This window comes from Vigna unguiculata, chromosome 9 (genome assembly GCF_037176805.1).
Source record: "Vigna unguiculata cultivar grain cowpea cultivar isolate G323 ecotype 2 chromosome 9, ASM3717680v1, whole genome shotgun sequence".
Lineage (NCBI taxonomy): Eukaryota > Viridiplantae > Streptophyta > Magnoliopsida > Fabales > Fabaceae > Vigna > Vigna unguiculata.
The window spans coordinates 28,049,462-28,193,640 of NC_140800.1; the positions used below are offsets into that span (position 1 = coordinate 28,049,462).

The following is a 144,179-nucleotide window of genomic DNA, read 5'->3' on the forward strand; positions in this document are numbered from 1 at the left end:
CTTAAAATTTTTCTTTGACATTGTATCTCATATCACTATTGTGAGTGAATAAGAGAAATACGTAATAACGTCCAATTTGAATAACACAACTACCATGAAGAGGGCAATCTGCAAATGTCATCATTGTAGTTAGTTTAAGTAAGTTCATCTATGTTTATACAAATGAATAAAAAGTTAGTATATTTTACTAATTCTTAGTTACATAAAACTATGTATTAAGATGTATTAATATTTTGATTTTATTGTATTGAAGTATTATGCATGTGATTAGGGATGGCAACGGAGCGGGACGAGGACGAGTTTTGCTATCCCATACCCATCCCTGTAGAAAAAATCTATCCCCATCCCCATCCTTAAACCCAACGGGTATCAAACTTTTGTTCCATCCTCATCCCCACCGGGTAACGGGTATAATCTCGTACTCATACCCGTACCCGTTTTCTTACTATTCTAATATTAATTTTAATTAATTTTTATAAAATAATAAAAAATAACGGTAAAGGAAACATAATATTATCAAATATTCAATATTAGAGGATGATTGTTTCTTAGATATCAAATACTTTAAAATAAATTATAATTATTTTACATTTTATATTGGAATACCAGATAAAATTTCATGAGAACCAAAACATTTATTAAATTTGCAAACTGCAAACATTAATGAAACCTATTTGATAAAATTTAAAAATATAAAAGAAAAAAAATATTCAAATTAAAATATATTTTAAATGTTTGTTTACTTCAATTTTTAAATTCTAATGAATCTCTTTTTATACACTAATAAAAGTTATAATACATCACTTGATCAAAATGATGCAAAGAACAAATAGTAAACATAGTAATAAAATATTGACATAGATCTTGTATCTTTTGAACTTCAATGTATGTTGGATGGTGATAAAAAAATATTCATGGCAATTACATTAAATTTTTATATTATAGTAAATAATTTTTTTTATACAATTATAGTGAAAAATTACAGTATGATTGATAATGAGTTAGAAAATAAAAAATAATTAGATAAAATATATCGAAATAATATTGTACATAATGAAAATAAACAACAACAAAAATATTAAAAAATTAACAAATGTGTGTCTTGGAAATAATTTGAGAGACTATTGAAAGAAATCGTACAAAGGAAAACAAATGTATTATTAAAGGTATAATAAGATGAAAAATACTTAAGAGATTTAAGAAAATTTTTCAAATATCAACATACATACTCAATGATTGAGAAATAACGAAAATTATTTTAGGCGAAACAAAAGTTCTTCAAATGAAACAAAAATTAATAATAATAAGTAAAAAAAAAATTATATTACCTTGTAAATGAAAGGTTTATGCTATTAAACACTTAAATTGAGCGTATTATACATTTTCATGTGAAAGGAAAATATACAATAAATAAAAATATTAAAAACTAATAAAAATATTCAAATGTGAGACATAATTTTTTTTAATTCACATACATCATTTTATCATAATTACATAAAAGTTATGATAAGATGAAAAATATATTGCAGATGCAAATGAGTTTCATGACAAACCAAATAATTAGAAAAAATAAAAAGATATATATATATATATATATATATATATATATATATATATATATGGTTACTTAACTAATTATGAATATTTTAATAATAAAAACAAAGATGGAGATATGGCGGGGACGGGTATTATGGCGGAGATATGTGCATTCCCATACCCAGTGGCAGACCGAGGAAGGGACAGGGGGGAGCCGTGGCCCCCCCAACGTTTTTGATTTTTTTTATTTATATTATATGAATTTTTTTTTGTTTTTAATTTTTTAAATTATGTATAAAAAATTTAATGTTTTGGAATTTTTTAAATAATAAAAATATATATTAGGAATTGATAAATATTAAAATAGGTATCTTTTTATTTATTTTATAAAATATAACATTTAATGTTAATAAATAATAAAACATAAAATTAAATTTAATAAAAAATAAATAAATTTATTAAGATATTTTTTATTTTGTCTCTCACTGTTTTTTGAGTTTCTCACATATTGTATCCACTTTAAACTTTTACTTGTTTTGTTTTCTTTTGTTTATGAAGAAAAAAAGAAAGTTGAACACAAATTCATTATTTTGTGCTCTCATTTTTGTATGCTTTCTTCTATTATTGAAGAGAAAAGTAATTCTTTTTTTCTCAATTGATAGTGAAATATTAATTTAATAATTAATATTATTTTTTATCTCACGAACATTTGGTATATTCATTTTTATAAATATCAAGAAAAAGCAATGCACTAAGTGTTTTTTAATAACTAGTTTTTAATTGTGACTTGATTATCATATATTTTTCTTTTATTAATTACATATCATAATTTTTATTTAGATTATGATAAATTATCTTTTAGTATTTTTTTTTAAAACATAAGTATATTGATGAAGAAATAAAAGAATAAATTAATTATTTAAAAGTGATAAAATGGAAGCTACTGTGAGGAAGAAAATAGAAAAAATCAATCTTTGACAAAAATAGGAAGTCAATTACATCTATTTCATTGATTTTTTAATCTGTCTCGTCTTATTTTAACTCTTCTTATTTCTACAACTATATCAAAAAGATAATTTTTTACAATGAAAATTATCAAAATAAGACTGCAAAATAATACGGAAGATGAATTTTTTTTGCTGACGATATGATTATTTACATTAAAAACAAAATATAACTAAAAATTTTAGTATTGATTTAATTATTATTAAGTTAAATAATCTTACGGATCCATAATTAAATATATAAATTAAATATATAAATTTTAAGTATATTTTGGCACCCCCATAAATATCGAGCAAGTTCCGCCACTGCCCATACCCAATTGAAAAAGTCGGGGATCCCCCATACCCATACTCATACCCAGTCAATGCTGGGATTCCTCGTCAAAACGGGAACGGGTTCGGACAATACCCATGGGGACAAGTTTATTTGTCATCTCTACATGTGATATTGGTTTTGTTGAGAAATGCATGGCCTTGCTTGTCTTCAGTAGGATTCCTGAAATACAAAGTTTGCTCATGTTGTGTAAGATCTTGTAGTTTCCTAAGTACTTTCAAGTATTATTTCCTAAAATTTGTAAATTATAAAATTTAGATTATTATTGCATAGTTCAACCATATGCAATAAAATTAGTGCGGTTTGATTCAAACCTAATATAGTTCAGTTCAAAATTAGTACAGTTCGGTTCAAAAGTAATATAGTTCGATTCAAAATAGTTTAGAAAATAGTTCAATTTATAGTAGTTCTGCTCATATTACAGTGTAGTTTAGTTCATTGCATTTCAGTTTACTTCAGTTTGTTAGAACAAAAAACATTTTAGTTTGTCTAATTATTTTTTAGTTAAATTCAATTCAGGTGAACTATTTTATAGTTTAGTGTAGTGTTTAACAATGTAGTTAATTTTTTTTTCCAACCATACATACATATATATATATATATATATATATATATATATATATATATATATATATATATATATATATATATATATATATATATATATATATATATATAAGGTTTTTGTTTGTTTTATGTAACTCACCCACTTGTTTGTGGTTGTGGTTTCCACCTTGATGATCGTATTTTATACAAGAGCAAATGGTCATACAAGTTTAAAGAATATGCATGACATTAGGAAAAGTGGTTAATATCATGATACTTTAGGGATAGTCTTTTAGTCTTAGGTGTTTCTTTTCCAATAAGGTCAGATTGTAATTGAGCATTCCAATAAAACAGGAATAATTTTTTTAATTAATATTGATTATAATGTTTAGGAAGCGAAAATTGGGGTGTTACATATTATGGTTTCTAGGAGTAGAAGTTCCTTATATACAAAGTGAAATTATAAATTTGAAAGTCCTGAAAACGACTAAAATCAAAATTACTAGAAATTTTGGAGCCACCCACTCATGCTGAAAATAAAATTAAGAGATTTACACAATTATGGAAGATGTGGAACTTTGAAGTGAAAGTGCAACCTACAAAATATTAATAGAATGACCACTTTGTTGAAAGAAAATTGCATCTATCCAGACCTACATGCAGAAAGAACCTACTAAACTAGATAATTTGCTTGAAAACAAAATGGTTCCTTAAAACACACCTTGAAAAAGCACATTATCGCCACCACAAGACCGACTGTCATCAAACAATTGACAAGAGAAATTCCTAAGAAGAAGACCTTGATTTGTGATGGATTAACTTTTTTTTCAATCCACTAAGCCCAAGTTGTTAACGATTTATGTCTTTGAACAACCTATTATCCACCTCAACATAATCCCACTTGTCATCAATTTTTACAAATCAGTGTCACTGATCAACCATGGAAATTGGATAACTGCAATGAGAGAATGATCTTATGTGTGTGCGTCCACAAATGCCACGTGTTTAAGATCAGCCTATCCATCCCTATCCATGAGTAGGGATGTCAAAAAAATTCGTACCCGCGAGTATCTGCGGATAAAACCCGCAATGAGTAGAAAACGGATATTAAAAATGGATACCCGCTACCGTAGGTACGAGTATTTTTTATACCCCCATGTTAATGGGGCAGGTACGGGTATCATAGTATCCGTACCCGTGGATACCCATACCCGCGAAACTTTAATTCACAAAAATACTCTTATATATATATATATATATATATATATATATATTAGTAAAACATTCTGACCTAATTTTTCTAAGTTGCACATCTTGTCTTCATTCTTCTAACTTCAAGTATTGGTATGTTGTCTTCTTACAGGTACACCCCACATTCTTCTCTTTCCTTTTTTTGAAATTGGGCATATACAGCAAACCCTATATAGACAATTACGTTTATGGTATGCTTGTTGTCAAATGATGGAATCAAAATAAGAATACTTGGCACGTGGCAATTGAGGTTTATTATTTGTTTATTTTGTTTATTTTACAGGAATCAATCGGAGAAAGTGAGCTTGTTGATCAAAGCACTAATTAAATGATTTTCATTATGTTGAACGTCATTTTATATTTACTTTTATAATTATTTAGACTTGTATGAACTTGAGTTTATTTGAACTTTATTTAAAATTTATGTGAGTGATGTATTTTATTTTATTTTATTTGAATTTATGATTAAATATTTATTTTTTAAATAATTTCGTAAATACCCATGGGTACCCGTGGATACCTGTAGATATAAAAAAATAGGCGGGTACCCGCATAACGGATATTCGACAGATATGGGTACGGATACGGGGTGGATATTAATCCAATAGGTAGGGTACGAGGGAGCTACTACCCGTATCCTACCCGCTCTATTGACATCCCTATCCATGAGTCACCGTTTTTGATAAAATCAAGCTTAAAATAATTTTAAACATTTAAATTCAAAATTATTTTATTTTTTTTATTTAGTATAATTTTAATTGAGAACTATATTCATCAATTCAGCAAGTGGCTTTTACTGCATGCACTATATAAATTGGGCACTATAGCCAGCCACTAACATTAATTGATTGGAATGAAATTGAAGATTTTGGGTGTGTTTGATTTCTCGTTTTAATTTTTTTTTAGTTTTTAAAAGGCTTGTATGAGATTGTTGAGACAACTGGTAGATGATGGTAGAAGACATAGAGAGCAAGAGAAGTTGAACATGATGGGAACAAAAGAGGAGGAGGAAACAACTTCTAGCATTTTTTTGTTTCTTTAGGTTTTAAATCACTTGTTTTGGAAATAATTTTCAAAATGTAAGTGAGAAGAGAATCAAAGATACCCTAATCGCTTATAGTTTAACCCATGTTATCTCTTACAATTTGCCACACGAGCCTTGTGCAAGATTATATGTAAAAATAGTTTAGTTTCCATTAGCAATGTGTTGGTCTCTTGCCAAACATACCAAAAGCAAAAGTCAGTTGTAGTATAATGATTTTGAAGTAAGTGTGTTGATCCCACGAGGAACTGATTCAATTAAAATAAATAATTGTCTCAATCGACATATATAGAAAGATATTCATTTGATTCATCATCGATTGTAATACTAAATTTGCATAAAAGGAATATAGTAAAAGTAGAAAGTTTAGAAAAAGTTCAATAAGAGAAACCGGGATTTAATTTCATTTATCTTACTTGTTTGTTATCTGGATGAATATAAATATATAGCATATGAAAATACCAATATTGATGCAACATCCAAAAATCATTTATACTAATTCCTCACGTATAAAATTCATAAGATTAGTCTCCTGAATATTGATTCCTCACATATTCGACAAACTATCCAACATTATGTTCAAGTGTTATATGAAATTGATATATTGAAATCTATTTCTACCATTGCAATACATCAAGTATCATTGTTCTGATTAGATTTTTAAAATACTTTCTAGTTACATAAAAAATCACAATCAAGAATCTATTGATCAAATAGAATCAAGCATTAAGAATTGAACAATAATACCAATATTGAGTAAAAAAAATGTTATATATAAATATCATCATATTACATCCAAGTTTGAATCGATTACATTCAATCCCAAGAGAAAAAGTTAGCCACTCATGGTAGCCATTGAAGTCCTAAGAGTTAAAGAAGAAAATCTAGAAAAGATGCTTCCTCTGCCTTTTCCGTGGTTCTCCAACGTCTGATGCAAAAATTCAAGCTCCTTTCAGTTTTTGACTCATGAAATATTTATACTAGACGAGTTTTTGCCTAAGCCAACTGATTCTCACTTGGGCGAGAAAGTACTTCATGCTGAAGAAAGGTTCTCCTGCTTGAGCTAAAATATTCTCATTTGGGCGAGAATGATTCCAACCTTGATTGTCTTCTTCACGAATACTCGCGTAGGCAAGGTCATTCTCGCTTGGGCGAGAATGGCGACAAGAGATGATTTTCCTCTGAGAAGCTCTCGCTCAGATGAGGTCATTGTCGCTTGAGCGAGTTGTGGCCTAATTTCTTCCTTTCTTCTCTTTTTCTTGATTTCTTCTTACTCTTTTAAGTTCTTTCCTTAATTTACCTGAAAAATGCACAAAATGGGGATCAACTGATTTCCTTTAAGTAGAAACTTGGAAACATATAATTGAAGTTCATTTTTCTTAAATTAGGGGGAATCAATATCAAATGTACACAATTTAAGAATAGAAGTGCCAAAATTATGTATGAAATGTTAATGGTTTTTGGCACTTATCATAGTGGTTGTGCTAGTTTAGTTGACAAGTTAGTCAGTCAATAGGAAAAAGTTAGAGATAAGTGAATAATTAGTTTAATTGATATTGTTATATTTGTTCGTTTTAATTCATCAGGAATGGGATCGAGAATTGCAATTTTCCATGGTTGAGGGAGACTTTAAGAATTTTAATGGCAAATGGTCCGTAAAATCTGGAACAAGGTATATGTAATCTGTAAGAGTCGAGGAATTTAAATAATTAAATAAATAATAATTTAATAAATGTGGGTAGTGGGAACCTTTATGTCATTTAATGCTGAGGTTTATGGATGTGGAATAGTGTTAGCTTAAGTGGTTGAGAATTCTTGCTATGTTGAGAGGACATGGGTTCAAGTCCTATGTATGCCAATTGTTTGTTAATTTAATTATTTTATTGTTTTGCATGTATGCTTGTGACTAGAGCAGTATGATAAAATCATAGATAGGTTGCGTGTTCAAACCTCGGTTAGGGTAAAATCATAATATCTTATTTTTTTGGCCTTGGGGACGAATTCGAATTAGATGAAAAGCTGGAGTTAGGAGAGTGTTAGATGTCTGGGAGAAGGTCTCAAGGTTAGAGGTGCAAACGAAGGACGATTTGGATCAAGGAGAAAGTAGAAGCATTTTGAAACGAGGAATCCAGGTTAGGGAGTTCCACTATGTTATTTAAATTTTAATTATATGATTGCGTGTTATTCTTGATGATTCGGGTGTATTTTACTGTCATTTTGTTTTGAGTTTCTTCGCGTTTCTAGAAACTCCAGAAACTGCCTGACGATGTGGATGACCCGTTAGGCGACTTATGCCTCAAGAACCCAATTTCTAGGTTTTTCTCTATGAACCACCTGGCGGTTGTGTACTGTCTGCCAAGTGATGAGAACTGGTTTTCCCAGTTTACTGTTTTATTGAGTATTTTGTGATGTTGATGTTGTCTAGATGAAGGCCTGATGTATGCTCGAGTGAATTTTTATGTGACTGGATATCTGCGAGTAAATTTCTTTATGATGATAGGATGAATCATTGCATAATTGGGGGTTAGGGTTCCTGTTGGGTTTGGGGATAACGAAATATGATTATGTCTATGATTAATGTTCTATTGCATGAAAAGGATCCTAATTTTAATAAATATGAACTATATAAGTTGATTTCACACTAAGGGAGTACCAAAATGCGTGCCAGAATAAAGAATTGGGATTTTAGGGTTCGTACAGGTGCGAGAAAATCTAAGATTGTTCCCAGAATTGTATGCACCGCCTAGCAGTACATGAACAACCGCCAGGCTACACATCAGTGTAGAGGGACACTGATTCTATTATGTAATGGCCATTCTTGGGTATTATCTACAAATTTGGTGCACAAAAATGGTTAATTGGACTCAAGGGGGGTTGGAAAGAAACACCTGCAAGAATATAACTAAAATTATGTATGATTATGTGATGGTTGAGTTTAAATGCGCATAAAAAGAAAGGTTTGCCTTGATTTTGATGTTGTACAATGCCTGATTAGAGATTGTAATTACGTGCAAATTGTGATCTTGGTTTAAGTTAAGTGTGGTATGTTTTATTTGGTAAAAGAATGAGTGTATAGTGGATTGCATCATAATTAAAGAAAAGGGCATGACCTCTATAGTGAAACCATGAATGTGTGAATTATGATTCAGTCATATGATTATGACTGGATAAATACATTTATTATGATGAACTGTGTGTTAGGTGCTTGAGGTTCATTAGAACCTACCTAATAGGTCAAAAACTAGTAGCACTGGTGCTACTGGTATGGCGCCTGACGACGTGGGGCAAGTTGTCAGGCGATAGGGACCCAAAACAGTGACAATGATCAGTAGAAAGGTGTGGCGCCTAGCGGAAGGGATGGTCCCGCCAGGCGGAAATGTTCTGACAACGATACTGAAAGGCGCTTGGCACTTGGCGGCGTGTGGGTTTCGCTAGGCGATCTGGAACCAGTTTTTGCCCAGCGACGTATGTGAAATGCTAGGCGGTTTCAAGTGTAGAGTTGGATTTCGTTGAGGATTCTACTCAGCTTTGGATGGAGGTCTTGAGGCAATGATTTGATGAGGGCCCAATTACAAGTGGAGCTTGTATTGGGGTAACACGTGACCACTCAAGGTTGTAGCATGATAGTGTTGGAAGTCCAGTGGAGTGTGTAAGATCGTGGCTCGTATGGATGGGTTCCGAAAGATTTTCCTCCTTGGTATTAGTCGGCGAGTTTGGTAGTTTGGTAGTCCATAACAAGATTATTACCACGTGTGGACTAGAGGTGGTGGCCTATAGTCGGAGGGGCAAGTTGACACTCATGACAGCAAGTATCAACCAAAGGAACCATCAAAGGGTGTAAAATCAAGAGGCGTCCAGAGGAAAATGTTGATGTTTGGGTTTGAGGTTTGGGATGTATAAGAAGTGTTAGGGGTTTAAATTGTTATTGTAATGTACCTTGTAATGTACTTTTATTTTGAGCTCACCCTATCTATGTGTGTTTGGCGATGATCATGTAACTCATTACATGGGAGCATATGTTGATGCATGTGAGCACGAGGATACTTAGAGCCAGAGAGGGGCCAACGTGGGGAAATTTATATGGACTTATTTTATGGATTTTTTATTATTGTGTAATCAATTACTAGTAATCGTGTTGCTATTTGTAAGCGTTGAACACATTATGTTTTTGGTTATATTTTGGCGCTTATAAAATGAAATTAAAAATTTTCCTGTGTTGATGAGTTCATTTGATGTTTAATTTTGGGTATTGAATTGGATTTATGTGCTTAAAGAGTGATTTAATTAACAGTTATGATTATTAGGCTATTTGAGCTTGTGTGATAAAAATGTTTTAAAAAGTGATTTTTAGTTGCATAAATTATTTCTTGGATATTTTGACGTTTGTTGATGCAGCTGAAGTTAAGAATAAGTGCTCATTTAAGGTGGAAAAATAAATTGATTGAAGTTACAAAACATCTTTAAATAAGGATAAATCAACAAGTTCTGGAAAAATCACTTTTGCACCCCATACAGTACTTATACACTCTCCTCTTTCCAAATGAGTCTCACAAAACCTACTTCTACATCCTTGCCTTTGTCTATTTTCACCCCTCTTTCCACTCATAAACTAGATGCACTCAGATGTTGCCACGTGGTAGTCTTTCAATGGACACTCAAATGGTCAAAGTTGGTCAAATCTGGTCAAATAGTCAACTTTGGGCAAATTCTGGTAAAAGTTGGTCAAATAGTCAAACAAGAGGGGTAGAATTTGAAATTGGACAAAAATTAAGTTACTAAATAATTAATTAAAGATTTTAATTAATTATCTTTGATATATTTCAAATTATCAAGAGAGAAAATCTTCCAAATATTTTAGAAACTAATAAGATCTGTTAATTATTTGAGAAATATTATATAAAAAGATAAAAGATTTCATCAACAGAAAAGATAAAGTCAAAGTCCGATCAAGGCCTATAAAAAGAAACGAAGGGAAAGTAGAAAGGAAAAGCTCGGGACTTCGGAGTTTAGAAACCGTTAGGGGGGCTAATTTCGTTTCCTTTCTCTCTCTATTCTTGTTCTATTTTTATTTTACTTTTGCATTTTATGGATTGCTAAACTTCTTGGGTTGATTCCATTGTAATTTCATTATGGATTCTAAGGTTAAAATGAAATAATTTCTTTGTTCTTTTTATTATTGTTAGCTTTTAATTCATCTATGTCTTTTATCTTTGAATCACGTAAAAAGTAATGATTTTAAATCTATATGCATGTTGATCATATGAGTCCAAGGGGTTTTAAATTTAATTGAGACTTTACTTTGATTTTATTTAGAAACTTTCATGTGATTAAATGAGTTTTTACCAATAATTGAGACTTTACTTTGATTAAAAGTATTTACTCTAACTAAAATTAATCGAGACTTTACTTTAATTAATTAAGCTTTTTATTTGGTGAGGAGAAAAAAAGAATAGACATGATTAGGCATAATAAAATTTGATTGAGATTGTACTTTCGTTGAATTTACTATGGATAATCTAAAAGTCCTCACTTTTAATTCAGACTGTACATTGGTTAAAAGTGAGAACACCAACAAATCAATTGAGACTTTACATTGATTAATTTGCAAATCTACAACAATAATAAATTGAGCAATGATCTTTAGATAATCCATGATGGATCTATTTTGAAAAAACAATGGAATAAATCTATTTTCTTTACTATTGTTTTTATCTCTTTTTATCTTTTCTATTTCTTTCTTATTTATCTTAATCCTCCTATATTTTTATTATTTTATTTGACTAACTCTTTTGTATAAATTTTATAAGAACTAATTTGTTAAAAAGCAATTCCGTGTTCGTTGGGAGACGACTTAGGGTTAACTTTACCCTTTCTATTTCCCTAACTACTATCTTAGCAATACTAAAGTTGCTATAGTTTATTAGTATTAATTTGATCACGCCAATGACAACGTTATCGAATTTGGCGTCGTTGCTAGAGAACACGGTAAGAATTTTTATCATTTTAGTTCTTATTGTTTTTCTTTTGTTTTTGTTTTATTTTTGTTTATCACTAACATCTTCTTTTTCTTTATTGTTTTAAAATTTATTTAATTTTATTTGCTATTTGTAAGTGTTGAGTGCATTTATGTTTTTGGTTATATTTTGGCGCCTATAAAATAAAATTAAAAATTTTCCCATGTTTTTGGGAAAATTATTTTAGTAAAGGTGGTTCTTATTTATTTTTATCTTATTTTATGTTAAATAAGTAATATCTGGCTAAGATGTTACATAATCTATTTCATGAAGCCATTTTTTCAAAGCAACTTTACATTAATAAGAAAACATACCAATATGCATATATTTAGGATGATATTGTTAGATTATGATCGAAACAAACCAATCATAGCAAGCATCAAATTCTCATACAATAAATTATCCCCAAAATATTAAGAACAATTCCCAATATCCAAAATAGCAGAATGTGGAAGCGTACCAGCTTAGTAGTTAGGAATAATGTAGATGGAAGAGTGATACCTGATATTCCAAGGTTCATCTCTTTCATTCTAGAACTGCATGTGAGAGACGATACTGCTCACTTTTTGGTAGGTTATATTCTAAAACGTATCTCAAAAAATTGAATTATTTTTATGTCGTCTATTAAAATTGATTATTAAGTATCAATTTTATATCCTTACCAACTGAGACCAAAGACCTCTCAAGAAGTTACTGATCACAAACCATTCACTAAACAATGCAATCCATCATGAATCCTTCATTAGAAACCTAAAATTATTTATTATCCATAAAATTAATAACTATGTAATATAATTGATACTAACAAATAATATAATTTATTGATTAATGTTAATCCACAATAATAATAAAATAGAGAATAATAATTTTATATAATAAAATTATGTAAAATACAACAATCTCCCATTTGGATAACATTAATAAATTAATTAATTATATCAATTACAACATAAGCACAAATACTAATTAAGAAATATAAACCTGAATCATAAAGATACCATACATTTAGATTTCATAAATAATGGATAATTAATAAAATAAAAACAAATATAAAAAATATGTGATCGCAAAATGGTTCATACATTTTTATATGCTAAAAGAGATGAAAACCATAATAATATAAAGATAAAATCTCAGACTCATACTAAACCAGTACATAAAAGACTTTACCACACCCATATGAGTTATATGATTTTGAAAAACTCCAATAGCTAAGTCTTTAGTTAGTGGATCTGGTAACATATTTTTTGTAGCAGTATGTTCAATCCAAGTTTGATAATCCAAAACTTTCTCTCTGACAAACAAAATTTTTACATCAAAATGCTTTTAACGACTAGAACTTTTGTTGTTTTGAGAGGAATGCATAACAACAATATTGTCACAATATTCACAAGTGGCCTAGAAATACTTTCAACAATTTGAAAGTCAGAAATCAAATTTTTTTAAGCCACACAACTTGACAAGTGCTTCAAAACAAGGGCAACATACTACCTTCACGATAGAAATAGCTGTAAGAGTTTGTTTAACCCTCTTCCTAGAAATAGTTTCTCCTGCCATCGTAAAACCAAAGTCGAAAGTATATTTTTGATCGTCAAGGCAACCAATAAAATCAAAATAAGAATAACCAATGACCTAGACTTCTTATAGGTCAACACATGATCATTGGTTCCCTACAAATATCTAGAGACCTTTTTAATGACTTTCCAATGACCCAAACCTATGCCACTCAAGTATTTCCCTAAATCATTAATAGCAAAAGCAATAGTGGGACGAGTACAAACTTGAGCATACATTAAACTACCAATAGCGAAAGCATATGGAACTTTTTCCATTTTAAATCTATCATTATCTATCATTTTGAGGACATTGAGATTTAGAGAGTTTGTCACATCAGGTGTAACACATGAAAAGCAAGAATGCATGTTAAACTGTTTGAGGACTTTATCAATATCTCCTCTATGAGATGATCCAAGAATGACATTGACATATCACGAAAAACTAAATGCCTAGAACAACATTGGCATCATTAAGGTCCATCATATCAAAGTGGCTATTTAACATAAATTTTGTCTCAGTCAAAAGTTTAACATTGCTACTATTAAGAAGAATACCAGGTCAAATTTTAAATACCATTGTCCAGAGGCTTCTCTCAACTCATAAATAGACTTCCTCAACCAGCAAATCAAATATTCTTTGTCTCTTCTCGTAGATCCATCAGGTTGAACCATAATATTTTCCTCATGGTGTATTTCAACCCCCATCCGACACAATTTGTTTAAGTGTTTCCATTTTCTTTCCTGTCCTAAAAAATTTATCTCATAAAAAGTTTTGACCAAAGTCAATTACATAGGCAAATAAGTCAATATCAAAATGATAAAGAAACATCTAATATTCATAATTATTGTGCAATAAAAACTTAATCTTTCTGAATACACAATACAACATTCATGCTTGTAATACTATATTTCTCATCCACTATGATCCCGCCTAAGAGTCCCGAATCATAACAAATAAGAAATATAATTAAGAAATAAAAGACAATTCATAACTATTTCATAAACAAATCTAATACCGACAAGGTACAAGATAAATAATTGACCTAACATAAAATTCAAAGTACATTGTATCAAGAAATAAAATAAAATACATTAATAACAACATACTGATAGGGAATGATTAACATTAAGGTAGCATACAATTAATTAATGAGATATCACACAAAATTTGATACACCTGTCCTCACAATGAGTTCATAATCATATAAAATTATATCACCTATGCTTCACAAAATATAATAAAATTATAATATGCATGAACAACCCTTTAAATAACCACATAAACATTAAAAAAAAGGGTAAAAAATGTAATGGTTCAGACCCAAATGCAAAGAATACAACATATAAAATTACATTATTTCATTCACATAGAATTTCATATAACTATACCCACGATAAGTGAGATCATAATCATATGAAATTATATTACTCATGCTTAACAAAAATATAATAAAATTATATTATGCATGAACAATCAAATTATATTTCTCATGATCCATCTACTCAAAAGATGTTACTTTGACGACTTCTTGATTCAATTTATTCATAAAAAAAATAAATTACCAAAATTTTGATATTATTTATTCCAAAACCAAATCCAAACCAAATCTAAAATCAAAATTATACATATATACCAAATTAAAAATATATATATATATATATATATATAATAAAATAAATTGCTTATGCAAATCACATTCACCGAAAAGAGCAGGTTTTGATTACTCGATTTCAAATTCATGAATTCACTTATTATATTAATATATGATAAAATAAATAAAATAATAAAATAAACTGTAATACCCATAAGATAGGCTAGTAGTGGAACCAAGGGCCAACTGGTAGTCCATGATGAAGAGGGATAGGTAGCACCAAAGTTTGTTAAGCACGGTAAGAGATTCGTGAAGATACTTACACGATTGAAGGAGTGAAGGGGTATTCATATGGGAATGAGGAATTGTATCAGGGTGGTTATTTTTTTCTTCTCTAGGATTGTGGACCTTTACCTTTGTTTGTCCTTTCCTTCTCTTTTTCTTCTCTAATGTTATTTCTTTTTCCGTTTTGGGAAATAATACAAGGAGGAGGTTCTTACAACAAATTATACTTTTCTTGTGGAATTGTTTGTCTGTGTTGATACAGTTGGAGGCAGTCATAACAATTAGTGCTTTCATTGAGCTCCAATGGCGGAGAACACTTGTCTCAAGGACTTGCAAGTAGAGATGTGGAAGGCCTTCAATGCTATTGAAGCGCATAACCAGAGCAATGTTGCCATGGGCTCTCGCTTGACCAAGGTTGAATTCCACTTATTTACCTTGCAACTTTCCTTAGATTCCATGGCTCATTCATTAGAGAAATTAATGTCTAGGCCACCAGTTAGAGCATTGGACTCCATGCTTTCAACATCTACTGTAAGACCCGTGAAATTTAATTAATTAAATAAATAAATAATTAATAAATGTGGTTAGTGGAAGCCTTTATGGTATTTAATGTTAAGGTTTATGATGTGGAAAAGTATTAGCTCAAATGATTGAGAGTACTTAGTGTGTTGAGAGGTTTAATAATATGCTTGATTATAATGAGTGATAATTTAATCCTATATTTATAAGAATTATCATGAAATATGAATTGGTTGAGTGGTTGTGCATTGATGTGACATTGGTATGGTTATGGGTTTGAATCTTGGTAAATCCACATTAAACTTTCTTTTTGCCAAAATTTCTTTTGGATGAACGTGAAAGGGCAAGGAAATCCTAGAAGTCAAGAGGGGCTGGAAAACTCATGAAGTAATGGCTTTTGAAAGGCAATTACACCTCTTAATGATGGAAATTCGTTTTCCAGCATTAACCACCATATGCCATGTTTAAAGAGACCATTAAGGGAAAGTGAGAGAGTTTTCTTGACTAGTTTTTGTGAGGGCTGTGAGGGGTGGATTAATAGAGCATAAATTGTGCTAATTGAGAGAAAGGGAAGGCTGCTACGTGTGGTTGAGTGGAGGCAAGGGAGAAAATCATTGTGGAACCAAGGCAAAACGCGAGTAATCAATTTCAAAGTGAGGAATTCAGGTTAGGGGAGTTGAACTCCGTTATTTTTATTCATTTCGTTAATTGCTTGCGATGTACGATGAATTGGATGCATGTATTCTGCCTATTTCAAGTGATTCTCGAGTTTCTGGAATTTTTCCAGAAACCGCTTGGCGGGTGATGAATCACCGCCAGGCGACACTTCATTTTTGTACTGGTTTTTGGGTTCCTGAAGAGGAACCGCCTGGCGGCACATCCCTGGCCGCCAGGCGACACATGGTTGCAACACAGATTCTGTGTTTTTGGTTGAACTGCCTGGCGATGATGAACACCCGCCAGGCGACGCAAGTCAAATTGATTCAATTTTGATGTGTTTCGTGTTCTGTGATGATTATGAGTGGGGGAAACTAAAGTTCTAATCGTTTGAGAGTGATTAGGCTTCATACCTCGTTGGACTATATGTAATTAGAGGCTAAATTGGATGAGAATTTGTATGAACATCTCTTAGGGTTGAGATCTTTAGAGTTGAAGGTTACGTGATTAATTGGTGTTGAATTGCTTGGGAAAAATTGATAATGGATGCACTGGAGATAAGAATCATTATACTTAGAAGCTGGATTGTGTGAGAATTGATCGAAATCTGCATGCCAGTGGAAACTGGGAAAAAACTGAGGTTCGCAGGCGCAATGGAAGAGCTGCTGGATTCCTAAAACTGTAGGAACCGCCTGGTGGCACCCAGTTGGCCGCCAGGCGCCATACCAATGATGTGTGGTACTCTGATTCACGAAAAATGCTATTTTTCGTATTTTTCGCGGAACAGGAACCGCCCGGCGGTAGTATAGTCCCGCCAGGCACCACCTTCCTGACTTTGGGTGCTAGGCGCCACCATTTTTTTGGTTCGCACAGTTTTCGTAAAACTTCATTTGCCGGTTCGTTAACCGTCTGATTTAGGTGAAATTTTGACAGGTGGTCCATAACATGTTGTTCTTCCCTTTGAACGGTGGAGATTGGATTTGGAGGTCACTAGCTAGAGATATATGTTACTCAATATTGCTAATTTTGGAGTCGTTAAAATTCATGAATAACCTCTTGATAATTCCTTGTAACTTCTAATGAAGCATGATTGGGTTATGTGGTAAGTCTCTATCAATTTGAATGTCCCTTTGGGTTAGTCACATGTGGAGAATTGGTTATTGATGAAGGCAGGTGTGTCAATATTAATTGCATTGGTGCATAGGATCATGTGCTTAAATCGTTAGAGTGATGTTGCTTATACTTGTTTGAGCATGCGTTATTCATAAGTTAGAATTGAATGCTAGCATGGGTTTAAAGGTGGAGAATATATATGAAATGTGAATGGATTGATTTTACTTTGTTTTGGGTGCTTAAAAACTAGTATTACGCAAGTACTGGTATAGCGCTTGGCGGTGGTATTTGACTGCCAAGTGATGGCTACAAAACCAGTAAAGAATTGAAGCGTGTTGCGCCTGGCGATAAGGGTTGTCCCGCCAGGCGATGCTTGTGGAAATAGTAGCATCAGAGGCACTTGGCGCCTGACAGCACGTGTCCCCCGCCAGGCGGTCTGGAAGCCTTTTGCGTCTGGCAACTCGTGTGGAGAGCCAGACGATTTTTGATGAAGCAAACATCGTGTTTTGCTTGCTTTGGATGTGCGTGGTCTACTAGGCTTTGGATGATATCTCAAGGGTCAAATGCTAGAGTATTCTTGGAGTTGTGGCTTAGGATGGAGGGTAATACGAGCATTCTTTGAGTTATGGCTCGGAATAGCGAGTGTTCCCGCATGTGTTCTATGAGTGGTGGCTTGTAGGTTGGCAGCAACGATATCTTGAGACTATCACTCAAAGATGTAAAACATGGATTACATGTTGGCGTCCATGTGAGATGAGACCAAAGGATGGAGTTCCTTGGATTGTGTGTGTTTTGTTATATAAATTGATGCATATGTTTTATTCTGTTAGCTCACCCTATTTGCTTGTGTTTGGCGATGATCGTGTACACGGTACACGGGAGCAGTCGATGTTGCAGGTGAATCTGGTGAGGCATAGAGCCGGAGCGGGGCTAGTTGGGAGAGGACTTTCTCAGAGTTTTATATTTTATGAGTTTTTAAAGAATTTGTAATATTTCATATTACTACCCATAAACATTATAATTGAGTTTTAAATTTTATGAATTTGAGTTAACTTCGAATGTAATAAAAGATTTATATTTTCCATGTTTTGGAAAATGGAGCTTAATAAATGAGCATTTAATATTATTATCTTATTTTATTAAGTAAATTCGTAATATCCGGACGGGATGTTACATCTACAATGTGCTAATTAACGTTATTCCATGCTTTCAACATCTACAACGCGCTATTCAACTTCCTTCTTGGTTTGCTTTAGTCACTGCGATTGAATTACAATTTGGACCATCACCTTTTGATAGCCCTCGTGCACGACTATTTAAGTTGTCATAGACATCTTCTATTGTGGAATATTACAATGAGTTCCTGCTCTTAGCTAATCGTAGTCAGGGTTTAACGGAGCCTGCATTGTTAGATTGTTTTATTAGTGGGCTCTAGGATCCTATTTGCCGAGATGTTCTGGCCCAATCTCCATGTACTATGTTGAAGGCAGTATCATTGGCACAATTATTTGATGAAAAGGTGACTTTGGGCCCCTTGGTTCCACACAATCGGCCCAATTCTTATTCCACTTTCAAGGCAAACCCTACTTCTGGCACCACTACTTCTCAAAAAAGCAATTCTTTCATGTCCAATGCTTTACCACCACTTCTTCCCATGCCGTTGACTAAAGCATTGCCCCCCGTTCGTCACATTTCTCTCGTTGAGCAACAATTGCGGCATGAGAAGGGTCTTTGCATTACATATGATGCAAAATATACTTGGAATCATAAATGCCCAAACAAACAGTTGATGGTATTTGAATTGGAAGAAGATCCATCTCTACCGCCCTTAGTAGAATCACCCCTTGCGGAGGTTCCCGTTCAGGATGACCCCTCTCAATTGGAACTCCCTCATCTATCCTTCCATGCTTTTCGTGGGTCCTCCAATTGTGCTACTATCTATTTTCATGGGTTTATTGAAGGAAAACCGGTTCGCGTTCTCTTGGATGGGGGAAGTTCAAACAACTTCATCCAACCTCGGCTCGCTCACTTTCTTCATCTTCCCGTTCAACTTTCCGCTCGTCTCAGGGTAATGCTAGGAGATGGGTACTATCTACAAACCGAAGGCTACATCCCTCGTCTCTCTGTTTCTATTAATGGTAATGTTATTACGTTTCCGGCTTATGTTTTAGAGGTGAGTGGCTTTGAGGTCGTGTTGGGTGCATCGTGGTTGGCGACGTTGTGTCTGCATATTGTCAATTATAACGTGACACAAATTGAATTTACCATGGGTTCTGATTTTGTTACCTTACAAGGGGAAAATTCATATGTCCCTAAAGTCGCTCAATACAATCACATCTGGTGGCTTTGCTCAATTGATCAGATATTTGAAGCCTACATGCTCTCATGTTCTTCCCTTGAGCTGGAAAATAATATAATGCCCTATTTTCCTTCTAACATTCGCTCGGATCTGGTAGAAGTCTTTTATCAGTACATCTTAGTATTTCAGGTTGGCATAGGTCTTTCGTCATCTCGACGCCACGATCATGCTATTCCGCTACGCGAGGGTGTTTCAACAGTTTCAGTTAAACCCTATCGCTATTCGTTTGTTCAGAAATATGAAATTGAACGTATGGTTGTCGAAATGTTACAACAGGGCCTTATTCAGCCCAACAACTCTCGTTTCTCGGCTCTAGTCCTATTGGTCAAAAAGCATGATGGATCTTAGCGGTTCTGTACTAATTATCGTGCCTTGTGTAAGACCCAGGAAAATTAATTAATTAAATAATTAATTAATTAATAAATGCGGGTAGAAGACGCCTTTATGGCATTAATTGTTGTTTAATGTGACGTGGAAAAGTACTAGCTCAAATGGTTGAGAGTACTTGGTTTGTGTGAGAGAACTTGGGTTTGAGTCCTATGTATGTCAATTATGTGTTGTTGTTTTATGATTTATTTTTAATAATATGTAGGAGTATGGAATTTGTAATGTAAACTTATGTTGATTTGTGTATATCACCAAATGTGAGTTGGCATAGTGGTTGTGTTGGACATTATGAGTGGAGGGTCACGAGTTCAAACCTTGGTAAAGGTAGACAGACCTTAACCTTTATTCTTACTAAATTTGGTTTGGAGTGAATGTGGAAAGGTAGAGAACCTAGCAGAATGGGGCAACCAAGAGGGTTGGAAAACTACCAAATAATTAACATTGAAGAGGAATTAAAACACACAAAGTCCAAATTCGTTTTATTTTTAAAAACCATCTTAAAGGCACCTATAAAAGCCAAAATTTAGGTAAAGGGAAGGGTTTTGGCATTGTGGTGAATTGCTATAGAGAGAAGCACGAATTTGAGAGTGTGAGTGCAATTTTGAGTGTGCAAGGGCTGAAGCAAGAGGGAGATTCAGGTTAGTATGGTCATGTGGAACTGTTATCCTCAATTGAGTCTGTATGCTTTTGGAAATTCATGATAAGCCTGATGTGAGTGGGAATTTGGGGTAAATTGATGTAGCTGTAGAGTCTTGCATGTTTCGGGTGTCAAATATGAGGGTTTTGGGTAATGTAAGTATGAATTGTGCTTTAAACTAGGATTATTGGGATTATTTCGGGTCTATATTATGTGTACATATTTGGTGTATGATTCTCCATTGTTTGGCATGAGTTGGAATGTGGTTTGGGTATAGTTTCAGATGGTTTGTGTGCGTAAACAGAGGGAAACTCTACAAGTCTCGCCCAAGCGAAGTTATCTCGTCTAAGCGAGAGTTGCAGAACCTCGTTTTTGGCTCTGTATTGCGCTTCTCGCCTAGGTGAATGGTTCCTGGTTTGAGCGATGGATACTTTCGCTTAGGCGAGAGTGGCTCGCCTAAGCGAGGTCGCAAGGAAGTGTGCGCGTGTTGAGCGCGACTTCTCGTTCAGGCGAGGAGTTTAGCGTGTTGAGCGAGCCTGGTCTCGCTCAGGCGAGACAACTTCGCCTAAGCGAGATATCATGGTCATGTGTGATGTTTTTGCGTGATTTGTAGCTTAGGCGAGATTGATTTGAGTGTTTGGGCGAGAGATGGTCTCGCCTAAGCGAGATAACATACTGTGGTCACTATTTTAAGCTCGTTCATGCGAGGTGAGCTAGCCTAAGCGAGGCTGATGGCTTAGCTTGGGCGAATGTCCCTGGCTTAAGCGAGTTTATGCGAGTTACTATGTTTTTATGTGCTTGTGAGTGTGTTTTGGCTGTGTTAACCTAAGGATAGGATGTATATGCAAGTGGTGTGGTGTTTGGGCTTGAAGGACTAAGTCCAATAGGGGTCTGGGATGTGCTCGGTGGTTGGACACATGATGGGCATGGAACCGGTTGAGTTCCCGTCGGCTACTAATGGGCGAGGAGTCCTTAGTATGGTGATTGCATGTGTCGGGCGCACGATGGGCAAGGAACTGTGATGTTCCCGTCGGCTACTATTGGGCGAGGAGTCCATAGTATGGTGATTGCGTGCGTGCCAAGGTCCAAGTTATGAGGCTTGGATGTTTTTACCATAGGCGAGGAGTCTGTAGGGCAGGACTATAAGCGAGATAGGCTCATGGGGTTGGACCACAAATGAGTTAGTTTCGTGGGAGCACAAGGAAGTCCCAAGACCTAGTTCATGCATATGACTCATGAAGGACTACGAGGTCATGGTTGGGTGATTTGGAAAGTATGAGAATTTTAATTATGTTATTTTGGGTTGGGGAACATATTTATTTCATATATCTGTTTATATTTTTATTGTGCATAGCTCACCCTATCTGTGTGTGTATGGTAATGATCAGATAATTTGTTATCCGGGAGCAGATGATGTGACAGGTGAGCCAGGAGATGCATAGAGACGGAGAGCATGGGCTACTTGGGTTTTTGAAGCATTTTTATTTTTGGTTTTTGATGTAACTTTAATATTGCTGGACTATATTAATTTTTGTACAGAACGATAGTGAACTTGTGAATTATGTTACAGTTACTATCTTTGTTTTAAATTTCCCGCGCTTTTGGGAAATAATTTATATTCAATGCGGTATTTATTTTAATTGGAATTTTATTTATTAAATATTAGTAATATTCCTTAGGGATGTTAAACTTTGAATGTCGTTAATATCAAAGATTCATTCTTGATACCCACTGTGGATGAGCTATTAGATGAGTTGCGAGGTTCTCTTTACTTCTCCAAATTTGATCTTCGAGCGGGCTATCATCAGATCCTTGTTTGTCTAAAAGATCGCATTAAAACTGCCTTTCGTACTCATAATGGCCATTATGAGTAGGTCGTTATGCCATTTGGTCTCTCGAATGCTCCAGCTACTTTCCAAGCAGTCATGAATGATATATTTCGGCCTTTTCTTCGCAAGTTTGTCTTGGTATTTTTTGACGATATTCTGGTGTATAGCCCAGATTGGATCCGACACTTGGAGCATTTATCCTTGGTCCGTCAGGTCTTACACAATGATAAGTTTTATGTGAATTTATCAAAATGCTCTTTTGCTCAATTGCAAGTGGATTATTTAGGACATGTTCTTTTTGGGCGAGGAGTAGAAATGGAACCCACAAAGCTTCAAGCGGTGTGTGACTGGCCCATTCCCTCTTCAGTTACGCAACTACGTGCTTTCCTGAAACTCATTGGATACTACCGTCTTTTTATTAGACACTATGCTGCGATTGTTGGGCCGTTGGTTGATCTTCTTCAGAAGAATGGGTTCCAATTGTCCCCCACCGCACAAGCTGCTTTTGAGCATCTAAAAACAGTCTTAGTGCTAGTGCCGATGTTAGCTTTGCCATATTTTTCTACACCTTTTATTCTGGAAACAGATGCCTCTACCAGTGGGATTGGTGTTGTTTTAGCTCAAGATGGTCATCCCATTGCATATTTCTCCAAGAAATTATCAAGTCGTCTCCAACAACAATCTACTTATGTTCAAGAGCTTTATGACATCACTAAGGCGGTGGCAAAATTCCGCCATTATTTAATTGGCCACCACTTTGTGATTCATATAGATCAATGTAGCTTGAAGCATTTACAAGATCAAACTATTCAAACTCCAGAACAAGAAGCTTGGCTTCCAAAACTCTTAGTTTTTCTTATGCCATTGAGTACAAACCAAGCCCAACAAATGCAGTAGCTGACGCCTTATCTCGTTCTTTTCACATGGTTATCTCTACTGCCTAGTCTCTTTAATGGATGATATTTGTGCGGCTTTATTGACCTCCCCGACATTCCAACAACGAGTCGCTATGTTCAAGGCAGATCCACAAGATTAGCCTCATCATTCTTTTCGTGATGGCTTATTATTTATACATCATAGGGTGTGGATACCCAATGATACCCCCATGTTATTTCATTGATCCTCCAAGAGTTTCACTCCTCTAGAATTGGGGGTCGTGCGGGGTTTCTGTGGACATATACTCGCATTGCATCTTCTTTTGCTTGGCAAGGAATGCACTATGATGTTCGAGCATGGGTTCATGCTTGTCAGGTGTGTCAACATGCCAAACATGTCCAAACTTCGCCAGCTAGGTTGTTAAGTCCTTTGCCAGTTCCAAACAAGGTGTGGGAAGACATTGCTATGGATTTTATAACTGGTTACCCATCTCACGGATATTCTATGATCTTTGTGGTTGTTGACTATATGTCTAAGTATGCTCATTTTGCTCCTTTGCAAGCTTATTTTACTGTTATAAAAGTTGTTGAAGTATTTGTAGCTAATGTGGTTAAGTTGCATGAATTTCCTTGTTCCATCGTTTCTGATCGGGACAAGGTTTTCATTAGTTCCTTTTGGCAGCATCTCTTTAAGCTTCATGGAACTTCATTGAAAATGAGTTTGGCATACCATCTTCAAACGGATGGCCAATCGAAGGCAGTTAACAAATGCGTTGAGATGTATCTGCGTTGTTTCAGCTCTGATCAACCTCATTAATGGGTTCAATTTTTGCCTTGGGCAAAATTTTGGTATAATTCTTCTTTTCACACTTCCATGGGCATGACCCCTTTTAAGGTGTTGTATGGTAGGGATCCTCCTTCCATTATCCCAACATTTATCAATGACGACACATCTTGGGACCTTCAACAACAATTGCAACAACGTGATCAACTTCTCACCACTCTCAAAGCAAACCTCCACAAGGCACAAACTCGCATGAAACTATATGCCGATAAACATCGTACTGATTTACAATTTTCCGTGGGTGATTATGCCTTTGTGAAACTTCAACCTTATTGCAAACATTCAATTCGTTTACAGCGCAATCATAAGTTGGGCATGCGTTATTTTAGGACTTTCAAGGTTCTATCCAAGATCGGTTATGTGGCTTATATGTTAGAACTACCACCCGAGGCCAAAATTCATCTGGTCTTTCATGTTTCAGTTCTAAAACCATGTCATGGTGACCCGTCAGATCCAATCATTCCTTTATCCTTGTAGCACTTTGATGACCTTGCGGACAAGGTCTCTCTTGATGGGGAAGGTAATGTAATACCTATAAGAGAGGCTAGTAGTGGAACCAAGGGACAACTGGCAGTCCATGATGAAGAGGGACAGGTGGCATCAAAGTTTGTTAGGCGCAGTAAGTGATTCGTGAAGATACCTACACGATTGAGGAAGTGAAGGGGTATTTATGTGGGAATGAGGAATTGTATCAGGGTGGTTATTTTTTCTTCTCTGGGGTCGTGAACCTTTACCTCTCCTTTACCTATGTTTGTCTTTTCATTCTCGTTTTTTTTGTATAATTACTAGTATAGTACCCAGTTTGGGACTAGTGTGTCAAATAGGTACCCGATTTTAAAAAAATGTCAATTGCATCCCAATTTTTGAAAAAGTGCTTTAATTAGGTCCCTTTCAAACGGAGTTGACTAACGTTGTTAGTCAACATGCCACGTGTCAGTCTGTGGTTGTTTTTTGTTTTTTTTTAATTTTTAATTTTTTTTAATTTTTTTAATTTTTTTAATTTTTTTTTAATTTTTTGAAAAAAAAAATTCCACGTGTCAAGTCCCTGTGTGTGACACGTGGCATTGTTAGTGCTACGTGGCATTGCAATGCCACATGTCAGTCTCACTATCAGATGTCATTGTGTTAATTTCGATTTAATCCTTGTATATGTCTTTTTGTTTCAATTTAGTACCTAAGTATGTCTATCTAATTCAATTTTGTCCCAATTTTTTTAATAATTAAAATCTTTTTGTAATCTATTTTTTATAAGATTAAAAATAATTAAGTATAAATATTATTACAAAATTAAGTACTAATATTTGTACTATCACCAGTGCAGAAAGGGCTTTCTGCCCCGGTTATTTTCGACATTTTGCCTCGGGTCTGGAACCGAGGCATATTGGGGCAAGGCCAAAAGGTATATCTTTTGGCCTCGGTTATCACCCGAGGCCATAGACCCAGTTTTTTGCCTCGGTCTTGATAAGAACCGAGGCATATTCCTTTACTCGTCAGTTCCACAAGCTGGTCCATAATCAAATCTGATTCTCTGCAAATTGGAAGTTCTGAAGGAGTTCGTTCTGAAGGAGTTCGTCTCCCATCTCGTTATTCAAAAAAATGCAGATGAACCTGTCCAAACAATACCAACAGTACCTATCAGAAGCTAGGGTTCAGGAGGAGGTTCACCAAAAATGGCAGAGGCGGGATGTCCAACGCTCACGCTGCCGAACCAGTTCGGTGAGGAGTGGTGGTGGATGCCAGAGGCTGTGAATGGCAACGAGCGCAGCTTGCCGGTGATAGAAAAGTGCGGCGGCTCAGGGGCAAATCAAAACCCCTATTCGACGAGGTTTGGCGCGGACGCTGGAGCGCATAGTGGTGGCCGCGGCGGTGGGAGGTAACCTAGACTAACGAGGGTTTGGCGCGGACGCTGTGGGTTGCGCAAGGCACCAGGTGGAGGAGCTGTGTCGTCGTCGACCCCGTGTCCGCAACATCGCTCGCGCAAGGCACCAGGTGGAGGAGCTCCTCGGTGGCGCCTGACTTGCTGAGGAGGACGAAGGGGCGGAATTTCGAACAGAGGCGCTGCTGGCGCGGGGACTTGAACAGAGGCTGTGACGCGGGGAGGAAGAAGGGTTCGCGAATTTTGAACCCTAAATAAACCCTATGGCTTCGGTTGTTAGAGGAACCGAAGCCATTGACCCCCTTTTGGCATCGGGTCTTCTTGGACCGAGGCCTATACCCTGACTTCCAGCCACTTTTTGGCTTCGGGTCCTACTGGACCGAGGCCTATACCCCTCTTTGGCACCGGTTTTGAGCGAACCGGGGCCTATACCCTCTTTGGCTTCGGGTATTTGGAGAACCGAGGCCTAAAACTTGACTCTAATTGCAAAAATGCCACCGCGCCATTATATGCTTCGGTTCCTGGCCAACCGAAGCATATAAGGCGAGGTAAAATGGACATTTTGCACTAGTGTATTCCTCTCAATTTCAAACCAAATTTATTATTTGTATAAATGTTATTCTAATATTTTTTTATTAAAAACGACTTTTTAACATATTACTTTATTAATTACTTTTTTATTAAGTACTCATGTTTTGTTAATTTTTATTTTTTTTCCAAAATAGAACAATATTGTCTCTTATTAATTTTAAACCAAAATTTCTATTGGTATGAATGTTATACTAATTTTTTTTTATTAAAAATGACTTAATAAAATGACTTTTACCATTAAATTTTAATATAAATATCAAATACTTAATTTTTGTAAAACTTTTATACTTAATTACTTTTAATTTTATAAAAAATAGATTTTAATTATTAAAAAATATTAGGTCAAAATTGAATCAAATACACGTAAGTAGGTATTAAATTGAAACAAAAAATATATATATGGGAACTAAATCGAAATCAACACAATGACATCTGATAGTGAGATTGACACGTGGCATTGCAATGTCTCGTGGCACTGACAATGTCATGTGTCACACACAGGGACTTGACACGTGGCATTTTTATTTTATTTTCAAAAAATTAAAAAAAATAAAAAAAATTTTAACAAAAAAATTAAAAAAAAAAATAAAAAAAACCACACTGACACGTGACACGTTGACTAGTCAATTCTGGAAGGGACCTAATTGAAGTATTTTTTTAAAAATTAGGATATAATTGACATTTTTTTAAAATCGGGTACCTATTTGATAAACTAGCTTTAAACTGGGTACTATACGAATAATTATATATTTTTTTTCTCTACTATTATTTCCTTTTACCTATTTGATACACTAGCTCTAAACTGGGTACTATATGAGTAATTATATTTTTTTTTCTCTACTATTATTTCCTTTTACGTTTTGGGGAAGAATATAAGGAGAGATTCTTACATCAGATTCTAGTTCTAGTTTCTTTATGGAATTGTTTGTCTGTGTTGATACAGATGGAGGCAGTCGGAACATAAACATGATTCATCACACTAATTTACTGTAATACTGTTACACGCATAATATCAAATCATGAAAAAAAATGGAATTGTTTTTCCAATGGCATTTAATCCAAATGGCTTGTATTTTCAGCATTTATACACGTAAAATGAAAATTTCAATTAAATTTGAGTGACACGTCATTCAAGATACACTAGGAAATAAAATCCAGAATCCAATTCAATTAATACAAAACTAGGGCATCAAGTTTTCTCAAACTGAAATAGTATCATTCTTACTTTTCAGGATGACATCCTGAAAGAACCCATAGGAAACAAAAATCAACATCCAGAGATTTCTAAAAGAAGAAACGTTGTTGCTTACAAACAAACAACCCCCAACAATCCCTTTCCTCTCTCACAAACAACTCTATACGCGACTAGACAGATATCGCTCATCGCAGCTACGACCCACCGTGGCGGCCCCTGTCCAAACTTGCGAAGTGCCACCATTGGCGGCAACAACCATCGCCAACCACCGCCACGAACCAGTTAATATTAACGTTAACTATTGGATATTATCCCGTTTTTTAAAATTAGGTGTACATTATAGTTGAATCAATCACTAGTGCAGAATTGGATTTTTACCTCGCCTTATAGGCCTCGGTTGGCCAGGAACCGAAGCCTATAATGACGCGGTGGCAATTTTGCAATTATTGGCAACTTTTATGCCTCGGTTCCCCAACAACCCGAAGCCAAAACCAGTGATAGGCCTCGGTTGTAAAAAACCCGAAGCCAAAAGCCCTGTTAGGCCTCGGTTAAGAAGGCCCGAAGCCAAAAAGGATGCCCAAAATTTCAAAAATGTCATTCTCATTTTGACTTATAGGCCTCGGTTGTAAAAAACCCGAAGCCAAAAGCCCTATTAGGCCTCGGGTGGTGGGGACCCGAGGCAAAAGGGGGTATATGCCTCGGTTCTAAATTGAACCGAGGCCATAGTGTTTAATTAGGACTCAAAACTGCAGCCCCTTTCTTTCTCGCGCGCGCAGCTCCTCCATTTCTCTCCTCCATTTCTCTCTGCAGGAGCAAAACCAGCGGCACCAACAACCAGTAGGGGTCACGGCTCTGGTCCCAGTCGAGTTGGATTCCGTTCTTGAGGAACTGTTGGAGGAAGCCGAGGATGTCGGTGAGGCAGGGGGAGTCTGAGTACTGAGGGGAGTGGTGGGTGGATCTGCAGTCAGGGAGAAGGTGGGAGGGAGATTTGATGAGGTGGCACTGGGAGGGGCAGTGGGAGCAGTTGGGGAGGGAAGGCGGCGAGCAGGGGCGGAGGACGGAGAGGCGGGAGCACGTGGCGGCTGAGACACGAAAGGGGGTGGTGGAGAGGTTGATGGGGCGGGTAGGAATGAAGGAGAAGGAGGGACAGTTGGGGTGGGGCGTTGGGTTAGGGCGAGGGGAGAGGGTTATGGAGGAGGTGTTGGAGTTGTAGGAGAGTATGGAGAAGGAGAGGTTGTTGATGGAGATGAAAGAATGGGGGCTGGAACAGTGTTGCAGGGTCTGAAGAGGGAGAGGAAGAGGAAAATGATGACGATGGAGGAAGACATGGACGAGAGAGAGGGTTTTGAATTTAAAAAAAAAATAAAAAGCAGCTCATATGGCCTCGGGTGGCATAGAAAACCGAGGCCAAAAGGTGGGCTCTATGGCCTCGGGTTCGTCTGAACCGAGGCAGAAGGGCACTCTATGGCTTCGGGCCTTAACCGAGGCCAAAAGCTGTGCTCTTTTGGCCTCGCCCCAATATGCTTCGGTTCGCGAACCGGTGCAAAATATGATAAACAACCGCTGCCAAAGGCCCTTCCTGCACTGGTGAATATTAGCTTAATTTCTTATTTGTATAAACTTTATCATCTAATTATGCTTTTATATATGAAATATTTTATTAACTATTTTTTAATCTGATTTAAGTCAAAACATTGTTTAATTGTTTATATAATTGATGTATTTATATTGATTTTTTTAAAGTTAGATTTAAGTTAATTAAAGTTATAATCACGTTAAAAAAATTGTATGAATATAGGTGTCATGAATCATACAGGACAATAACGATAAAAGCACTTAAATTTAAGCAAATTGGAGACTGTTATCACAAATGATAAAAATGTTAGAAGATATTTATATATATATATATATATATATATATATATATATATATATATATATATATATATATAATACAGTATACAATTTTACATTAAAATGGAATTAGTTATTATTATAGTTTATTGTTTAAATGAATTAAAATTATATATTTTTTGACATTGTTACTATTTATTGGGTTTTAATTATATTTTTAATTGATTTATTATAAGAATTACAATTTGAGAGTAATTTTTTTCTTTCAAAAATAAATCAATATGTATTTATTTTAAATAAAAATTATTTACTATTTTTTATTGATGAGTGCACGATTAAGGACAAAGCATTATAAATAATTTCAAGATTCATGGGAAAATTAAAGAAATCCTCCATCAAAAGCTAACAATCTTATTTGAAAAGAAATGCTTATGACTTGAAGGTCTTCGAATAAACATTAAGAAATTGTCTCCAAACAGGAGAAACATCAACACTAAATTGAGAAAGAAATCACTACAAGAAAATGCTTCATTAGTATCCAATTTTATTGACAAAAAATTGTTAGTTACTATAATGACTAATTAGATACAAGTTTACAAAGTAAAAAAAATTATTGGTTACTAAAATAGTTACTATTATGAATAAAAAATTATAATTTGTCACTAAATTGGTTTCTAAAATTAGCTACCATAGTTTTGGTTACCAAAGGAAACTAGTCATTAAAAATTAGCTACCTAAGTTTTGACTACCAAAATAACTTAGTTACTAAATTGGTCTCTAATTAATTAGTGACAAATTTAGTGACCAATTATAATTTTTTATTTATATTAGTGACTATTCTAATAACCAATAAATTTTAATTTTGTAAATTGGTATCTAAATTGGTCACTATAGTGACTAATAACTTTTAGTCACTAAAATTTGTTACTAATGAGAAATTTTCTTGTAGTGAATCTCTAGTAAGTTTATACTTTATTTTAATTTAAAAATTTATGATAAGTCACAAAGTTGTCATTTTTTCCTTGGGACTTCTTGAGCTTTTTTTTTTAAAGAAAAGTGAATTGCATATGATGTATAAGTTGTTAACAATTTTTTTTATACCACTATTATTTCTTATTTGATATTAGTTAGAATTTTATTGATTAATGTTGAGGAGACTATCTCTTTTGAGATGTGAATTATTATTTTTTAATAAACATCTATGATGCACTGATACTTCAATTTGGGTCACGTATCCGTGTCCGACACATATCGTGTCCGATACTTTAAGATACTTTAACAATACTTATCAATGAAGTATCTACTTTATAAAATCGTACTACATTACAATAAAATCTTTGAATAGTGAACAATTTTAGTGACAAAAAATAATTAGTCACTATATATTAACCAAATTGATAACTAAAATAGTTCCAAAAAATTATAATTAGTTTCTAAATTGATAATTAAAATAATTTCAATTATGAATTGGTTTTTAAATTGGTCAGTAACAATGACTACCAGGTTTTGGCTACCAAAATAATTGGTCTCTAATTAGGAATTTTGGACTCACACATGAACAATCATATATTTATTATATTTTTAAGAATTGTTATACATTTTTCAATATTCCTATATCTCGTATCTATCACGTATCGTATCCTATTATTTTGAAAATAAACATATCGACGTATCAGATACATATCGTATCCGATACACGTATCGTACATGTGCATCATATCGTGATTATTTATTTGTCGATATGTAAAGTGATTTCATTATCAATAGAGATATTATATTTTGTCAATGGTTTGTTAGGATTTATTTTCTAATATTAATTAAAAAAAATTCAACCAATATTAATTAATACTTTTTTACCAATATTATTAATTGGGAGAACTTGTTAGTTGATTTTGATAAAACAAAGTTGGTGAAAAACAAACTTGTTAGTCGAACTAAAAACCACTTCAATTTACATAATTTGAAAGCTTTTTGAAAATATCATATGAAAAAATTTAGACGAACTAAATCACGATCAACTACAACAAATTATTAATATTGACACTTTTAATTTTTTAATAACTACTTATTATTTTAATAACCTTTTAAATTTGATGGTAATTAAAATACTTTACCGTTAAATCCATTAAATTCAATTATTTTATCCAAATAAACGTTTAAAAATAAAACAGTTTAAAGTAACATCAGATGAATTAGATACATTTGCATGAGTAAGAAATTGTGAAAATGTTCATGCCCTCTAAAATGGAAATTTAAGGAAATGAGTGATGGAATTTAAAACTCTTTAGGGTTTAGGAGGCTTTTAGTGGAATTATGAAGCCTTTTAACCAAGGAAAATGAAACATGCCCTATGTTATTTTGCACTTTTAGAAATAAGAAAGAAGGAAGATGGCATATGTTGACATTTTTGTATTTTGTGAAAATTATTTTCCACCTTAACCTACTGAAGATTTATTAAGAAAAATAGCCACTCTTATATCATTCTAGTTTTTATCTTCCACTATTGAAGTGGCATTTATCGTACACTATTACTTCCTTTAATCTATTTATTTTTCTAAAAATTCAATTTTGAAAAGATGAACCAACACTACCATCAAAATCCTAAACAAAAACCAAACTCATATTTATCTTAATTTTAAGTATTTTATAGAAAATAAACCTTCTTTAATTCCTAAATTTTCTGCAATATTGAAAAAATTACCTTATTAGGATCCTAATTTCCAACCATTTGAAGTAAGAAAAAAAAATCTTACAAGATGCACATTATTTACTGCCCAAGTTAAAATAAAGATATATAATAAGTACGAAGATTCATAATTAACTCTTTAAATCATTTTGAATTTAAGTGTCTGCAATTAAGACTAAAAGACACGACACACTGGAGAAAGAAATTTTCACAAAATCCGCTAAAATTGAATATTGTTGTAATGAAAATGATTAAAAGGAAAGTTCAAAAATTGAAATCATTACATCAACTACTAGAAAATAATTACAAATAAATTAACTTATTTATATTACAGTTTAAATGAGTTCAACTATTTAATTCCATCACAACTTTCTTTGTCTCACTTGTCGAATGGCGATTTTAATTTTATTTTTTATTTTTTAAAATGGCGATTTTTACTACGAGCCACCCCTGCATGGTGCTGTGGCCGCTAAGAACGCTGCCCCGGTAACCAAAACACAACAGAAAGAGAAAGAGAAAGAGAGAGAGAGATAGAGAAACTCTTCGTTCACATCACAACTCTTCGTTTATGCATTCATTCGCATCATCATCTTCATATTCAATTTCATCATCTTCATCCCAACCCTATCCAATTCAATTCTCCAATGAATTCCTTCCGCGGATCACAAAACCGAAACAAACACGCACCAATCCCGCGTCAACCCGGATCCACCACCGATGACAAACCCATGGATCCGCCGGCAGGGCCGCCCGCATTGCGCTTCCGCTCCCTCTCAAACTGCGGCCACAGCCGCCCCTCCGCCTCCCGCGTAGTGCAGCGCTCCGCCTCCGCGCGCATGACCCGCCAGCACACCACCACACGCGGCGAGGTAATGCTCAGCGACGTCGTCGGGAACGGCATCTCCGGCATCCTTCACAAGTGGGTGAACTACGGGCGCGGGTGGCGCCCCCGCTGGTTCGTCCTCCACGACGGCGTGCTCTCCTACTACAAGATCCACGGCCCCGACAAGCTAGTCCTCAACCACGACGTCGAGGACGGCTCCATGGTCATCGGCGAGGAATCCCTCCGCCGCATCAACAGCCACCGTCACTGCCCCTCCCGCCACCGCAAACCCGTCAGCGAAATCCATCTCATGGTTAGTTCTCTCTCTCACTCTCTCTCTCTCTAAAATCAAAGCTATCGGAATTTTAACCCTAATTATCAAGTTACGTTTTGATTAGGTATAAGATCACTCGTAAACGTTCGTTCATTCATGTTACGTTATTTTAACACAAACAGCATAATAATCAAGTTTAATAATCTGAAACACGTGATCAACAGTTTAAAAAGTAAGTTATTATAAAATATGCATAGACGGTTTAGACACATTAATTTCTCATTAATGAAATATTAATTTGATATATAACAGTATTCATTAAATTGAAAAACTTAAAGACCTATTTTATCAATTGATTAATGTCTCTATATTTTGTTTTTTGGTTGAGGTTTATGTTGATTTTTAATATAAATAAATCTCTATTACTCAGTTTGGATTAACAAAATTATATAATAAGAACCTGCCTAGTTATTCTCAGTAAATTTGAGTTTAGGGATGATAATAGGTTAATCAATGGATAGTAACTTTCAGCTCCATTAAAGAAAATCGTCTTGTTATGCGAGTAATTTTATACTCACATAGATGGATGACGTGAATATTTTTTTATTCTTTTTTTAAGTTTTAAATAAAACTATTTTAAAACGTATTCTTTAAAATGCAAACTTAAATTAAAAATGTATTTTAAAAATATAATCTAAATAAAATAATATATAAAATATTCGTATCAATTAAATTATTGTTTTCAAAAAGACAAATTAAGTAATTGCTCAACAAAATATGTTTAATATCATTATATACATTTAAAAAACCTTAATTTATAAGTTTAAATAAACATATAAATTTGTAAAATTCAATTCTTTAATTATTAATAGTTTTGTCATCATTAACCTTATTTTAATCACTTAATTCTAGAAAATTATTCGTATACAAAAATATTAACGAATAAGAAATATTTATATTTACATACTCGTATAATTAATAAACATATAATTAAAATACTTATTATTATTTTCATACATATATCTATTAAAAATACATATCTGTGTCCATTGTCAATTTTTATCCGCTAAATCCCCTTCAAGGATATTTTGCTATCCTTAGTCCCAATCAAATAATTGATTTTATATATTAATTTCTTCAATAATTATGGACGAAATTATTTAACATTATTTTTACTCGCAACAAAGTAAGAGAAACTAAAAAATATTTAAGATATCTATAGGTTGTGTTGAAGCAGATATAAATAAGAGAATAACAATAGATTGATGATATAATGTAATAAAAAAAAGAGAGAGAAAAAAGAAACAATGAGTTAATTGTGTTTGAATTAATAGTCAATTGAACTAACCACAAATAGTTTTGGGGAAAAGACTTTTTTGATACTATTAGTTTACCATGATCTTTATGGGGATAAAATAGTTAATTATAGTTTTGTGGTTAACTCACCCATAACCTATCTATTAGTTTCTTCCAAACCAAAATCATGGTGAGTTTAGCTTGCTACATCACATACTTTGAATGGATTTGTTTAAATACTTAAGCTTTCGAGACCGTGTGTTGTCAGTGTTCTTCTAACAGAAGTGAATTAATTGTTCAGTGGTTCAATAGTGTTGTCCATTTATTTTTCATGTTCATTGTATACATTTGTAGGTGTGTTCGGTGCAAGAGAACAGTTCAGATAAGAGGAGGTTTTCTGTGTGTACGGGGACGAAGAAGAGACTGCATTTGAGGGCGGAGAGTAAGGAAGATAGAACAATGTGGGTGGAGGCAATGATGGCAGTGAAGGACATGTATCCTCGGTTGCCCAATGCAGAGGTTTTGTCTCCCGTGGCATCAGTGGCTATTTCCACTGAAAAATTGAGAGAGAGGCTTTTAGAAGAGGGTTTGAGTGATGCTACAATCGGGGAATGTGAGGAAATCATGAAATTCGAGTTCTCTCAGTTGAAGAAGCAAATGGTGGCTCTCAAGCACAAGCATTTGCTACTAGTGGACACGTTACGCCAGTTAGAGGTACTCGCTTCATTGTGTTTGTGTGAATTAACCAAACCGTATTGTAATATGATATTCATTCCTTCATACATATAGTCAGAGAAAGTTGATTTGGAGAACACACTTATCGAAGACCAAAGGCAATCAAAGGATGGAGCAGATACTCATCCATTAATGCTAGAAAAATATAGCGGTACGTGCATTGAAATTAATGCACTCAGTTTATGTCATAGAGCACTTGTTCATTGAAGTAATACGGAAATATAAGGCTAGTGAATGTTGAACTTCATCCTTATTCATATAATCTTTTCTTTCTCTTGCTTTCTCTTCGTCTTTAATCGAACATATAATCAAAATTATTAGAATGAATCTGAATGTAGCTAGCTTTTCAGTAAGCACACCTTTTGCCATCTTCAACTCATTAATTAGCACACTGGTTCCTCCTTTCTTTTCAATTTATAATGCACATTTTTCTGCAGTAGTATATCTCATGTTATGCTTTGACTTCTCTTCGTTATATAGTTTTGCATTGGTAAACCAAATTATTCAGAAACTTCATGTTTTACGTATTTTGTTTTCTCCTCAGCGACTTACTTTTACTTCTTTTGCAAAGCAAATTTTAGCAATGATATTTTTATACCACTACTTGTATATGTCTCTTCGACCTCATTTCTCTAATTTCTTCTGATTACTTTTGTAACATTAGGTGTACCATTTTTTTTTCTTCTCTTGGTATCTCTTAGGTGTATGCAGTTACTGATAGTCATCAATTTTAAACATGAACTATTATGATTGTGACAGAGGGAAGTGGGGAAGATTCTTCTGATGAGCACGATAGGATGGATCCTTCAGACGATGACGACGATGCATTCTTTGATACATGTGAAATTCTATCAACAGGCTCTGATCACCTGAGATCGTGCCATGATTCTGAGCAGGATGAGACTGGTCCAAATGAGATATGTGATGAAAAGTCACCCATTGGATCTGTTGGATTTAACTATCCTCATATCAAGCGACGAAAGAAGTTGCCCGATCCTGTTGAGAAAGAAAGTAGCGTCAGTCTATGGTCAATCATAAAAGATAATATCGGGAAGGATCTTACAAAAGTTTGTCTTCCAGTTTACTTTAACGAGCCTCTCTCCTCACTACAGAAATGTTTTGAAGATGTTGAGTACTCTTACCTTCTAGACCAAGCATATGAATGGGGTAAAATGGTTAGTTTGCTAAATCTTGTTATTTAGTATAGATCATTTATAGTCAGTGTCATAATTCACTAGGAGTTGTTATGTGTGAGATTGTCACATACATACTTATTTGTGCACAGGGTGATGGTTTGAAGAGGATGATACATGTAGCTGGATTTGCAGCTTCGGCATATGCTAGCACCAAAGGTAGAAGTTGCAAACCATTTAATCCACTGTTGGGAGAGACATATGAAGCAGATTACCCAGACAAAGGCATTCACTTTATCTCTGAGAAGGTACAAAGATATTTTCATTCATATAATTCCAAACCATTTATATTGAATCCTTCATGATAATAAGCCATAGACTTACTTATCAATAGCTTGGCGTGTTATTTTTTCTTGTGTAAAGTGGTTTAAAGAAAAATACTTACGCTATTCATCTTGAGATAGGTCAGTCATCACCCCATGATTGTAGCATGCCATTGTGAGGGCAGGGGCTGGAAATTTTGGGGTGACGTCAATTTAAAAAGTAAATTTTGGGGTCGTTCAATCCAGCTTGATCCTATTGGTGTATTGACAGTGGAGTTTGATGATGGAGAAACCATTCATTGGAGCAAGGTATATATAGTTTTTTGCACGAAGTTAATTAGTAATACTTGTACCTTCCAAAATACACTCTGAATATTAGCTAATTCGTGTTCTATCACCAGGTAACAACATCTATTTACAACCTCATTTTAGGAAAACTCTACTGCGACCATTATGGTACAATGCGCCTAGAGGGGAACAGTAACTATGTATGTAAGATCAAATTCAAGGAGCAGTCAATCATTGATAGGAACCCTCACCAGGTGCCCTTTCTCATATCTTATTTTTTATGTTCTTATTTGGTTCCTTTCAGCTGATGTATTGGTCAAAATTAAAATGTGTTCGATTTTTTTGTACTATGACGTGTGCCACACCTGTGGCTTTTGGACAAAAGTTGCATTTTAAGTCGGAGAATTATGTTGGTAGTATGTTATTTTGTTCACACCTGTGGCTACTTACTTGTTTAGTAATTTGCCAACATATGATTCCTTGTTCTCCTTCCCCTCTTCAACTTGTTGCATGTTCTGGTTCCGAAATTTTCCTACGTGTTTTTAGTATCAGAAATCTTTATTAGAGATTGACGAACAAAGTTTAATACTCGGAGGATTTTTCAGGAAACATTACACACTTGCCTCTGAAGAAGTTTTCTCTAGAAATAGAAGTACAGAAGAAAAGGGAACAAGTGAAAAGTAAAATATTTATTGGGATTGCGACCCCCCTAAAGTACAAAAGATAAAAATTGTACATGGTTTTTGACTCCATTCGTTGTTTGTTATAAATGATAATTGCACTAGGAAGTTAAACTCGCGTAGTAATTTTAATTTCAATCGACTCCTATCAATATCACTGTTCGATTTAAATTACTATTAACCTAATGTTACAGTTCTATGTTGTTGAATCAAATGAATTCATGTCAGTTTTAGCTTGACAGTGGATTCCCACTTTACCATTTTCATAGGCTAAAGAGATGTAAGATTACATTATGAATTACATAATTTTCTTTAGTATATATAGTCCACAGACATATTATGTAACTTATGCTTTGTAATTTAAGTTCTGCTGCAGATTCACGGCATAGTGGAGGATAAGAAAGGTAAAACAGTGGCAACTCTAATTGGGAAGTGGGATGAGAGTTTGCACTACGTAATTGGAGGGAGTTTTGGGAAAGGAAAAGGGTCCAATGAGTCATCAAAACCACATTTTCTGTGGAAGAAGAACCCGCCACCAGAGCACCAGACAAGATATAACTTCACACAATTTGCTATTACACTCAATGAAATCACACCTGGACTAAAGGTGAGTATGAAATCACACAATTGCACACTGAAATTTACAAAACTGATTTTCCAATTTTTATCCAAATACAAATCCAAACTCACAATAACAGGGTAACGCTGTTCATACTAAATGTTCAGATCTCTTGTTTCATTTTAAAGAATTGATCATGCACTGAAAATTGATTTTAAATAGCTTTTCCGTTCCATAAGAAAGGTATAATAATTTGTACTGCTTGTATAAAAGCATTCAAGCATAAAATGAATTTGATCTAAAACCATTACAGTTCAGTCAAAAACTCATGAGATAGTAAATAATCATGCAGTTTAATGGAAAATCACATCAACAACGAGCAACCAAACACATTGAAATAATGTTGTTGGTTTGTACTAGATTCTGACATTTCGTGTTAACAAACAGGAGAAGTTGCCACCGACAGATTCAAGGCTAAGACCTGATCAAAGGTGTTTGGAGAATGGACAGTATGAAATGGCCAATTCTGAAAAGTTGCGGCTGGAACAAAGACAGCGACAGGTACAAATGTTGCATTATTGGACCCTGTCCTGTAATGAATTGCATGATGTTATGCTGGCTAATATGCTCTCATTCATTAATAAACGAGAGACTCTCCATAATTGCAGGCACGAAAGATGCAAGAAAAGGGTTGGAAACCAAGGTGGTTTGCTAAGGAAAAAGGCAGCATCTCTTACCGTTATATTGGAGGGTACTGGGAGAGTAGGGAAAAGGGGAACTGGGAATCCTGTCCTGACATTTTTGGTCAATTCTCAACCGATACTGATGCTACCCCAACTCCATAAATTGTCATCCTTTTATACCTGATATTTCTACCTACTCCCCCTAACACCACACCCTTTTGATCAAAAATATACATTCCTAACCATATTTATGATCACAACTTCTTTTAGCATTCAACAAATATGGTTGATTAATGCCTTAGTGTACAGGTATATATATATATATATACACGTACAGAAACAGTGGTTCTCACTTCTTCTCAACAAGGCAACCTCCCATTTCCCTGTTCCAATTGGCAACAACAACTTCTTTTCTTGCTGTCAGATGCTTGTTTCAAAGTTGGGCTTAGAAGGGATGATTTGGAGCTTTGTATGAAAGTCATAGTTCGTATCCTAATCATTTCAGTGTCACGACATTCCACACTGTGGAATAGAATTATTAAATGAATATGCACCTATTTTAATGCTTATTCTGATTACCCATTCAAACATGTTTAACTGTTTACACACGTTCATTCCAATTTGGTGCAACTTAAATTCAGTAAGTAGTCTACAACAAGGCACAACAGAAAAATGCTGCGCGTGCATGAGAAAACACAACTGACTAGAATGTTGTATTTATTTATTGTTTTTATTCGACGGAAAGATGGGGTAGTTGTGTGAAAATTCTTGTTGAAAACTATTAAGAAAAACAAGGGAGAAACAGTGATCTTTTATGTATAGCAGCTGCCAAAAGATCAAGCCGCTGGGCCTGTGATCCTTGAGACCAGATCATGTCAAAGAAAAAAAAATGGAATTTTCAGTACTTTGTGCTGTGAGAACAAATAACAAGTTAACAATGGGGGCAAAAACAAATGCTATCCACCTGATTTCTTGTTCAGTAGCGTGCTATACATCGTGCAAAATAAACTTTTGCAAACCAAAATATTTCTTCAAACATTTATATCTGACAAAAGACTTTGTGATATACTATTATGAAAGTTAGGTTAAAAGAGGAGTTTTTTTTTTTTTTATCAGCAAAAGTAAAAATATAAATAATACCCCTACCAAAATATTTCAGTCAAAGTATGTATAAATGGCTAAATCTCATATATTAGATTTTCTCCTACCAAAACACAAGAGTAGTATGTATAGCAGGGATATTACACCTTATAAATAGGAAAATGATATTTCGACATATATATTTCGACATATATATTTGACACAATTTTGATATATCGTACGTGTCAATTATTTTTTAATTCAAAATTCATTTTCTTTAAGTTTGTGGGTTGATCTTGCACGTGTGGGTTTTAAGAGAAAATGACATTGTGACCAACACATAAAGAAGAAAAAATTAAGGAGCAAAAGAACAAAGCAACGCGAAAAGTGAATAAGAGAGGAAACAAAGCAACACCATTCAACGAGCAAACAGAGAGAATCATCATATAGCCACCATATTTACCCACAGGGAAGCATTTTGTGGTGCCACTACAGCGATAAGAGAAGCAACGATTGCGTTTTAGGGTTTTCGAGAGCCATCATTGGCTTATCACTGTGCTTGTGAGTTCATTTTTCGATTGAACATTTTTTCAATTAGTTTTTTGCATTTGTGTGTGTTGAGCAATTGTTAGGGCATTCGTGTTTGAGAATTTTAATTATTTCGCAATGGTATCACGTTTGGGATTTTTGGTACAAACTTGGTCTACGATTGGGTTTTTATATTTGATGTTCTTATTATGTAATTTTTTATGTTGATTTGTTTCTGCATTTCGTGCAATGTAAACAAAAAATAAATTATGCAACCAGCACAGACACACAAGTGGGGATTCATGTGAACATAAGTGGGGAGCTGCGTTAGGTTTTTCGAATAATAACGTGTTAGTTTTATGCAAATTTATTTCCGCCATTCATCCAAATCCAAGTATCTTCGAGAATATGACTTATTAATTAGGACTTAGAAGTTACTCTTGTACATTTATTGTATTGTGGACCATAGTAATGTACGTGAAATTTGAAATGAATTGTATTTGTTGGACTAATTGTAAATGACATATGTATTGTAAATGGATTTGGTATTACATATGTGCTGAACAATATGGTTTGTAGATGATAGATATTCTGTATAAATTTTGGAACTCTAACAGATTACATCATTGGTGATACCTAAGTTGTGAATAATGTGTACAAAAACCCCAACGTAGGTCCACACTTATTTCCACATGGCTCCTTACTCTTTAAGCATATCTGTTTCTGCCATTCGTGCAAATCCAAGTATATTGGAGTTGTCAATAAAAGACCAATTGTGGAACAATGATGATATATTGAAGGAACACTGTTTTGGTGGTTGGCGATGTTAAATGATTCGATGAAGATTAGTAGGAACATCTTAGTGTTCTTATGGTCTAAATAGGTTCAAAGAAGAGGTGAATTTGATGTTGGTAGGGAGGAAGTTAAATTTAATTTATTAGATGTTTGTTTAGAATTATAGCTAAAAGTAATGGGATTAACATTATCCCATTACATTATCCTACCACAACTATAAACAAATGTCCATGGTTGACAACATTGTTTGTTTATTTGGTGCAGGGCTTACAAATTGGTTTTGCCGACATCATAAGAATGGAGTGGAGTGCAAACTACTTTTGTCAAAGACTAGGAACTCAACCAAATTTGGAAAGGACTAGAAGCAATTGTGCATTGAATGACCTTAAGGAAGGAAACATGTTGGTCTTTGAAGTTGACAATGTTGAAACCGAACAAATAATATATGTCTTTAGAATAATATCATGTCTTTTGTATTGATGAATTTTGTTAGTTTTAATTGTGTTGTGTGTTGAAAAACAATGTTTGTAATGTGCAATATACAAAATTGACTTCTTATGTCTTCATGTATGTCTTATGAATGAATGAATTTCAATTTATTACCCATATGACGTTATAATGTGCAATAATATTTACTTTTAAAATAAAATATGGGTGACTGAATTGAATAACCATTTATGGTTAGGTGAAATAATACTAGTCTATGTTTTGTGCACTTCTTGAAAATCAAAATAATCAATGAAAGCTGCAGTGAAATACATGTGGGGAGCCACATGCAAATAAATGGGGAGTTACTTTGAGATTTTTGTACCCATTCTGAATGGTTTTAAAATTATGAGATACCATGTTGTACGTACCCCATATGGACTTCAGAAATGACACTAAAGTTCTTAGTTATAACATAATAATTCATTGCATTGAGTCTTAAGCAAATAATTAAATGCAACTGAAGTGAAATATATGTGGGGAGTCATGTCCAAATAAGTGGGGATTTAATTTATAGTTTTTGTACAAATTGTAGACATATATGGAATTATGAGACATCATGTTGTACGTACCCACTATGGCTTTCATAAATGACACTAAAGTTCTTAATTATAACAATATAATTCATTGCAGTAAGTCTTAAACAAATAATTAAGTGCAGCTGAAGTGAAATACAAGTGGGGAGTCGTGTTCAAATAAGTGGGGATTTGCTTTATGGTTTTTGTATAAATTATAGATAGTTGTGGAATTATGAGACACCATGTTGTACGTACCCAATATGGACTTCACAAATGACACTAAAGTTCTTAGTTATAACACAATAATCCATTACATTGAGTCTTAAACAAATAATTAAATGCAGCTGAAGTGAAATACATGTCGGGAGTCATATTCAAATAAGTGGGGATTTGCTTTATGGTTTTTGTATAAATTGTAGATAGTTGTGAAATTATGAGACACCATGTGTACATACCCCATATGAACTTCACAAATGACACTAAAGTTCTTAGTTATAACACAATAATCCATTGCATTGAGTCTTAAGCAAATAATTAAATGCAGCTGAAGTGAAATATATATGGGGAGTCATGTCCAAATAAGTGGGGATTTGCTTCATAGTTTTTGTACAAATTGTAAACATATATGGAATTATGAGACATCATGTTGTATGTACGCACTATGGGTTTCATAAATGACAATAAAGTTCTTAGTTATAACAATATACTTCATTGCAGTGAGTCTTAAGCAAATAATTAAGTGCAGCTGAAGTGAAATACATGTGGGGAGTCATATTCAAATAAGTGGGGATTTGCTTTATGGTTTTTGTATAAATTGTAGATAGTTGGGGAATTATAAGACACCATGTTGTACGTACCCAATATGGACTTCACAAATGACACTATAGTTCTTAGTTATAACACAATAATCCATTACATTGAGTCTTAAGCAAATAATTAAATGCAGCTGAAGTGAAATACATGTGGGGAGTCATGTTCAAATAAGTGGGGATTTGCTTTATGGTTTTTGTATAAATTGTAGATAGTTTTGGAATTATAAGACATGATGTTGTACGTACCCAATATGGACTTCACAAATGACACTAAAGTTCTTAGTTATAACACAATAATCCATTGCATTGAGTCTAAAGCAAATAATTAAATGCAGCTGAAGTGAAATATATGTGGGGAGTCATGTCCAAATAAGTGGGGATTTGCTTAAGACCATAAGAACACTAAGATGTTCCTACTAATCTTCACCGAATCATTTAACATTGCCAACCACCAAAACAATGTTCCTTCAATATATTATCGTTGTTCCACAATTAGTCTTTTATTGACAACTCTAAGATACTTGGATTTGCACGAATGGCAAAAACAGATCTGCATAAAGAGTGGGGAGCCATGTGGAAATAAATGTGGACCTACATTAGGATTTTTGTACACATTATTCATAACTTAGATATCACTAGTGATGTAATCTGTTAGAGTTCCAAAATTTATACAAAATATCTATCATCTACAAACCATATTGTTCAACACATATGTAATACCAAATCCATTTACAATACATATGTCATTATAATTAGTCCAACAAATACAATTCATTTCAAATTTTAAGTATATTACTATGGTCCACAATACAATAAATGTACATGAGTAACTTCTAAGTTCTAATTAATAAGTCATATTCTCGAAGATACTTGGATTTTGATGAATGGCGGAAATAAATCTGCATAAAACTGACACGTTATTGTTCGAAAAACTTAATGCAGCTCCCCACTTATGTCCACATGAATCCCCACTTGTTTGTCCGTGCTGGTTGCATAATTTATTTTTTGTTTACACTGCACGAAATGCAAAAACAAATCAACATAAAAAATTAGACAGTAAGGACATCAAATATGAAAACCCAATCGCAGACAAAGTTTCTACCAAAAACTCCAAACGTGATATCGTTGTGAAACAATTAAAATTCCCAAACACGAATGCCCTAACAATTGCTCAACACACATAAACGCAAAAAATGAATTGAAAAAAGGTTCAATCGAAAAATGAACTCACAAGCATAGTAATAAACCAACGATGGCTCTCGAAAACCCTAAAACATAACTGTTGCTTATCTTATCGCTGTAGTGGCGCCACAAAATGCTTCTCTATGGGTAAATATGGTGGTTGTATGACGATTCTCTTCATTTGCTCATTGAGTGGTGTTGCTCTGTTTCCTCTCTCGTTCACTTTTTGCGTTGTTTTGTTCTCTTTCTCCTTAACTTTTTGTTCTCTTTATTGGTCACAATGTCATTTTCCCTTAAAACTCACACATGCAAGACTAATCCACAAATTTAAAAAATCAAATTTTGAATTAAAAAAAAATTGACACGTAGGATGTGTCAAAATTGTGTCAAATATATATGTCGAAATATCATTCCCGTTATAAATACACAACTTTCCGGCGACAAGGCATGTCACACTAGCATATTTGAGGTTTGCAATCCAAGAAGCAAAAATGTTCGTGTACATTGTATCAGGATGAAAATACCACTACAATTTGTGTTTGCATCCACTCCTTGACTGCATATCTTGTAATGAAAAAAGAAGAGTCGTCCTTTATTCCCTTAGTTGTTCTTCCTTCGTAGGTAATCATGATATCATTTCATGTACTCCTTCACTATATAACTTCTGCACACACACACACTAAAACACTTGTATACATTGAGCACAAATGTAATAAATATAATCCCTACCACATTTTGTAATCTTTATACTTAGCCTTACCCTATCCATACTTGTTCTCTAAGCAATTTTTGGAATGGTCCTTGTTGTATAGCCCTCAAGCATTTTTCTAGGTTTATACACCAATAAGAATATGTGAAATTAGCCTTTGGAATTTTTTGTGTTATCCTATTCAATTGTGCTAAAGTAAACACTTCATCTACATCTTGTACCCGTTAATAAAAATAACTTTATTTCTCTCGTTTCATATCGTCCAAACAATTGTCACACACGTACACATCCACATGTTATTTCCTTTACTATTCAATTGTAATAAACGAAATTGCAAAAAATGTTGTTGTGGTGCATGGTGATGTAGAGAGCTTACACCTATCCATATATAACACATCTTCCATATTTTGCTTAAAAACTTGTATCTAAAGAACAAATGACTAAGTGTTTCTTCGCACTGATCGTAGAAAGCGCAAATTGTATTCCCAATCACCACCCTTTTGGCCTAAATTTTCTCTTGTAGCAACTTTAGTTTTAATTACCCTCGTGCAAAATAGTAGGTAGATGGTAACACTTTAACTTTTCAAAATTGTTCATAGAAGTCTGCATTTTCTCCCATAATACTATTTTGTAGTAACTTACCAATACTTTGCCCTGTGACGAAATTATTTTTAGGACAAAGAAATTTTTATTCATTGTAATTAAAAGTAAATCAAGTTAAAAATATATATTATACTTTAAATAATGATGATAAATATGATGTAAAATAATAGACATTTATTTAACAATGTTGACATTAAAATGGTACTTTAAAAAAGTTTCAACTTTTTACATTATTTTCACATTTTAAATTTTAGATTCAAATTGTGTTACCATATTTTTACATTTGTATAGATTTCAAATTTCAAATTCAAACTTTGTTATTATATATTTAGAATTTCAAATTTTGACGATATGAATATTAACTTTTAGGAAAAGATTGAAATTGAAATCGTTTATTATTTTTATATCTTTAAAAGTTTAAAAAATTTGTAATGTTCATATTTTAATAATACAGTTAATGAAATTGTTTTTTGAATTATTATTTAAATTTAACATAAGTGTATTTTAATTTTAAATGAAGTATAATTTCCAATATTGTATTACTTAGTTCATTTCTAGTTTATTAATGAAATCAATCTCAATTATTTATTTATTTATTGTTTTATATCATATTATAATTTTTTTTATTATTGTTTTTCATTATTCATTATTCATTATTCATTATAATATATTTATTATATTAATTTAAATTTATAAAAATATAATTAAAATTTTATAGAAATTTTATTTTATAAAAATAAAATCTAAAAATCTTTTACTATTTGTGTTCATGTGTTCTTCGTTTTAAAAATTGAGTATTTATACAATTGATTGATAGAAATTATTTGTTTTTGTTCCAATTTATTGTTTTGGATTGTAAAGGGCATTATGTTCACCAAACTAAGGTTTTTGACGGCGCACTCTAACCCAACGAGTCTCAAATCTTGCCCATAGAGAGAATTGTTAGAGAGACTGCTCGCCAACAAGCTACCACTCACTCTCATAGCGAGCCAATCTACTCACCTAGAGAGCATGTTTCGCCAACAAGAATTTGTTTCGATAGTTTATGTATTTTTATATGTTTGGACTACAAAACTTGAAAGAAAAATCAAAGGATTAATAGACCTAAGTATATTTGAAAAGAAAAAGTGAGTGTCTAAAGGAAGAGAAAATTGAAAAAGTCCAACATCATCTTATATGGCCATATATGCTTATGATTGTTGATCTGCTGAATTATTTCAAATTGTAGTCAAGGCTCTGCATTGTCTACATTAAATTCTTTTTGGTATTCCCCTTTATTGGGTATAACTTTTATTGTTTTGTGTCTTTTAAATTCTAAAAAGTTTTGTATAGAGTTTTGTTTTATTTGGACTCTTAAGTCAACCTTAGATTTCGTAATGTTTTTCACATTGATCGATATTTTTTTAAGCTACTGAAGTTCTTTGTCAAGCACTACAGGAAATTGAGTGGTAAAAGACAAGATGGTATATTCGAGGAAAAGCCTATAAGTGTGATACACATGAGTGAACTTTTGAGTGATACACGTAAGTGAATGGTGATGTTTGCATAAATTATGTTATTTTGTTTTACTTTGTGCTGGATATGGAATCTTCATAGCAAAATAATCCTTAAGAACCTAAAACTACAACAATCATGAGGGAACTAGAAAATCTCACTACACAAATGAACCAACTACAACAACAAGTTGAAGGACTTAAGAAATATAATGAAGATATCAGTACACGATTGAAAGAAGTCGAAAGAAGAAGAACAAGACGAGAGGAGTTAACCCATTCTTTTCGTGACGAGGATGAGCATGATGTAATAATTATAAGAGGCAGAAGAAAGCAATAGCTAGGGATGGCAATTAGGGCTTGGCCCGCGGGCTCGGCCCACAGGCCCGCAGAAAAAACGCGAGGCGGGCCAGGATAGTGAGCCCGCAGGCCCGCGCGGGCTCGGCCCGCAGCCCGAGCAGGCTAGCTCGCGGCCTGCAAGCCCGCATAAAATTTTTTAAAAAAAAAACTTGCATTTGTGTATATTAATTACTTCTTTTATGGACTCTTGCATTAACATTTCAAATTCTTGTATAACTGGAAAAGATAAGTATTATGTAATTTTTAATGTGCTAAAATTTAAAGAATACATTTTGTATGTCATAGTATGAATATGATGAAAATATGTAATTATCAATTTATCATCTAATTTCCCAAAGTCTTTACTTAATTTTGTGAACATCTTAAAGTTTCCCAAATTTTAAACATTGAAAGTTTTATCATAAAAAAAAATAAATAAAAAAAATAAAAAAAAAGTGGGCCGCCCCGCGGGCCCACGGGCCAACGTATATGCGGGGCGGGCCAGAGTATGCGGCCCGCATAAAATGTGCGGGGCGGGGTGAGCCAGCTCGCGGTATGCGGGCCTTATGCGGGGCGGGCCTAAACGGGGCGGGCCGGCTTGCATTGCCACCCCTAGCAATAGCTACGACCGTAAGAGAGAAGAGAAATTCAATTTCAGACCATGAAGAAGGAGACTAATCCAATAAGAAAGGGAAAATCAAATATTTAGAAGAGAGAAGATGATGAGGAAGGTTATTCCCAAGTTCAATGGAACAAATGATCCAGAAGCCTACCTTGCATGGGAGATGAAGGTCGATCAAATTTTCCACTCATACGACTATGAAAATGATGATACAGTTCTCATGGCAACTCATAAAATTTTCTACCCTTTGTAACGAATATTCCTTTACTTATCAATCTACTAGATTGTGATGCATTTCATGTAAGCTCGATTCTGCATTTTTTATAATTATAAAACTTATAAACTTTTGATTATCTTTATAATTATTCATCTATTTTACAGAAGATATTCAATTTTAAAAAAGAATGTCATTTTTCGGGTTAGGATCGTATCATCACAAACCAGAATAGTGGTACGAGAACTCACATGTTAAATGAGCCCAACCCATTTTAACCCATAATTTAAAAAAAATTCAATATTTTGACTCAATTTGGGTGGAACTGGTGGTTAACCAGGTTGGCTAAGAGTTCTTATCCGTGTTTATCTCTATTTTTCATCCTTTGTAATTAAGGTGTAGTGAGCGAGGTATAATGGAAGTATGGAGGTGCACTTAGTAAGGAAGGGAATGAGGAAACGAAAGACCATATTAACAGGCCTATTCAAACAGATCGAGCCGAACCCAATCCATCGCGCAATCCGTCGCGCGTACATTCACAAAAAGTTTTAAGTTTGGGCGTTCCATTGGCAAAGGTGCAGTAGAGTCACACTTTCAATGGCCGCAGAAATTTGTGGCGCGTCTCTATTCTTATCCGTTAAAACTCAACTGCAACTGCAACTGCAACAACGACACCACCAACAACGCGCGTTCTTCCAATCTGAACGAAGCAGAACAAGAAGAACCACTACCAGGTTCCACTCATCCAAACGCTGCTTTAGTTGCAGCTTTCCAAATGCTTCAACGTTTCGCCGCAGCGTTGTGTGCCAGGTCGCCAGCACCGACTTCGAATCCGCCGCCAAAGCCGGCGAGCATCGTCTCTCTAAGGTATCGCCATCAGTTACTTTTTTCTTGTATTTTTCCAAATTGTGCGTCGTTCGTGGCAATAAACATGGATTGGATTGGATTGGTTTTAGGTGCCGGTGCGTAATATAAGGAACTTCAGCATCATTGCGCATATTGACCACGGGAAATCGACGTTGGCGGATAAGTTGCTTCAGGTTACTGGCACGGTGCACCAGCGAGAAATGAAGGATCAATTTCTCGATAACATGGACTTGGAGAGAGAAAGAGGCATCACTATTAAGCTCCAGGTTCCACCATTTCCTAATCCCGTATTATATTAGCTTAATCTTGTGAGAGAGATTGGGATGTGATTTTCAAGTTGTTTTTCGATGTTAAGATATCTGAGAAGGTATTTGACTGAATTTTATCATGGCAGGCAGCTCGAATGCGTTATGTGTTTGAAAATGAACCTTATTGTTTGAATCTAATCGATACACCAGGTCATGTCGACTTCTCGTATGAGGTATGTAATGTAGTTTGTTATACTTACATGCTAACTGCCTGATTGATGTATTCTTCTTTATATTGTATTATTTTGCAGCAGTTGTTAGGAATCCAAGTGTGAGTCTAAGTCCCACATTGACCAGAAATGAGAAAGTAGAGCACTATATAAGAATCAAAACCCATAAATCCATTGCCTTAAGGTTTTGGGTTGAAAGTGGTGTCAGTGTCTTATGGGTTGGGCTCAGGTCTCATTGGTGTTGTTCTTCCCGGTGAAACCCTCTCTGTAAAACCTGACAAGTGGTATCAGAGCCAATGGTTAAAAACCGGCTCAGACGAGTGCAGGTCCCTGTATCGAAAGTCTTCCTGGCAAGAGTCCCAGTTAAGGGTTCCAGGTAAGCGTGTCCCGTTAAGATAAACGGCGGTACGAGAAGGGGTACTCGTGGTTGGGAATGCTTCCGCTGGAGGGGGAGTGTACCAATGTGGTTGAAGGGACTCACCCTTGAGGGAGAGATTGTTAGGAATCCAAGTGTGAGTTTAAGTCCCACATTGACCAGAAATGAGAAAGTAGATCACTATATAAGAATCAAGACCCATAAACCCATTGTCTTAAGGTTTTGGGTTGAGAGTGGTGTCAATGTCTTATGTGGTTGGGCTCAGGTCTCATTGGTGTTGTTCTCCCCGGTGAAACCCCCTCTGTAAAACCTGACAGCAGTCTTGTCTCATTTCATTTCTTTCTTCATTCAAATTTAGGAGCCATAATGACATGTAACACCTATATGATCATGGAAGAAAGAAACTTAAGCACCACTTGTCTGGCTTGTCAACTCTGTCCATCAAAGTAGTAGTTTCAAGAATTTGTTGGCTTAAATGGCGAGTTTTGAAAATAATTTGTTTTTCAGCTAACATTGAGAACTAAAACTGCATTAAAATGGAAAATAAAACGCTATATATCAATCACATTTTAGAGTTTCCATTTGGTCTTTCTAAATGACACTTCCCACTCAATTGAGTTCAAGTGTTAGAAATGAACATTATCTTCTTTTCTTTCTTTTCTTTCTTTTATGGTGGAAAGCCTCCTCAGAATCAATACAATAATACGTTGTAACTATTCAACTGCGATCAGGTTTCACGGTCACTTGCTGCATGTGAGGGTGCTCTTCTAGTAGTAGATGCTTCTCAGGTGAATCTCTATGTTTTTATGCTCTTCTTTCCCCTCTGATTTTATGGCCTTTATCATGTGGGACTGATCTTTCAGTAATTCTTGTTTATGCTTTTGCAAAAATTTCTTTCAAATCACAGGGTGTTGAAGCACAAACCCTAGCTAATGTTTATTTGGCTCTGGAGAACAACCTAGAAATTATCCCTGTAAGTACATTATTTTTGTTATTCCACTTTTAACTTATATTTAATTTTTGTTTTAGTTTACTGATATACACATTATTTTTCAATTAATAAACCCATTTATATATATATATATATATATATATATATATATATATATAATTTCTTTTTCAGGATAAAAGACTGCACATTTACACTTACTAAACAGTTGTGTAATTTTGTGGCATGGGATTTTCTCTTTTCAAATTAAGGATGAATTGTTTTCTGTATTTTTTCATCACTTTTCTCAAGTCATAAAATAATTAGATAAAATGTCCGAACGTGTTGCATGTTTAGTAACACTAGATATTCTGTAACAGGTTTTGAACAAAATAGATCTTCCGGGTGCAGAACCAGATCGAGTTATCAAGGAGATTGAAGAGGTTTGTCTGCCTACTTAACCCCTGACATCATTTTCTTATGACACTATTAATTCCTTTTTTTGTAAGAAATGAATTGGTCAAGTTAAGGCAACCATGAACATAAGGGTAGCACACCACAGCAGGCTAGAAAAACTACTCAGTCCCAAACGAACTCAATAGAAGATTGCTGTCCCCAAGATTTTAGCAATTTCTTTCCATCCAAATACTCAAAAGTGCAGCTTGGGAATGCCACCAAACCTTTTGGCATTATACAGTATACATTTTGGTTAAAGTAATAATTTATAGTAGTAATTTCTTAGTTTAATTACTACTGCTAGAATGGTTATAGATTACACTGCCCCAGGTATACAATTTGGGAATGGCTTAACAAGGGCATCCTTTCGTGGGCATTGCTAATTCGTTTATGCTATTCTTGAATTATTCTTGTGATATTAATACGAAAAATCTTGAGTGGAATTTATTTTTTGTGTAGATCGTAGGTCTAGATTGTAGCAATGCGATTCTCTGCTCTGCAAAGGTTTGTTATTATTCTTTCATTCCCTGTTGTTTTATTTGGTTTCTGATTTTACAATAATATGTGCATGTTTCTACATGATGAAGTTACTTTCTGCTTTAGGAAGGAATAGGTATAATTGATATTCTCAATGCAATTGTTGCAAGAATACCCCCACCTGAAGATACATCTAAAAGACCATTAAGGGCTTTAATATTTGACAGGTACTTTACTCTTTATTCTTTTCAAAATGTTATCAGACTAATCCATTTAATGATAAATGTCAGCAATATACTATAGATTGGCATAGATTGTCAATTTAGATTTGGATGACTTTGATACCATGAAATAATTTTGGTAAGGTAAGGTCCCTGCAATCTAAAAATGATAACATGTTGAACTGAGACTTGGTAGACTTATTGTAAAATTCTAGGATCTAATTTGCATGTCTAGGCTTCATCCCATACTTTAGGTAATTCTTTTTCCCATTAATTTGTTGTTGTGTGCTTAATGCAAGTTCAGATACCTGTACTTTATGCATCTAGTTGTTATACAATTACTCTCTACGCAGTCATCCTTGGATGCATTTACTTCCATAAAGTTGTGAAGTATTTACATGGATAAAATTCCTGTAGTATCTATAGTCGGTTAACACCCCTTGCTTGTTGTTTCAGCTAATATTCTTTTACATGCGGTATATATCCTTCAGGCACTCATATTTATTATTTCTTTTAATTCAGCTACTATGATCCGTATAGAGGTGTTATTGTATACTTTCGAGTTGTAGATGGATCTATAAAGAAAGGTGACAGAGTTTATTTCATGGCTAGTGGGAAGGTATAGTACGTTTTCTATTTTTTTATCCCTTATTCTTGCCTTCATTGCAGACAAATTCAAGCAAGTTTTAATCTATCATGAGTAAAAACTTGGGTCATTGTGAAGTCTGAACTTATCTGATTATTAAATTACAGGATTACTTTGCTGATGAAATTGGAGTTTTGTCTCCCAATCAACTTCAAGTTGAAGAACTGTATGCTGGTGAGGTAAAATAGTACTGCTGGATGGTTTATTAGCTGTTTGATGTATTTCATATTGCTTATGGTATTTTTGGTTTTCTCTCGCCTCCTTTTTTTCATAACATATCTTATGTACTCTCTCTATGAGAAATGAGATAAAATACTTAAAAAGGGGCATAAGAAAAGATGACAAGACACAATGCATGGCAGTGGTGTATTGTTTCTGCTGAGTAACTAAGCATCTGTATGTGCATATTTTTGGCTGTCATGACAATTCCGTTCTGTGGCAAATTCATTATTGTTATTTTTGTTCTCTAAAGAAAGATAAAGTAAGCATTTTTTACTCATTATGACCAATGATATCTTGAGTTGTGCTTTAATAGGTGGGCTATCTATCTGCATCAATAAGAACAGTAGCTGATGCTAGAGTGGGTGACACTATTACTCACTATGGCAGAAAGGCTGATAAGTCACTTCCTGGATACGAGGAAGCCACTCCTATGGTGTTCTGTGGCTTGTTTCCTGTTGATGCTGACCAGTATTTATCTCTTCTTTCTTTCTTGAGCAAAACAATTGTATTATTTTTCTTTAATGTATCTGAAATTAATTATTAATCATTTCCTTATTATTATCATTTATTGTCAGATTCCCTGATCTGCGTGATGCACTTGAGAAGCTACAACTCAATGATGCTGCACTAAAGGTTAGACTGATATGTTAGAAAATAGTTCATCTTTGTTTCTAGACTTTTGGCAAAGGAACATAATTTGCCTTTTCCTGTATATGCTTATCTGTTAGTTGTAATTTACTATTCAATTATAGTTTTTCTTGATTTAGTGATAATTTCTTTTTATCGATTTGATATTTCTTTAAACTGTGATGTTTATTAAAATTATTCAGTTGTACTTTTGTATTAGTTTTCTTTTGTTAGAGAAGCATTCAGAGTCTCTCCATTGAGATCTTTATGCACAGCTGTTTTTTGACATTTGATGGATTATAATATACAGTTTTACCTAAAGTTTGATACCAAACTATTCTTTTCCTTAATTATCCAATTTTCTTAAGAGTCAGGCTGACAATGGTAGGGTTAGTGATAAGTTATTCAAGGATTTCATTTTCTTTTCTGATTTACAGTTTGAACCTGAGACCTCAAGTGCCATGGGGTTTGGCTTTAGATGTGGGTTTCTGGGTCTTCTTCATATGGAAATTGTCCAGGTTTGCGTTTGTTGAAGCATATACTCTTTGGCTTTCAGAGGAAATGCTTGAATGTTCTTATATATTGCATAATTTCTAGAAACATGATTTGTTATTCTGATTAACTGTGGAAACCTGGTCTTACTTTACACTACAGGAGAGACTTGAGAGAGAATACAATTTGAGCTTGATAACAACTGCTCCAAGTGTTGTGTACAGAGTAAACTGTGTAAATGGTGATACTGTAATTTCTTCTCATTCCTAAGCTCCCTTTCTATTTATTAGATTTTTGGTTGAACTATTCGTTAAAACTGAATTTACACTATTTTTTAAATGTCATATTAATGCCATCATTTTGTCTGAATCACAAAATCGCTGAAGGTTGAGTGCTCAAACCCATCTTTACTTCCTGAACCTGGACAAAGGAAATCAATTGAGGAGCCATTTGTGAAGGTTTGTTCTTGCACTTTGTTCACCTTTTTCAAGAATTGGAACAGTGAGGGAAGAACATTTTAATTCATAAGTTGTATGTGTATTGTTTTTATTTGTAATTAATGTAGTTGTGTGCAGATTGAGATGCTTACACCAAAAGACTACATTGGTTCACTTATGGAACTGGCACAAGAAAGAAGAGGGCAGTTTAAAGAATTGAAATTTATTGCTGAAAATAGGGCATCAATTGTCTATGAATTACCATTAGCAGAGGTAATCTCTTTAGTTATTTTCAATTGACCTAAAAACTCATGCTTCTGTTTGACTAGTTTTGTTTTCATGTATCTGAATTGTTTTTAATGTCAATTTTGTAGATGGTTGGTGATTTCTTTGATCAGTTGAAGTCAAGAAGTAAGGGTTATGCTAGTATGGAGTATACGTTTGTTGGGTAAATATCTCCAAGAGCATAATTTATGGATAAAATTCACACGAGGTTCTTTTGGTTTTCAAGATACTGTTCACTATAAATATACGTCACTCTCTAGTGTAATCAGGGTAGTTTTGATAAAATAAGACATACCTAATGTTTAGGGACTGTGAGTTAATGCAGGCATCTCTGCATTTTGGATTGACTTCTAGACATGGAAGCTTTTCAATTGTAAAAAAACCCTACCATTAAGACATTTCTAAGGCAGGAATCACGGGCTTCTTAAATTATTAGTTGTCTTTGAAGAAGTTAGACGAGAGGTCTAAAAGGGTTGAGGTGCATAAATTAATTTTAACTTATTATGTGCTTTAATTTTATTTTTGTATATGGTTGTACTCTATAACAATTATGTGACATAAATTTTATGTCTGAACTCTGAATATGTGATTGGGTGCAAAGTGATTTTTAGGTTATCTATTTCTTTTGAATCGTCTAAAAGTAATAATTTTTTTAGTGAAACTACTAAAAGGGGTATGAAATTATTTATATCTCCAAAAACAATTCAATCCTAACACACTTTTATATGGGAATTTTAATTCATTTTATCCCTTAACTTATTTTATTTTCTTTTCCTGGAAGTGTTTATTTAGAAGTTTATCCAAATTGGTGATTTATCTTGTAAATAATGCAGTCTTTGCATGACACATAATTGTAGAATATATTACATATTATTATTTCGTATACCTTTAACACTGCATCAGAAGAGGACGAGCTTTATTTTTTTAAGATTTGAAGCACATAATAATTTTATATATGGTTGTAAAGTTATCCTTGCGTATTATTAAGTATTTATATATTATTTCATATACCCTTAACTCTGCACCAGAGGAGGATGAACTTTATTTTTTTAATTTTTTAATTTTGGAAGCACATAGTACTTTTATATAGTTTTAAAATTATCCTTGCGTATTATTAAGTATATATTGTTTTATACAACTTTAACTCTGCACCAGAAGAGGATGAGCTTTATTTTTTTAACATTTGAAGTACATAGAATACTTTTTTTATATTAGTTTTGAAGTTATCCTTGCGTATTATTAACTATTAAGGTTGTCTTTTCAATGATTCTTCTAAGGCTCTAATGCTTTCTGATAATTCATTTTCAGGTACATCGAAAGTAATTTAATTAAACTTGACATAAGGATAAATGGTGACTGTGTGGAGCCATTGGCCACAATTGTGCACAATGATAAGGTAACTTGTAAATTCTCTCTGATTTGCTCAATGCATGGCTTGGAAAAACACACACACACACATATATATATATATATATTTATTTATAACTTGAAAGGAATAATTTGAAAGAAAGAAGATTCTTATTTTGTTAATTCATTTGAAACAACACATCAACTTCTATATATAGAGAACTCAAACCCAAAATAATAATTACAAGAGATCTCTAGAATCTTTTAACAACTATATACACACACACACACACATATATATATATATATATATATATATATATATATATATACATATATAACTTGAAAGGAATACTTTGAAAGAAAGAAGATTCTTATTTTGTTAATTCATTTGAAACAGTACATCAACTTCTATATATAGAGAATTCAAATCCTAAATAATAATTACAAGAGATCTCTAGAATCTTTTAACAACTTCTAGTAATACATTTAATATCTTAACAACAACTTTTAATATTGCATTTCATATCCTACTAACAATACTCTCCCTCAAGCTTCAAGTTGGTGGGTGAATGGATATCTATCATTTTCAGCTTGCATGTTAGATCATGTAATTGCCAAGTGGGAGGACCTTTTGTGAATAGATTTGCTAATTGAAGTCCAGATGGATGTAGGAAGTAGTGATAAGGCCACTATCCAATTTCTCTTTAATAAAGTGTCGATTTATCTCTATGTGTTTGGTCCTATCATGCTAAACTGGATTGTGAGCAATGCTAATAGCCGACTTATTATCACAGTAAAAGATCATAAATTCTTCACATGCCACTTTAAGATTATTTATGATAATTCTCATCCATAACAATTCACACGTCCCTTGTACAATAGCTCGGAATTCAGCATCTGCACTAGACCTTGCAACAACATTTTGGTTCTTACTTTTCCAAGTCACCAAATTTCTACCCAAGAACATGCAATATCTTGAAGTGAATTTACTATCTATGGCAGACCTTGCATAATCTACGTTAGTATACACTTCCATTTTTAATTTTTCATTCCTCTTAAATAGTAATCCCCTTCCTGGACTTGTCTTCAAATATTAAAAGATCTTGTTTACAGCCTGTAAACGTCTCTTCTTTGGATCATGCATGAACTAACTAACAACACTCACAACATAGGCTATGTCCGATTTGGTGTGAGCTTACTAGATGAGCTTCCCAACAAGTCTTTGATATTGCCCTTTATTTATAGTAGAACTGCCTTCATCACTCTGAATTCTATGGTTTTGGTCTATAGGAACTCTAGTGGCCTTGTAATTAATCATACATGTTTCTTTGAAAAGATCATAACATACTTTCTTTGGGAGATAAAGATGTCTTTCTTAGAGTAAGCTACTTCTATCCCAAGAAAGTACTTCAATTTTCCTAGATCCTTCATTTGAAATTGGACAGTAAGCTTTTCTTTCAAGATCTGTTTTTAATGCTTAGTGGAATTGCCATGCCCAAAAATAAATAATAGGAATTTCTTAGCCCTCTCTTAAATGAAAATGAAAGGTAAAACAGAAAATGACAGCAACCAACAACGTGACAACAACTGTGAAGTTAGCAATGCGACAACAGCTGTGATGGAACAATGACAATAACGCGATGCAGCAGTGATGCAGCAACAATTATGACAGCAGTGATGCAGCAGCGGCGGCGATGGCAGCAGGGATGCAACAACGATAGTGATAGCAGATGGAGTGGCAAAAATGACAAAACCACAACTTGGGGGCACTTCAGACAACTCAATAATTAAAAGAAATGGCTGCACTTTCAAACAACGCTAATGAGAACCGTAACTAAGATGGAAAAGAAGAAATGCGGAAGCCGGGCTCCCTAGATCGGGAGCATTGATATCAACTTGAAAGGAATAATTTGAAAGAAGGAAGATTGTTATTTGGTTAATTCATTTGAAATAGTACATCAACTACTATATATAGAGAACTCAAACCCTAAAGTAATAATGGTTAAAAAGTGGATTTTAAGCCTCACTTAACTTCACAAAATCGGCTTGTAAGGTGAGGTTTGCATCCATTTATATACTATAAAATTGTCTTATCTCTAATTGATGTGGGACTTCGAACACACCCCCTTCAAGCGGAAGTATATACATCTCATGCGTGAGACTAGGTATGGATGAGTGGTCTGATAGCGACCTGATAGCGGGTGGAACAATATGCCCAACAAATATCAAATTTCGCTAGGATAGACTCTAAAATGGATCTGATAGCATGTTAAGAAGCGGACTTTAAGCCTAATTGAACCCCACAAAATCAGTTTGTAAAGTGAGGTTTGCATCCATTTATATACTATAAAATTGTCTTATCTCTAGTTGATGTGTGACTTTCAACACCTTCCCCCCTTAGCCGAGGTATATACATCTCATTCGTGGGTGTAGATATGAATAGTGGTCCGATAGCGGGTAGAATAATATGCCAACAAATACCAAATTTCATTAGGATAGGTTTTAACAATGACTCTAATACCATATTAAGAAGTAAACTTTAAGCCTAATTCAATTCTTTAAAACCGGTTTGTTACACCTATGTACTATGAAATTGCCTTATTTCTAGTTGATGTGAGACTTCTAACAATAATTACAAGAGATCTGCAGAATCATTTAAGAACTTCTAATAATACATTTAATATCCTTCCAACAACTTTTATTGCATTTAATATCCAACTAACAACAATATATATATATATATATATATATATATATATATATATACACTTGTAATTTCCCTCTGAAGAACTTAAGGAATCATACTGATTTGGAGAAACCATAATTGAATGTATTGTCTTCTATTTTTCTGAAAAAATTGTGTGGTAAATTATTCATTAACTCTGAATGCAATTGTTTCATTGCAAGTACTCGGGCGTTGAAAAAGAATACAATTCTCTAACGTAATTTTCACTGTCCAAACCTACTATATTATAATCGTGCAGGCATTTAAACTGAAGAGGAGTGACCCATAACTCAGTAATCAGAATAGTTGGTGTCAGACCTGTAATTCTTATTTTTATTCAATTAGAATAATAAAAGATTTGGTATACTGAAATATTTTTTAGTTAATAGAGACATTTTAGTGAAACTAATAAAAGACATATTTTTAGACTACACAGCTTGAAAATTGCCATTTGGTGGAAAAAACTCATTGGACGAGCTTCTCCACAGGGACTTCTAATAGATAGATATATGAAGAAAAATTAATGAGTTTCATTTCTCAATAAGTTAAAATTATTTTATGCATAAGTTAAAAATAAAATTTTGGAGAAGTTATATGAGAGTGCTTCTTCAAATTAGTTAGTTTATGCATAAACTAATTTTAACTCGTGGAGAAATATATTTTTTATTCTTTTCTGTTTTAGAAGTTCTCATGGAGAAGTTATATGAGAGCGCTTCTTCAAATTAGTTAGTTTATGGACAAACTAATTTTAACTTATGAAGAAATATATTTCATATTTTTCCTTTTCTCTTCAAGAAGTTTGTCTAAATAGATCCCAAGTAATCTCAAGATTGTGTTGTCTACTCTAGCTTTTCTTACTGTTAAAAGATCTCAATTATTAATGTACGAGATAGTGCCACTATCATGGGGTTGCAACCTCCAACTGCTACAAGAATCTTGTTGTGAAACATTTGGCTTCATGGATGTTGAGCCTGCTTTTGCACCAGAAATGACAGCAACTCACGACTATCTTGGCTGTTACTGTGAACAGAGGCCAGCCCCTCCAATTTTCTATGTATCTGACCTGTTTTTTTAGAGGTTGTTTTATAATTCTCCCTTTTCTCAATGGAGTGTTGTGAAGTATTTGGATACAATCATTAAATATCCTCTCTTTTCTTGTGTGGGCGTACATTTATCTTTACATTCTCATTTTGCTTCTACTTTTTCCCATACTGTCTCTTTAAAGCTATGGTCCTAAAATAAAAGGAAAATAATTGTACGGCTTTGATTCAAACCTAAATGGTTTATTTAACTATGTAAACTACTATATTAGTATTAATGACGTGTAGAAAACAACAATCATCATACCCCACTTAATCCCCCGCATCTCAGCGTTAACTCCTATTTCACTGCACTGTTATCTTACTGATTCTTTCCCTTGCACATACCCAAAGAGCCTTTTGCCACTAATTGCAGAACTTGAACTATGAAATATCACAAGATACTATTTTCAGTATTTAGAAAATTGTCTATGGCTCACTTCACTTGGTTTACTGTTCATGTTTCACTGCTACTCCCGTCTGCATAAGCTATGGTTCATCATGATTTATATAGGCTACACCATTATATTTAAATTTGGCGGCATATCTTGTGATTATACTTTTTAGTTTTGATGCCTACAAATTATCAGAAGATCAACTGAAGCTTTTATTTTCAGGCGTATTCTGTGGGAAGGGCTTTGACTTTGAAGTTGAAGGAGCTCATACCACGACAAATGTTTAAAGTACCAATTCAAGTAAGCATTGAGTACACTTCTATTGTTAATTTTTCAAAATTATTTGTTCAAAATCATTAAGCTAACCATGATAACATTAACATATATGCTTGGTCTCTTTATTCTAGGCATGTATAGGATCAAAAGTGATTGCCAGTGAAGCGATATCTGCAATACGGAAGGATGTACTAGCCAAATGCTACGGTGAGATAAATGGAAAACCTTAGGGGTTGTCTTGCATAAACATGCTTAAAAATATTTAAATCATTATTACCATTGGGATGAAATCTCTTAACTCGTTTTTTCGTGTTCCTCTTCCCACCACATATTTTGAGAAGATTTCCTAAGCATGTGGCTCTTCATATTATAAGTGAAATTTCGTTCTTCTCATGTAGATATTTAGAAAATAGAAACTACGAACAATATGGTACTTGGTACAAGACATCCATATTTCACTTTATTTTTTCATCGTACTGATCTGATTGCTTGGATTGCCTTGCAATTTTTTCTCTTTGATCTTCTAGGTGGGGATATTACAAGAAAAAAGAAATTGCTTAAGAAACAGGTATGGTCTAGTATAAATTCACGACTCTTTTGTTATATTAAGGTTATCAAAATGGATGTCTAGCTATGTATATAGAGTACAATGAAATACATGTATCTATAGATGTGTGTTCTCACTTCAGCTTCAGTAGTATTTTTCGTTAACAAATAAGTACGGTTATTACTTCATTAATATGCATGGTGGAAATGTGAAATTACTTAAACGCAATTGATGTTTTAATTCTGATTTATGCCTTTGATTGCTCTATTATCGTCTATTTCCAACCAGGCTGAAGGAAAGAAAAGGATGAAGTCTATTGGTAAAGTCGATGTTCCCCAAGAAGCTTTCATGGCAGTTTTGAAACTTGAAAAGGAGGTAATATGATTGTGTTTCCGTGTAAGTTGCAACATGATTTGAAATTGTAAATATATTAAGAAAATATTAGAATCTTGGTCTCTTTTTGTTTGGTATAATTCTTCAATTGTAATTCTATGATTCTTAATTGCATCATATACGATTTTGGATCATTGACAAATTATCTTTAGCTTTAAAACTTGATATATTAAGGTTCTAGTTAATGTCGTCAAGACTTATTATCTATTGCCAGAATTCAGCCACCTGAAATGATCACTTACTGGTTGCTCTATGGACTCTGTCAATGCTATATTGCTAACATATACACAAACAGTACGGACATAAGTTGGATAGAATGATCATGAATAAAGTGCATTTTTTATTATTTATAACTGTGGTCTCTAATATATTTGTAATCTTTTCGTCCTTGATAACATTTTCATTGTTTTCTTACCGCAAATCCGATTTGGATAGTTCTTTAAACAGTTAACTAGAATGATTTAACAGTTTAATGAAAGATTTTTAGGCAAGGTTTTAGGGACCAAAAATAAAATAAAAGAAAATAATCAGGAAAAATAAAAAATAAAAAGTGTGCGAATGTGCGACGGAATAAGTAGTGCAGCACCTTGAAGTTGGTTTTATAACATTGCTTAGCTACAAAATTACGGTTTTTATAAAATTAAAATTGTTTTCCTAAAATTATATTTGACTATGATCAAAACTAAGTGATGATAGAACTTGAATCATAGATGAGCTCAAAGATTATTTGATCCAAAACTTTAATTATAAACTTATAAACTATGCACCAACTAAATTTAGAATCAATATTTTATCCCGCTCAACCAATTATTGTAGATTTAAGATTGTACTGAAGGGAGCAACGGAGTTCTACTATGACAAATCAACAACAAATATTACCCGTAACCTTACATGACTGAACAAATGATCGTGCAATTGACACACTTCCTTAAAGAGAAGTAAGAAGACGATCTGGTGTTCACGTCCTGTTTCATCACAAAATTAACGAATGGTCACACATATGGACTGAACAACCAGAGTTTCATAACCTTCTAGCCGAACTAAGAATAAAGACATGTATTTTTTAGTTTCACGGGGAGTGTTGAGTTAAAATATGTAAATCTAAGTTACAATTGCTTCCTTTGATGGCAGATCTTACTTAGCCAGTCTTACTTCTGATGGCCAAGCGATGAAGCCATAAGAGAACTTCAAGAATATAATGCTCCACTTTGTCTTTATCTGCATGGTGGAATGTCTCAATCCACATTAAATCACTCTTTCTGTTTACCTCATACCTTTAAGAAAAAGGAAATATTTATGTAAAAAAAAAAGAAGGAAAAATGTAAAGGATTTGTAACTCAAATATAGCAGTAGAGACTTGCTACTTACCTTGTGTTTGCCCACTGGCCAAGCCAACCAAATCTATGATGTGCTCTGGACCAATTTTAAAATAACATGAACGATGATTAAAGAAGGCTTTTCAAATGGGTAGTTAGGAGGAGCTAGTTCACAACAAGCCAGATATCTTACTTGGATGTGTTAGTGGCCATGGGTTTCAACCAACGTAAGGTTTTCTTTATCTCACTTTTTACATCGGCTACACTTAGCTGTAAGACTCAAACATCAACCATGAGGAAACACTAAAATACAACAAGGAAAAAAAAATATTTTTTGCTTCAAAATAGAAAGATGAGAGTAGAAGAAAAGTTATTCTCCAAAAATTAAGCATTTTCCGCAGCATTCTAAATATTATCATGTTATGCCGTGAGTAAACAAGCTAGGCAAGTATGAAGGCATATGTCCTTTGGTGATCGGCGTCATTGTTTAAACTTAAAGCATTTTTGTTTATTCTCAACTTTGCTTTTATCTATTTTTTTGTGGTTTTTTAACAAAGTGGTAACAATAGAAAGTATCAGTAGTTAATCATACCTCTTCTGCAACATCAAAGGATGGTAAATTAGAACGTAGAACTAGTTTTATATTAGGAGGCCAGCTTTGATATAGTGAATCCTTTGTATTTGCAGCAGGCATGCTTGATTTGGCTACCTGGTAACAGTAGAATGTTACTCAAATGTATTTGCTTAGGATGACACAAAATTCAACAACTATGATTAAACCATCACAAAGTTCTGCAACAGTTATAGAGAAGGTTCATAAACATCAACCACTTCCTTCCTAGTCTTTCACATTACATTACATACGTGATTAACTAAATTTTCTACCAAATTGTCACCATGTGAAATGCAGTCAAGGTTTGTAGAAGCAAATGCTTCGCCTTGGTGCTGATTCTTGGTTGAGTTTCCCTTTTAATTTTAATGTTTAAAATAAATAAGTTTACAGTCAAATCCAAAACATTTAATTACACCAAATCTGAAAGTAATTAGGAAAAAAGTTACAGAAAAGTAGCACAACAGAAATTCAATAATTAACAACAGAAGCTACTCTAGAAATTCAACCTCACCTGGTTCAAGATAACTAAAGAAAAAAATAAAAACAGAGATTGAATGGGTTAAATATAAATTTTAACTCACAAGAGTATCAATCTGAAGCACTATATTTGCATAATGCAAAGCAAGGCCTGCAGGGCCCAATCTTTGGCAATTGTTCATGTGTCCAATTGATGGTTCGTGGTGGTAATCTGCAGGTGTCCATGGATAAATATTACAGGTACATGGAACATAGATTTCATTTAAATAGATGGATTTCATCACAAATTTGAAATAAGAATCACTACAAAATAAATAGATGATATTTGTAACTAGTCTTGTGTTAAAATGGATAAGAACTGATATTCAATACTTAATATTAAGTGGCACAACAGCATCACAGATCAAGTGAAGCAAACATAATCTAATGGCCAACCTGTATTGCCAAACACATTGATTATCTCCAAATGCAAAAAAATGACAATATCTACAAGCTTCTCCACAACCTGTAACACATCAGGTTATGAATTATATTAAACTTTTGCAGGTTCTCTATTTATAATTGCACAAAAATGAACCCACATCTATAAATAAAAATTAGTGGGATATCTAATTGAGAATAAACAAACAAGGAGGACAACACTGAGCACAAGATAAACATTTTTTGCAGAGAAGAAATCTGAAGTTACCTCCTCCAAACTTCTAGACCAGAGTGACTTTTTCTTTAAGTGACTAATTTGCTTTTTTTGACTTTTAATTTCTGCACTCAAGACTGCAAGATCATCAGTACCTATATGATAGAGACACAATGAAGGTCAAAAGTATATATCTAAGGTACTACACATTCCTCACTGACTAAAATGATGGCTCTATTTTCAACAACAACAATAACATTATTGCCAAATTGTTCTTCACTTTAAATTAAGTCTTTAAGAGCTTCAGATTTAAGATTAAAAATTGCTACACACAAGACAAGATGAATATTATGCTATGATCCATTGGTAACATTGAATAACTCTCTCTTTGATCCTCTAACTCACTTACGCTGAAAATCTTGTTGAAGTTTATCCCAAGCATCTAACTCATGGTACAATTTCTGCAGCCAGAGACAATTGTTTTCCAATTTTAGAACTAAACCCACATATGAAAAATACTTAGATGAATAAAAGAAGAAGCATAGAGAACTTGGTTTCGGCAAGGGAAAGTAATACAAAAACTAAAAGAAGGTCAAGTAACTGCAAAATGGGAGAAAATAAGCACAGATTACAAAAGTGCAGTAAATAAGACAACTCTGGTAATTTAATAAAACACATTTCTACAATTACTTGTAACAGTCTATTGATATGTATGCAATATAAGGTAAATAGTTTGAAATCCTTGAATAATCCCCCCTATAGTGAATTTCTAAAAAATTACAAAAAGAAATTCATGGATAAAGTATTTACTGTTAGAGGACAATCACTTATTCAACTCGTTAAAAGTATTAAAAGATTGGTTTCATTAGAAATAATTAATAATTCAATTAACCACTTGACTTATTCTTATATTGCAAATGCTTTTACCATGAACCTCTTTCCTTTTCAAGTTTTCTTACACTATCAGCTTCAAAAGTTACTATTACCAGTTAGTGATACAAAGAATGCACTCACAACTGTAAGATGAACCGAAGTCATCAATCGTTGCATTATTGATTCTGCTTCGTCTCTTGACAGTCTTTCAGTGTTTAATTGTATGCTAATTCTGAAATTTACAAAGAAAATACATCAAAGGATAAATGAGAGGCTAAATATTTCTTTGATGATGAATGAAAGGTTAGACAAATTGAATAAATTGAATGAGTACACTTTGTATTACTTCTCTAAATAACGATCTAAATTGTGCCACTGAGTATCCTTCGAACGATTTCCAAATCGAATCACCTCATTAGAAAAAACTTTTAACTCCTTCCTGACAACATAATCCAAAATCATATTACAGAGCCATGGTAATGCAAAACAATAAAGTAGTTAAGGTCTATTTGCATAAATTTCTCCAGAAACACATTGGAAGAGAAAATATGAAGAAAAGACTAAATAAATCTCTCCAAAAACTAAAATTAGGTTATGCTAATTTGTAAAAGTTCTCTTATGTTATGTTGTTAGCTTTTCCATGAGTTAATTTTAGCTTTTTGAGAAGTTTATTCCTTTTATTTTCTTCTCCAAGTAGTTTTAGAAAAATTGATCCAAACCCAAACCTCTTAGTTTATTGAATGTACAAAAGTCATTCTTAGTAATCTAATTTAACCAATATTTTACCTCTTGTCTGCTGCAACAATCCTAAGAAGTTCATTCATATCTTCTGATATTAAATTTTGCACGCCCTCTGAAAGAAGCACCTTTTCTTTTAAACTCCTAATACTTCCTGCGGATAGAGATTCCAGAAGATTAAAACCTCTCACAATTGTGTTTGCAACCTCAAATGCCAAAATAGAAATTCCATTCCCCTTAATTGCAGCTCCAGAAGCAAACCCACTTCCACCATTTAAATTTGTAATGCTGCTTCCAATGGTATCCAAAATCTTTCCACATCCAATAGTGCCAGCTCTGCCCAAGAGTAAACTCATCTCTGAGACCTGAAAATCAACAATTCTTTGGATAAACTTCCAAATAAACAGTCACAGAAGAGAAAAACAAAATCAAAATAAATCAAACACCCTCTAAAAGCTGAAGTTCACAACTTGAGGAAAAAATTTTCGCAGTTTATCCAAACATATCCAAGATAAGAGACACAGTTTCAAAAATTCTAATAGTTACTAACAAATATACCTTAACCCAGTTATATTTAGCAGAACACACATCAGTGAATGATTTGAAATAAAAATTTAAAACTAAGCAAACAACCTTTGAGATTGAGCTTGACTTGTGGAGAAAGCAAACATCGGCAAAACATGGGATTCCATCATAGAAATGTTGGTCGAGAACAGTAACACGTTCTTGCACTTGCGTTTGTGGTCGCAGATTATTCCCTTCAATTATGCCCTGTGTGTTTGTTGAATCAGTGCCCCTATTGACACGATGCCTCTTTGAATTTGAACCTCCTCCCATCTGCTACACCAAAGACTAAGAGAGTTCAACCTCCACACAATGGAACATCACCTTCTTCATTATAGCACCTTCAACTATGAATTGCTTATCTACAAATAATAGCTTCTGCGCAATTTCTCATTAAAATGGAAATTGCTCAGTAACTGCGTTTCAAGATCACACGCACGCACTCACGTTTGTATGAAGAAATTTTGCTTTGTTTTCTAGAAACAATTTATTATAGATAGTAACTCTTTTAATATGACAACCTTAAAATTTGCTATTAAACTAGATTACTGTTTTAATAACTATTCACGTCAAAGTATATTCCATTATACTGTTTTAGGCTAATATAATTTATTTATAGTAAGATTATAAGAAGTTGCAAATCATTTTGTATTATTTTTCTTTGTATAAATTTGACTGATTATTATAAATAAATATAATAGAAGTAAAAAAAGAGTCAATATTTCCCCATTTTATTCATGTGGTCTTTACTTCCTCAAAAATATTGGTGGGTTAGTTTTTTAGTGTATCAGTTTTATTTTAAAATTGTGCTTTTTATGAAAATTTTGTTATTATATATGATTAATAATATTTTTAATTATGTAAATATTTTATAAAATTTTAATTAATCAGTAATTATTATCTTTAATTGAATAAATTAAGATCTTATTGTTTTTTCATGTTAAATTATTTATTTATGATAAATAATTAAATTCAGTTTACAAATGTTAATAATTAAATCATACTGCTATTGTATACTTTTACTATAAAAAAAATAATCTCTTCAATTAATTTTAATTATAAACATAGTTAATTTATTAAGCATGCTTCTTTGAACTTTAGAGTGTCTTTATATGTATCTCATCACATAGATAAGATTGACTTAGACGTTGCGGTCAAGTGAATAGTACAGAAAAAATCAAATCGGATAAACAAACGAAAAAAATCACGTAACGTATGCATGAAGACACATATAAGAACAAATATAATTATAATTTAATATTAAAAGTATTGTTTATATTACTAATTACAAAGACAAACATAATTTTATGAATTTGAAGGCTTTTACAAACTAAATTACATAAATCTTGCCTTTTATGGGATGAGATGTGTTAATAGGTAACTATCTAACTATTTGAGTAAAATGGATAAAATTTTAAAAGTTGACTATTTTTTTGTATTAGGTAATTTGTATTAAAAATAGTTATATAAATGGAAGGGTTTAAAATTTGATGTTATGGAAGGTTATTTGAATAAGACAATGAGTTTAATCAATGAAAAGACATGAGACAGGTGAAGTTTCATGGAAGAAGGTAAATGAAAGCTAACTTTGACAATTTCAACTGTCATTTAATGGTTAAAGATTAAGACAAATGCTTTTAAATATATTCTATTTAGTGTTGTGTTTTCCACTTTTATTTTGTGTGGCTATGTTAAACCAAATGTTAAATGCTATGGTCCCCACGAGAGTTAGATGTTGGCAGTTACAGATTGCAATAACAAATTTAGTCTCACATTTCACACTACACTGCTACTTGCAAGGAAGGAATCAATATATAAACATTTTATTTCTAGTTTTATTTTTTAATAATATTTTTAAATTAAAATTATTATTTTATTAATTTTAACCTTTAAATAATCAATTTTTTTCTTAAATTTAAGAATTTTTTTTAATTTGACATTTTTTTTAAACTTAATAATTTTTTAATTAAAAATTATCTACAAAATATATAAAATCTATTTATAATTAAATTATAAAAACTCTTTATACATAAACTATAAAAAATATTTATATTCAATTTTATAATTAAAATAATAAAAAATATTATTATTAATTTTATTATTTTTTATCATATAAGAAAAGTGAATACTACGTTTGTTTTGTTTTGACCTGTGAGTACACATTAGTAGTATAAAAAATCTATCCACAAATGCACACCAATATAATGTAGCCAAGAAAAAAATGACTTTTCTCTCTCATAATCCATTAATAAGTCAAAAATTTTAACGGTTTTGTTTTATTTTTTATTGTGTAATTATTTTTTTTTCTGGTTTATGTATTTTTTTAATCTTAATATTCTTAGTATTATTACTCTTCAAATTATATGTGTAAGACCCACTTTTTCTACTCCTTATACTTGAAGGGTTTGTCCTAATCAGTTGGGCCTAAGGCTGACCCATAGGATGTCTAAAACCCCTAAACTAGCCCTAACCCCCTCATTCTGCTCTTTTCAGAAAAAATAGTTTCCCATCCCCTCTCCCCTTTGCTATTACGTGAGCTCTGCTAGGGTTTAGTACCACCTTCGTCAAGCAAGCTCAACTTCATTTTCGTGCTCCACATAAGTCAATCTCGAGCCCATGTTTCTCCTCTCTGGGCATATTTTCGTATTTATAGTTAGGGTTTCGTAGTAACCCCGTTCCTATTCTGTTTTACCGTTTGTTTTCAACTCTTTGGCCTACCCTTAGGACTGTTGTGCTCACGCTTTTATTATGTTTTTCTGCTTGAGCCACTATTATCTCACTATGGTATGCCTTGTGTGTTGATGTGAACTTGTGAGATGCACTATTGGACTGCTTGGATCTTGTTGTGTGACTGTTGCACGAGAGAACAGTGGTGAGCACTGGTTTTCTCGCTCAAGCGAGCATGTCTCGCCTAGGCGAGATTAACAGAAGCTCGTCCAAGCTATTTTCTGCGAGTAGTCGCTCAGGTGACCAACTCTGTTTTTGAGCGAGCGAACGTCTCGCTCAAGCGAAAGGGGTCTCGCCTAAGCGAGAATGCACGTAAGGTCACTATTCCTGTAAGTCGAGCTCTCGCCTAGGCGAAAGGAGCTCGCCTGAGCAAGAGTCCTTCTCGCCTGAGCTAGGAGTTGGGCGAGGGTGCTTGACTATTTTGGTTGTTTCTCTATTCTTGGATGGTTGGCACTTGCTTGAATTTAATTGTTATGTTAAAAGCATGAGATGAATGATTATGCATGAGTGATATGGTTCATGGGTTGTGAATGATGGATTTGGTATGATCTTGGCATGTGCTTTAAATGAGATTGTTGGTATTAAGGTGGCATGGTATTGGTATGAGATGAAATTCTATATTCATGGATTGGGAAGAATGAATTGGTATGGATTCAACATGTGATACGAATGAGGATTGGTTACAGAGGTTGGCATGAGGTTTATATGCATGATAAATATTACTTGGTTGTCTAAATATGATTGGTATGTAGTCAGGACGTAAATCCATGAGTCTCTAGGTGAGACCTCATGGTGGTGCTTCAGTGGTCGGGACGTAATTCCATGACCCCTATTAGTGGGAGTTCATGGTGGTGCCCCATCGATATAATTTAGTAAGGATTCAAGGTAAGGTTGCATCTTGACGCTCTAAGGAGTCAGTTAGTCTCATATAGAGCGGGGTGACTCTTTTGGTGAGAGTAGCAGGAGGCCTGAAACTCATTAAGGGCTAACCTTATGTGTGGGGGATTTAGACATTGTAACACTTAGCTCGGGGGTGAGTAGCTCGGGGTGAGCAGGAAAATCCACCACAAGTGCAAGCATCCGTTGAATTTGACTAAATTATACGTATCCGGATGAGTCGCGTCGAGTCTTAGTGTATTGTTTGGAAGGTCTTAACATGCTTGGGTGATGTGTGTATAATTGACTGTGAAAGTGCATGTGTGATAAAAATATTTTTTGGCTATAACTTACCCTTCTGTTTGTTTGTTGTGTGTTCTGTATGTGTGGTTTTCTCTTTTTGCGATGATCATCAACTTGTTGATGTGAGTAGAGGCGAGAACTACCCATGATCATCAGGGTGATGGAGGTTCCGCTACTTAGTTGACTAGACTTGGGCTCTGCTCTTCATGTCTTTTACTAGGGCTATGGCCCATGTTTATATTATTAGTATTGTGTTTCTGGTTACATTAGACCTTGTACCTTGTCTTGTATTGATATCATGGTGTGCCTCAGGATTTTCTTTTATAAACCGTTGGATATCTTTAAGGAGTGAGTCTATACTCCGTATCTTTGCTCGTATTATTATGTTGTGTGATGTGTCATTTAAGTAAGTTTATTTATTAAATGGGACGTTACAATATGTCATTGGATGCAATTATATAATATTAATTAATGTCTAAAATTCTGCTAAAAGTACACATTTTCTGAAAAAACATGATGAACTTAATTTTTTATAGATGAAAATTAGATTATTTTTAAATAAATATTAAAAAATATATAAATATATGAAAGTATTATAAATAATTAATTAAATGAAAATAATTTCAATGCTCAATAGTTAAAACAAACCCAAACTAAAAATAACATAAAAACATGTAGTTACGAGGAGAGAATGAGATACTTTAAGAAGGAGAGAACTACTCGTGAAATCACCCACAAGGAGCTACTTAGGAAATCATTCACTTCGTGGAAGGCTAAGGAAAAAATTATGAAAGGACAAGATATTTATAATCCTACCAAACATAAAAAGGATGAATCTTCAAATGGTAGAATTTATGGAACAAATTCATTATGTTATTAATGCATTATCTAGGAATCATGCATTGTTGTTCATGATTGAAACTAAAACAATTTGTCTAGAAATGTGTAAAGAATCATATGTCGAAGATCATGAATCTAGTCACATTCACGTTTATAAGAATTGTGAAATTAGCACTTTTAAAGATTTTTATAGGCATGATGATTTTCTATTTAAAAGAACTAAATTGTTTTCGCCTAAAAGTTTTTGTTTTTATGGATTTTGTTTTGGGTCTACCTAGGTCCAAAAGAGGAAAAAGTTTTTGTTTTGGTGGTGGTTGATAGGTTTTCAAAGATGGTCCACTTCATTCCATGCCATAAAAGTGATCATGCCAACCATGTGGCTAATCTATTCTTTAAAGAAGCGGTGAGACTCCACGAAATTTTAAGGAGCATTGTATCTGATAGAGATATTATGTTTGTTAGTCATTCTTGGAAAGTGTTGTGAAAAAAATTAAGTACAAAACTTTTGTTCATACGACTTTTCATCCTCAAACGGATAGATAAACTGAAATGGTAAATAGAACTCTATCTCAACTTCTTAGATGTTTTGTCAATAAAAATTTGAAAACATGGAAGGAATGGTTACCTCATGTAGAGTTTGCTTATAATAGAGTAGTTAACTTTACTACTCAAATGTTGCCTTTTTGAGATAGTATATGACTTTAATCCTTTAACTCCATTAGATTTGTTAACATTGATGCTACAACTAACAAAGATGATTTTGCCAAAGAAACTTTTGTCAAGAATTTATATAAGGATGTAAAAGTACATATAGAAAAAGAGATGGAGAAGTTAGCGTCTAAGGCTAACCCAAGGGAAGAAGTAGATCAAGTTTGAAATTGGTGATTGGCTACGGGTACACCTTAGGAAGGAAAAGTTTCCTTCTAAAAGGAAATCTAAACTCTTGCCAAGAGGAAACAAAACATTTCAACTTCTTACAAAAATTAATGATAAAATTATGATTTACCTAATGATTATGGTGAAAGTTCTAATTTCAATACCAATGACTTATTTTCACGTAGGTACGAATTTGAGGACAACATCGCTTCAAGAATGAGGTTATGATATAGGACTATCTTCGAAATTCATACAAGAGGAACTTGAAGAGGAATCATGACAATTAAAGGACCTCTTATAAGGTCAAAGAATAATTAGAAGAATAGATTTCTAATAAGCTTGCGATGATCCAAGAAGCTAGAAATTCACATAATTCAGGTTACATAAATTGTTGGGTGAACCACAAGTCACTAGGGAAACACTTGAATGAGTTCTTACGCGTTAATAATTTGTTGGGCGCCTCTAGTCGCTAAGCAGCATAACTAGGCACTAGGCAATGAGTTCCGTCATTTTTAAATTCAATTTCTATTTTTTAAATTTATTGAACCTAAGTAATTAGGCTTATTTTTATCTTTTAGCTTTTAAACATTAAAAGTCTATAAATACATAAGTCTACAACGAATATCAATCATATATTGAATTGTATTTCAAAAACATATAATCTTTTTTGTTCTTGGCTTAGATATCAAGTTCTTATTAAAGATTGAAATTTTGTGACAAAACTTCCTTGACTAATTAATCCTATTGATTGTGGTATCTCTATTATTGGTCCTTATCAAAGAATGATCTCTTTGGAACAAATTTTCCCTCAATTTATCATTATGATAAATTGTGACATTCATCCATTTCTAATTTATTCTGCAACTTTTATAATTATAAAATTATAAACTTTGATTTATCCGGTCTGATATTTTATTTATGAAATTCAAATTCAGAGAAGATCATCATTTACATTTAAATTTAAATAGCAGATTTAAAAAGTTAAAATCAAAATAAAATATTCAAATATATAGTTTTTTTGTTATATAAATTTTAGTTAATATTTTATTTGAGCTTATTCTATTTTTTTTTTCATATCTTATCCATATATTTATGTAGTGAGCAGGTGGTCAGATCTCTCACAGCCATCTCTACCGGTATAATACGGTATCTTAACTTCCACTGTGGTGACGCTCCATCCATGAATTCCAATTAGCATGCTCCCAGCTAAAAAGGGGCTACAAATGTTCTATCTCATTTACAAAAAGTCATTTTGCTTTTATGGATGCGATTTTTAAAAATTTTCTTTTGCTATTAGAAATGTAAAAAATCATCTACAAAGCACGATGCTTGTGCTCAACTTAGATGCAACTTAATTAAACCTCCTTATTAGTACAAAAGCTAGATGCGATTTCATAAGAAATTTGTGGTGTTCTACTTAATCTACCTAATGATTGTATGTATTAGAGTTCATCAGAAATTTCATAAGCACTATGATAATCTACCTAATGATTGTATACATTAAATGTCAATAAAAATGATAGATGTAATATATATATCGCAATTAATTAAAATAAATAAAATAAATGTAAAAACTGAGATGCTGAAAACTCAGTTAATAAAATTTTCTACATTGGACAGTGACCATGGGTAGCCAAAAACAAAAGAAGAAAAAGCCAAATGTGAGAAAGGATGGGCAGTGTATCCTGGCTACATCATAATAATATATACACTCAAGGATGAACTAGTCCACTCCGCTCCTACACTAAGTGGGTTTTGCAGTCACATTCATTCAAGAATGAATGCCTATCGTCTAAACAGTTACCTTCTTGATGCCGTATAAAGATATCTACATCACATGGAACTTCACCCAAAGGTTCCGCAAAAATATGGCATTCAACAGCAAGAAAACCCACTACCATGTCTACATGTACTATTGCTCCTTTCAATTCATTTTAAAGGCAGTCAAGAAAGCTTGCAAATTACCTTATCACATCCAGTCTGTCGATCACGTTCAGTGCTCTTTCTTTGTCAATATCAAAATCAATCACTGGAAGCTTAGACAAAATCCTATTGAAACATATCTCCTTGCTTTTACTTGATGAATGACTTCTACTCTTGGTCAATCTGAAGTTCTCCCTGAATCTAATATTCACACTGCCAAAATCCAAGCTTTTACTGATTCGTCTAACGGGTTTCTTCATATTTACATCCTGCAGCATGTTTTGCTCGTCCAGTGTCAACAATGATAATACTGCATTTGTAGACTGTTCATCTGTCTTCAAAGAAACCCCAACAGGGTACTTGGTGACAGGCCTTACTTTGCCAGTATCACTTCCTGCCTTACTTCTGATGACCAAGCGATGAAGCCATACAAGAAGTTCAAGAATATAATGTTCCACTTTGTCTTTATCTGCATGGTGGAATGTCTCAACCCGCATTGCACCAGACTTCCTGTTTATCTCAGAGCTTCAAGAACAAAGCAAGTATGAAAATAGGTAAGGATTAAAAACACAGACAATACAAAAATGGAAAAAACGTACAAATTTTAACTCAGAAAACTTACCCTGTGTTTGCCCACTCCCCTACCCAACCAAAGCCATGATGTGCTCTGAACCAATTTTAAAACAACCAAAAGAAAAGGCCAAAAAGGACTTGAGTTAGCTTATGAATGAGGTCAATAAACTGAGGATAAAAAACGCACGGATAATAAAGAGCTAGTGGACAAAATGCCAGATATCTTACTTGGATGTGTTAGTGGCCATGGGGGCCAACCATTGTAGTGTTTTCTCCATCTCATCAGTGATATCGGCTACAGTTAACTGCAAGAATCAGACATTATGAGGAACTAGCAAATAAAGAAAAAGTTAAGGACACTTTCATCTTTGGCTGAAAGTGGAAAGCTGAAAGCAAAAGAAAATTTATATACAAAAGTTGTTGATCATTTTCCTTGCCATTCCATATATTTCTTAGCATTGACTTTTGCTATAACTCAACACTAGAAAATCAACCAATAAGATAAGACGATTGTCCAAACTTTAAACGTACTATTCAGACCTAATCTCTAATTGAGCTGGGATTTATCATCGTATGTGTTGACGTCTCACTGTCTCCACACTACGACACTTCAATCGGCCTTTTCCATAACCTCCCTACCCTTTAAAATATCCGAACTCATTACCTCCCACATATCCATTTAGTATCCAATACAGGTTTACTCACAGATATTAAGGGTACACATGCTTCGTCTACACGGGAAAATATTGCATGCTATCAGGTATTGGCGAAAGATTACCTGTGAATTTTTGTTACTCCCCGGGTGTCCAGGTGTCCAGGTGTCGACGAACATATACCCCCACAAAATATTCTTTTATTTTAAATAAAATTATCTAGAAGCAATTCTTTAAAATATAAATTCAGATAAAAAATAATAATTGTAAAGTACAATTTAAATAAAATTGCACAACAAAAAATTAATGCAAATAAATTTAGCCTTTTCAAAAAAATCAAATTTAAATGAGTTACACCACAAAGTCCAAGTTTTAAAACATTATGTTTTTTTCTTAAAATAACTTCAATATCTTAAGTCTAAATAACAAAATATAAATATATAAAATAAAAATTTGACAGTCAATTCTTGAATGGTTAATAAGTTTATTTTGATCACTTGATGTTTTAGAAAATACTTAATATAATTCCCATCAACAAATAGGTAATTAAAATATCCGAACTCATTACTAGCAAATATCCATTTAGTATCCAATACAGAATTACTCACAGGTATCAATGTTTACAAATTTTCTTGTCATCCCTAGTTCCTCCGTATCCCTCCAAAAATAAACATGCAGACCCATCAGGTATTAGCGAAAGATTACCTGTGAAATGATTTTACTACCCGGGTGTCGACGAATATATACCCACAAATATTTTTGTTTATTTTAAACAAAATTATTTAAAAGCAATTCTTTAAAATATAAAATTAGATAAAAAAAAATTAAAATACAATTTGAATAAATTGCACATTAAAAAAATAATGCAAATAAATTTAGTCTTTCTAAAAGACAACTTTAAATGAGTTGCACAACTAAGTACAACAAGTTTTAAAAAATTAATTTTTTTAAAAGCAACTTCAATTTCATGGGTCTAAATAAAAAATATAAATATGAAAAATCAAAATCTAAACAATTCTTCAATGGTTAACTTTATTTTGATCACTTGATTTATTAAAAAAATACTTCATAAATTCATTATCAATAATTTTAGAAAGGAACATATATCCAAAATGTTAGATACCAAGATATCCATATCAGTCTCATCAACAAAAAAATATAATTAAAATATCAAAACTGATTACCCACGGATATCCATTTAGTATCTAAAACAGATTTTACTACTGGATATAATTGGGTAAAAATTTTCTTGTCATCCCTAGTTCCTCTGTACCCCTCCAAATATAAGCATGGAGACAAATGCTTTGTCTACACAGGAAAACATTGCATTTGCATCACAGTAGTTCTAGACACTTTCACATAGATAATTCTAAAAATTATCCAAAATGCAAACCCTGACACCGCATTAGAGATATCATTGGTAACGGTTGGAAGCTGCATGGGAAACCCCTTCAATATTTTCCATACATCATCTATTGTTGAGCCTAACACTCCTACATTACCAGCTAACTAATCTTGCCTGACTCCAACAACATAAGAAAGCTTTGTCAAATGGTGAGACCTGCCAATCTACTAGTAACACAACCTTGGCAGCACACACTCCAACTACTCAAAATGCTTAAATTTGAAGAAAAATCTCGAATACACCTTACATTTGACAATTACGTAGCATTGTCTCTAGAGGAGCAAACATAGAGATAGATTGTCGTTTCATAAGAGAAAAGTTGGACTCCGGAGGCATCACTAAATTTGTCAACTATAGTGAATTTGGCTGACATAGTCACCAAGCCAAGCGCATACAACTTATATGCTCCAGTTTAAAGGGCAATCTTGCAAGTATATAAATAAGGTACAAATCCTTTACAATCAGAAATACCTGGATTATATATACATTATTAGAACCATTTTTTTCATTCCCATATCATACATTTATTATCCATCTACTCTATATATTTTATTGGTTTTGTTTGCTCAGAAACACCTATTTTCAACTCCATAAATCTATATTTCTTGTAATTTAACACATCGCATTATTAATACTTTAACTCAAGTTCACATAATCAACTAGTAAGGTATATATTGTCCAATATCCTCTAAGTACTACTCATGCCTTATCTCTAATTTTCAATCACCTCTCAATGACTCCACCCTTTAGTGTTTCACCAAGTCTTTCTAGTTGCACCCCCACAAAAGTAACCCTTTTCTGAGACATTGTGGCTTAGGGGTGACAACAACTAAATTCAAGATGTTATTCAGTGAATTAGCAGTCTAGGATAACATAAGGCACATCTTACAGTTAAAGCAAGAATTGGCTAACAAAACTAAGGCCATTAAATGAGGATTGAGTATGAATGTAAGACAGATGACTAATGAAAGTTAAATAGGAGACTAAGTTATTGATTTTCAATGATATAGTTCATATGTTGTGGGCTTGAGGCAGAGTATGTTTCAACCTGAACACTTTTTGTTTCTTCTAAACTTTCAACTTATTTCTTTTTGTGATTCTTTTAACAAAGTGGTAAAAATAGAAAGTAGCAACAGGTAATCGTACCTCTTCTACAACGCGAAGAGATGGTAATTTGGAGCGCAGAGCTAATTTTATATTAGGAGGCAAGCTTTGATATAATGAATCCTTTGTATTAGCAGGCACAGAGGATCTAGCCACCTGAAAGTGCCAACAGTCAACACCAGACCAAACACAATATTAATCAATGTATTAACTTCGTTTGACATAAATTTGATCATCCGTGAATAAGTATATGTAAGTACACCTTATCAATCCAGGAAAGGACAACGGCAATCAGGAGTTAAGAGTAAACATAGGTTGGGTTGAGTTAGGTTTGGAGGAGAATATTGATGCCAAACAAAATAAAATGGTTTGGTTCAGTGGTGAGTGGCTCAACCCAACCCGAACACAACCAGGTTGTGACAGAGTTGGGCTATTGGGTTAGATATTGTAAAGAAAATGGAAGGAAATAGCACAAAAGGGGGAAAACAAAAAATAGAAAGGATATAGATATCTATTCCAAGTAAATAAATATAGAAAAATAATAAATAAATAGGGTTGAAGGTTAAGGGTAATTACATATTAAGTATTGTATATTTTTTTTTGAATGAAAGTTATCCGTGGTGCATATAAGGGATTACAATTGTTGAATGAAAGATCATAAATGCATCAAACAGTTAGTTTTTTTTTTCTGGTGCATATATTCTGTCACCCAAATTATTTTATATGAACTCATTATAATCTATATCAGGATGTGTGTGGTATTCAGTGATTAGAATGTGCTATTAGAAATTAATAACAGCTCAATTCATAAAAGAAAAAAAAAATAGTTATGTTGTTTGATGCCTTGACAATCTGGGAAGTTTCAACCTTCAGCTACAACCAAGAAATATAATGAAACCAAAAGCCAAATAAAACTTTGATATTTAAGGCAAAAGCGACCTTACGAGTTAGGTGTTCAGATCTAAAGCAACAAGGAACAAAAGGCTTTTTAAATGACTTTATATTCTGAACTGCAGAAGGAACTGAGGTAAGTTTATTAACCAAGAAAATGCATGTTTTTCTTTCCTAGCGTAGCAGTATGCATGGCAAATACAGTTTATATCAACAGTTCATGTCTTCCAAAATCACAAGTCATAACACCTTCACAAAGGTCTACAACATCTTTTTTCCTTTTTTTAATTTTGATGGCAAATGTTAGTTGTTAATATTTTGTTAGTGGAGGGAATTGAACCCAGACCCTCTCTCACCCTCCCTTCCAAACCCACTAAACCAACCTTATAACTCCCAAATGTTAGTAGGGGGACTTGAACCCAAAACCTCTCCCACCCTCCCTTCCAACTTTACCACTAAGCCACCTTACAACTCCAAGTCTAAAACATCTATATAGCAGGTTTAGAACTTCTAAAAAAAATCATCAACAATCTATCAGTAGTCTATGTAAATCACAAACAATGTCAACCTAAGACATTGACATCTTGGTATTGAGTTCACTGTCACAACTCACAACTCCTCATAGAAATATTAAGCCATTAGAAATTGCTACGAAGCTTTAAATTTAAGAGGGTCGTCCATTTCTCATTCAAACAGTTAGGATCATCAACTTTCAATGCCTGGCCACAGATTGTGTAACAACCTGAGGCAATTAGTAATAGAAACTTAAGCCCATGGAATTGTCTATCTAAATTGTCTTATATCATTATGACAGCCAAATTTAGAGTAAATGCTTAGCTTTACTACTAATTCGTGGTTGAGTTTCCCTCCTAATATTCATGATAAAAAAAGTCGCATTCTGATACAAGCATCCAATTACATAAATCTGAAGTTAGAACAGTAGATATCATAGTAAATATCCTACATATAATAGGGTAAGTCATTCTTAGTCAAAGGGAGATTAGTGTGTGTATTAATACAAAGAAAGATAAATGCTTCAAGAGTCATGTGAAATTCAATATGCAACAAAAGGAGCAACTCTAGAACTCAATTAATTTTCACCTGCTCTAAGTTAAGGAATAAAATAAACAGACATGGAATGATGAAGTAAATACAATGAAGTTTAACTCACAATAGTATCAATTTGAAGCACTATATTAGCATAATGCAAAGCAAGGCCTGCAGGGCCCAGTCTTTGGCGATTGCTTGTGTGTCCAGTTAATGGTTTGTGGCTATCTGCAGGTGCCCATCGATAAACATTACAAGTATGATGGATTTCAACGGTAATTTGATAAAAATACAGACTGATATTTAATAAGAATATAGACTGATAACCAAATGGCATTTAGTGGGTACAAACCTATATTGCGAAAGACATTGCTTATCTCCAAAAGCAAAAAATGGACAATATCTACAAGCTTCTCCATAACCTGTAATCCATTTACATTATGGATTATATTTAACCTTCATCAGTTCAGCATAGTTATAACCATGTCTATAAATAAAAGTTATATCACTGCGCTATTAGTGGACATCCTTCTTTATTTCTTTGCATAGTTCAAGTGCTATATTTGGCATTACACATGGATACAATACAATGACAGTATGAGGATAAAACAAACCAAGAGAAGAACACCGAGGGACAAGAAAACACATTGTGCAGAGAAGCAATCTGATGTTACCTCCTCCAGACTTCTAGCCCAGAGTGATTTTTTCTTTAATTGTCTGACTTGCTTCTTTTGAGTTTTAATTTCCGCCCTCAAGAATGCGATGCCTTCACCTATATGATAGACATATACTAAAGTTCAAAAGTATATCTATAAGAGACTACATAAACAAATACTGCTCTATATACGCTCTATATACTGAAAGGTCAAACTTCTGAATCAGAGCGACTTTTTTGTTCAAAAATGTGTAATATATATAGTAAACAGCCATTTAGGCCCTCAGAATTACATCATCGACAACAATATGAAGGGATGATTATGAAAAAACAAAGTGAGGGTAGAAACTGCTACAATTTAACAGGATGATTTTCAATGAGACGAAATGGCAGGTGGAGAAGACATTCAGAACAGAATAGCAAAACCATAGAAAAAAAAAGTATACAGCTAAAGCAGAATATAGATAGCTAGTATTCAACCTACATTCATTTCAGAGTCCTTGGTCAAAGTGTTGTTGATGCTAGCGTATATCTTTTTAAACATCTCAAAACCAAGTACATGTCCATTGTTAACCTAGTCCTAAGGTTCCTGTTAGAATTATTACCTATACCTATTGTATCATTAACCCTATGTGTAGGGTGTTGAGTGTGGAAAACTACCTACTGCCATATCTACTGTTGCATGTAATCATGCCTAGTATCTTAGAGTAGTCTTTTCATATCTTTTCATATGTACGTGCTTGCTTCACTATAAATAGAAGAGGAAGAGAGTGGTACTGTTGTCCACTACTCATATTTTAAAGTCTCAGTCTCAAGTTGGTATCAGAGCGGGTCGATCCCGCTCTGGTTTCTGTCTCAGCTGGTCCGTCACCGCTGTCCGCGGTTGATCGCCGTTAGTCACCGCCGCTGTCCGCGGCTGTCTAAGTTCGGTTAACCTCGTTTCTGAACTACCCAACACTGTCAAACAACTTCTCGCCACTGTCTGCGTCCTCCGCCGCTGTCCGCCACCGTCCGCCGCCGTCCGCCGCCGTCCGCCGCCGTCCACCGACGCAGTTCCGTCCGGAAACCACCGGATCTGAACCGCCTCTCCGCGCGACAGCCAACCCCGTCGGTGTCGCAGGCAGCGCCGTCGCCACGCGCCTCCACGCGCGTCTTCTCTGTTCGCTGCAGGCAGGCGCGTGCCGCTCACGCGCCGCCTTCCCGTCGCCAGTTCGTCGTCGCGCCACCTCCGTCGCCGTCGCCGGAGCCTCCTCTATCCGTTTTGACCATCAAATCTCTGTTCCGGTGAAGTTCAGTAGCACCTCTTGTGGAAATCGTCCCTTTCGAAGTCGAAAATCGTCACTGTTTTACTGTTTCCGAGATCCTTTCTCTTTATCATGGCCACTGGAGGAACTGGGAGTGCTATTTCATTCTCTGGAAGCCCCTGCATTACGTCCGAGAAACTAAATGGCCAAAATTACTTATCTTGGTCCGCTGCCGTCGAGATGTGGTTTCTCGGTCAAGGACACCACGAACACCTTGAGAAAGATGGCAGCCACGTACCGTCTGAAAAAGCTGAACAGTGGAAACAAGCGGATTTCCAACTATGTGCTCTATTGTGGCAATCGGTGGAACCACGACTTTTGATGTCCCTACGGGCCTTCAAAACTTGCCACTCGTTTTGGAAGCGAACTCAGAATATCTATGCAAATGATATTCAACGCCTCTATGATTCGGCGAACAAGTTGGCATCTATGAAAATGACTAACCATGATATGATGTCATTCATGAATGACGCTCAAGCTGCTGTGGAAGAACTTCGAATGTTCTTGGAAGTCGACTCTCTAGATGAAATGAAGAAAAAGCTTGACAAGTACTATATGGTAATGATCCTCCGCGCTATACACCCAGACTTTAATCATATCCGAGATCAGCTTTTGACCTCTCATGAGGTTCCTTCCATGGAAACTATGATCTCCCGCATGATACGTGTTCCAACTCTTCAAACTCCAGAAACTCTTGCTGTAATGGAACCATCTGTCATGGTTGCCACCCGAGGAAGAGGAGGTCGTGGAACTAGAGGGGGTGGACGTGGAGGTCGTGGGCGTCCTCAGTGTACGTATTGTAAAAGGATGGGTCATACCCAAGAAAACTGCTACACTTTACATGGATTTCCTGCCAAAACAGCCAATGTCTCCCAGGCAGAGACTACTGACTCCAAGTTCACTGAGGACGAGTATCAAGAGTACCTACGCCTCAAATCCAACAACTTGGCACAGTCATCTCAAGCTCCAAGTACATCAACTGTTTGCATCTCTCAATCCATGGAAGGTCACAATTCATGGGTAATTGACTCTGGTGCTTCTGATCACATTTCTGGTAATACCTCCTTGTTCTCAACCATTTCATTCCAAGAAAAATCTCATTTTATAACCCTCGCAAATGGTTCTAAAACATCCTCAAAGGGAGTCGGTCAAGCCATCTTATCTCCGTCCTTAAATCTAAAATCTGTCCTTTTTGTCCCTAATTGTCCTTTCAATTTAATTTCCTTAAGTCAGTTAACCAAAACATTGAATTGCTCTGTAACCTTCGATGACAAATCTTTTGTTATACAGGAGCGTGGCTCGGGGAGACCGATTGGAGAAGGATATGAAGCGGGCGGATTATACCATTTTGGATCTCGTCCACGTGTGTCCTGTGTTGCAGCCCCCAATCCTAAAATGTTACATGATCGGCTTGGTCACCCTCACCTGTCCAAGTTAAAGAAAATGTTTCCTGAACTTAGTCGTCTCCAGACTTTAGAATGTGAGTCATGTCAACTAGGAAAACATGTTAGATCTACCTTTCCTAAAAGATCTCAATCAAAGTGTACTTCTAGTTTTTCTGTCATCCATTCCGATATCTGGGGACCTAGTCGTGTCTCATCTTTTGGCTTTAGGTATTTTGTTACTTTCATTGATGAATATTCGAGATGTACTTGGGTTTATCTTATGAAAGATCGTTCTGAATTATTATCCCTCTTCACATCCTTTTTGAATGAAATCAAGAATCAATTTGGTCAAGTAATTAAAATCTTAAGAAGTGACAATGCCAAAGAGTATTTTTCGTCTGCTCTTTCTAATGTTTTGAGTTCCCATGGTATCCTGCACCAGTCTACTTGTCCTCATACGCCACAACAAAATGGTATAGCAGAAAGAAAAAATCGACACTTAGTTGAAACTGCTCGTACCCTTTTGCTTAGTGCCAACGTTCCTGTCCATCACTGGGGAGATGCCATCTTAACTGCAGGTTTTCTTATTAATTGGATGCCATCTTCCTCTCTCAATCATAAGGTCCCTTTCTCCATTCTGTTTCCAGACAATCCTCTCTTTCACACTTCTCCTAGAGTTTTTGGTTGTGTATGTTTTGTTCATGACATGTCTCCCGGGTTAGACAAGCTTTCTGCTCGCTCTCTCAAATGTGTTTTCTTGGGCTATTCACGACTTCAAAAAGGGTATCGATGTTACTCTCCTGAAACCAAGAAATATTACATGTCTGCCAATGTTACATTTTTTGAACAGACCCCTTACTTCTCTCCATCTGTTCAAGATGTCCATGTCATCCAGCAGGTCCTTCCTATTCCCGTGGTTGAGTACAATATTTCCAATGTCCCTGTCCCTCCAAGTCTCGACCAAAGTCCTCCTGAGCCATCATCTCCACCTATTGACTCTCTCCAACACAGGACGCCGACGAATAGTCCAGTTGTTCAAGAACATGGTGAATCCCCTACTTCAGATTCTTCTCCCTCGTCTCTTGATCCCACGACTCCTGATGAAGGTGATTCAGGTTGGCCCATTGCTCTCAGAAAAGGTACTCGTTCCTCTCGAAATCCACATCCCATTTATAATTTTCTTAGCTATCACCGATTATCGCCTTCCTATTGTTCACTTTTATCCTCAGTGTCTTCTGTTGTTATTCCCAAAAATGTGAATGAAGCACTTGATCATCCTGGATGGCGACAAGCCATGATTGCAGAGATGCAGGCTCTTGAAAGCAATCATACTTGGGAGCTCGTGCCCCTCCCTTTGGGTAAGAAGGCTGTTGGTTGTCGATGGGTGTATGCAATTAAAGTTGGCCCTGATGGTCAGGTTGATCGACTCAAAGCCCGATTGGTTGCAAAAGGGTACACTCAGGTTTATGGCCTTGACTATTGTGACACCTTCTCTCCCGTGGCCAAGATGACTACTATTCGCCTCTTCTTTGCAATGGCAGCAATTCGTCACTGGCCTCTTCATCAATTGGATATCAAAAATGCCTTCCTTCATGGTGATCTTGAGGAGGAAGTTTACATGGAGCAACCTCCTGGGTTTGTTGCTCAGGGGGAGTCTGGTATGGTATGCAAATTGCATCGATCTTTATATGGCCTCAAACAATCACCACGAGCTTGGTTTGGAAAATTCAGCTCCATTGTTCAGAAATTTGGGTTAAGACGCAGTGAGGCAGATCACTCAGTCTTTTACAAACATACCTCTCCTGGGAAATGTGTCTACCTAATAGTATATGTTGATGATATTGTTATTACAGGAAATGATACTACTGGAATATCTCAACTGAAGGAGCACCTGTGTAAACATTTTCAAACCAAGGATCTCGGAAGCCTCAAATACTTCTTGGGCATTGAAGTAGCTCAGTCAAAAGATGGAGTTGTAATCTCTCAAAGGAAATATGCTCTTGATATATTACAAGAAACAGGTATGATTGACTGCAGACCAGTAGAGAGTCCTATGGACTCGAATCAGAAGTTAACAACAGTAGAAGGCGAATTATTCTCCGATCCAGAGAGATATAGGAGGCTCGTTGGAAAGTTAATTTATCTCACTATTACGAGGCCTGATCTATCTTTCGCAGTTGGAATTGTTAGCCAGTTTATGCAGACTCCATGTCTTGGACATTGGAATGCCATCATCCGTATTTTAAGGTACCTCAAGAAGGCTCCAGGACAAGGTTTGCTATATGAAGATAAAGGCAATGTTCAAATCTCTGGGTACTGTGATGCTGATTGGGCAGGCTCTCCTATTGACAGACGCTCTACTACGGGATATTGTGTCCTCCTTGGAGGAAATGTTATCTCTTGGAAAAGTAAGAAGCAAAATGTAGTGGCTCGATCCACCGCTGAAGCTGAATATCGGGCAATGGCGTCTCTCACGTGTGAACTCATATGGGTAAAGCAATTTCTTCGAGAGCTTAACTTCTGTGAAATTCAGACCATGAAGATGTATTGTGACAACCAGGCTGCTCTCCACATTGCATCAAATCCAGTGTTTCATGAGAGAACTAAACACATAGAAATTGACTGCCACTTTGTCCGAGAAAAATTGATGACTAAGGAAATTTGTACTGAGTTCGTTGGGTCAAATGACCAACTTGCAGATGTGTTGACCAAGTCATTAAGGGGACCTCGGATTGAGTTCATTTGTTCCAAGCTTGGTTCATACAATTTGTATGCTCCAGCTTGAGGGGGAGTGTTAGAATTATTACCTATACCTATTGTATCATTAACCCTATGTGTAGGGTGTTGAGTGTGGGAAACTACCTACTGCCATATCTACTGTTGCATGTAATCATGCCTAGTATCTTAGAGTAGTCTTTTCATATCTTTTCATATGTACGTGCTTGCTTCACTATAAATAGAAGAGGAAGAGAGTGGTACTGTTGTCCACTACTCATATTTTAAAGTCTCAGTCTCAAGTGTTCCACATATTTATCACCATCTGAATGTTGAAGAAAATAATAATAATCATACCAAAATCATCCCAATGTTAAACTAAAACTCTTCAATAGATTCAGATATGCACTTTGGTTGGAGGTGTTGAAAGTGGAGGATAAATTTGGAGTGCTCTGAAGAGAAAGTAAATGAAAAGTGAGGTGGTTTGGTTTAATAGAAAGACAGTAGAATTGAGTAGACAGTTTATTGATATATTTGATTGATTTGATTGGTAGGTTATATTTAGTGTAATGTCAAAAATGCCCTTAGGTGTACTTTTAAAATACAAACATTTTATGTTAAATAAATATTAGTTGAGAAAATGAAAATAAATTATTTCTCAAAATATATTAATGATTTAAAAATATTATTTATTAAACTCCAATAATAATTATAAAAATATAAAAGAAAAAAATGTTGGATATAGTGGTAAATTAGTAATTCACCAAACAATCTACACAAATCCATCATTTTCTCCTCATCTCAACACTGTATTTTTTCTTTCAAAACTTTCCCCACAAATCACCTAAATACACACAATCCCTCACAAATCAATCCCCAGAAATAGTAAATGATTCCTACCAAACAATGCATTAAGGTTGAAAATTGCTATTTATGAAAAACAATGCATAGTAGTCATAGCTCAAGAGTAACATGCATAGTTACCCCTTTCATCATCATCCTCACACTTGCGCTGAATATCTTGTTCAAATCTATCCAAAGCATGTAATTCATGGTACAATTCCTGCGGCCACAGAAAATTGATTTTCCAATTTCTTAAAAAAAAAAATCAAATAAAAGAATGACTACATTGAATAAAAAGCAAATGCATGGAGCAATGGCAAGATAATAGAAAATCTTGGAGATAAAGTAACTGTAAAATGGGACCAAATGAGCAGAAGCAACAAAAGGTGCAATAAATAAGATGCATACATCATGAAGAAGGCGTATCTAACCATCGTATTCGTTTCATTTAAAAAAATACATGTCTTTTTTAATTATGGCAGACAATGCCAACTTTACATGAGTGGAAGTTTTATTCTAGGGTGATAATAGAAATCAGAATCAGAATGAATTTTTAAATGTACCTACAGGTTACTACCGACCTATTGCAAATGAACTCAAATTCTCCTTTGTATCTTTGAGTAAAATCACGATTAAAGGTATAGGGTAAGAAACAGAGTAAGGGATGGAAAGAAAGAAAATTCTATACAAGTTACAATTGATATGTAATACATAGAAGATATAGTCGTTCAAAATCCTTAAAAAGAATCCCCCCATTATACGTTTCCAGGAAATTACAAAACAGAATCATAGGATAAAGTATTTACTATTTAGGGACCATCACTCACTAAACTGGTTGACGACATTGAAATAGTGGTTTAACGAGTAATCACTTATAAACTTGATTAACCCTTTAGTTAATTGTTCTTAAATTATAAATACTTTTAGCAAGAATTTTATTTTTTATTTTCTTATCTTTTCAGCTTCAGGAGTTACTATAAGTCCTCGAGCAACACTAAGCATCTTCTTTAGCGACACAAGGAATACACTCACAGCTGTAAACTGAACCAAAGTCATCAATTGCTGCATTATTGATTCTGCCTCGTCTCTTGAGGGTCTTTGAGCATTCAATTCTCCGCTAACCCTAAAGTTTAGGATGAAATCACAGTTTAGAATAAATACAAGAAAGGCTATTTATTTGAAAAATGAATGAAAGGCTAATAGAATTGAGTGAGTACAATTTATATTACTTCTCAAAGTAACGGTCTAAGTTGTGCCATTGAGGATTCCTCGAACGATTTCCAAAACGAATCACCTCATCAGAAAAAACCTTCAGCTCCTGCCTGACAACATAATCGAAAATCATATACAGTTCATATTTTAATTTTACAGTCATAGTAATGAAAAAAAAAATCCATATTCACCTCTTGTCTGCTGCAACAATCCTAAGCAGTTCATCCATATCCTTTGACACTAAATCTTGCACAGGATGTGAAAGAAGCACTTCTTCTTTTAAATGCCTAATACTTTTAGGGGAAAGAGATTCCAGAAGATTAAAACCTTTGACGATTGTGTTTGCAACCTCAAAAGCCAAGATAGCAATTTCATTCCCCTTAATTGCAGCTCCGGAAACAAACCCACTGCTAGCATTTAAATTTGTCATGCTGCTCCCAAGAGTATCCAAAACCTCTACTGCTTTCTCAATTCCAATAGCAATTCCAGTAGTACCAGCTTTGCCCAAGCGTGAACTCACCTCTGAGACCTGAAACAGAAAGAGCTCAGTAGATATTTTCATTTTTTTCTCCAGTATTATTCAATTTAAGCAGGAGAAAATTAATGATTTTATACATGCTCCCTTGCCTAAGTGCCCATCTACCTTGTCTTATATCAGAAATAATGCCTACTAATATCAAAAGCCCTTGATAATTTCCCCTTCTAGCATATTAAACATAGTGTCAAGCCTCAAGTACTTAAATACAACCATAAACAAGATAAACAATACAATCCTAAAACTCATAATTACTAACACAAAACAAACCCTAATCCCAACCACAAACCTTACTTCCAAATTATACAAGTCACCAAAATATTGACTAGTATTCTCTAATTCCAGTCGAGTCCTCAATAACCTCATTAATTTCCTTCCTTGCCTCTGTGAACTACCAGCCCTACATGCGACTAAACCATCAACAAAGACTCAAACACGCTATACATCACTCCAGTTTAGCACATATTTATTCACAACAGAGAAACGGTTTGTTATGTTTAACCTTTGACCTAGGCTTCTGAGGCAAGGAGTCCTTAGGAAAGCGCGGGATTCCGTCGTAGAAGTCTTCCTCGACAGCGGAAGAAGCTCCGCCGTTAGTTCTAGAAGGTTCAGGAGGATTCCTCTCCATCCTCTGAGGCGCGACTGGGAAAACTACTGCGGCGTCATCGGCGGGAGGTTTACTCTGAGCAGCAGAATCGGCGTTGACAAAAACTCGGTCGTCCTCGACGGAGCGCGAACAGAGCCCTCCCATGACTTGCGACAACCACACCAAGAATTCGATCTTGGAATTCGAAGCCCCTGCCATGTAGTTGTTCCCCTAAGATCGCAAGGCTCATTGATTTTTGGTCATTGCATTAGTTGGTAGCAGTAATGAATAGTAACGAAGAAAAAAAATTAAAGAGAAAGCAAAAAAAATGTTGCACAAGGTGTGTGAGTAAACTAATAAAGGAATTCCAAAAGGGAAGAAGAAGACAGAAAGAGAAGAGACTGGGTGGTCAGTTATCACGTGTGGGGTAGTGCCCCAAAAGTCCACCCCTCCCATTGGGTGCCAACGAGGTGAAATTCAAAACTAGTCTAGTTGACTATCACCGATTCGGTCCAACCGCTGTGACTCACTGTCACTCACCCACGCACCCTAGCGTTTAGGCTAGGCCTTCAAAAACGTTACGGACATAAACCCTTCATTTTCGTTTATGGCTCCTTTTTTTCCGTTCCAAACTTCAACTCTCGTCTTGCTCAACCAATCGCTTTCGCTCTTGCCTTCACGCTAAACTCAAATAAATTTAATTTATTATAGAGTTGCAGATTCACTGTGGAAATAATAATTACATAGATAAGTTTATTTTACTCTCTCAAACTTAAAACTGATTCTTGAAATGTCAAACTCATTTTTCAATTTAGGCTACTTATACCTTCTATGAATGGAGTTTAAATTTTTATTTTTTAAATTAAAATATAGTGATTATAAATAAGAGGTGAAAATAGTTTTTTTTTTCTTCACTACATTTTAGACGGTTAAAATCATGAAGAAACTTATTTTAAAACATTGTTCAGTAATTTCAATTTTAGAAAGTTAAATTATTAGAAATATATATTGTTAGTTATATTGGCGTTACCTACTTGTCGTGTGAATTTTTTCACAACCAAACTAATACGTTGTTTGATAACAGACCATGTGAAGGGGGCTTCTCCCTGCACCTCCAATAATCTCTCCTGTATCCCCAAAACCTACTTTATTTTCAACGTTGCCCCTGGTTAAAAAAAAACTTACTGTGTCTTTTCTCAATTTCACCGAATTGCACCCCCAAATATCCCTGCACCCCTCACACCCCTCAGCACACTGCACCCCCAAAACCCCTCCACCCGCACCCCAATAAAAAGCAGATTCCCTCTCTCTGCACGCTGCACGCACTGCACCACCCTTGGAATCTTTGACCTAGCCTCCCCACAAAGCATTCTTCTCCCCCACTGCACCGCACTCCTTCTCCCCCACACTGCACCGCACTCCTTCTCCCCCACTGCACCGCACTCATTCTCCCTCTTCTCCCACAAACCATTCTCCCCACGCCATCCTTTTCTCCTTTTTTCCTCCACACACCATTCTTCTCCCCACCGTCGGCAACCACGTTTGATCCTTTCCCGCGGCTTCTCAATTTTTGCAGGTAAGTAATACTGGTTTTTTAATATTAGACAGTGTATATTTTTATTTTAATGCATGTGTATATTTTTATTTTAATTGATTTTATATGTAGGTTTTTACATGTAGCTTTTTGTTAAACCTGGAAAGGTGGGTTATGTTGATGAGTGGTGTGCGTTTGAGAGGAAGAGTTGTGGTGTTTTTATTTTTTTTAAGGAAACGGATTGTAGAATCCGTTTCCCCTTTTTTTTATTTTTTTTTTCAAAACGGATTCTGGAATCCGTGTTTTTTATTTTTATTTTTTGGAAACGGATTGTGGAATCCGTTTCCCGTCTAATTTTTTTTTTTTTAGGAAACGGATTGTGGAATCCGTTTCCCTTTTTTTTTTTTAGAAAACGGATTTTGGAATCCGTTTCTTTTTTTTTTTTTGAAACGGATTGTGTAATCCGTTTCACGTTTAAATTTTTTTTTTCAAAACGGAATGTGGGATCCGTTTCGCTTTTTTTTTTTTTTTACAAAATCCGTTTCTGTTTGTTTTTTTGGATGCGTTTAATGTTTTTTATTTAAATTCGTTTGATGAAATTGAACGTGCACTTGTGTTTGTATGAGGAAAAAAAAAGGAAAGATGAGTGCGAGTATTTATTATTTTTTATTTATTAATTTGTATTTTATTTTATTATAGATATGGTTAAGACACGAGGAAATATATCTAGACGTGGTTCAAATGATGCACCCGAGAGTTCCACACAGGGTGCTGCATGAAAGAGACCGACAGCATCGGCTCGTAGAAGGGGTCAGCATGAGGCTAATGTTGTTGAGGATGACATTGTTGAGAATGAGGTTCCTGACGTTCCTCGGGAGGACGAGCAGGTCATTGATAACGATGGTGGAGGATTTCCTGGTGGGCCGTATGATACATCTTTATTGACGCAGTACCAGGATCATGTTGCACGCATGATATGGGATGGTCAGGTCAGTAAGAAGTTTTTATATAGGTTTAATTTTGTTGTTGTTAAGTATTTTTATTGTTGTTTGTTTCTTCTGGTAGGATCGAGTTGTGAAAGTGGTCTCCCATATTAAAAAAGTTAAGAAATTAGGACGTCCTCACCCTGCTGTTGCACCTTTTGTGTTAGCTTCTGGATTATCGCCTTTGTGCGATATTTTATATGAATATATCGATCTTGGGTTAGTATTGGGTTTCGTGGAGAGATGGCATCCCGAGACTAATACTTTTCATTTACCCATTGGAGAGATGACCATCACTTTGGATGACGTATGGTCACTTCTCCATCTTTCCATCAGTGGAAACTTTTGCTCCACTGAAAATCTGGAATATGAAGATTCTGTTCAGATTTTGACGACACTTCTTGGTGTTGACCGGGCCATGGCATGTGTGGAGCTGAATCAAAGTCGGGGTGCACAGGTCCGACTGAGCTGGTTGAGAGACTTGTATCACAGCTGTTGTGAAAACGAGCTATGGGAGTTTGCTGCACGTGCATATCTTTTGCACCTTGTAGGGTGCACGATATTTGCTAACAAAAGCGCCACCTATGTTCGTACACATTATCTCGAGCTATTTAGAGATCTCTCCACATGTCGTACATATGGTTGGGGAGTTGCTGCTCTTGTCCACTTATATGAGCAGCTAGGAGATGCCAGCTTTGCAAATACAAAGCAATTAGCTGGATATCTACCTCTTCTGCAGGTACCCATTTATATAACATTTTATTCTTTATTTGCAAATTTTTTTATGAAACGGATTACAGATTTCGTTTCATAATACTGTGAAACGGATTCTGTAATCCGTTTCATAAAAAAATTTGCAAATTTTTATGAAACGGAATACAGATTCCGTTTCACAGATTTATGAAACGGAATCTGTATTCCATTTCGCATACATTATGATTTTTTTATGAAACGACTTTTGTATTTCACAGAAGCAAGCAAACAGAAAAAGAAAAAGTTTAACCTGGAAGGCTAACCTGATGGAAACTACCACTTAGAGAGAAAATAACGAACTTACTTGCACCCACTTTGCTTCAAAGAACGACACAACCTTCGATCACAAGAACCACACAACGCAAAGTAAAAACAGTGAGTGAAGAGAGTGAGTGAGAGAATAAATAACATTCCTTAAAAAAGAATAAAGGAAAGTGATACAAACCAGGGACCACGAAGCTAGAGAGAATGAAGGAATGACAAAGAAATTAAAACTTTGAGGGACCACGAACAGAGAGAATGAGAGAAAAATTTTAATTGAATGTCGGGGTGGAGAAGAAACGAAACGGAGCCGAAGAAATAACGTTTGGGGGTGCAGGAGTTGGTGACGCAGTAAATGAAATTTACTGCGTCCAACGCACTTTCACCCACTCTCTCACTGGTAATCAATAAGGGTATTACAGTCATTTTGGGGGGTACAGAAGAATCTTTTCGGGTGCAGGGAGAAGGCCCCCCATGTGAAAGATCTAGTAACTGGTTCTGTAATCACTCCACCAGGTTTAAACTCTTGTGCTAAGAACGCTAGCCCAACTAAGAGCTAACTCCAAAAAATAACCACCCTTAACACTCCGGTTATTTCTTCATACACCTCCATATTTTCGTTCTGCAGTCCTATAAATATAAAAATTTCTATTTTTTCTTTTGGAGATTATATAATATGAAAGTTAAAAGTATCGTATGGATTATTGCACAATTCCAAAAAGCTTTTCAATTGCACATTTCAAAAGTTTTTTTTTTCAGATTAGATAATTTAAAAATTATTTTTTCATAAAAAAAAAGTGTTGGATTGTATTATCAAGAATTTATTTTTTATTTTCAAATTATATAATTCAAAATTCATTTTTTTTATTTTAGGATATAACCTACATGTCAACTTTGGGATTTTCTTGAAACATTTTTTTATATGGCATGTGTCCAAAAATATTTTATCTTCCACATCATTCACGATCTTTGTTTCCACTTCATCTTTAACTACCAAAGGATAATAGCATTATATTTTTCAAAGTTTACACTTTTGGCCTTCCCCACAACCTATAAAGTCTGAACATGCCATATCAATGGCGTGTCCTGTGTTCGTTACGTATCGGACACCGACACGCATATATACTCGTATGACATGTGTGTCAGTAAAGTGTCCAATTTGAAAGACATATTTTTACCTTTGACATGACTCTAACACAATGTTAATAACTACAAATTCAATAATTTTTTAAAAAACCCATAAACTTATACTTATCACATAAGTTTATATTATGATTATAAAAATAAGGAAAAAATCTTAAATGATCACTATTTTTCACTTTTTTGGATATTAGATAGATAGATTAGATTTATTTTTGTGTTAGTTGATAATGTGTTAGTTAAAAATTTGAAACTAATATATATATATATATATATATATATATATATATATATATATATATATATATATATATATATATGCCCAACTTGGATGATCAATTATATATATCAATTTCGAAAGTAGCACTATTGTGAAAATGGAAGATTTAAGGGAGATTTGGAAAAGTTAGTTTGGTCAAGAAGATGTCCACGTGGCTCATGTGGCCAAACATTGTTGCAAAAAAACGTATTGATGATGAGATATCAATTGAGATAAAGGAAAGGATTAAGGATAAGGGGTTCATTATATATTGAGCCCCACAAGAGAAAGTGGTGGCACACAAGGCAATTGGTGGGTTTTTGACCAAAAGTGAATGGAACTCAACCTTGGAGAGTTTGGTGACTGGTGTGCCCATGATTTGTTGGCCATATGAGTGAGGTTTGGAGTAGGGTTGGACATAAAAGATTTGTGTGAAAGAAATCTTATGGAGAAGAGGGTAAATGATGTTGTTGTTCATATGAGGGATGAGTTTCTAAAATCAACTTAACTAATAGTGTGAGTTCAAGTGGTCCTCTATAGGTTTTTTCGATGGGAGACATTGAAAGGTTTGGTAGCAATGAGTCATGAATAAACTCATATAAGAGATCAGGACACAACTTTCAATTCAAAAACCTTAACGCATTGTATTTATAGGTTCTTTTACTTATATACTAGTTGTCTTATTCGTTTTTATCCAATGTGAGACTTTCTCACTCATCTTGAATTCCTAATAATATCCCCTTCATATGGAACTTCATGAACATTCCTTTTGTATTGTCGTTTTACAACGGGAAACTTTCTTGAAATGGAAGACTTTCAATACAAGTAACCCCTAAACTATAGGATTCTTTATCGACTTTAAACCATACTTGTGGGGTGCTCTAACCCTTTTACAAAAAATATGATAACCATATGCATAAGAGATGCAAGAAGGCTAACATCATGAGCCTTAACAAAAAAGTTAACACAAGGATCAAATCATTGCCCACCCTGAATACAGAGTAACAAGTGCAGAATGGCTATTATCATAACCTTTAAAGAAATTTCAAACCATTGGCCACCCTGAATGCAATACAAAACCACATATATCTCCAAAGAGCAAAGACGGAAAGTTATATTATAAATGAAGAAGTGAGCCCAACACATCCAAAAGATCATCCCCATGTCCATGTTTCCTCTTGAGTTCATTTAAGGATTCCAAAATGTGGTTTTCACACCGCCCATATGACCATGCTTCGCCCGTTGTATAGCCAAAGCATAACTTGGCCACCTAAATAGTTGAAAACGATATAGAGTTGCCAGTTCACAAAAATTTTAAGCATAAAATAGGGCAAAAATACTTGTAAGATCATGAAAAATTATAATAATTAGAAAATATATATTCAAAATTTATTATTATTTATATTTAAACTGATTAACTTTTTAAAAGATATATAAAGTGGTTATTGCAATATAAGTTTTCTGAAATATATATAAAGTAGTTATTATAATATAAGCAAGTTATATATGATGGTTGTTTCTTAAACAAACTAGTATGAAATCTGTGCGTATGCACAAGTTTTTTTTTTTTTTGTGTTACTGTTTTTGTGAGTATTTTGTTTAAATATTATATATTATATTAGTAAGAAACTAAATTAAAGTATTGTTATTATTGGTATAATTTATGTGGATTTGTAAATATATTATTTAGATTTTGGTTAATTACTACATTCTGCTTCATTATCTAATTATTTAAGACCATTGATTAGGTTCATTATATATTGAGATAATCCATAGTTTATACAATACATAGTTTATAGTTATAATTAATTTATATTGAAATATTGAAATGATTACATTTGAGAATAAATCTGAAATGTGTGGTTTTGGTAGCAAGCTACACTAATAAGGTGTCTTGTGAACTTTTGTCCCGTGTATATGTACATATCATTGTTAAAATAAAATGTAGGTATATTGTGAACTTTGGTCCCGTACAAGAGTATTGTCCATATATGAATAATCAACTTAGAGAAAAACTAATGAAGGATTGACCCCAACCAAGGATGAAGGCATATGCTTAAGAAGACTAAGCATGTTTAGAAAGGAAGTTCAATAATCCTTCATCCCTTTCATTTGTGTTTGTTATTTTTGATTCCCTAAGTTGACTTAGTTGAATCAACTTTAGTTGACTTGTTGACCTTTGACTAGGTTTGACTTGTTGACTATAGTTGACTTGACTTAAGCCAACATACTAATCTATGTTTATTTGCTTTGTAGGTTAATTAGGAGTAAGAAAGAAATTGTAGGTGGCGCATGGTGATTGGGGAGCATAAATTATGTGGATGAGAGAGTAAAGCAAAGGCATAAAGCATAAAGTAAAAGGCATAAAACAAGTGTACCTATGTACCTTTGGTCTCCTTTGTTTTTAGCACACTTTGGCCACTTTTTGGAGACATATGAGACACATTCTTTGTCTCCTTTTGTGCTAGAACGAAATTAGCCTTGCACACACCATAGTTGGCTCTTTTGTCTCTCATTTTTGTAACCTTATTTGACCTAGTTTCTAGAAGCTAGGGTTAGGTTTTTGTAGAGACATCCTTAGGTATCTTTTATTTGCTTAGAGGCCCCTAAACTCTTCTATATAAGGGGTGCTCCTAGACATGTAAAAGGGTTGAACATTTTGAAGTAAAAACACTCTTGTGTCTCGACCATTTGTGAGAGTTTCCTCCCTTGGGAGTGAATACTTTTAAGCCTCATCTTGCATAGCAAGTGGCGGCACACATCCACTCATCTTCAAGGTTGCCATGGCTTCTAGCCTAGTCTTGTAGTGGCGTGCTTCTCACATTTTTATACCATTTCTTTCCTTTCCATTTCATGTTTTCTTCTTCCTTTAATTATTCTTGGTTTTCTATGGTTTATGTGCTTTCCATTTCTTTTTTGTTTTGAATCAATCCATCATCTTCTTCTCTTGAGCTTTGTGAAAGGAACCTTCACATCTAGATAGCTTGCTATCTTAATGTCCAGTGGGGATTTCACTTAGCTTTCTTAATCAACTCACACCATATTCAATAATTTTAAAAAGGAACAAGATAATCCTTCATCAAAAACGAAAAAATGCAAATAGATTGTGAGATATGGTCCCTATTTTAAAAAAATTAGAGTAACATGAATTGATGTTAAAAATTTTAAACAAAAATACATGCAGTTGTTGTTATCAATGTAGACATTGAATTTATAATAGCTAATTCTTGATGCGTACAAACAATTTATTTTTTTGTTTAAAATGGTAATATTAAGATTACCCAATAATATTAGATATAAATTTGTTTGTGTTAAATTATAAAATTGATGTAATAATTTATTGGTGATGTGTATATTAAAATAAAATGCCTATGTATGCTCTTTTTTAAAGTAAAATATAGACATATTATAAGATATGTACAAAATAAAAATAACACGTTAATGTTAAAATTTGTAAATAGTAACACATGCATATATAAACAGACAAATATATATATCGAAAGATATGAGATATGGAGTCAGAGATATTATTATTACTTTTATTGAATGATTAAGATTAAAAAATGAATATGCTTTTGTTTAAATTATAAAATTGATATTTAGTAAACATTCATTTAAGTCCGCACTCATTTAAGTCTGCATTCCACCTAGATCTGCATTTGGAAAGGAAAAATTCTCAAATCAATAATTTTGATAATTTTGTGACTTTATATCTTTTTTATTTAAATCAATTTTGTAACTTTTATTAATGGATGCAACATCCTTCAACTCAATGTACAGTACTCCCTCAATCTACCAATTCCACAAATTCCAAAGACGAAAAAAGCCAAAATGACTTTTAACCCAAACACTTCAAAATGTACTCTAGATTCAAAGCAAGGTTAAAGTTGTAAAAATGTCGATCACATATTCAAAGACACGGAAAGCATGTTTAAAAGATGAGAATTTACCGAAAAACCTGTAAAATAGATAGGTGTCAATGATTGAAGTTGGGGTATTTGGATAATTTATAGAGGTGATTGTTTTCATATGTTTTAGATTGATATAATAATTAATGTATAGAAAAATAATAATATTATATAGTTAAAATTTATTATTAAATTTTTAAGTTATATATCATATTAAAGTGAAATTATATTTGAATCATTGATAAAGGAAAATGTAAATATATTGTACATATCGTTATTAAAATAAGATAAAAGTATATTGTAAACTTTGGTTCCGTATAAAATAAAAAAATATTAAAGTTGTTAATAATACTACTAATAATGATAATAATTATAATAACAATACTATTAATAATAAAAAGAAAAAATGACCGACAAAAAATACAATTATGCTACATTGTTAACTTTTGATTTAGAAGATAGTGTTAACTCATAAACCGTAATATAACACTCAACCCATTGTTAATATTCGTTAGAGTCCGAGTTCATTTTTCAGCTGAAGACCTAATATAACTTATAAATTTATTTAAATTCTTAATTTATACCATACAATATTAATCCATTTTTATACAAAAGTATATATAATAAACAAATAAATCTTCATATAATTACTATTTAAATATATCTTTCTTAATTTTAAATTAGACTAAATTTGAAATAATAGAAGTATCTCCGGATTTTTTAATATGACAACAATTTTTATGTAATTTCCTTAATATAATAAAATTATGTAATTATAATATTATTATAATTAAAATGTTAAAATTACCTATATGTAATTCTTACAATATAAGGGTAAAAATTGATAAAAAGTGTAAATGAACCTACAAAAAAATTTCAAACTTAATACACACGTTTTTTTCGCATAGGAGGAAGAAAAAAAAATCCAGCTACATATATAACATAGGTTTGCATGTATGGAAGAAGCCTTTCAAACCAAGTCATATTGGCATATATGTACTAATATAAATATCCATCAGACTACATTCCTGTATGGATCCCTGAATGTTTGAATTACACAGCTTAGAAGCTAAAGAATTATAAAGGAATGAAAAGTAAAAGACTAAAAATATAAAACAACCATCAGGGCCTAATCATAACACCTCTCACAACAGCGAATTGAGAGATAACTATTTTATATGATACAATGGCAACATGAACTTGTAACTATATAGTCAAGCAGAACCTTTGTATCAATGTTATCAATACATCAATACAATCCTATACAAAGTGTCAGGTTGGCTTGACAAAATTTCTTCTTCGGTGGATGAATCATATAATACAACTTTGGCATCTATTTAAGACTTTGAAAAGACAAATAAGAAATGCTCCTTCAGCCACCAACCTTTTGAGGTGCCAAAACATCTACTCTTGTCGGAACATGTCAACTTAGCGATGAAGAAGAAAACTTTTCATTTAACAAATAAATAAGTACAAAACTATATGGAAAGCACATGCTAAAAAAAATTGTGGACTTAATATGACAGTAAAGATAGAACTACTTATTTTTTTTATTTTGTTTGACCAAATACAACTTAATAACATTGTTAACATGATTTTGGCTTGAGTTTCTTTAGCCACTGGAACAACTAACAATAATCACTTGTTGAGTTATGTAAGTTCACTTTATATCCAGGTTTATATCCAGGTTTTTATTCTCCCTAGTCAGTCTCACAATAGCATCCACATTAGTGTTTATATCCAGGGCCTTCCAGGTGTCATTCACCTTTTACGTTCCTCATCAGACTATCTCTGTTTAGTTTATATCACCAAATCAGACCCAATCAACCTCAACGTGACAAAGCCAAACTAGTAAAGAAACATACAAAGAAAGAGAGGGAGGAGGTGTATAAATATAGAGTAAGCCAAGAAAATGGTATATAAATATAACTAGTGGTATTTAAATATTTAGAGAAATGTTCAGCCAACAAATTGCATAGAGAAATCAGAAAGCTAATTTGAGTGAAAAAAAGGATTCGTCAACTAAAAAAATGACTTAAATTATGTGCCTCAGACCTCTCACAGATAATAGTATCCAAAATGACAATCTCATTGTGGCCTCCTAATGCCCTGTATGGTTTATCCACATCTCTAAAAAGTACTTATTAAAGCCACCACCGTAATGACAATGCAAAAAGAACAATATATGAAACTTTCTTTCTCCGGTAAAAAATACAAAGACCCCGGTCCTTAATCAATATTCTTAGGGTAATGAAAAACCTTATGCCATGCCTATTCAATGGCATGGATGAAAAACTCACCTATCAAAAATAGACCTCGCGGGATAACTATATGCATCTTAGTCCAACAAAAGTAGCAGAGTATATTTAGAAATCTATTCAAATATGTCAATTAAGTATATTTAGAGTGTGTTCACTCTAATAGTTTTTCATAATATCAAGACGCAGAAGACAACCATGACTATATATCTATTAGGCATTAGAATAAGGAACCTAACTAAAACAAATTTTTTAATGTTAAAATAGAATGAAAAATAAAATGTAGCAACTTGCAAGGAAGTATGCTTAAGAATAAAATTTAATTAAAAGCACTTATGCAAATCAAATTTAATTAAAAGCACTTTCCAATATATTGGAAATAAATTAATAAAAATGATAAAAGTCCACCTTTAGAACTCTATGTGATTTCATCCAAGATCTTCTCCTCATCAAGCAACAACTTTTGCAGTTTTGGAATATTGTCCTCGAGTTTTGGTATCAAATCAGTTCATTCCTTCCTTTATTTCATAAAAGCTTCAATTTTGGATGAATCCTGACATACAAAGAAGAAAATAAAAGAATTAGATGTCTCTTGAACAAAGTTTCAATTGCAATGGAATCTTCCCGATACTTACCACCTCAAAAGCTTAGTATTAAGAATAAATGCACAACAATATAACTATGAAAACTAATTCAATTACAAAACCCATGTCATCCAAACCTCTTGTCTTGTCGTATAGTTGTTGTGCTTAGTTTCAAGCTCTTTGAGAGTTTGTTTAATTTCTTGGATTTTATCCCTGGAATATGATATCACGAAGTCCTTCATGAGACAAGAATACAAATTCAACAATAAAGAAACAATTAAAGTACCCTATGTAATCCAAATTTACCTTTCTTTCTTGAGATTTTCTTCTAGAGTGACGACATTCCCTTGTAACTCGTCCATTTTTTCACATGTATCATCAAGGGCCAACTTTATAGCTTTCTCTTGCCATTTTAACAAAGACAACTTGTTCAACAACTAAGCTGCATATAGTTATCCTACGATGCCTACAATCATTCTAAGAAATCCAGGGTAAAAACTGTAATATTTGAAGGAAGTAAAATTATAGTAGCTTCACTCGTATCAACCCTGCATCCACTACCTTAAACAAATAATAATTTAAAATGAAACATAACAACATCAGGAAAAATCACAACCATAATCCAACAACATAAAAGCATGGAATCATAAAACATAACTAAAGGCAAAAAATAGAAAAACAAAGAGACATCAACCTTAAGCCACACGCATGGCATTCAGTTAAGTTGGATAAATCTGAAGTCCTTTTATCTATTGGAACAGAGTCATAGAGATTTTTAGATAACTCTGGTTTAGCCCAATTCTTTCTTCAATTCGAGGAGCTTCGTTGCCGGTGAAACTGGTAATTAAAGAAGAAGAAGAAAATGAAAAAAACTTTAACATGCTAGTCCAGAGATTAAACATTAATACACATCTTAATGAAAATAGGAACTCAGAGCATGAAATATTACCCTAATCAAGGAATATTACCCATCAACACCTTTTTCAAGTGAAAAAAAAGTTAGAACGACATACCGGTCGTTGATTTCATCTTTGTTCTCCATCCAGTGAAGATTTGGGGAGGAAGGTAGCAAAGAAATATAACTTGTTGAAGAAATTTTCAATACACCATCAAGACATTATATAGTGTTCCCTTCATCCCACAATCCCAGAAGCAGTAAAAACAAAATGACTTATAATCCAACAGATGCTATTGTTAAAACACAGAAAAAAAAATGGGGCAAAGCTATAAAATCAGGACCTTAGAGAAAGGAAATGGGAAGAAAGTTCAAAAAAGGTTTAAACGGAAAGAAAGTAAAAAAGAAAAAAAAACTAAATTTAAACAAACCTTCAATAGAACAACAAAACATGAAAGAATAGAGGGAAAAATAAAAAAACATTAGAAAACTCTACAACACACAACATATTCTAAGAAAATACCCCTTTACATGAAAACTCATCACCACCGGAGCCAGAGTCAGTCATGTCGTCGTCATCCTCATTAGATATCATAGTTCTTTTTTATATGCAGAACTTCCTAAAGAAAACCTAAAAAAACATGAAATAAATTCAAATAGGAAAACAAAACCTAAAAAACCTATAAGTAAAATAAAGCTTAACAGGAAAAAAAACCATCATGGTTGCTCCACCAGGAAGGATCTTCACATGGTTGTATGGAGTTCAATTATTTCTTCAGTGTTGGAAAGTGAGATCTATAGAAATGGCCAACTTCATGTTGGTGGGTAGCTGACCAGAAAGATTTGATTTTTCCCACAATTATTCCATCATGGTCATTCAAAATAAAGGTTGGCACTCAAAATTGGTGCACATATGCAAGTGACGTAAGGTTCTTTATTGGATGTAACATCCATAAACTCAACTCAGAGTATTTCTCCTTCCACCAATCTCAGAAGCGGGAAAGTTGAAATGACTATTTAACTCAAATGCTCAAACGGAAGAAAGGAAGTTGACAAAAGGGTTAAAGTAGTATTTTACTGATCACAAATCAAAGATGGAGAAAACACCTTTAAAACAACGTAATTGACGGAAAAACATGTAAAATGGACAGGTGTCAATGATTAGAAATAAGGTATTTTGGTATTTTCCAGAGGTGATTGTTTTCATATAATTTAGATTTATTAGAAATATATAAGATTTATTAGAAATATATAAGATTTATTATGTGTGTAATTATTGTCAACACTAAATTCCGTCCGGATGGCAATGATAAAAAGAATAATAAATAATAATAAACAAATATTAAAGTTTAATTGAAAAATAAAAAGAAAAAATACAAAATAAAAAAAATGTGTTTGTTAATTTGAGAAAAAATACGTCTTTTTTTATTTACGTTTTTATTTTGATTTTGATTTTATTTTATCATGCTGTGTTTTATTTTATTTGTCTGGTTTTATTTTGGTTTAGTTTATTTTACTTTATTTTATTTTCATTTTAGTTTATTTTTATCTTATTCTTTGTTATATATATATATATATATATATATATATATATATATATATATATATATATATATATATATAAAAGTTAATTGGTAGAAGTGATTTTGAAAGAGGTTAAAGGTACCCACACACCATCCAACCTTTCCTACCCTTTCTTTATTTCTTTGTTTACGAAAATGGAAATTGCGTTTTAATTGGACTGATGAACAAGAGATAGAGTGGCTAAGTTGAAGAGAGTAATAGCATGGCGGAAGCAATCGCCTTTTTTGTTGGGGACTTATGTTCACATGGCTCAAGAATTAAAAAAAATAAAATAAAAAAGACATAACTTCCTAGCACAAGTTGATAGTCCACTCCTCGTGAAAAAAATTTACAGTTTAAAATACACATACAACATAACAGAGAAGGCAACAACAGAATAGAGAAGAGAAAAACATGAGCGGGAGAAGGAGAGGGCAACGCTTACATAACTTTTAGGAATTGTCCAACCAAAAGTCGTGCATGTTACCCCGACAAAGCAACCCGAGATGAAGCCCCCACAATATGCTGCCATATCAATGGATGTTGAAGCCACCAATAATAAGTTAGAAATGTTGGAGGAGAGGCTGATGGCCATAGAAGGTGGAGGAAGCTTTGAGTTTGAAAATGTTGCGGGGGTGGGCTTAGTCTCGAATGTGGTGATACCTCCAAAGTTTAAATTACCTAAGTTTGAAAAATATAGAGGGACCACTTTGTCCTAAGAGTCACATCATGATGTATGGCAAGAAAATGGTTATGCATGCACACAATGAAAAGTTGTTAATCCATTTCTTCCAAGATAGTTTGGCTGACATTGTGCTAAACTAGTATGTTCATATTTAGCCTTCACGCATCCAGTCTTGGAAGGATCTGGTAGATGCTTTCATGAAGTAGTACAAATATAACATGGATATGGCGCTTGACAGGTTACAATTGCAGAACATGGCGAAGAAGGAGTCTGAATCATTCAAAGAATATGCCCAAAGGTAGAGAGAGATTATTGCTCAAGTAGAGCCTCCTTTGAGTGACAAGGAGATGGTTACCATATTCCTAAATATTCTATAATCACCATTTTATGAATACATGATAACCAATGTCTGCTCGAGCTTTGCTGATATGGTGATAATTAGAGAGAAGATTGAAGGCGACATAAAAAGTGGAAAAATTGCACTAGGCCTGAATCTGGTAGCAAATTTGAATGAGTATGGTTTTGAATATGGGAATAATAAAAGACAAAGAGCTAATCCACATTTCATTGTCTATCCTCAAATGTCTAAGTCCGTTAAATTCAATCAGGCCACTGGGAAATGAAATTACAATCAGGACAAGAAGGTTGTGAATTTCACTCTTATCCCCATGATTTACTCAGAGCTATTACCAGATCTCCTTTATAATAACCTTATAGAGGTTTGTCCTACCAGGCTTGTACAACCTCCATACCTGAAGAATTATAACGCAAATGCAAGATGTGATTATCACAAAGGAGCATCAAGACATTCAACAGAAGCATGTGAGGCTCTAAAGCACAAGCTGTAATCTTTGATTGATTCAGGAAGGTTGGCACTTGATGAAGGACAATCTGATGTTGAAGGGAATCCTCTACCAAGGCACAAAAACACCCCCGCATGAAGAACTTCATGAATTTGTAAACATTGACAATTTCATGTTTTTCATATTATGATAGTTGTAAGGCTTTCCTTTCATATTGTTATGACGATTCTACTTAGTTGAATCATTCTCCTTCATGAATTTCAAGCATATGAGATATTTGATCTTTCATCTAGAACAAGTCCTAAAGGGTGTCTCGAAAAAAATAAAAGAAAGCAAAAAGAAATAAAGCAAGATTGTCATGTTTTTAGTCATTTATTTTCTTGCAAATCGTCAAATTTGTGATTTAAAAAAAATGAAAAAAAGAAAAGAATAACAAAGAATGTCATATTGTTATGTGGTCAAATGTTTTAATCTAGAATAATAAGCTGACTTTTTCTTTTAAGATGTTCGCGCAAGCATTGCTTCCACTTTTTCACTCTCCCAAAATAAAAGGATTTGCCCTAATAAAATTATTATTGCATGGATGATAAAGCTGAATTTTCACTAGGGCATATTTGCCAATGTTGCCCTTGCTTGTGCTTGTTGGGGAGATCCTTGAATCCTTTACGACAAATAAAAATAATTTCCAAAAAAGGAAAAGAAAAGAGAAAAATATACTAGATTGAAAACCCAAGAGACAATCTAGGCAAAAAGGATAAATTGAAAGAAAGAAAAGAAAAAAGATTCATGTTGAGGTCATTGAGTTCTATTGTAGAGTTTATATTTTGAAAATAAAGCAATCAAGATTTAAAATGATGTGTGACCGTCTTTCTTTATCTGAAAAAGTAAATAATATCCATTACTACCCCTTTAAGCCAAAAATAAAGTTTCCTTTTAAAATTGTTCCTAAACAATGATTATCATCACACTAGAAGTCAGCTTGAGATGCACACAAAAAACACTCAATGATCAAATGAAAAGAATTTGAAGGAAAAAGAAGCCAAAATAAATCACAAAGTGATGAAAAGAATACAAAATGAAATATGAGAAAAAAAAAATAAAGTGTTAGAAGAGATGACAAATAAATGATGTAATGCCTGGATGGTAACCCTTGTTTCAAAAAATAATAACCGCCAAACATTCATTTGGGCCTTTATATCCTCTCGTTCAGTACCTTTCAGCCCTTAACCACATTACAAGCCTCACAAAGCCCACAACCACAGATTCCCTCCATCTATCCCTACCATATTCATACTTCATCATCTGTCTCCCATTCATTTCCCTCATTTACACCTAAACACCCACGCACCCAAAGCACCTAAAGTCATGGCCATTTTCAGAACCCATTTTCACCATTATTTCATCTATATCTTCCCTCAACATCACGACACCACTTCTGTAAGACCCGTGAAAATTAATTAATTAAATAATTAATTAATTAATAAATGCGGGTAGAAAGCGCCCTTATGGAATTAATTATTGTTTGATGTGACGTGGTAAAGTGTTAGCTCAAATGGTTGAGAGTACTTTGATTGTGAGAGGACTTGGGTTCGAGTCCTATGTATGCTAATTATGTGTTGTTGTTTTATTATTGATTTTTAATAATATGTATGATTATGGAATTGGTGATGTAAACTTATCTTGATTGGGGTGTATCACCAAATGTGAATTGGCATAGTGGATGTGCTTTGGCATTATGAATGGAGGGTCACGAGTTCAAACCTTGTTTGACAAAACTTAACCTTTATTTTTACTGAATTTAGCTTGGAATGAATGTGGAAAGGTAGGGAGAACCTAGCAGAATGGCGTTATGGTTTTGGGTTATGGTTTTGGGTCAATTCTGTTTTCAATTGATTTCTGTTGGCATGAAATTCGTACAATATGTGTGGTGATAGAAAGCTTAATTGATTAATGTTGTGCGCATAAGCCTGTAATGCATTATATTTTTGGGAATGAGGGTTTTTGGTAAAGGAAGGGTGGTGGAAGCCTAAATTTTGTTTTTTGGTAGCTTAATGGGAGATAATGCATGATTTTGATGGTTGTTTGCCATCATTGTCTTGTTAATGATTGAGTAGAGTTTTGGTATTGGTTTGGTGCATTGTGCGCTTGATCAGACTCGAAACCCTGCAAGTCTCGCCCAAGCGACGCCATCTCGCCTAAGCGAGAGTTGCAGAGTCTCGTTTTTGGTCCTGGTTCGCGTTACTCGCCCAGGCGACCTTGGATGGGGTTGAGCGACTTAGTATCTCGCTCAGGCGAGAGACACTCGCCTAAGCGAGGTCGCGAGGAAACCTGGATTGTTTTGAGTGCGAAACCTCGTCCAAGCGAGGAGTTTGGTGGGTTTGAGCGAACCAGGGTCTCGCTCAGACGAGACGGTCTCGCCTAAGCGAGATGTCGCGATCATGTTGGATGTGTTGCTTACATTGTAGCTCAGGCGAGACTGAATTGGGTGTTTGGGCGAGAGATGATCTCGCCTAAGCGAGATAACGTGATGCGGCCACTGTTTTAAGCTCGCTCAGGCGAGGTGAGCTAGCCTAAGCGAAGTTGAAGGCTTAACTTGGGCGAGAGTCCCTGGCTTAAGCGAGTTTATGCGAATTACTATGTTTGTGTGTGCTTGTGTGTGTTAGTTTGGCTACTTTTTCCTAAGTATAGGAAGTATATGCATGTGGTGTGGTATTTGGGCTTGAAGGACTAAGTCCAATAGGGGTTTGGGATGTGCTTGATGGTTGGACACATGATGGGCATGGAACTGGTTGTGTTCCCGTCGGCTACTAATGGGCGAGGAGTCCTTAGTATGGTGATTACATGTGTCGGGCGCACGATGGGCAAGGAACTGATATGTTCCCGTCGACTACAATTGGGTGAGGAGTCCATAGTATGGTGATCGCGTGTGTGTTAGGGTCCAAGTTGAGAAGACTTGGATGATTTACTACAGACGAGGAGTCTGTAGGGCAGGACTATGAGCGGGATAGGCTCATAGGATTGGACCACGAATGAGTTAGTTTCGTGGGAGCACAGTGAAGTCCCAAGACCTAGTTCATGCATATGACTCATAAAGGACTATGAGGTCATGGTTGGGTAATTTGACAATCGCGAAATTTTAGTTATGTTATTTGGGATGGGTGGCATATTTATTTCATGTATCTGTTTATATATATTATGCATAGCTCACCCTTTCCGTGTGTGTGTGGCGATGATCGGATGACTCGTTATCCGGGAGCAGATGATTTGACAGGTGGGCTAGGAGATGTTTAGACTCGGAGAGAGGGATAGCTGGGATTTTATTTATATGTTATTATTTTGATTTTTGAGATAAATATGTAATCCTTTGGGAGCCATGTGAATATTGTTTTAGTTTTATAAAAATTATGGACTCCTGATTTTATGACGTGTACATTAAAGTTTTAAATTTCCCGTGTTTTTGGGAAATTGTTTTATATTAAATGTGGTATTTATGTTTATTTCGGATTTTAAATTTTAAATATTAGTAATATTCCTTAGGGATGTTACAACTTCAACCTGCAAAAAGAAAATACAACACTTCAAAGACAACCTTTCTACCTACACAGACCATAATCTTCAACCCACGCTTCACAATGCTTCACTTCCATTATTTCACTAAGGCCATCAATGATCCACACTCCACGCTGAATTTTCACCCAAACTAACCATCATGCTATTTTCAACAGATTCACGGCTAGTTCCTCCATCACGCCTATACAAAAACACCATCAAATTTCACCCGTATAAACTAAAACAACAACCCAAACTTCACCATCCTTCACCAAATTTACACTAGATTTTTGCCATTTCCATCCACCATCGTCTTCATCTTCCTTCTCCCAAACACCCACACACCCTAATGGAGTTGTCATCTATCGTAGTCAAAATCGTGACGGGACGACGAACCAAAAAGTAAACGAGTTTAAAAAGATGTTTTGGAGTCGCCACCATAGTTTATTATAGAAAAACTATGGAAAACCCTAAAGATAAAGCAAGTATGCAAAAAAACTAGATTTTGAGTCCGGAAGTCGACTACACGTAGGGGAGGTGTTAACACTCTGCAACGTCCACCCGAGGACGATACCTTTAATTAAATATGCGAAGTTGATATGGTTTCCAAGGTGTTAAACTTTTCCCAAAAATAATAAGAAAATAATATAAAAAATAAACAAAAATATATTTTTTGTTGTTTGAGCTCGACAATAATTGATTCAAAATAAAAAATCAGAAATATATAATTTTTTTAAAAATATTTGAAAAACTATTTAGAAAATCATTTAATTTTTTAGGAGGTGAAACGAGTAAACAAAACAAACAATTAGATTTCGATCTAGAGAATAACATCATGTTATCAAAAGGTAAAAACAGCTTTTATGATCTAAAAGGGATATATTATTGTTGTGATATAATTTAGTCAAATGTTCATCAACAAAGAAGTGGCTGTAGTTTAGTGGTAAGAATTCCACGTTGTGGCCGTGGAGACCTGGGCTCGAATCCCAGCAGCCACATCTGTTTTTGTGTTCTAAACAACATATCAATATTTTTCTTTTGCTATTTTTATTATATTTATCTATATGTTCATGTTTCTAAATTATCAAATTTAGAATGTGATTTGGAATTATATGAAACTTTCTCAGAATGAAGGAATTCCTTGATGCATTCCATGTGTAGTTATAATTTAGAATGTGATTTGGAATTATATGAAACTTTCTCAGAATGAAGGAATTCCTTGATGCATTCCATGTGTAGTTATTATTTTTTTCAAAAGGAAATTCTGAAAATCACACTAATTTGCATAAGAACAATCCTTTCAAATATTAAAAACACATTTCATAAAACACATTCCAAAATATAAAAATAGAGACATATGTTATGTGAGTATCAATCTGGAATTAAAAATTTCAAAATAAGCAAAAAAAAGTTTAGGAAGATTTTTGTGAGATATTGGAAGAAGAAGCCTAACAATAGAACAAAGTAACCTTTAAATCACTCTATCAAGAACCCAACATTAGACATGAATAATAATACATCTTCCAATGCTATATCATCATTATGTATATAAGACAAAATAAAGTTCAAAAACACAAACTTGCTTCCTTCATGGCCTCTCTGTTCTGTGAAGTTTGAATTAACTGCATCACTCAAAACAAAAAGTTAAACACAAATAAACGAAAAAGTAAATTATCCTTCCAACTGTTGTGGCAGTACATCCAACCACGATGGATCTTTCCATGGCAAGAATGCCCCTTCATGTGACAAATTCTGCCACCATAAAAATGTATAAATCACAAAGAGGCCATTAAAATAAAATGTGTGTTGAGATGCTGACATATCATAAGATACTCACTTTCAACCAATAGAAAAATCCACGCAAGAGATTCAGAACTCTGGGATGATCACCATGAGCTGCTTTTATTTTCTCAGCAAGATCTGCAGAACAAGCACACATGTCTTGCAACACAACTTCAAGAAACCAAGTTTAATGCAACAGAAATGTAAATGGTTTTTACTTTGCTATATTGTTGTTATATATTATATTAAAATTATTGACTTCTATAATAATTACTTTGAATTTCATATTTGAGATGGTTTCTAATTTATCGACAACGTAAAAATCTTAACATTAACAGTGTACAAAATCTGTGTCTGCATTCTGTCATATGATATCCACTCGTATCCGTGTGTCAGAACAATTCTGCTAGTTTGGTTTGGTAAAATAATTACATATAATGTTGCAAATAATTAAGACATTCTCAAAGTGAATAAAACATATTATGTATGCAGCTTCCTGCAGATTTTCCTTACCCAAGAAAGCAACTAATTTACTGCTTGCTAAAGTCCTTTGTCAACATGCTCTTCTTCTAAAATCTAAATATGCACAAGTGACAAATTGAACACTGATACAAACCACAAAAACTATCCGAAGTCTCCCAGACAAGTTTGTAGTATATAAATGAATATAAATTTATTTTACAAATCATTGTTTTAGGATTGACTTAGATTTAAAATCTACTTTTTAACATCATATCAGAATCATAAAGTCTAACATTTGTGGTGGAGATGTAACCACCAAATTACCATAAGATCATGCAAACACAGCAAGTGGAATGTAAAAGAGAAGAGCCATATCTTACTTACCAACATTACAATCAAGATAAGACTTTCCAATACGAGATTCATCATAGATTTTGAAACCTCCACGCAATTCTCTGTGGCGTTGGACTGGCTTTCGAACAGTAATGTTGTGTAGAAGCCTCGTGTACTCTTCCTCACAGAAAGGAGCCTTAAGTTCTTCCATTAGTTTTTCTTTGAAAAGTGTAGTTTCCTTGCCTTTATGATGCTCTTGCCAACAATGTTCCACCTTCAACAGGAAGCAACAGATAACATAAATATATATAACAAAAACTAAGTTATAACAGCATCATCATAAGCAAAAAGGAAAAACTCATGATTTTGGATACATACAATTTGACATGCTGCATCATCATCATCATCACTATCTTTAATCACCAATATTTCTGAGCAGATAGATTGGTTTTTCATCCTCTCAGGACTTAATGATGATTCAGGTTCATACTTTACACAAACACCATCCTCAGGGATATCTAGTACATAAGATTTTCCATGAGGCCTCACATGATCCATGAAATACTTATGCTGGGGATCCACTATCACACCCTTTTCCTCAGCGGTGTTCTCTATGTTAGAGTGCTCAAGATGATGAAGCATCTGAGACTTTACAATGCTGTGCAAACTATCCATGAACTGTACCAATTCTGGGTCACCCTTAGGATCCTCCACAATGAAGCACTGCAAAAGGGTATTGAAGTAGTCGAACTTTTTAGTTCCACATTTGAGGACCCTATTCTTCTCTTGCAAGTGGCTATATATGTCATATTCACAGTCCCAGGTTCTGTTTCTCGGTAGCATCTGCAGTACCAATGCCTTTCGCTTCTTTGGAGTAGGTACCATTCCGCTGCTCAAATGCTTCTGAAGTGAACAATTTACATTACTTAGAATGAAACTTCTCTTCTATCACCAGAAAAAGTTCATTTTCTTTTATTTGGGGTGAGTTTGTGATTATAAAGAACAAAGAAAAGAGAAGAATGGGAATGGCTTTGTTTGCACACCACACAGAAAAAAAAACCGAAGAGAAATCATGCATGCAAGGCTAACCTGTGGAACAGACGCAGATTGCAGCAAACTCTGCTCAGATGTTGATGGTGGAGAAGAAAGAGACGAGTAAAAGAATGACCTTTAATAGATGATGTGATAGGATTATTCTCTTTTATTTTAATTTTTTTAATGTTATCTATACACAAAAAATAAACAATAATTAAATTTATCCCGTAATGTTATGTCAAGAATACAAAAAATAGCGACACTTTCCAATACTTTCTATTAAAATTTATTACAAATTTTTAATTTTTAACTGGACTAGGAAGTATCATTTTTTTTTTAATTTTAGGTAATAATAAAAGAGTTTTGATTGTCCGTTTAATCTATGTAGTTTTAAGCATACAATTTTAATTTAATTAAGCTAACTTTTTAGTTTCAACTAATTTTGTTAAGTATTCTCGTAGTCTTTCAAATTGTCAATCAATTCACTTATTCCATGATCATATCATTACTAAGTAATAAAGAAGACATAAACAAAAGCTTAAAGATTACAATTTAATGGAGAGAAATTTTAATAAAAACCTAGATGGAGAGTATTCGTTCATAGTTATACATCAATGTTGCTGTTATATAGAGTATCAGGTAGGTACATTTCTCATATGTTTTTATAATTAATCAACAAATAGAAAATTTAAATATTTAAATTTATTCAATAATATCTTTGATCATATTATAAATTTATATACTATAATAATAATAATACAATCATGGGCTATTTGATTTGGTATTTAACTTTTATAGTCTTTTAAAGAGAATATTTTAAAAGGTAGATATTATTTTAGAAAATTTCAAATATCTTATGGTAAAATTGTTTGAGTAATAAATTTGAAAGAAATTAAAATTCTCAAATTTTATTAGAGTAACTTGATTATTTAAAAATTTTAAATTTTAAATTTTATCTAAAATAATAATAATTTAAAATTATTTATTTTCTTAAATTTATATTTTGGTATTCGTAATTTGGACGATCTGAGATTGATCAATTTGACTCGACTTGACCTATCTAAACTTAACTCACTCTTAAATGGAATCAACTCAACTTGATCTCACGTGGGATGATCGAACTTAGTTTGGCATGACAGCAACTAGATGTCTTGGCCCAACAAGACCACCTTGACTCGACCTAGATATGACTCAATTTGGACTTGACTGAAGTTGACTCAACATGGACCTAGCCCAAGTCGACATGGACCTAACTCCACTCAACTAAACATGATCTACCTTGATTTGACTTGACTTGACTTAAGTTGACTTGACTCAACCTTTCGTAAGCTAGACCCGATGCTATCTTACTTTTGTTTGACTTGATATAGTACTTCATAACCAAAATAATCCCATTTAACATAAATAGAGAAAAATTTTATCATATATAAAATAAAATAATCTTGAAGAACTTTGACAAAAAAAAATCAATAAAGATTGACTACAAAAGATTATCAATATTGATATTTTTTTAATTCTTAACAATTATTTGATATTTAAATAATTTTTTTTAATTTGGTGATAAATGGAATACTTCATCCAAACAACAAAATTAAATTTTATTAAATTTGAATTGTCTTATTAAAAAAATTAAAGAATGAAAAGAATTTAAAATGAGAAACTCACTATATTTTAATATCAAAATACAATATTAGACTCTCACGCATATAATAGACTAATATTTTTAATTAAGTTTCCTCTTATACTTGAATTATAATACTTATTGGTTTTAATGATAGTTGGATTACATATAGATTACTGATAAGATGAATTAAGGTACAAACTAAAACCAATAGACTAGCAAAGTTATATAAAAAAAATTATTATTATTGGATTACTGGGATAGTGTTCATAGAATGTAATTTGTAACATCCATAAAAAAATTACTTTAATTAAAATGTAACGATATAAAAGAAGTTTAAACGTCGCAACATTAATTATCTCAAACGCGGGAAAACAAAATTCAATATTCAATGCGACAATACTCAAAGAAAATTAAACCAAAAGTTATTACAATTTCCATAAAAACCATAAAATCAATAGTAAAAATCCCTAGCTCTAGCCCTTCTATCCCTCACTCCGCAGTCCGAGCACCATCAGCATCATTTGTATTATCATCTGCTCCCGTGTAACGAGTTACACGATCATCGCCAAACACAACCAGAAAGGGTGAGTTCAACAATATAAGAAATCACATAAATTAAATAATATAAAACACCCAATCTTATTATCATAGATAGACCTTGGTTACATTCACAACACACTCCAAGGCTTTTCATCCTCTAACATACAACAAGGTTAGCCATGGACTCAGGATTTCATGATGCTCACACGAACCTGCCCGCTCGTGGTCCTGCCTCTACGAACCTCCCCGCTCGTAGTCCTACTGTATGGACCTACCCACCCGTAGTCCAACACATGTGATCCTTAAGCTACGTACCTCCCCGCACGCAGCATCTCTCAACTGTGAGCACAGAACATACGAACCTACCTCGCTCGTATCCCCACAGGAGAGTAATCGAGTATGAACCTCCCCGCTCATACCATCACATGTTATCCATCATCCATGAACATACCCGCTCATGGCACAACATCTCCTAATCCACGTTTCATCAAAGAGTACAAACATTACACACAAACTGCACTAAAATCGCTTGGGCTAGAAGCCTTAGCTTAAGCGACCAGGCCTGTCTCGCTTAAGCTAAGCTTCCTTGCCTAAGCGAGCGTGCTGCCAGGGTTCACGTACGAAGGCTCGCTTAAGTGAGCTGGCCCCGCCTTGGCGAGATCTCCCTTCGCTCAAAACAACATCACTCGCCTAGGCGGCAAGACATCAGAACACACACTCCTCAGTTGCGATTTCTCGCTCAGGCGAGTACCTCTCGCTTGAGCGAGGTACTCTGTCGCTAAACCCATGAGCTCCTTGCCTGAGCGATTCCCTCGAGTACAACCTCCCCTCTACGCGATTTCTCGCCTAGGTGAGCTGCTCTCGCCTGAGCGAGATGTGCAGACATAACCCAAAATTTCGTTTCTGCTATTCTCGCCTAGGCGAGCCTATTTAGCTCGAGCGAGAATAGTAAACACTCTCCCTGTCATACACGCAGAAACCTTTACCCAAAAACCCAAAACCCCATTCAACTATGTCCAGTAATACACCACATGATTCAACATTTTGTGCATCATTTGAACATCAAATTAGTCACTCCAATTGCGAAAACAGACCCTTAACACCAACAGTACAACAATTTCCCCAAAATTCCCATACAATGCATAACAAATTGACCCCAACCACATAGCAACAATTCCACCACTGATTCATACCAGGAGAAACACGAAAATTCATGATCAAACACAGTTTATACATGCATTTCAAAGTATACGAAATTCATAATCATAAAAACAAGCAAGAGAACTCCCTTAACCTGAAATTTCCTTGCTCAATTGGGTCTTTTAACCTTAACTTTGCACTACCACCAATAATTCCCCTTTGGTCTCCAAAACTCAGATTTCTTGGTTCTCTTTGACTCCCCTTGGCACCCCAAACTCGTGCTCCCCTTTCACTCTAGATTTCAGACTTCACCAAAACCCTTCTAATTACCCAAATTTCTCTTTTTATAGGGTTCTTAATTTTGGTTAATAAAAAAAACGAAAAAGGCTTTTAATTAAGTATAATTGTCTTTCATATCTCATTATGGGTTGTTGTCTTTCCCCTCCCTTGGCTGCCCATGAGTTCTAGGGTTTTTCCCACCCTTTCACATTATGACCACAAGCATTTTAACAAAAATAAAGGGCTAATTTGTTCTCAACAAGGGTTGAACCCACAACCCCTCAACAATAGGATAATTTATTACGAGTCATATCAACCAAAGGTTGAAATAATTTGGATTTTGGAGCTCCCAAAAAAATAGGAACACCCAAATAATTAAAAGGGACATTACTTCTGGTACACAATAAAATATCTCGAATTATTCTATCAAAATAAGATGTACTCACAATGTAGAAATGGCTCTTGGAAGAACTCATCCATTGAACAAAAACTTTCCCATATTATGAAAAAATTTGATCAAATTTGTCAACATTTTGTTATCACCTCTGCGAAAAACAAAGATATCATCACCATACAAAACACGAGACAAAAATTGGATACCTTTGATATCAACCATAGGAAGTATATGTGCTTAAATTATATAAGTTGAGTAATCAGTCCACTTAAAACTTCTTCTGAAAAACAAAAACAAAAATGAAAAAGATGATCTCTTTGCCTTACACCCCTTCTACATGAGAAGTATCCAACCAAACTACAACAAACTCTAATAGAAAGAGGGAAGATTTTAAAATAGTCAAAGTCCAAGAAGTAAATGTATTATGAAATCCAAAACCCTTTAATACTTAAATAAAAAAATCCCAATTCAAAGTATCAAAAACTTTAAAAATATCTATTTTTAAAGTAACATTACCCCCTCTTGATTTTTTGGAAATCATTACCATTGAAAAATATCACTCTACTAACAATCATACATAACCTATCAACCAAGATTTTGGATATAATAAACCAAAAATACTTTAATATGATCATTTCCTGCAACTTTAGGGATAAGATAATCCACATTGGACTTCATACCTGGTAAAATCCAATTGTTGTTGAACATTGTTGTACAACCCTACAAATATCACCTCTAGTAATGTCTCAACATGCATGATAAAGTGATCCACCAAAACCATTAAGACCTGGTGCAATATCCCCATTTAAGTAAAAAGTCGATCTCCTTATTTATTCATGATCAAGATATTGAATACATTTATTATTCTCATATGCAGAAATGAGCATAGGAATACAATAAGAAATTCGTTGACACTCCTAAAGTAGAGTAATATTCATAATATATATTGATAAAAATCCAATATGTGTTTCTCTATCTGATAAATGTATGTATACGGGTCAAGTACATCTTGACCTCTCGAGGGTCGAGGACATCTCGACCTAGACCAAAAGACCAGACATGTGTATTACTGCTATAGTACAAATCCACATAGCCAAAAGGACAAGTCATATAGAGATTAAGGACGAGTAAGTATTACGAAACCCTAAGACAAGTTAATCCTATGAATTATAGGTCGAACAAGCAGGGCCCATCCAAGTAATATAAATAGTCATTGTTCACAAGGTAAGTCAGTATCTCATTTATTGTAATCTCGTTATTCATTACTAGTAACAAACTTAGGTGTTAGAGTGTCTTTGCAAGCTCTCCTGCCAAGGTCTTACATCATTGTCGAAGGATAACATTCCGACCTAATTAGTAAGGAAGAATGATTATCTGGAGAGCAGGAAGAAGAATGGACTCTGAGTTGCCTGATACATCTTAGTTGAGATATAAGAGTTGTGTCGTTGGGCCGAGTTGAATATGCAAGCATGGTGTCTACTAGGAACATGGCAAGCAATGGACGTAGTGAAGCGAATAAAGGACCATATCATATGGCAATGATTGCTAGTTTGTAGGAAGAATTGGCGAAACTAAAGGAAACAAGTTGTCGTAGACACTAAGACAATAAAGGTGTTGAAGAAAAGATTGGAGGATCAGGAAGAAAAAGGAGGAGGCCAACCTCATACTCACTCCGAGACGATTGAGCAGGGAACTAACCAATGTACATCTAGTATGGCTAACACATCCACAATGCTCTTGGGCTTAAGGAGACATCCTTTCATAAATGGTATTGTGGAGACACCTTTTCCCCTAAGATGGAGGGTGCTCCACATGGATAAGTATGATGACAACCATGGAGGAATTCCACCATTGAAGAAAGCCCTGTGATTAAACAACACAAAAGTGGAAGGGGAGGCATTGAATGCCAACCTCATTACTACCCTGAGGAATGCAAACTCACCTCCCGAGAAACTACTTGACAATGCCGATATTACCGAAACTTTGGTCATAATAGTGATGAATGCACCACACTCAGGTATTACATCAAGAAACTCATTCAAGTTGGACACCTACGACCTTTTATATCCCATGAGGGATAAACAAGTCAAAGGGAGCCTATAAGGTACGAGGAGAGGAGAAAAGATTATCGCAAACGTGAAAATGATCGTAGCAATTGTAATAGACGAGATCAACTAGTAGAAGGGAGAAATCAACAACTTGATACCAACCCTCCCCCCTTGAAGGTAACCATCAATACCATTGTGGGAGGATTTGTTGGAAGAGAGTCCTCGATAACTACCAGAAAGAAGCATTTGATGATAGTGCAATCTATGAATTCAGTATCAACATCCACGAGGGGGTGTATGTCACCAATCACCTTCACCAATGCAGATTTCATGGCCATAGATCCCAAGCAAGATGACCCAATGGTGATTAAGGTAGAGATAGAATGTTTCACGATCAAGAATGTGTTGGTTGATCAAGGAAGCTTAATAGATATCCTATATTAGGAGACATTTAAAAAATTGCACATTCTGGACGACACGATGCATCCATACATCGATGAAATCATCATATTTTTAGGGGAAAGAGAAGGAACCGAAGGATATAGAGACCTGTACACTACATTTGGTGAATGTTGGCACACTAGGATTATATCCATAAGGTATCTGATACTTGATGCAAACACTTCTTACAAAATCCTCTTACGATGTCCCTCCATAAATAGCTTGGGAGCTATTATATCAACACCTCACCTAACTATGAAGTTCCCATCTTGGACAAGAGACATTATCACGAGTTATGTTAATAAAAAAACAACACGAGAATGCTACATTTCCAGCTTGCAACTTCCTACACCCCAAGTTCATCATTTTTCTAACAATGTAGAAAAGGTTGTTCAATCGTGTTAACTTGAGGCATGACATTTGCATCTCAGAGCAGAGGATGAGGGTCGTGTTAAGCCAGTTCGAGAAACCAAGTCTCTTCCAGTAGTGTCTGAAAAATCTTCACATAAACAACTCTTCGAAAGAAAGATGAGGAAACTTTGACCATTGTTCTGAAGAACAACATTAAGTTATTCACTTGCATAACAAGGGAGATACAAGGTATACATCCTAGTTAGCATGCCAAGGTTATCAACTTTTAAGGAGTCCAAGCCTATGTCCCAAAAGAAATGAAAAAAGGTGAAGAGAAGAGAGAAACCGTTATAATAGAAGTAGAGAAACTCTTGCAAGTTGACTTCATCCAGAAGCCCATTACAAAACTTGGCTGGCAAATATAGTCTTAGTGCGCAAACCCAAAATAAGTGGTGCATGTGCACATACTATACCAACTTGAACAAGGCTTGTCACAAGGATGCGTACTCATTGCATAAGACCGCTTAGTAGATGGAGCAACATGTCACAACATCCTTAGCTTCTCAAACACTTACTTAGGGAATAATTAGATACCCATGGACCACAAAGATAATTTGGAAACAACTTTCATCACCGTCAACACTAACTTTTACTACGAGGTCATGCCTTTTGGATTCAAGAATGTTGGGGCCACCTACCAAAGGCTTATGGATAGAATGTTCAAAGATTTGATAGGCCAGAGTGCTGAGGTTTATGTTAATGACTTGGTAGTCAAGTTTGATTCACTTCAACAACATGTTATACACTTGGTCAAAGTCTTTTTTACGTTGAAATCATATGGTATGAAGCTGAACCTAGAAAAATGTGTATTTGGAGTAGAAAGTAGAGAATTATTGGGGTTTATGCTAACTAACAAAGTAATTGAGGCAAAACCAGATAAAAGTCAAGCAATCATCAACAACGTGAAAGCAAAAAAACATTAAAAAGGAGCAAAGACTGATTGGTCGCCTTACGGCCCTATCTAGTTTAATTCTTGAACTTATTTGAAGACTAAGTCCATCATATGGCTCATGAAGAAGTCCTCTCTTTTTTAGTGAGATATTGTATACGAGAAAAAAATTGATGATGTCAGACAATTTTTAGCCTTTCCAACAAAATTACAACAGCATAACACTACCAAGTCGTTAATTGTATACTTATCAGCAACAAAAGACGTGGTGAGTGCGACCATAGTGCAAAAACAAGACAGAGAGCAACTACCTATACACTTTATTAGCAAGATCTTACAAGATATTGAAACAATATATCAGGCGGTAGAGAAGGTGCAGTTGTCCCTCCTCACAACCTCGCGACGAATCAAACATCACTTGCAAAGCCATGAGGTCATTGTCAGGATAGACCACCCAGTACACAAAGTCATATGGAAACCCGATTTGGTAGGAAGGACGACGACATGGGCAGTAGAGCTGTTAGAATTCTAGATCTGATGCGAGCCAAGAGGGCCAATAAAAGCCTAATGCTTAGCAGAATTCGCCATTGACCTATAGGAAGACATCATCTCAGACAATGGTTGGTGGACCTTGAACGTAGATGGGTCATCAAATGCCAATGGTCGAGGAGTCGGGATAGTCTTGGAAGGCCCCCATCAACATCATCATTGAGAAATCACTACAATTTGCCTTTAAAGTGTCAAATAACCAAGCTGAGTATGAGACCATGGTAGTTTGGCTAACACTAGCCATGGAAATGGGGGCAATAAGAATAATCTACAAAATAGATTCCTAGTTGACAGTGGGACACTTGATCTGGGAATACTAGGTCAAAGATACATTTTTGTTGCAATATTATCATATCGTCAAGACAATGTTAGAAGGATTTGAAGAGTACAAGATAAAACATGTACTAAGAGCCAACAATATTAGAGTTGATATACTCTTTAAGCTAGTCAGCACCAAAGGCCAAGGTAAACATCGCTTAGAGCTATAAATAGAAATGTTAGCACCTTCAACTGAAGCAGACAAGTGTATGGTTGTGCACACAGTTGTGGAATGGAAATCATCCATTATTTAGTTCCTTAAGACAAGAGACAAGCCTGAAGGTGCTAATCCTGGTTGGGAGAGAAGAACGACGAAGTATACTTTAATTGGAGAGGAGCTATATAGAAGAAGGTTCTCCACGCCTTTGTTTAGATGCATATCTAAGTCACAAATAGAGGACATCCTAAGAGAACTCCAAGAAATTTGTGGATGTCATTTCGGAGCAAAAACAATGGCAACCAGGATCTTGAGAGTTAGCTACTATTGACCCACAATGAAATTTGATTGTGTTGAGTATGTCAAGAACTGCATACCTTGTCAGAAGCAGGAAAATGTATCCACCTAAGACATGAAAAACTACACAATGTCTTTTCACCATGGCTATTCGCAAAATGAGGAATGGACATTATAAGTTCATTTGCATTAGGAAAGGGGCAAGTAAAATTCCTGTTGGTAATTGTTGATTACTTCACTAAAAGGATGGAAGCAAAACCCCTTACAATTATCACGACTCAATAAGTGCAATGATTTGTATGGAAAAGCAAAGTTTGCAAGTTTTGAGTCCCACACGCCATTATCAAAGACGAGAGACAAATTATCGATAAGAACATAAAAGAGTTCTTCCAAGATTTTCACGTCAAGCATGTCACAAGCCCCATAGAGCACCCCAGGCCAACAAACAAGGAAAAATAGTAAGGTTATTCATAGTGAACTTAAGAAGAGACTAGAGACATCTAAGGAAAATTGGTCTGAGAGGTTGCCAGTGTACATCTCAATCCACCACTAAGGAAACCTAGTACAACCTCACCTATGGCATTGACACCATGATCCCCATTGAGATTGGGGAACCATAAACCAGAGGATAATAACACACAAAAGAAGACAACAACTAGTGTATTGCAGTGTGCTTAGACTTGTTGGAAGTAAGGGAGAGGGCGTGCATTCAAGAAGAAAACACCAAAAAATGGGTGTCTAGGTGGTACAATACAAAGGTACAATTGAGAAAGTTTAATAAAGGGGACTTGTGTGGGGAATGGCTAGCAACACAAGGAAAATTGAAGGTAATAAACCTTTCAGCCAGGGTTAATTATTGTTAAAGTGCATGTCAAGACTTCCTCAACAAAAACTCACTAAATCAACCTCAATCCTTGCTAAAAGCCTCCTCGACCAACGTCAAGGCTCATGTCGAGACTTCCTCGACCAGTAATCATTAAATCAACCTTTGTTGAAAGCCTCTTTAGCCAATGTCAAGACCCATGTAGGGACTTCCCCGACCAATATGACCAAGTCAATAACCTAATATGTTCTAAGAGTATCCTTAGCCAAGTTTGACCCCTTACGAAGGACTCTATCAAGACCTATTTGACCCACATCAATTACTTTAGTAATTAAGTTTTAAACCTTGTGTCTAAATTGACTAGTTACATAGGTATCTATCGAAGACATCTCAACATAATAGCCTTCAATCAACACACATAACAACTTATAAGTCAAAACAAGTTTAAGAAATACAAGTTTAAGAAGAATTATACCAAGCCAAGACAAAACGTAAATAGATTTAAACATGATACATACAATATTCAAAAACCAAAAGGGAGGGGGTGAGGGAGCATTAATACCTACAAAAAAGGGTGATGGCTACCCTATTGTCATAATAAAACCGAGGCATTTCTAGTTCTCTGCGTCATCTCCCTCCACACCACCATCTGCATTGTCTTCATCATGAAGTTCTACCAAAGGAATGGCCAGATTGTTTCCAGCCACCGCCTCTAGTGAGGGAATGTTTGTAACATCCTGACCAGATATTACGAATTTAAATAATAAAATAAAATAAGAAAATAAAATCTCATTAATTATAAATTCATTTCCCAAAACCGCGAGAAATTTCAAATAATTTATTTCATAATAAAGATAACTCTATATTCAAATTTCTCAAAATTCAATAAAATACCAAAATAGTCTCTTAATAGTTTACAACTTTATTCCAAAACCATAAGTGATACAAACTCAATAAAACTGTTTCCATGAGTTTTTCCCGCTCCGCTGCTAAGCCTCACCAGATCCACTTGCAACATCATCTCCTCTCGTGTACCACATACACGATCATCACCAAACACAAGCAGATAGGGTAAGCTAACAAAATAAACATACATATATATATGGCACAATTATACAAATCACACAATCACACTAAAGGAATTCCATCCTTTGATATCACATCACATGGCCACCACCATGTTAATCGTGTTCTACGTCTTCTAATGAGTACCTCAAGATGTCTTGCTGCCATACCTATCGGCCACAATCAATAGAGCACGTGCGGGAAACCATTTATACGGATCATACACCGTAACGCAAGGTGGAGTTCTCAAATACGAACATAGTTCGTAACGTCCCAAGACTACCAAACTCGTAAGCTAATTACTGAGGAGGACAATCTATCTGGACCCATCTGTATTGGTCACAACTAGCACACTCACACCAGCAACACTCGCCAACCCGAGCTCAACTCAAGGGTTCCTCGTGTTCATCTGCCATCCCGAGCTAAACTCGAGGGATGCCATTTCGAGCCACAACTCAAGGAATGCCACGTGCTTAACCCTATCCCGAGCTCAACTCAAGGGATATGTTTCGAGCCACAACTCAAGGAACACCAGCAAGTTGACCTTTAAGGTGTCATAGAAGCCTTGTAGATCACGCACACAAAGCCAGCAAGCGTAAGTCCTACTATAGCAAAATCGCATGGCGCTGCTCACAAGGCGTTAGGCGCTGCCCGCTTCCAGACTGCCTAGCGGGGGACACGTACCATCAGGCGCAAATGCGCCTTTGATGCCCATGTCTCCAGTTATCGCCTGGCGGAACTCTTCTCACCGTCAGGCGCCACGTGTTCCAGTATCCACTGGTTTTGAAACTACCCCCTAGCGGCTCCAAACCTTCTGTCAGGCGATACATTAGTACAACGAGTTATACTGGTTATCCCCTTATAGCCTGATTTTTTCCAAGTTCGTGTAAGTGCTACAACAGAATTTCCACCTCTATTCCCATAACAATTCCCTATACCCATGTGCTACTTTCATATAAATGTAAGGGTATCCCCAACTCCAACCATGTTATTTCAGCCATTTGCCACAAAGTTATTCCCTTCCAAGGGCTTTAAAATCGTTAGGTAACATCCATGTGTTTCCTACCTCAAACCAGTACATATATATATATATATATATATATATATATATATATATATATATATATATATATTCGTTTATGGTCCTGGCGGAGCTTTAATATTTACATTACCTATGATAGCTCCCTATAGTAACCCTTAACGTTCCATAAACTCTTTTATACGCACATATGATCAATTCAGTTACAAGATAAACTATGAAACCAACAATCGTGCATAACATATATCTCTTGCTAATTACCTCCAAATATAATCTCCACCGTTCAAAGTGAAGAACTACATGTTATGGACCACCTATCAAAATTTCACCTAAATCGGACGGTTAACGAACCGGGAAATACAGTTTTATGAAAATTGTGCAAACTAGAGAAAATGGTGGTACCTAGCGCCCAACAATCAGGAACCTTGTGCTTGGCGGTACAAAGTCAGCGCCAGGCGGTTCCTGTCCACAAAAATATGAAAAATAACATTTTTTGTGAATCAGAGCACCCCTCGCATCTCTGTTATGGTGCCTGGCGGTAACCAATGTGCCGCCAGGCGGTTCCTGTTGTTCCAGGAACCCCAACATTCTTCCCTGCCTTTGCAAACCTTAACCCATTCATAACAATTCTGAGTTCAACCAATTTATGACTCTATAAGATACGATTCCATCTTTTAGGATTACAAGTCATCTCTAACACTTCCCATACCTGAATTCATTCACATTTTTCATTGAATTAACTCCTAATCACATAGGTTTCAAGATTATAATATGTCTAACCATTCCCATAGCATTAGAACATGGTTTCTCCCCGTTCAAAATCCACCCAAAATACGTAAAACATAAAAATCAAACCAAAATTGGTTCGTGTTACTTGGCGGGTGTTCATCACCGCTAGACAGTTCAACCAGATCCCAGAAAATTGGGTAAGCAACATGTGTCGCTTAGCGGCTAGGGATGTGCTGCCAGGCGGTTCCTCCCTCAGGAACCCAGAATTAGGCCACAACATCAGTATCGCCTAGCAGCTATGCATAGCCCGTCAGACGATTTCTGGAAATTTCCAAAAACCCATAATTTACGAGTTGAATCAAAAAGAAAACTTGTAATTTCAGATAACATATTATGCAATTATCACACAAACGTATAATTTCAGGTTCAGCTCCCCTAACCTGTTTTCCTTTGCTTAAAATTGGATCAACACTAAAGTTCTTGATGATCTCCAATGGCCTCCCCTTGACTCGCCAACCAACAGCTCTTAATCTCTTTGTAATTCAGCTTTAATACTCTGAAACTTTGCATCCCAAAAACTCACAACTATGCAGTGTGGTTCTCTCCTCTAATTCCCTTCTCTCTCACCAATACCACCCAATTATTACCCCATCTACTCCCAAAACGAAAATTAATTAGCAATGTGTTTAATTGTTATTCAATGACCATAATTTAGTGGTTTTGCAGCCCTCCCTTCTGCCCATCTAAGGTGGCTAGGGTTTCTTTGCCCTTTCACCTTCATGCCAAAAGGAATTTTGGCAAAAAGAAAGTTTATTTTGGATTCACCAAGGTTCGAACCCATAACCATGCCAATGCCAAATCAATTGCACAACCATTCAACCAATTCATGTTTCGTGATGACTAATATAATTCTATGATTATATTATCACTCAACATGATCAAGCATATTATTAAAAATAATAATAATTAAATAACACACAAATGACATACATAAGACTTGAATCCAAGTCTTCTCACACAATTAAGTACTTTCAACCATTTGAACTAGTACCTTTTCACATCACATCAATCAATATTAAATGTCATAAAGGCTCCCACTACCCGTATTTATTTATTATTTATTTATTTAATCAATTAAATTTCACAGGTCTTACAATGTCCTCAACCAACACCATAGACTTCTGGTATACATCCTTCCCAACAAAACAATCTTGACCTCAAACTTCTTAGTAGGTTGAACCTTCAATAATTCATTACCAAATTGCCTCCTAATTGCTAATGCTCTTGATTGGTGCTCCATAAAAGCATTTACCAAAGAAGAAAGTGGGGTTGAGGAGAGGATAATGACCTCATCTTGGGAGACCGTAGTATGTAGTAAAAAATCTTCATCTTTGTCCCCAATTGAAAGCTTCACCCCTTCAGCGCGAGAATGCTTTGGGGAGGGACGTCGAGATGTACTAGCCCCTTGAGTCTTCTTTCTTTTCTTTTCATTAGGAGGAAGAGGTTGAAATGTTCCTTTTCCTACGTTAGACACTACCAAGGTTGGGTTATCGGGCTGAGGGATAGAAGCCCATGCTTCCTTGTCATGAGCATTAAATTAGTCACACAAGAGGTGAAAACAAATCTTTTTACCAGAACCAACACCTTCATGGAAACCCATTAGACCTGCAAAAAAACAAACAAGAAGTAAGCCGAGTTAGTACATGACCTAATAAAGGCATAAGGCGAACACATACCAAGCATTTCATTGCATGGAAAAAAAGAATTCAATACGATCACCGTCTGCCGAGTTGGAAGTCAATAAGGGAGGGTATCCAAGAGGCTAAGAAACCTACAATTACTGGCCATGATCATGGTCCTCGGCCAATCATCATAGTGAAAAGGATGGTGAGTCCAAAGGTTTGTCTCCATCAAAGAAGTAGGAACAACTCGACGGATTTATCACTACCCCTAAAGAATGTGTTTTTAAAACTCTTGAAAAAAGAGATATAAGGTGCAAAGAGACATGTTTTTAGTTGACCAAACAAGGATAGCAAGGTAACTAGGTATTTAGGTCGAGTATTGTAATGATGAAGGAACATAGGAGGAGAAGGTATCAGACCTAAAACCTTACAAAGAATCCAAAGTGCTTGCAAAGTTGCCCAAGCGTTAGGGTCAAGTTGTGTCGACACTATGTTTAAGATACACAACATCCCATGGTGAAGTCGTCAAAGGGAAGCAAGACATGCAAGTGAGTTAGTAACACCACACACATGTAGAAGAAGTCACCATCATACCCTCTTGTCCATGACAAGTATTATCTACTTGCCTAACCTTTTCCAAAGACACAACGTTGTTTGGGCTATCCCTCTCCAAAGTCGGATAAGCATTGACAAAACCACTTTACTCATGCACATCATTGTCTACCCAATCATATCATGTACGAAGGGGAAGGACTTGTAATACATTTGGCAACACTACTAGAAGAGACCGTTGACGACGTACCTACAAGCTCTAAATGGGCCTTACTAGCTAGAGAACAAGAATTAGAGGAGGACGAGGACGAACACATACCTACATAGTAGTAAGAACAAATAGTTGGGAAATCTCTTGGACTATCGCAACAAGCACAAATGGTCCATCAATCCCCCACTAGATTATTTATAAGCCACAAACCAAAGTTGAAAGAGTCGCACCCCTTCAACTCCCTACTATTAGATCCGACTAGATGTAAGGGTCTTGAGAGCTCTTGTCCCACTTCCCCATGAAACATCACATCAGTTTGGACCAGGCTCATTCGTGTTTTGGACCTTTTCAGCCTCTTCATTCCCTTCCTTGTCTTTGTGGTTGGGGGGCATTGTACCAGGAAGGCCTAAGAATATCCAACAACTCAAGACAAAGGAATTTTTCTTCCTTGATACACCTCAAACTCCAGGAAGTCGAAGACATGTCAACTTCCTTAAGAATAAACTAGAACAGTCATATTCACTTAAGACTCTCAACTAACACGTTTCGACTCTTGAGAGCTAATGTACATATACTGGTCGAGTACATATTGACCCTCAGAAGGTTGAAGACATCTCGGTCTAGACCAAAAGGCCAGACACGTGTTATGTTTTGCATAAAATGTACTTTGGTAAATGATTTATAATATTTTTAAATTAAAAGATATAATATTTTAAAATATAATTTTTAATTAGAATATTATTTTAAAACATGATTAATTTAGAATTTTATTAAAAAAAAACTTTTTTCTCTAGTGGAAATTAAGTCAATTATATGCTTTGATAACATTTTAAAAAATTTAGCAGTATAATCCCATTGGATGGAAAAGTGCAGTTGAGTGTTAAAAGATATATAATATAGAGAAGGAATTATTTAGGAATGGGATAAAGTTGGGAGTAAGTACAATCAATATCTCCTAAGTCTTTGGGCCTTTTACAAGGACAGGACAAGGGGAGAAGGAGATTCCACACAACCTAAGTCCCATCAACTAGACACAGATGCTGTTGCCCATATGCATTGTTTTACACTTATATTCACACAACCCTGTTTTGTCAATTTCCACATAACATTTTCATTTGGTTCGGTCAAGCACATGTGCTTCTCATTCTTTCACCAAAAGATGCACCACACTCTTCACTAGGTCCCCAATCACCACCACTCTCATGCATTTTATTTTTTTTTTCCTTTTTTCCTCTTTCTTTGGTCAATATGCACCATATTTATATCTTACCTGCCTCCTTGGAAAAAAGTGGCTCTCGTGTTGGGTTCAATCAGCATGAGGGTGGAACATGGAATCCAATTTTGATGGGTGAAAAAAATAAGAAAAAGAAGGCAAAAGGGCAAAATAAAAGGTGGAAAGAGAATTTGTCTTTTGAAATGATTTTAGTTGGTGCCCCCTATTCGTTCAACCCATATTCAAAAGGTGCATCATCACCCTCTACGTGCCTCGTATCATGGGGATGTGACTTCATTTTGTTTCTCAGATCATTAAAGTGTCTCCAACAGTGTTAGGTTAAGAGCCCTAGGTATGAATACATCATCGCCCAAACAGATTTTCCTATCATGTAATCTAAACCATCCCCACTCACTACTTTTACTTCATTTATTTTCATTGCTACAAAATATCAACCATTTTCTTCATGACAAAATATCATTATTATCAAACTCTTATTTTCGGTTCAATTTTTTTTTTTCTATCCTAAACACCTAAATGCAAGATATATATTTCTAAGTTTTCATAAAAAAAAATATATTACAAAATATTTCGTCCTATATTTTATGAAAATGGTTAAATATGTCTTTTATTTTTTAAATTTTTAAATTTTTAAATTTTAGTAAAAATTGAAATTAGTTCATTTTTTAAATTTTAGATCAATTAGTCTCACATATTTATTTAAATACATTTTATGATAATATTTGAATTGTTTATACTATTTAACATATTTATACTTCAATATTAGTTGAGAAACACATCTAAAATATCCTGACAAAATTTGATTAGAATAACTAAATTTACGCATTTTTAAAATTGAAAAACTAAATTAAAATAAAATTTTAAAAAATGACTAATTATAATTTTTCTTAAAACATCATAAACATATTTAACTTTTATTAAAATTATAAATTATGTAAATCATCCTCTTTCATAAATAAAATGAAATATAAAACTTATATCCTAGTTTATTTTCAAACCTTCCTTGTCATATAGAAATATTTAATATTACTTTATAAAATATAAAGATTAAATATTTTATAATTTAATTTAAAAATTAAATATAATTTTTTATAGTAATTCAGAAATATATTTTTGAATGTACCGTGTAAATAGTAACTTGTGTGATTAATTAACCTGCTACTTGATTATAGTATTCAATTTGTCAAATAATTGGAAAGTGGGCTCTTGTCACAATGGATTGATCAAACCAATAAATCTCATCCGTTTCCTATGTCCTTTTTCAGTTTATATAAAATCATTATATGCACCAATATAGTCAAAAAGTTACTCTATTCTTGTCAAATCAAACGCAATTTTTAACTTGATTATCATGACATTTTCCTTGATTATGTAGTCTAGTTAGTTTGTATTACAACTACTTTGAATCTATAATGTATTTTAATCATATAGTCGTATGTTTCTTTGCTATTTTAATTTTACCTAATACTGTCGCTGTCGTATATGATATCAGAAAAACTCAGGACGGTGAATGTTAATAGTTATATGTTTTGCAATTTTATTTGGTCATTGCTGCAAGTGGCTATCTAGAAATAATGATTCTTGCATATATTTGAACGAAAAAATATCTGTAATAATAAGAATAATTTGTACTCGTGATGTTTGTTGTAATTTTGAAATTGGGAAAACAAAAAGAAACTCAAATTTGTATGACATGTTACATCAAGGACAGACACCTTTCGACCAAAAAATTACATTGCAACTAATATTTTTATATGATAGAATATGATAGATACTCTTTATTCCAATAAAGTTGTAGTAACAAAAAACACTTGCACTGGTAGATAGAAAAAGTATATCCAAAGGAAAAAATCACTGTGGTAAGTGTAGTTTTCACCATGGTGGAGTTTGCAGAATCAATTCCACCAAACTAGGCTAAACATCGCATCATTCAGAATGGAGTCGTATGCTACACAATTGCATCCACTTGCAGAATTTTTCACTCAAATGCTAATCATGTCTTTGATTTTCAGTCTCTCTCTTTAACTGGATTGTGTTTAGGTGTTCTATTTTGTATATTGCAGCTTTATCTGTTCATGATGAGAAAAATTCTTCAAATCTATCTAAGAAATTCTTTCATCTGTTCCATCAAATGTAAGGTTGATAGGTTGCAATCAAACGTACCAATAAGATATTTTCGGTAGTGAATACCAGATATAACATTGAGGACAAAACTTAGTTTTAAATTTGCTGATAAAATTCAAAGAGTACAAAGTATATGGGTACAAATACTGCACATAGAAAACAAGACCTCCCAGAGCCATCAAATACTGATTATTATTATTACTATAACTATTAACATTTATGATTCACGTTTCACAATCTACACCTGTTTTGGTTCCTCAATCCACTTTGATCTTAGCAACTTGAGCAGCATTCTTGCTTTTGTTTTAGTTTTGGGGCCACACTGACTCTGGAGAAGAAACAGCAACTGAGTCAAAACTCCAGCACCGATTGCTTCATCTCTTGCACGCCCAAAATCTCGGCAAACGATTGCAAGTATCCCAACAGCACTCTCACTACACTCTTGATTACACACCCTGAAAACCATCTTCACCAAAGTTGCAACCCCACAAGGGTGATTCACCAGTGCCTCTTTAGCACTCTCTAGCACCAGAAGGTTCTTTATTATTGCCATCGCAAATGGAGCCAAGTTCTTCTGCCTTGAATCACAACCTGAAATGTATATTATGACCCCATCGATTGCTCCTGCCCTCACCAAATTGTCCCGGTTAGATTGCAAGTAACATAATGCTAACATGGCCTTAATAGCAACCTTAGAAACCTCACAACCTTGACGAACAAGTACCACAATTTCACGCACTAGTTTTTGAGAGTGTCCGAGCATCTGACACACCTCTTCTGTTTGTGGTGATGCTGTTGAATCTATAAGATGACAAAGACTGGTCTTAACCGAGCTTGTTCCCTTTTCAAATAGTAGAAGGAACGTTCTCGACTTAGACTCATCTTTGATCATATTTAGAGGCTCCAAACTCACAAAAGGTAACAACTTTATAATGCAGGAAAGTGCTAGCTCCGTGAACTTCATGTGACAGTTTGCGAACTCGGTGCCAAAAACAAGTTCCAGAAGTAGGGGCAAGAAACTGAGTTGATGGAAACAAGATTTTCTGAAGGAGCAATACTCATCAGAGAGAACTGTGATTTTTTCAAGTGCTTGGAGCTTGTTTTCCAATTGGGGAGATTCAAGGGTGTGCTTGAGTGCGGCTAGATAATCAATAGTAGCAGAGTTACCAAACTGGGGACCCAATTGGAGCCACTGATCGATCAAGTGGCGAAGAGTGTGGTTGGGAACAATGGATGGATCACGAAGCTTCTGCATTGTTACAGGGCATGTGAGATTTCCAGCAGAGAACCATTTCTCTATGCTTGATCTGTCATAGGTTTGGCCTGTGGACAAAGTTACTGGATCTTCGAACAAGTCCAAACTGATGGGGCATCTGAACAGGTGAGGAATGGTAATTTCAATTTGGGCTTCGTTCATGGAAAGAACCTGAAAGAAAGAACCAAAGGGTTCCTATATTGAAGAAAGTGACAGAAAATCAAAGTGGTTTGGTTGTTCTGGGGATATGATGTTTTTGGGGGCAGCTTAAAGTTTGAGGCTTTGGGTGTGGCCAATGCAAGACAAGCATTTTGAGGCACTAACTAGAACACTAATGCCATAAAGATGGTGTCAGAAAGTAGGATACTTTTTTTTTCTCCTTTGCTACTAAAAAAGCCTTGAGACAGCACAAGTTACTGAAACTTGAAACTAGAAAGTGGTGTGGTGTGGGAGAGGAGTGAGAAATGGAGCGTTATGAAGAGGAAGTGATGAGGGTAAAGAAAAATTAAAAAAGGTGGGTACTTACATATTCCAAACTGGAGTCAGAACAGAAAGAAGAAGTTGAGTGAGAGGGAGTTTATTTAAGCCCTGCAGTGTGTGCCTGACAGAAAAGACAGTGGAGAAAGAGAAAGAGCAAAAGTGCAATCTTACTTGGAAAAAACAGGAAAGAACACCACAAACACAGGTCCAAGAAACACACCTTATCACATCTAATAATATAGAATAATTGTGGTAATGGTCCCCACCTTGTTCCTCTTACCAATTCAGTCAAACTCACTCACCAAAAAAGAAAAAATTATTGTCAATGTTTTTCAAGTTTGAATCACTTGTTAGGACCATGCCATAGGAGCTAACTCTCCACTATCAACAACACTTTTTTCATATTTGGATGTAAGAAAAAAAAATCATAAATGTTTACACATTTTTTTTTCTCAAATTTAAGTAATTTATTCCATTAAGAATTTGAGTGTGGTGATGTGTGTTTAACACTTATTTGATTGATTTAGTTGCATTTTTTGTTTTGCTTTTCACTGTGTTTAACGGTGGAAGGGACTGTGTTTAATGCTAGTCATAAGGGTCATGAGAGGAGCAATAATAAGCAAAACCACTGGATGAGCAGATACCGTATGATATTTATTACAATTTCAAATCAAATCACATGAACGAAAGGAATATTCCATCTTCCATTCTCAGCCTTTCATTTCACAGCGCAGTGAAAAATGGAAGCAGGTGAACCGTCAATTTGGGAAGGATAAAAAATACAATAGGGTGAGTGACATGGTATGTTGGTGGACCCTCGTATCATAATTCCTACTAGATCTTCAATTAGGGTTATTGCACGTTCCCAAATTATGAACCCAAATCACACTTTCAATTCACCCCAAGTTGTTGTCCCCCCTTACCCCTTATACTTTATTGCAAATTTTCAAAAAGATGAAAAAAAGGTTAAAGAGGTAGCTTCTCATAGAATCATTTCCTTTTTCTTTTTATTTCTCTTCTCAGTGGAGATTCAAAAAGTTTTCACTTTTAATTAAATAGTCAAAAGAGTTTTGTCCAAACTAAATTATGGTTTTGCAAAACAGTTATATATGTCTACATCTATTTATTTGAAAAAAGAAACAAAAACTCCACATAATGAAATCAATTATATCATTGTAAAACATTTTTTTTATCACGTGAGTAAATATCACATGACAACATTACATTAATTTATTTTTTCCACCCATTGCATTTTTAATATTGCTTTTTAATTCATAAAAATATATAATCAAGGTGATTGCTGTAAGGCCCCCATTTATTTTCTGCCCCAGAGTTGGTGGGCTGCCCCTTATAAGTGGGCCTAAGGGTTGGCCCAGCATATAAGATCTTACTATGTTGCCCTAATCTCACCTCACTTTCACTCTTTCAGAAACCAGCCGTCATCCCTCACTACCTCACTGAACGCTCTGTTAGGGTTTGCCCTAAGGTCCACCTCGTTCAAGCTCAAACCCAGTTCCGACTCCACGTAAGTGTCCTTTTTCCAGATCTTATGGCTTCCATCGTTTTCCCTCCACTCTTTCCACGGTTAACGTTTAGTAATAATGCGCCCTTGTTCCTACCTTCTGTTTTCAGCTCGTTAGTTCACTCGTAGAGCTGCAGTATCCGTCGTCGTGCCGTCAAGGCTTCTGTTGACCCCCTTTCCAGGTACGGAAAGTTAGGGTTTCAGTCTTTTGGTGTTGTCTTGGCTGTTCTTGAGTGAATTACTGATTGCATGGACAAACCCTTCGTTTTGGTGTGATTAACTGCTTTGTATGCTTGGTTGGTTCGATTTACATGGTTGTTATAGTGAAGAACAGTGGCGAGACCTGTTAATCTCGCCCAAGCGAGTCCATCTCGCCTAGGCGAGATGAAACAGGGAGCTCGCCTAGGACTATTGCACGAAAGGTCGCCCAGGCGACCTGCTCGAACTTTGAGCGAGGGAACACCTCGCCCAGGCGAGAGGGGTCTCGCCTAAGCGAGATCCCGTGATGTTCCCTGAGTGCTCCATCGAACCCTCACCTAGGCGAAATGGGGGCTCGCCTGAGCGAGCACGTCTCGCCTGAGCGAAACCCTTCAGCCTGAGCGAGGGGTTGGGCGAGGCAATACGCTGTTTGGGTGCTTGTTTATTTTTGGATGATTGATTTTGGTTTGGGTGTGAATTGTATGATGAGGAACATGTATATAATGGAGTATTATGCGTGCTTAGCATGAATCACGAATTGTGTATGACGGGTTGGGTATGTTATTGGCATGTGAAATGTATGAGAGGTTTGGAACTAAAGGAAAACGTTATTGATATGAGATGAGGCCCTAGATTCATGGGGTGGTGATAATCAGATGTATGGATCCAAAATGTGATGCGTATGAGGAATAAATCTCATGGATGAGTATGGAATTGTAAACATGCTTTTGATGTTCTCCTAATGTTGTTTTATGAATGTTGGTCCGTGTCAGCGTGTAATTCCCTGGGGTCTCTAGGTGAGACCTCCGGGGCTACGCTTCAGTGGTCGGGACGTAATCCCATGACCCCTGTTAGTGGGTGTCCATGGTGGTGCCCCATCTGTATAACTAGGTAAGGATTCAAGGTAAGGTTGCATCCTGACACTTTGAGGAGCCAGTTAGTCTCACCTAGAGCGGACTGACTCCTGTGGTGAGAGTAGCAGGAGGCCTGAAATCCAGTAAGGGCTAACCTTGTGGTGAGGGAGATTTGATTTATCGTAACACTTGAAACACATAGCTCAGGATCGAGCAGCTCAGGGTCGAGCAGAGGTATCCACCACAAGTGCAAGCATCCGCTGAATCCGACCAAGTTATACGTATCCGGATGAGTCGAGTCGAGTCGTAGTGTATTGAATAAAGAGTCATGACATGCTTGGTTGCATATGGATATGGGATGATGATAATGTATTTGACTGTATGATGAAAATGTGTTGGCTCTAGCTTACCCTGTTTGTTGTATGGTTGCCTTGTATGTGGTTTTTCTTTCTTGCGATGATCATCGACTTGGTTGATGGGAGCAGATGGGCGAGATTCTCGTGGTCAGCAAGGGAATGGCGATTCAGCAGCTTAGCCATCTGGGCTGGAGTCATTTTATTCATGATTTCTTTAGGGCTACGGCCCCTGTATCATCTTATGATTTCTTACTCTACACTCTTTGTTAGATTGGTATCTGTTTTATGTCGGCATCGTGGTGTGCCAGGTTGTAGGGGTTGCGTTAAGGACCCCAAGACTACACTGCTATACTTTATCGCGTGACGTTTCCTTTAATTTCGTTTAATAATTAAATGGGACGTTACAATTGCAGTGTATTTATATTATGATTAGATTTATCAATTAAGTCATTAAATGTTAATTTTGTGGATTTTGATTTTATATGATATATATATATATATATATATATATATAATATGGCGGTATTTCTTTATAATTATAGTAATCTTATACGATTTTTTGTAATCACAGTAATTTTTTTAATTATGGCAATAATTTTTTTATAGTTAAGTAACCTTATATTGTTCGTTTATAATTTGTGACATTATATATGTAAAAGACTTAAGAACATTGACAAGAAAATATTTATGGGACTAGTAAAAGGGTTGCTTGAACAATTTGAACACACTAAACTTGCGACATGTTCTACTCACTAAACTAGTATTAAAGATTCAATTATAATTTATTTCATATACTTATGACATGTTCTACTCACGTATAAAATATGATTGTCATATATAAATGGCAACAAATCAAAAAATGGTAGTTAACACAAATCATATAATGAGTAAATTAGTAATTCAAAAGCTTTCATAACAAAATAGATACCATTTATTAATAAATCAACTTATACAAATTATATTTCAATACCACATTCACACCAATCACAATTTTCAATCATACACATTGACTCCAATGTTTATTTATCTCATGTCACAACCTATAAGCATCACATGGCACATCCCACAAATAATCATACTCACATACCATCAAACCATAAGAAACAAACATTTGACTTTTGGAAGCGATACAAATGCATTGATTTTAGACTCTAAAGATTTTACACTTGTCACACTATCATCCTATTCTACACTTGAAAATGGCAAGAAACATTATCCACTAATGTGACAAGGTAAATTTCTATAACAAAACTTATTTTGTTTTAAACCATAAGTCATAAAACATCCATCAACTTTCACCACCTCATATATTTTCATATGTGAGTACAATAAATCATCGGGTCAAGAGAATCCCTTTACAAGAATCACAAGTTCAATGTATCTAACAACTACACAACATATATAGTATTACCTCCATAGTAACCACATCACTTTATCAAACATTAGTTACATAAACTCACTACAATTCAACATTCAAAACTCAACGTATTTAGTTAGAGAAAAATAATTCAATTAACTATACAACTTATTATTTTCCATTATAGTTATATACTAGTCAAACTTGTTTAATTAAATAAAAACTTTTTTAAATCAACTTTTTTTTAACAAATTGTTGAGCAAAATTTGTGCAATAAGCACCATTTTTTCTCAAATTGTATCCATTGAAAAATTTATCGAATGAGTGGTTTTTGTAATTTTTTATTTTCCTTTAAAGTGATTTATTGAGTTAAATTAAATTTGTTCAGCAAAATTCTCAAAGTAAAACTCACTTTTCTCTATCTCAAATTATCAATGGTTATGAGGTCTATTGAGTTGGATGATGCAAGAAAAATAAAGGAGAGTTTTATACAGCCTTAAAAAATACTCAAATAACTAAAAATGATACCACTAGTGCAAAGTTTTCCATATGGATTGACAATATTTACCAAGCCACCATAGTAAAACAACGCACAATGACAAAATTGCAATTTGTGCAAAATTTTTAACAAGGCTTGGCTAAATAACCATCATTAAAGGTGAAAATGACGACATATATATAGAGAACTGTCGTTAAAAGTGGGACAAGCAAGAAATAATGATGATCACATAGAGAATCGTTGTTAAAAATATCTCGTCGTCGAATGTGCAATACTTTCATAAAAATAAGATGCACTTCTTTCCCTTGCACGACTTTCATTTGAGTGTTTCCTCTTCCCTATGCACTTTCATTTTCTCTTCTCTCTGCATTTTCACAATTGTCACTATCACTAATGGTGAACCTCCGCAAGCCTCCACTAGTCGTGAACCACTATACGCGAATCTCCAGCAGTCGCGAAGCATTGCCAATCTCACAGCATGCCGCAAGTCTCTATCGCATTGTGGTTGCAAGTCTCCTTCACGAAGCACTTCACGCAACACTACGAGGCTCTTTCGTAAAACTCTTCGCATCGTACCGCAAAACCCTTGCTCACCACGAGTCTTCTCCTCACCTATGGTTGGTACTTCACATGTTTTCAAGAATTTGTTTACTTGTTTCTAATTTATCTCTATGACTTCACAAGCAAGCAAATGGTGAACCCATGGAAAACTTATGTGTCTTTGTTAACACTCAAATGAAAATGCTTTTCTGCTATAATCTAGTAGGTTTGCCTATGTTAATCTCGTCCTGATATGCAACACATTATTATTTTTTTTATGACTTTTAACGACAGTTCAATAACAACCATCATCATTTTAAACTTATAAATACAATTATTTTAACCATCGTCAATTTTTCAGACTTTTAACGATGATGACATCTATGACAATTCAAAAACCTTCATTGGAGGACTGTTTGAACCATCGTGAAAAGCTCATTCTATAGTAATGTACCTTTGATTATTCAACGATTTACAAAGCACCTAGCACATTACTTAAGTATCAATATAACACGATAATAAATATAACTCCATGTAACCATTTCACAACACATTAACAAAACTACGATAAAAAATTATCCTTTATTTAACTTAATTAAATTTAGTTTGTCTTTTAAATTCATTTCAACCTAAATGGTTCACAGAAAAAGATTCTATACAATTAATTTCATTAACTTTTCTAAATAAAAAACTTAAGTCAATATAATCATACTACAAACATAGCTTATATATTTTAAAACTTAATCCAAATTGTAAAACAAACTAAATAAATATTTCATCCATCAACAATATGACTACAACCCTTCCATCCTTCTAAACAACACTCATAATATCAAATAATTTCAATCGTACAATGTTCTTGCATAAAATACAAATATTGTGACCAAGTCACAACCAAACATTAAGATCTACTAAACTACAATAAAACTTGGTTGATATAAGAAGCTCAAACTTACATGGATACATGCATACATACACATTCATAAATACATACGTACGTACATACACACACACACACACATACATAAGTACATACGTACGTACATACATACATACCTACATACATATATATATAATATTTTTTTCTAGTTAAGCCAAAATAATCTAATATTAATTAGGAAACATAGCTTCACTTTTAAGTTTAAAAAGGTTAAATATGTTTTTATTTCTTTAACTTTCATGCAAAACTGGATTTTATCTCTATATAAACTTTGACTCATTTTCATTCCCAAATTTTATTAATGAATAGATGTAATTCTCGTGACCAAACAACATTAAAGATTTGTTACATGGCAAATGACGTTACCACGTGTGTCAATACGCTGATGTGGACATACACGTGTCAACACGTGGATACACACATAACAACATTGTTTGTCACATAAGCAAATCTTTAACATTGTTTGGTGACGAAGACTACATCTATTCATTTTTAAAGTTTGATGACCAAACAATGTCAAAATTTGGGATATAGACAAAATCTAATTTCGCGTTATAATTTATGAACTGAAATCATATTTAACCCAACCTTAAATATCAAATCAAAGATATCACTACAACCTTAGACTAAAAGATTTATCTTCGTCTATGAAAACCAACATGCACTACAAAAATAATTATTTTTAGCCGAGGTTATATTTGGCATTTCTGGGGGTTTTAACCCCCACTAATGACTTTACCTAGGGTTCCTTCTTCCCTTGGAAGAACCAACGTAGCTAAGTGATTACTGGAGGTTTTTAACAACCCCTAGTATTAGCGCAACTTAACTGGGGTTTACAATACCCCTGGTAATGGTTGGGGTTTATAAAACCTCCGATAATGCTTGGAATTTACAAAACCTCTAGTAATGACTAGGGTTTACAAAACCCCCGATAATGGTTGGGGTTTAGAGAACCCCATTAATGCCTACAATTTAAAACCACATTATCTCAACAATCAAGTTTCAACAATTTTTCATAGGGTTTCAAACTCACCTTATTTGTTACGTTTTTTTTAATAATACATAAATCATAAAATAAATGAAAATTTATAAAAGGAAAAGGTTTTAAATTTTTTGTATTTATAATTTTCCTATAACATTCATAAAAGAATTAAAATAAAACTAAATCTACAATTTTAAATAAAATTTACAAAATCAGCTAGAGTGAATAATACAAGCTAAGTTTTGTTTCTTCAACCACATTTCACAATCATACCCAAAGAAAATAAATTTGATAAGAGAATCCCAAACTACATATATCATCAGTAAAAGTTTTCACTCCAAGTTATCCTTTTTTTCTCGTAAAAACATGACTTCTCCAACTTAGCATCGAAGTCTTCAGCACCTTCTAAGATCATGTATTGTTAACAAAGGAGCAGTTGTTGAATGTCAAGGGCATTGGCTGTGGTGCGTGCACAAACAATTGTTACAAGTGCCACCATGAATTCATACCAAATTCTGCATGGTCCATAAAGTGACAATAAAAATCTTGAGCCAGATGAAGCTGAATGATGCAAAGAATTCATGTGATTAGGTAGCTACCTTGAGACGCACTACTTTTCTAATGGCTAATAGTAAGCCTGGCATGAAACACTACACGTTTGTGATATCATGCTTGACAAAGTAAACCTTCAATAAGGGACTTGATGATCAAATTAAAGATAGAATCCTAGTTGAGTGTTCGTGCGCAAAGCCTAGTCATCTTCAATGACACATATTACTTTATAATCCAGCTAATTTTATTATTTTATGCATAGGAACTATATTTTCACCATGGTTTTAAGATCCTTAAGTTACCACCCCAAAAATATCAAACTTCCTTTTCCCTGATCTTAGTACGGTAATTCTACTTGCAACCATGCTATGGCACATAGAAAATAGAATTTGATTAACTTTCCCCTTCCCTGCCACTTATATGATATAATCAAACTCAGATAAACCTAATGTGTTCTTTTTCAATTAACCTTATACAATACAATGTATCACGAATTCACAAAGATTTCAATTTAAGCTTATATAAACAACTTCCTCCAAATTCATAGTATTCAATTGACATTTCCAAGTTAAAAAAAAAATAAAAAACTTGTGTTACTTTAAAAGGGATAATGCTCGTATCATAGAAACTTACAATATTTGATAAGCTGATCTTGTGCTATATTTTCTAAACGTTGCTTAAGTGCTTTATTGTCCATACTCAGGATAAGATTTTGTTGATTAAGAAACTCAAGCTCAATTGAGACTTCAGATCCTTCTACCTACGAGAGCATAAAAAGAAACAGAATACACTTTCACAACCAACATCATTTACATCACCCAAAGTGAGACTAACTGACTCCTTAGAGTGTCAGGATGCAATACTTACCTTGAATCCTTACCAAGTTATATAGATGGGGCACCACCATGGACACCCACTAACAGGGGTCATGAAATTACGTCCCGACCACTAAAGCACGACCTTAAGGATCTCACCTAAAGATCCCAAGGAATTACGTATTGACCACATATCAAACATACATAAACAACCAAGCAATAGATACATGCATCATGCATAAGAACCTCATACCAACATTCATAACCAACCTTCATTAATCATATGTTGAATCAATACCAACTCATTATTACCAACCATGAGTAAAGTGTCTCCTCCCATACCAATACCATACCACTGGATTACCAACCATCAATGTTCCTCATGCCAAATTTGTGACCACACACATATCCAACCCCTCATGTACAATTCACATAAAGATCATGCCAAACTCACAATTTACCACATGTAAACCTCCCCTAATCATGTATACTCATCCTCATCATGCCATCATACAATAATCCAATTAATTACATGCCAAACATCCAAGAATGGGGAAGAAATGCCAAACTAGACCGCACTCTCGCCCAACCTCTCGCTCAGGCATAGGAGTCTCGCTCAAGCGAGAGAGTCTCTCGCTCAGGCGAGCTCTCTTCGCCTAGGCGAGGGCTCAAAATCCTGGAACAGTGGCCTCTGCGCTGTCTCGCTTAGGCGAGACCCTCCTTGCCTGGGCGAGATGCTCGCTCGCTCAAATTGAGTTGGTCGCCTGAGCGACCCATCGCGCGAGAATACCTGGGCGAGCCTCTGCTCATCTCGCCTAGGCGAGGCAAGCTCGCTTGGGCGAGATTATCAGTACTCACCCATTGTTCACTCGCATAACAGACCAAAGACCAAGCCAAACAACGCAATAACATATTTCACAAACTCAAAGCAGTATACAGACCATCAAATCACACGAATATTACATAAGCAATCATGGGTACCAACAATTTCGCAAAAACCCTAACTTCTCGTACCTGGAAAAGGGTTAGCAAGGACCTTGACGTCATGACCACGAGCACACAGCTCTAGGGAGGAACTACAAGGCTGATATAAAAGCGGAACAGAAGCAGTAGATGTGATTAACAGGAGATCCTAACTGGGAAACGAAAGACGATTAAAGGGGAACCAACATGATCTAGGAAGGAATACTTACGTTGAGCAAGAAGGAGCTTGAGCGTAACTTGACGGTGGTGAGGGATCAAACCTAGCAGAGATGTCGACGACTATGGCTCAAGGTTCTCTGAAAGTGAGGGGAAAATGGGAGTTAAGACAGACTTAGGGTGGTTTTATCTGTTGGTCCAGTCCTTAGGCCCACTCACAATGGGCAACCCTTTAATTTAGGGCAGAGGGAATAAAACAATTTTAATGGGCCTTACACTAAACTTGGACGTAAAATTAGAATTTATCTCTATTTCAAACTTTGATATATTTTAGTCTCTAAATTTTAAAAATAAATGAATATAATCATCTTAATTCATGATATTAAATGTTTGTTACATTTTTAACGATGTTCTTGATTAGTATTTGAGTAGAAACATGTATAAACAGCTCAAACACTAATTTAACACGCTATTAGACACGTAAAGAATAATTAACATAATTAAATTAAGAAAATTATTTCTATCGATTTTTAAATTTGGGACTAAAATACGTTAAAATTTGAACTAATTCTAATTTCACACTAAAATTTAAGAAAGAAAAAAATATTTAACCTATAATTTTTATATATCTTATATACAATACATAAATAAACAAGTTGCGACATATTACGTATCGCGATATAGACTATGTTATAACTACTATTAAGTTTTAATTGAGAAAACAATTGTTAATTTGCATTTTAAAAATGAGAGAATGGGTTGAATTTATTAAAGTAATTTTTATAGCCTATGTATATAACAATTTTTCCTTATGCATAGTGTAACATCGGTTAATTACGAAACCAGTGCAAGTTTTTACAACATTTACACGTATAAACAAAATTTTTAAATATTATAGAAATAAGTAAATATGTTTAATAAACACAATAAAGAAGTCGCATTTTTTTATAAGACTTTAAAAATCGTATTTAGATATCCAACTTCACCTTTTATCTATAACAATATATAATGGAGATTCCCTTCTTTGTGTCTACATTTCAAAATACCAATTTTACCCTTTAAATATAATAATTTATTAAATTTTTAAAGATTGATCGTTACTTTTACAAGCTTTTTATAAAATCGGTTATCTTTGTTTCTTTTTTTCTTCTTTATTTACCAATGGTTATTTTTTTATCTGTTCTGATATATTTCACTTTATTTTTAATAAATATAATTTTAGTTTATATATTAACTTAATAACATTACAATATTATCACCTACTAATATAATGTCAAGCATATTTAAAAAAATTACATACACACATGCGTTATCGCGCTTGTGTTTACGCTAGTTTTTACGAAGGTCGATCCATATTATTAAGACTTAATCTTTTACACACTCATTACCATTTAATTCTATTTTGTTTCACGTATTCACATCTTCGTTTTGTAATTTTTTTGTTACTTCTTAGAAGTTGTGAAGCCATTACACGACTTCTTTAATTTTTCAGATTTGGCTTCTACTTTTCTTTTTCTGATTTTTTAATTTTGTTAAAATTTTTATGTTAATTTGATTAATAAATATTTATTCTTTTAACGCTATTCAATTTTTATATAATCAATTTTTTCTAGTTTTGAGATATTTATTTAAATAGTTTAATTTTTTTAATTTT

At 34.4% G+C, this 144,179-nt stretch overlaps 7 protein-coding genes, 1 long non-coding RNA gene and 1 other non-coding gene across 12 annotated transcripts; 4 read left to right on the top strand and 5 right to left on the bottom strand.

Annotated features, from left to right (window-relative positions):
• The first annotated feature begins 24,410 nt into the window (after nucleotides 1-24,410).
• Nucleotides 24,411-25,007, top strand: LOC146883852 (uncharacterized). Its single transcript, XM_085666740.1, has 2 exons — nucleotides 24,411-24,785; nucleotides 24,858-25,007. Exons 1-2 carry the CDS (start codon nucleotides 24,411-24,413, stop codon nucleotides 25,005-25,007), a joined length of 525 nt encoding a protein of 174 aa, XP_085522866.1.
• Nucleotides 25,008-33,005: 7,998 nt separating this feature from the next.
• On the top strand, nucleotides 33,006-40,247 carry LOC114164660 (oxysterol-binding protein-related protein 1B-like). The gene is made up of 10 exons (XM_028049397.2): nucleotides 33,006-33,718; nucleotides 35,330-35,689; nucleotides 35,765-35,861; nucleotides 36,470-36,885; nucleotides 36,996-37,151; nucleotides 37,308-37,475; nucleotides 37,568-37,708; nucleotides 38,511-38,741; nucleotides 39,141-39,254; nucleotides 39,362-40,247. Exons 1-10 carry the CDS (start codon nucleotides 33,227-33,229, stop codon nucleotides 39,536-39,538), a joined length of 2,352 nt encoding a protein of 783 aa, XP_027905198.1. The 5' UTR covers nucleotides 33,006-33,226; the 3' UTR covers nucleotides 39,539-40,247.
• A 9,070-nt stretch (nucleotides 40,248-49,317) lies between these two features.
• Nucleotides 49,318-62,179, top strand: LOC114164657 (Small GTP-binding protein). The gene is made up of 22 exons (XM_028049395.2): nucleotides 49,318-49,624; nucleotides 49,714-49,890; nucleotides 50,019-50,105; nucleotides 51,210-51,266; nucleotides 51,386-51,451; nucleotides 51,787-51,849; nucleotides 52,322-52,366; nucleotides 52,466-52,566; nucleotides 53,083-53,179; nucleotides 53,314-53,385; nucleotides 53,742-53,896; nucleotides 54,004-54,061; nucleotides 54,493-54,573; nucleotides 54,710-54,796; nucleotides 54,934-55,005; nucleotides 55,123-55,257; nucleotides 55,359-55,432; nucleotides 56,578-56,665; nucleotides 61,041-61,118; nucleotides 61,226-61,301; nucleotides 61,622-61,662; nucleotides 61,930-62,179. The coding sequence occupies exons 1-22, from the start codon at nucleotides 49,355-49,357 to the stop codon at nucleotides 62,023-62,025; spliced, it is 2,076 nt and encodes a 691-aa protein (XP_027905196.1). The 5' UTR covers nucleotides 49,318-49,354; the 3' UTR covers nucleotides 62,026-62,179.
• Nucleotides 62,180-62,805: 626 nt separating this feature from the next.
• On the bottom strand, nucleotides 62,806-67,735 carry LOC114196219 (protein PSK SIMULATOR 1-like). Of its 3 annotated transcripts, XM_028086780.2 has the most exons (13): nucleotides 67,319-67,733; nucleotides 66,734-67,050; nucleotides 66,294-66,386; nucleotides 66,089-66,179; nucleotides 65,484-65,535; nucleotides 65,129-65,229; nucleotides 64,876-64,945; nucleotides 64,545-64,651; nucleotides 63,943-64,059; nucleotides 63,544-63,620; nucleotides 63,403-63,447; nucleotides 63,173-63,308; nucleotides 62,806-62,999 (listed from the first exon to the last, which is right to left on the bottom strand). In XM_028086780.2, the coding sequence occupies exons 1-12, from the start codon at nucleotides 67,520-67,522 to the stop codon at nucleotides 63,173-63,175; spliced, it is 1,410 nt and encodes a 469-aa protein (XP_027942581.2). In that variant the 5' UTR covers nucleotides 67,523-67,733; the 3' UTR covers nucleotides 62,806-62,999. The 3 variants fall into 3 exon arrangements, with proteins under 3 accessions (XP_027942581.2, XP_027942582.2, XP_085522366.1); XM_028086781.2 differs by having other exon boundaries at nucleotides 62,865-63,308; nucleotides 65,129-65,211; nucleotides 67,319-67,734; XM_085666240.1 differs by lacking the exon at nucleotides 66,294-66,386 and having other exon boundaries at nucleotides 62,865-63,308; nucleotides 67,319-67,735.
• Nucleotides 67,736-74,414: 6,679 nt separating this feature from the next.
• On the bottom strand, nucleotides 74,415-90,346 carry LOC114163761 (protein PSK SIMULATOR 1-like). 2 transcript variants are annotated; one of them, XM_028048065.2, is made up of 12 exons: nucleotides 89,619-90,344; nucleotides 88,773-89,110; nucleotides 88,599-88,691; nucleotides 88,402-88,492; nucleotides 87,511-87,589; nucleotides 81,142-81,239; nucleotides 80,820-80,889; nucleotides 80,592-80,695; nucleotides 78,572-78,685; nucleotides 75,596-75,672; nucleotides 75,417-75,461; nucleotides 74,415-75,319 (listed from the first exon to the last, which is right to left on the bottom strand). In XM_028048065.2, the coding sequence occupies exons 1-12, from the start codon at nucleotides 89,919-89,921 to the stop codon at nucleotides 74,833-74,835; spliced, it is 1,899 nt and encodes a 632-aa protein (XP_027903866.2). In that variant the 5' UTR covers nucleotides 89,922-90,344; the 3' UTR covers nucleotides 74,415-74,832. The 2 variants fall into 2 exon arrangements, with proteins under 2 accessions (XP_027903866.2, XP_085522183.1); XM_085666057.1 differs by lacking the exon at nucleotides 78,572-78,685 and having other exon boundaries at nucleotides 89,619-90,346.
• Nucleotides 90,347-99,558: 9,212 nt separating this feature from the next.
• LOC146883853 (uncharacterized) lies at nucleotides 99,559-103,271 on the bottom strand. The gene is made up of 4 exons (XR_014984574.1): nucleotides 101,689-103,271; nucleotides 101,520-101,595; nucleotides 101,207-101,351; nucleotides 99,559-99,967 (listed from the first exon to the last, which is right to left on the bottom strand). It is a non-coding gene; the product is annotated as an uncharacterized LOC146883853 (long non-coding RNA).
• Nucleotides 103,272-109,803: 6,532 nt separating this feature from the next.
• Nucleotides 109,804-109,875, top strand: TRNAH-GUG (transfer RNA histidin (anticodon GUG)). The gene has a single exon. It is a non-coding gene; the product is annotated as a tRNA-His (tRNA).
• A 467-nt stretch (nucleotides 109,876-110,342) lies between these two features.
• On the bottom strand, nucleotides 110,343-112,610 carry LOC114164532 (uncharacterized). Its single transcript, XM_028049242.2, has 5 exons — nucleotides 112,544-112,610; nucleotides 111,833-112,357; nucleotides 111,506-111,728; nucleotides 110,715-110,797; nucleotides 110,343-110,629 (listed from the first exon to the last, which is right to left on the bottom strand). Exons 2-5 carry the CDS (start codon nucleotides 112,337-112,339, stop codon nucleotides 110,549-110,551), a joined length of 894 nt encoding a protein of 297 aa, XP_027905043.1. The 5' UTR covers nucleotides 112,340-112,357; nucleotides 112,544-112,610; the 3' UTR covers nucleotides 110,343-110,548.
• An 18,497-nt stretch (nucleotides 112,611-131,107) lies between these two features.
• LOC114162145 (U-box domain-containing protein 26-like) lies at nucleotides 131,108-132,973 on the bottom strand. Its single transcript, XM_028045932.2, has one exon. It carries the CDS (start codon nucleotides 132,450-132,452, stop codon nucleotides 131,274-131,276), a length of 1,179 nt encoding a protein of 392 aa, XP_027901733.1. The 5' UTR covers nucleotides 132,453-132,973; the 3' UTR covers nucleotides 131,108-131,273.
• Nucleotides 132,974-144,179: the final 11,206 nt, after the last annotated feature.

What these genes read in the sequence shown, in the direction of transcription:
- LOC114162145 (XM_028045932.2), bottom strand. Translation starts at nt 132,452, where the DNA reads ATGAACGAAGCCCAAATTGAAATTACCATTCCTCACCTGTTCAGATGC.
- LOC114164532 (XM_028049242.2), bottom strand. Translation starts at nt 112,339, where the DNA reads ATGGTACCTACTCCAAAGAAGCGAAAGGCATTGGTACTGCAGATGCTA. An exon ending in ATGATGCAGCATGTCAAATT is followed by an intron (nt 111,729 to 111,832) that starts GTATGTATCCAA and finishes TTCCTGTTGAAG; the next exon opens with GTGGAACATTGTTGGCAAGA. An exon ending in TTATCTTGATTGTAATGTTG is followed by an intron (nt 110,798 to 111,505) that starts GTAAGTAAGATA and finishes CTTGTTCTGCAG; the next exon opens with ATCTTGCTGAGAAAATAAAA.
- LOC114164660 (XM_028049397.2), top strand. Translation starts at nt 33,227, where the DNA reads ATGAATTCCTTCCGCGGATCACAAAACCGAAACAAACACGCACCAATC. An exon ending in AAATCACACCTGGACTAAAG is followed by an intron (nt 38,742 to 39,140) that starts GTGAGTATGAAA and finishes GTTAACAAACAG; the next exon opens with GAGAAGTTGCCACCGACAGA. An exon ending in TGGAACAAAGACAGCGACAG is followed by an intron (nt 39,255 to 39,361) that starts GTACAAATGTTG and finishes CCATAATTGCAG; the next exon opens with GCACGAAAGATGCAAGAAAA.
- LOC146883852 (XM_085666740.1), top strand. Translation starts at nt 24,411, where the DNA reads ATGGGCATGACCCCTTTTAAGGTGTTGTATGGTAGGGATCCTCCTTCC. An exon ending in CCGAGGCCAAAATTCATCTG is followed by an intron (nt 24,786 to 24,857) that starts GTCTTTCATGTT and finishes TTATCCTTGTAG; the next exon opens with CACTTTGATGACCTTGCGGA.
- LOC114164657 (XM_028049395.2), top strand. Translation starts at nt 49,355, where the DNA reads ATGGCCGCAGAAATTTGTGGCGCGTCTCTATTCTTATCCGTTAAAACT. An exon ending in ACAACCTAGAAATTATCCCT is followed by an intron (nt 51,452 to 51,786) that starts GTAAGTACATTA and finishes ATTCTGTAACAG; the next exon opens with GTTTTGAACAAAATAGATCT. An exon ending in AAGAACTGTATGCTGGTGAG is followed by an intron (nt 53,386 to 53,741) that starts GTAAAATAGTAC and finishes GTGCTTTAATAG; the next exon opens with GTGGGCTATCTATCTGCATC.
- LOC114196219 (XM_028086780.2), bottom strand. Translation starts at nt 67,522, where the DNA reads ATGGGAGGAGGTTCAAATTCAAAGAGGCATCGTGTCAATAGGGGCACT. An exon ending in CTTCGGTTCATCTTACAGTT is followed by an intron (nt 65,536 to 66,088) that starts GTGAGTGCATTC and finishes CTCTGGCTGCAG; the next exon opens with AAATTGTACCATGAGTTAGA. An exon ending in CCTTTGATGTTGCAGAAGAG is followed by an intron (nt 63,621 to 63,942) that starts GTATGATTAACT and finishes TGAGTCTTACAG; the next exon opens with CTAAGTGTAGCCGATGTAAA.
- LOC114163761 (XM_028048065.2), bottom strand. Translation starts at nt 89,921, where the DNA reads ATGGCAGGGGCTTCGAATTCCAAGATCGAATTCTTGGTGTGGTTGTCG. An exon ending in CTCTTCGCGTTGTAGAAGAG is followed by an intron (nt 75,673 to 78,571) that starts GTACGATTACCT and finishes TGATTCTTGCAG; the next exon opens with TTAACTGTAGCCGATATCAC. An exon ending in GGGGAGTGGGCAAACACAGG is followed by an intron (nt 75,320 to 75,416) that starts GTAAGTTTTCTG and finishes TTGTTCTTGAAG; the next exon opens with CTCTGAGATAAACAGGAAGT.